Source organism: Ovis canadensis, chromosome 3 (assembly GCF_042477335.2).
Source record: "Ovis canadensis isolate MfBH-ARS-UI-01 breed Bighorn chromosome 3, ARS-UI_OviCan_v2, whole genome shotgun sequence".
Taxonomy (NCBI): domain Eukaryota; kingdom Metazoa; phylum Chordata; class Mammalia; order Artiodactyla; family Bovidae; genus Ovis; species Ovis canadensis.
Genome location: NC_091247.1, coordinates 187,234,285 through 187,378,463, shown reverse-complemented (window position 1 = coordinate 187,378,463; position 144,179 = coordinate 187,234,285). Strand labels below are relative to the sequence as shown.

Here is a 144,179-nt window from a genome sequence, read left to right as displayed (position 1 = left end):
CTAGTTGTGGCAGGGGGCCTTCTCTTTAGTTGCGGGGTGGAGGGCTCCTCTCTAGTTGTGGCAGGGGGCTTCTGTCTAATTGTGATGTGTGGGTGTGCTCCTCTCTAGGAACGATGTTCATGGCGGCTACTCTCTAGTTGCGCCTTGGGTTCTGCTCTCAAGTTGTGCTGAGTTTGCTCCTGTGTATTTGCAATGGGAGGCTCCACTCAAGTTGCGTCTGGAGGCTCCTCCGTTTGCGGCAGAGGTGATCTTCTCTAGGTGCGATGTGCGGGGGATTCCTTTCTAGTTGTGGCGGGGTGACATTCTCCAGTTTTGGCACGTGGGCTCCTCTCTCATTGTGGCTGTGGGCTTCTCTGGAATTGCGTCATAGGCTCTCTAGTTGTTGGCGAGGGTGGGGGCTGTCTCCACTCTAGTTAGGTTGAGGGGGAGGGGGGGTGCTCCTCTCTAGTTGCAATGTGCAGGCTACTCTCTAGTTGAGGCTGGGGGCCTCCTCTTTAGTTGTGGTGTGGGGGGCTCTTCTCTACTTGCTGCAGGGGGCTTCTGCCTAATTGCGATGTGCAGGTATGCTCCTCTCTAGTGGCAGTGTTGGGGGCTACTCTCCAGTTGTATCTTGGGGTCTACTCTCTATGTGGAGAGGTTGCGCCTCTCTAGTTGTGGGGGGCTCCACTCTAGGTGCAGCAGCGGGCTTGTCTCTATTTGCAGTGAAGGGGATCCTCCTTAGGTCCGATGTCTGGGCAGCTCCTCTCTAGCTGTGCCAGGGGGACACTGTCCAGTTCTACAGTTGTGCTCCTCTCTCGTTTGTTTGGCATGGGGCTTCTCTCAAGTTGCAGTAGAGGGCTCCACACGAGTTGCAGCAGAGGACTCAGGGCTCCTCTTGAGTTGCGGTGGTGCCTCCTCTAGGTGAGGCAGCGTGGGGGAGTCTCAGTGTGGGGGATCCTCTCTACTTTTGGCACTGGGGCTCCTCACTAGTTTTCATGGGGTTGCTCCTCTCTCGTTGTGTGGTGGCTCATCTCATGTTATGTCAGTGACCTCATCTGCATTTGCAGCAGAGGGGCTCCTCTCAGGGTGAAATGTCCCAGGGGGATCCTCTCTACTTGTGGTGGGGGGGTTCCTCTCCAGTTTTGGCGAGGGGCTCCTCTGTCACTGTGGCCATGGTGGCTCCTGTCTAGTTGTGATGTGCAAGTGGCTACTCTAGCTGTGGCATGAGGCTCCTCTCTAGTTGCACTGGGGGTCATTTCTTAGTTGTGGTGGGTGGGCCTCTCGTTGGGGAGGGGAGCTTTTCTCTAATTGCAGTGTGTGGGGGGCACCTCTGGATTTGCAGTGGAGTGCTCCTCTCAAATTGTCGCGAGGGGGATCCTCTCTGGTAGCAATGTGCTGGGGTACTCCTCTCCAGTTGTGATGAGCAAGAGGCTACTCTCATGATGTGGCAGTGGGCCTCCTCTTTAGTTGTGGCATGCAGGGTTCCTCTCTAGTTGTGGCAGGGGGCTTCTGTCTAATTGCAATGTGTGGGTGTGCTCCTCTCTAGTAACAGTGTTCAGGGGGGCTACTCTCTAGTTTTAGCTTGGGGCCTACTCTCTAGTTGTGGTGAGGGGCTCCACTTGAATTGCGGCAGGTGGCTCATACCTATTGACATTGGAGGAGATCCTGTCTAGGTGCGATGTTGGGGAGGGAGGTCCTCTCTTATTGGGGCAGGGGGACACTCTCAAGTTTTGGAAGGTGGGTTCCTCTCTAGTTGTGGTGGGAGGCTCCTCTCCAATATCTGCGCTGGCTTGGGACTCCTCTAAAGTTACAGCAGGGGGCTCCTCTCAAATTCCATTGGGGGGGCTCCTCTTTAGTTGTGGTGGGGGACTCCTCTTTATTTGCTGTGCAGGGGCTCTTCTCTATGCACAGTGTCCAGGGGGCTCCTCTCTAGTTGTGGTGGGGGACGCTTCTCTAGTTGTGATGTCTGAAGGGACTCCTCTCTCATTGCAATGTCCAGGGGGCTCCTCTCTAGTTGTGGCGGGGGATTCCTCTCTAGTTGCAGTGTGGGGGCTTTTTCTAGCTGCTGTGCACTGGTGGGCTACAATCTAGTTGCAGTGTGTGGGTGCCTGTCTAGTTGTGGTGGGGTGCTCTTCTCTAGTTGTGATGTCTTAGGGGACTCCTCTCTCATTGTGATGTGCATGGGTGTTCCTCTCTAGTTGTGTTGGGGTCTTGTCTCTGTTTGCGGCGGAGGGCTCCTCTCGAGTATGGCAGGGGACTTGGGCCACCTCTCAAGTGGCAATTGTACCTCCTCTTGGGTTTGTGGTGAGGGTGCCTCTGCTGTGAGGGGTCTTCTCTACTTTTGGTGCTATGGGTTTCTTACTAATTTTATTATGTTGCTCCCCTCTAGTTGTGAGGGGCTTCTCTCGAGTTACTTCAGGGAGCTCGTCTCTTTTTGGCAAAGGGGCTCCTCTGTAGGTGTGGTGTCCTGGAGTCGGGGGAGGGGGGGAATCCTCTCTAGTTGTGTCAGGGGGATCCTCTCCAGTTCTGTCGTGGGGACTCCTCTGTCATTGTGGCCAGGGGCTTCTCTTGTGTTGCGGCATGGGGCTCCACTCAAGTTGTGGCGGGAGACTGGGGTTCCTCTTGAATTGCAGCAGGGAACTTGGGGTTCTGCTTGAGTTGCATTGCAGGACAGGGGGTTCCTCTGGGGTTGCAGTGGGGCCACCTCTCGAGTTGTGTTGGGCCGACCCTTCTCTAGCAGTGATGTGCAGGTGGCTACTCACTAGTTGTGGCATGGGACTCCTCTCTAGGTGTTGTGGGGGACTCCTCTCTCGCTGTGGTGTGGGGGGTCCTTTCTAGTTGTGGTGTGCTAGTGGGCTTCTCTCTAGTTGCAGTGTGTCGGCTCCTCTCTAGTTGTGGTTGGGTGCTCTTCTCTAGTTGTGGTGTCGGGGGGACCCCTCTCTCACTGCAATGTGCAGGGGGTCTCATCTCTGTTTGCAGTGGAGGCCCTCCTCTCTAGATATGATGTAAGGGAAGCTCCTCTCTCATTGTGGCTGGTGGCTTCTCTTGAATTGCAGGGGAGGGCTTCATTCGTGTTGCAGCAGGGAAGAAGGGCCTCCTCTTCAGTGGCGGCTGTGCCTCCTCCTGAGGTTGTTGGGGGTGGGGGGCTCCTCAGTGAGGGGTCTTCTCTAGTTTTGGCTCTAGGGGTTCCTCATTAATTTTAGCAGGGTTGATCCTCTCTAGCTGTGTGGGGCTCCTCTCGAGTTACTTCGGGGGGCTCGTCTATATTTGTGGCAGAGGGCCTCCTCTGTAGGTGCAATGTCCTGGAGGCTCCTCTCTAGCTATGGTAGGGATTTCCTCTCCAGTTCTGTTGCAAGGCCCCCTCTGTCATTGTTGCCGATGGCTCCTCTTGTGTTGTGACATAGGGCTCCTCTCGAGTTGTGGCAAGAGACTCGGGGTCCCTCTTGAGTTGTGACAAGGGGTTCGGGGTTCCTCCAGAGTTGTAGCAGGGGACCAGTGGTTCCTCTCTAGTTGCATTTGACAGTGGTGTTCCTCAATATTTGCTGTGTGGTGAGGGGATCTTCTCCAGATGTGGTGTGCAGGCTCCTCTGCAGTTGCAGTGGGGCGAGGGGGGGGTGCTCCTCAAGTTGCAGCGGGGGACGCAGCAGTGTATGGATTCCTCTCGAGTTGCAGCGGGGGATTTGGTGTAACTTTCAATTTGAGGCATGGGACTCACTGTTCCTCTTCAGTTGTAGTCAAGCCTCCCTTGAGTTGTGGTAGAAAGACTCCTCTCTAGCAGTGAGGTACATAGTGACTCCTGTCTAGTTGCAATGTGAGTGTGGCTACTCTCTAGTGGCATGGGGCTCCACTCTAGCTGCAGCAGGGGTCAACTCTGTAATTGTGCTGGGCAGGCTCCTCTCTCGTTGTGGCTAGGGGGCTCCTCTGTAGTTGTGGTAGGGAGGCTTCACCCTAGTTGTGGTGTGCAGGGGGCACCTCTCAAGTTGTGGACGAGTGCTCTTCTTGAATGTGGTGGGGGCCCTCCTTTCTGGTAGTGATGTGCAGAGGTGCTCCTTAATAGTTGTGATGAGCTGGAGGCTACTCTCTAGTCATGGCAGGTGGCCTCCTCTTTATCTGTGGTATGAGGGGCTCCTCTCTAGTGGTAGTGGGGAGCCTCTCTCTAATTGCAGTATGTGGGTGTCCTCCTCTCTTGTGGCCATGTTCATAGGGGCTACTCTAGTTGTGGTGGGGATCTGCTGTCTAGTGGTGGGGGGCTCCTCTCTAGTGGTCGAGGGCTCCTCTCAAGTTGAGGTGGGAGGCTACTCTGTAGTTGTGGAGGTGGGCTCCTCTCATGTTCTAGTGCGGGCTCCTCTTGAGTTGTGGAGGAGGATTCCTCGCTAGCTGTATTGTGGGGGCTTCTTTCCAGTTGTGGCGTGCTAGTGGGCTCCTCTCTAGTTGTGGTGGGGTTCTCTTCTCCAGCTGTGATGTCTGAGGGGACTCCTCTCTCACTGAGATGTGCAGGGGGGTCTCCTGACTAGTTGTAGTGGGGCCTCATCTCTATTTGCAGTAGAGGGTCTTATCTCTAGGTGCACTGTCTGGGTGGTGGGCAGGTGGGGGGCAGCCTCTGTCATTGTAGCCAGTGGCTTCTCTCGAGTTGCAGTGGAGAGCTCCTCTCAAGTTATGGCAGGGAACTTGGGGCTGCTGTCGAGTTGCGGTGGTGCCTCCTCTTGGGTTGTGATGGGGGCTCCGTGGGGTGGGGTCTTCTCTACTTTCGGTGCTAGGTGTTCCTCGCTAATATTAGTGTGGTTTCTCCTCTCTAGCTGTGCGGTGCTCCTCTTGAGTTACCTCAGGGGGCTCATCTCTATTTGTGACAGAGGGGCTCATTTCTACATGTGATGTCCAGGGGTACTCCACTCCAGTTGTGGCAGGGGGATCCTCTCCGGTTTTGGCGGTAGTGCTCCTCTGTTGATGTGGCCAGGAGCTCATCCACTTTTGTGGCCTAGGGCTCCTCTCAAGCTGTGGCGCGGGAGTAGGGGTTCCTCTTTGAGTTGTGGCAGGGGACTTAGGATTCCTATTGAGTTGTGGTGGTGCCTCCTCTCGAGTTGTGCTGGGGGGACTCCTCTCTAGGAGTGATGAGCAGGGTGGCTCCTATCTAGTTGCAGTGTACAGCTGGTTACTCGCTAGTTACGGCTGCAGTGGGGGTCAACTCTGTAGTTGTGATGGGTGGGCTTCTGTCTAGCTATGGTTTGCAGGCTCCTCTCTCATTGTGGCAGTGGTGACTCCTCTGTAGTTGTGGTAGAGGGGCTCCACTCTAGTTCTGGTGTGTGGGGGCACCTCTCAAGTTGCAGTGGAGTGCTCCTCTTGAGTTGTGGTGGGGGGCCTCCTCTCTGGTAATGATGTGCTCCTTAATAGTTGTGATGTGCTGGAGGCTACTCTCTAGTTGTGGCAGAGGGTCTCTTCTTTAGCTGTGGCATGGGGGCTCCTCTCTAGTTGTGATGGGGGGTTCCTCTGTCACTGTGGTATGGGGGCTGCTCTCTAGGTGCGGTATACCGGTGAGCTCCTCTCTAGTTGGGGTATACCAGTGAGCTCCTCTCTACTTGCGGTGCTCCTCTCTAGCCTCAACTCTGAGGTTCCTCTCTTGTTATGGTGGAAGGTTTTTTATTTGTGATATCTGAGGGGAGTCCTATCTCATTGCAGTGTGCAGGGAGCTCCTCTCTTATTGTGGTAGGGCTCATCTGTATTTGCCACAGAGTGGCGCCTCTCTTAGTGCAATGTCCAGAGGCATCTTCTCTCACTGTGGCCAGTGGCTTCTCTCGAGTAGCAGCAGAGTCCTCCTCTCGAATTGTGGCAGAGGACTCAGGGCTCCTCTGGAGTTGCAGTGGTGCCTCCTCTCGGGTTGTGATGGGAGGCCTCTGCAGGGGTGTCCTCTTTGTCGCTAGGGGTTCCTCACTAATTTTAGTGAGGTTGCTCCTCTCTAGTTGTGAAGGCCTCCTCTCAAGTTACTTCAGAGGGCTTATCTCTATTTGTGGCAGAGGGGCTCATCTCTAGGTGTGATGTCCAGGGGAATTCCACTCTACTTGTGGCAGGGGGATCCTCTCCAGTTTTGGCAGGGGGGCTCCTCTGTCATTGTGTCCAGGGGCTCCTCTCATGTTGCAGCAGAAGACTCGGCTGTTCCTCTCTAGTTGCATTGGGCAGTGGTGTTTCTCAGTCGTTGCGGTGGGGGCGGGCGGGGGCTCTTCTACAGATGTGGTGTGTAGGCTCCTCTCTAGTTGTGCCAGGGTCAACGCTCTAGTTGTGGCAGTTGGTCAACACTGTAGTTGTGGCTGGGGGCTCCACTCTAGTTGCATTGTACTAGAGGTTCCTCTCTCTAATTGGGGGGGGGGGGGTATCCTCCTTCGAGTTGTTGCAGTGGTTACTCTCTAGTTGCAATGGGCAAGGGGCTACTCTCTAGTTGTGGTGGGGTTCAACTCTCTAGTTGTGGTGGGTGGTCAACACTCTAGTTGTGGTGGGGGGGCTCCTCTCTAGTTGCATTGGGCAGGGATAGTCCTCAATAATTGCAATGTGTGGTGGGGCTCTTCTCCAGACGTCGTGTGTGGGTTCCTCTCTAGTTGTGGCAGGCTGCACTTCTATAATTGTGGTCTGGGTGCTCCTCTCTTGTGGTGGCATAGTGACCCTCTCTAGTTGTGGTGGAGAGCTCCTCTTGAGTTGTGGCAGGTGACTCAGGGCTGCTCTCGAGTTGCAGTGGTGCCTCTTCTCAGGTTGTGGTGGGGGTAGGTCCGCAGGGTGGACAGTCCTCTCTACTGTTGGTGCTGGGGGCTCCTCACTAGTTTTCACAGGGTTGGTCCTCTCTAGTTTTCAGGGGCTCCTCTTGAGTTACTTCAGTGGGCTCATCTCTATTTGTGGCAGAGTGACTCCTTTCTAGGAGCAATGTCCTACAGGCTCCTCTCTAGCTGTGGCAGGGGTATCCTCTCCAGCTCTGGCAGGGAAGTTCCTCTGTCTTTGTGGCTGACGGACCCTCTCGTGTTGTGGCATAGGGCTCCTCTCGAGTTGCGGTGGGCCCTCCTCTCAAGTTGTGTTGGGGCAACTCCTCTCTAGCAGCAACGTGCAGGGTGGTTCCTGTCTAGTTGCAATGTGCCGGTGGCACATAGTTGCGGTATGGGGCTCTTCTCTAGTTTCAGCAGGGGTCACCTCTGTAGTTGTGGTGAGTTGGATTCTCTCTAGTTACCGTGTGCTGTCTCCTCTCTGGTTGTGGTGGGAGGCTCGTCTTTATGTGCTTCAGAGAGGCTCCTTTCTAGGTTCGAAGTCCGGCAGCTACTCTCTCGTTGTGGCCAGTGGCTTCTCTCGAGTTGTGGTGGAGGGCTCCTCTCGAGTTGTGGTGGAGGGCTCCTCTCGAGTTGTGGCAGGGGACTCGGGGCACCTCTTAAGTTGTGGGGATGCCTCCTCTCAGCTTGGGGTGTGGATGGCTCTGTGAGGGAGGTCTCTCTACTTTTGGTGCTAGGGGTTCCTCACTAATAATGGGGTTGCTTCTCTCTAGTTTGTTTTCAATTTTTAAAGCTTTGAAAATGCAGTTTTGTTAGTCCAACTTCATCCTCTCTATACTCAGAAACCACACATTATAAGTACAAGCTGGGAGGACATTTGTGCAAGTAATTCAGCAGAGCTTGATAATGTGGCTGTGTCGGCAGGATGTGATGAACTCCATGGCAGACAAGTGTGTATGAATGACTGGTTGTCTTGGAGATGAGATATTCAAGGCCACATAGGAAGACAGTTAAGACATTATAGTCTTGAGGCCTCAGTTAAGGCCTCAGAGGCCTTCCCAACAGTGCAATTCCTAAATGACAGACTCGGAAGATTAAGTAGTCTGTTCCTGGGAACCACACCAAGGTCTCCCCATCAGATGTTTGTTTACATAATAAATCATTGCCTGAGATACTGGACCACCCTGAATCCTTGACATGCTGTTTTTGTGCAATATAGAAACTCACAAGTGTTATCTTACATGACTGTACAAGCCACCTAAAATATTTTAGCAGGTTCAAGGCCACTGCTGCTTTCACCTGACTCATTCTTTTTAGAGAGAGAGGTCTGTCTTTAAGGTAGGGTTTAAATGGGGCATGAGATCAGAATCTCTTTTCTCATGTTTTTTTTTAATTATTAATTAATTGACTAATTATTTTAATTGCCTTACAGTGTTCTGTTCATTTCTACTGTATAACAAAGTGAATCAGCTGTATGTATCTATCCTCTCTTTTTTTGGATTTCCTTCTCATTTTGGTCACCAAGGGGGACAGAGGGTGGAATGATTTGGGAGATTGGGATTGTCATATATACACTATTGATATTATGAATAAAATAGATAGTTAACGAGAACCTACTGCACAGCACAGAATCTTTTTAAAATTTTTCTTTATTTATTCGTTTATGGCTGTGCTGGGTCTCCATTGCCGTGTGGGCTTTTTTCTAGCTGTGGTGCAGGGTGGCTTCTCTTGTCGTGGCTCCCAGGCTCTAGAGCACAGGCGCAGTAGTTGTGGCACAGGCTGAGTTGCTCTGCAGCATGTGGGATCTTCCCAGATCAAGGTTGGAACTCATGCCTCCTGCACTGCCAGGTGGATTCTTTACCACTGAGTCACCAGAGAAACCCCCAGAATCTTTTTAGAATACTCTTCTCCCGGCCATTAACACACTCTGGCAATCAGATTGATACACTTTTTTTTTTTTTGATACACTTTTTAAAGAAATTTGAGTTTCTTTTTCTTTGAGTGGGGGAAGTTAATACTGCTTCAAATACTTTCTAAAGTTATGTTTTAAATTTCACATTCATGTACCCAAGGAGGTAGGCAGGACTTTGAAATATATGACAGTAAGGGTCAATCACACTTAAGTTCATGTTTAATCATAACATGCTTACATTGTGGAAATGTGCATAAATTGTTAATTATAGCTCATTAAATTTTTAAAAATGGCAACCCACACCACTGTTCTTTCCTGGAGAATCCCATGAACAGATGAGCCTGGCAGGCTACAGTCCGTGGAGTTGCAAAGAGTCAAACACAACTGAGTGACTAACATTTTCAACTTTTCTCAAGCAAAAAAAATCTAGGTATCTTTTGTTCATACTCTCATAAATTGACTGTCTTGTTAAGATCTGTTGGGACTGTACCTTGGTTTTCATGGTCTGAATTTCTGCAGCTTCTCAAATGCCTCCAGCTATCTCCAGAGCTACTCCTGGTCTCTACTCAAAATTTGCTCCCCCGCAACTTTTAGCGGGAGTGAGCATACATCTTTAAGTTAAAGGGTCCAGAGATCTCAAGCCAGGCTTCTCAAGAAGTTTATAGTGACTTTTTCAGGGGCCATAAACCTAATCCCAGAACACCAACGAAGATGACGACTCATCCAGGAGACTACTTCTCCAGAAGACCCAAGAAGGTAGCTCCCAATAGCAGAGACAGGTGGTCCTCTTTCGACCTGCTCTCCTGTGTTCTCTCCTTGCGTTCTCACTTTCTTCTTCACTTACTTAAGAATCTAGATTATTAACAGATACTCAAGCCTCTTATCTACAACGTGTATATGTTTCCCATCTTTATTTTTTCTTTCAATACTTTGAGTCACTCCTTTGTGTGTCTTTTGATTAAGGTGCACGTTCAATGTAATTATTGTTTTTGCCTGTGTTCGTTTGAATGACAACCAGCTTCCTCTGATGCTAGTTCATTGCAATAAGAAAGGTGATTTTCTGTGTAACTGGAATCAAGCAATAAGTACTTTGTAAATGACAGAACAATGGGTCAAGTGGCCAGAAAAATAAAACTCCCATCAAGACCTAGATGTGAAGATGTCTGCCTGAGCAATAACAACCCTTGGCAACTTTGTAGCCCATGTTTCACAGAAATAGAGCTTGGGCACCCTTCAGTTCAGTTCAGTTCAGTCGCTCAGTTTGTGTCTGACTCTTTGTGACCCTATGAATCACAGCACACCAGGCCTCCCTGTCCATCACCAACTCCCAGAGTTCACTCAAACTCATGTGCATCGAGTCGGTGATGCCATCCAGCCATCTCATCCTCTGTCGTCCCCTTCTCCTCCTGCCCCCGATCCCTCCCAGCATCAGGGTCTTTTCCAATGAGCTCCTGCTGAATACAGGACTCCAAACCCTGAGACATGTCTTTCTTAGTATTATTCCATGTCACTTTGCTAAGATATATGTCATCACCAAAACAGAAATACTGAGAAATGGACTTTGTCCCTTCAAGTGATCCAACAAGTGATCTTTGAGCAAAAAGAAGTAGCAAATCTGACAGTAATAGATTCTGGAAAACTGCCAGCAGAGTCTTCGCATATATCCACAGCTCACCAAAAAGCAGTGAAGATGGACATCGCTTCTGTTTGCAGACAATGGTGTTGTGATCTCCATCCTGGGGTGACATGGATGTCACGAAGGAGGGGCTGAGAGCTTAAACCCACATGGTTTTGGTTTTCCCCGTGATTAGAAACTATACATCCCCAAGATACATTATTGTCACTGTGTGAAGGTTGAGAAAAATGAAAGGGTAAATCTGGCTCTGGGAAATACTTAGCCCTGAATATTAGCTATAAATTAGCAAAAACACCTGAACTATCAAGACTGTCGAGCAGACTTGGCTCAGAACTTGGTCTTGTATGCACATGAGTATAAAGCTATTGTGTCTCACAGTTCCCAATTGTGTCTCTGCCAGTTCCCAAGGAGTTCCCAATCTCACAAGACTTGTCTGAGAATCTTGTCACCCAGTCAGACCCTCAAACCCATCACTCCACTCTTCCTGTCTGGGCGGTTAAGATTCCGCAAGGGTGTTTTCCTTTCTTATTTCAGCAAACCCAGCAAAGTAAGCTTTGTCTGCTCAGTGGGGTTTTTTGACAGTGTTTTGCTAAAGCCTAAAGTTGACAAAAGATATAAATACGAAAATCAATAGTTTATCTGTAGGATAGCAAGGCTTTCCTAGAAATAGAATTGGAAACAATCTTTCCATGATAGAGCAATAATAAAATGCTTATAAACAATGTCCACAAGAAAGCCACAGGATCTGTATAAATAAAGCAATCGAGTCATTCTGAAAGAAGTAATGGAAAATGTCAACAAAATGGAAAAGAGAGAAAAATAAAAGTATCAATTTCTCCCAAATTATCGTAGAATTCATATAGTCTTAAAGGACCACAATACTTTACAAAACTTTTACCATGTTAAACAACACCATTCTCAAATTGGTAGCTTTAGATGAAACATGAGTGTAATGTTACATCCATAATTTATTTTGGCAGGTAAATGATATTAAACTAGATAAGCATTAGTCTTATCTTTATAAAAATAAATGATTTAATTACATCTTCAAAAGCATTTAAATTCAGCTTAATTCAAGTCATTCTGATTTCTTTATTTTTCTCATTCTAATTTATCTTTTCATTTTAAAGATAATGTTGAAGTAATATAATTTTGATTGAACAAATCAAGGTGATCTATTGAAGGGAAAGTAGTATTTACATGGGGGAAAAATGAGTTATATTTTGTAAACTTTTATTACCTTCATTTTAGCAAAATCACTGTTTTCAATTATTTGTATAAATATCCCTTCCCTTCAACAGAACATGAAAGCTGTGCAATGAGAGTCAGCAGTCTTGGATATTTTGTCAAATTTCAGTCGCATAGCACTCATAATTTCACACATTTTAAAGTCTTGTCTTGAAGATTCACATATTGTTAGTTTATTGGCATTTATAATTTAATCTTTAAAAATGTAAACACATCACACACTCACCTTACTTGCACTGTTGCTCATGACTGATATGAGGGGCTGCAGGAGGGTTCCTGAATTCATCTGAAAAGCTGGTAGGGCGGTGAGGAAGCACAGGTGTCCTGAGGAGGTAGAGTGGGAATGGGGCACAGGTGGAGCCTGGAGGAGCTCTGCTGCTGCTGCTGCTGCTGCTGCTGCTGCTGCTGCTGCTGCTGCTGCTGCTGCTGCTGCTGCTGCTGCTGCTGCTGCTGCTGCTGCTGCTGCTGCTGCTGCTGCTGCTGCTGCCAAGTCGCTTCAGTCGTGTCCGACTCTGTGCGACCCCATAGACGGCAGCCCACCAGGCTCCGCCATCCCTGGGATTCTCCAGGCAAGAACACTGGAGTGGGCTGCCATTTCCTTCTCCAATGCATAAAAGTGGAAAGTAAAAGTGAAGTCGCTAAGTCGTGTCCGACTCTTCACGACCTCATGGACTGCAGCCCACCAGGCTCCTCCATCCATGGGATTTTCCAGACAAGAGTACTGGAGTGGGGTGCCATCACCTTCTCCGGGAGGAGCTCTAGGTCGAGAAACTATGGAGGGCCTTTGACCACGGTTTCTTGACCACAATACTTATTTATTTTACTTTTACTGTGGTATATTTATGCTTTTATTTGTACATTTTACTACTGTAATACAGATGAAATGGAAGACCAGTATTGGACTGCAGTAAATTAAGCAATGTCATATCATTTAAGACCTATCTGGTCTCTGGTGAAGATTATTCTCAATGTCATGCTCTATGATACTATAGCATTGATTATTGTAAAACCTGTTTTGCATACATATGAAAATACAGTATCATGGGTCTGAAATGTTTCTGAAACAATCTCATAAGAAATAGAAACTTTTATTTATTTTTTAGATATTTATTTATTTTTCTGCACCTGGTCTTGTTTGTGACATGTGGGATCTAGTTCCCTGACCAGGGATTGAACCCAGACCCCTTGTCCCTAATTTTTATATAGTTGTTAGTTCTGAATAAGGCAACCAAGGCTCTATATAGGAAGACTAGGTCTGGATATGATGAAAAATTTAAGAATAGAAGACTTAGGAGTTGTTTTTTTTTTTTTTTTTCTGGAACTCTCTTGCTTTTTTTTTTTTTTTACAATGCATTTTTAGTTTTTATTTTTTTAATTTTACAATCTTTAATTCTTACATGCGTTCCCAAACATGAACCCCCCTCCCACCTCCCTCCCCATAACATCTCTGTGGGTCATCCCCATGCACCAGCCCCAAGCATGCTGTATCCTGCGTCAGACATAGACTGGCGATTCAATTCTTACATGATAGTATACATGTTGGAATGCCATTCTCCCAAATCATCCCACCCTCTCCCTCTCCCTCTGAGTCCAAAAGTCCGTTATACACATCTGTGTCTTTTTTCCTGTCTTGCATACAGGGTCGTCATTGCCATCTTCCTAAATTCCATATATATGTGTTAGTATACTGTATTGGTGTTTTTCTTTCTGGCTTACTTCACTCTGTATAATCGGCTCCAGTTTCATCCATCTCATCAGAACTGATTCAAAGGAATTCTTTTTAATGGCTGAGTAATACTCCATTGTGTATATGTACCACAGCTTTCTTATCCATTCATCTGCTGATGGACATCTAGGTTGTTTCCATGTCCTGGCTATTATAAACAGTGCTGCGATGAACATTGGGGGTACATGTGTCTCTTTCCATTCTGGTTTCCTCGGTGTGTATGCCCAGCAATGGGATTGCTGGGTCATAAGGTAGTTCTATTTGCAATTTTTTAAGGAATCTCCACACTGTTCTCCATAGTGGCTGTACTAGTTTGCATTCCCACCAACAGTGTAGGAGGGTTCCCTTTTCTCCACACCCTCTCCAGCATTTATTGCTTGCAGATTTTTGGATCGCAGGCATTCTGACTGGTGTGAAGTGGTACCTCATTGTGGTTTTGATTTGCATTTCTCTAATAATGAGTGATGTTGAGCATCTTTTCATGTATTTGTTATCCATCCATATGTCTTCTTTGGAGAAATGTCTATTTAGTTCTTTGGCCCATTTTTTGATTGGGTCGTTTATTTTTCTGGAATTGAGCTGCATAAGTTGCTTGTATATTCTTGAGATTAGTTGTTTGTCAGTTGCTTCATTTGCTATTATTTTCTCCCATTCAGAAGGCTGTCTTTTCACCTTGCTTATATTTTCCTTTGTTGTGCAGAAGCTTTTAATTTTAATTAGATCCCATTTGTTTATTTTTGCTTTTATTTCCAGAATTCTGGGAGGTGGATCATAGAGGATCCTGCTGTGATTTATGTCGGAGAGTGTTTTGCCTATGTTCTCCTCTAGGAGTTTTATAGTTCCTAGTCTTACATTTAGATCTTTAATCCATTTTGAGTTTATTTTTGTGTGGGGTGTTAGAAAGTGATCTAGTTTCATTCTTTTACAAGTGGTTGACCAGTTTTCCCAGCACCACTTGTTAAAGAGATTGTCTTTACTCCATCGTATATTCTTGCCTCCTTTGTCAAAGATAAGGTGTCCATATGTGTGTGGATTTATCTCTGGGCTTTCTATTTTGTTCCATTGATCTATATGTCTGTCTTTGTGCCAGTACCATACTGTTTTGATGACTGTGGCTTTGTTAGAGCCTGAAGTGAGGCAAGTTGATTCCTCCAGTTCCATTCTTATTTCTCAAGATTGCTTTGGCAATTCGAGGTTTTTTGTATTTCCATACAAATCTTGAAATTATTTGTTCTAGTTCTGTGAAAAATATGGCTGGTAGCTTGATAGGGATTGCATTGAATTTGTAAATTGCTTTGGGTAGTATACTCATTTTCACTATATTGATTCTTCCAATCCATGAACATGGTATATTTCTCCATCTATTAGTGTCCTCTTTGATTTCTTTCATCAGCGTTTTATAGTTTTCTATATATAGGCCTTTAGTTTCTTTAGGTAGATATATTCCTAAGTATTTTATTCTTTTCATTGCAATGGTGAATGGAATTGTTTCCTTAATTTCTTTTTCTACTTTCTCGTTATTCGTGTATAGGAATGCAAGGGATTTCTGTGTGTTGATTTTATATTTATTTATTTTATAGCAACTTTACTATATTCATTGATTAGCTCTAGTAATTTTCTGGTGGAGTCTTTAGGGTTTTCCATGTAGAGGATCATGTCATCTGCAAACAGTGAGAGTTTTACTTCTTCTTTTCCACTGTGGATTCCTTTTATTTCTTTTTCTGCTCTGATTGCTGTGGCCAAAACTTCCAGAACTATGTTGAATAGTAGCGGTGAAAGTGGACACCCTTGTCTTGTTCCTGACTTTAGGGGAAATGCTTTTAATTTTTCACCATTGAGGATAATGTTTGCTGTGGGTTTGTCATAGATAGCTTTTATTATGTTGAGGTATGTTCCTTCTATTCCTGCTTTCTGGAGAGTTTTTATCATAAATGGATGTTGAATTTTGTCAAAGGCCTTCTCTGCATCTATTGAGATAATCATATGGTTTTTATTTTTCAATTTGTTAATGTGGTGAATTACATTGATTGATTTGCGGATATTGAAGAATCCTTGCATCCCTGGGATAAAGCCCACTTGGTCATGGTGTATGATCTTTTTAATGTGTTGTTGGATTCTGATTGCCAGAATTTTGTTGAGGATTTTTGCATCTATGTTCATCAGTGATATTGGCCTGTAGTTTTCTTTTTTTGTGACATCTTTGTCAGGTTTTGGTATTAGGGTGACGGTGGCCTCATAGAATGAGTTTGGAAGTTTACCTTCCTCTGCAATTTTCTGGAAGAGTTTGAGGAGGATAGGTGTTAGCTCTTCTCGAAATTTTTGGTAGAATTCAGCTGTGAAGCCGTCTGGACCTGGGCTTTTGTTTGCTGGAAGATTTCTGATTACCGTTTCCATTTCCGTGCTTGTGATGGGTCTGTTAAGATTTTCTCTTTCTTCCTGGTTCAGTTTTGGAAAATTGTACTTTTCTAAGAATTTGTCCATTTCTTCCACGTTGTCCATTTTATTGGCATACAACTGCTGATAGTAGTCTCTTAAGATCCTTTGTATTTCTGTGTTGTCTGTTGTGATCTCTCCATTTTCATTTCTAATTTTATTGATTTGATTTTTCTCTCTTTGCTTCTTGATGAGTCTGGCTAATGGTTTGTCAATTTTATTTATCCTTTCAAAGAACCAGCTTTTGGCTTTGTTGATTTTTGCTATGGTCTCTTTTGTTTCTTTTGCATTTATTTCTGCCCTAATTTTTAAGATTTCTTTCCTTCTACTAACTCTGGGGTTCTCCAATTCTTCCTTTTCTAGTTGCTTTAGTTGTAGAGTTAAGTTATTTATTTGACTTTTTTCTTGTTTCTTGAGGGATGCCTGTATTGCTATGAACTTTCCTCTTAGCACTGCTTTTATAGTGTCCCACAGGTTTTGGGTTGTTTTGTTTTCATTAGTTTCTATGCATATTTTGATTTCTTTTTTGATTTCTTCTGTGATTTGTTGGTTATTCAGAAGTGTGTTGTTCAACCTCCATATGTTGGAATTTTTAATAGTTTTTCTCCTGTAATTGAGATCTAATCTTAATGCATTATGGTCAGAAAAGATGCTTGGAATGATTTCGATTTTTTTGAATTTATCAAGTTTAGATTTATGGCCCAGGATGTGGTCTATCCTGGAGAAGGTTCCATGAGCACTTGAAAAAAAGGTGAAATTCATTGTTTTGGGGTGAAATGTCCTATAGATATCAATTAGGTCTAACTGATCTAATGTATCATTTAAAGTTTGCGTTTCTTTGTTAATTTTCTGTTCAGTTGATCTGTCCATAGGTGTGAGTGGGGTATTAAAGAGAGAGCAAGCTAGCCAGTAGTCACTTCCTTATGTGCGCTCTATAGTCTGGACCGCTCAGAGGTATTTACAGAGTTATACGGGGAAGAGGAGAGGGAGGAAGTAGACAGAGGTGACCAGGAGGATAAGAGAGAGGAATGAGAAGGAGAGAGACAATCCTGCCAGTAACCAGTTCCTTAGGTGTTCTCCACCGTCTGGAAAACACAGAGATTCACAGAGTTGGATAGAGAAGAGATGGGGGAGAAAAGAGACAGAGGCCACCTGGTGGAGAAAAAGGAGAGTCCAAAGGAGGAGAGAGTGGTCAAGCCAGTAATCTCGCTCTCAGGTAAACTTGGGTAGTGAAGTTTGGGTTTTTAAATGTACAAAATTGACAACAAAAACCTAAGAGCAAAGATTAAAAATCTAGAGTAGAGGTTGGATTTTCAAAGATACAATATTAAGAAAAGCAGAAGGAAAAAGGAAGAAAGAGGAAAAAAAACAAACAAACAAGAATTATTAAAAAAAAAAAAAACCACCAACAACCATCCAAAGACTATATATGGTGTTTGCCTTAAAAAAAAAAAAAAAAAGTCTTTTTTTTTAAATAGTAATAGTAGGTTATAGAAATAAAAATTAGAGGAGAAATAGAAGACTTAACAATTAAAAAAAAAGTTAGAAAAAAAAGAAAAAAGAAAAAAAAACAAAAAACAAAACAAAAAAAAACAAAAACAAAAAAAAAGGAATGATTTTAAAAATAGTAAAAATATATCTAGCTCTTCTCTGATGTTGTGGGCTGTGTGGGATCACTTCCAAGGTGGTTCCCTCTGTTTAACTTCTTCTGTTTGCTGGTTTTTTAGGCTCACTAGTTCAGTCACACTGTGGGGAGGGGGGATGCTGCAAACAAATAGCACTGTCGTGTGCACACAGTGTCTCAGCCCCGCTTGACCTGTCCCTTCTCGCGGCGCACAAACCGCTCTGGCTCTACGATGCTCAGCTGGGAAACGTCTGGGGCCGGCCCTAGGCTGCGTGCACTTCCCGGGTCCAAGCCGCTCAGGTTCGGCGCACAGGCAGCCCTCAGAGGCACAGATTCGGTTGGGACTGCATTTTGTGCCGTTCCCAGGTCCGAATAGCTCAGGAGTTTGGTGAGCACGATCGCTGGGGCTTGTCACCTTTTCTGCCGCTGCTGCTCAGCTTTCTGGGTGGACCGCTGGCGCCCCCCGTGAGGCAGATTGTGACTGTCCAGCACCCCCAGAAGTCTTAGCAAAGAAGCCTGCTTGCAGTTAGGTAAGTAAAGTCTCTCCGGGTCTGCAATTGCCCCTTTCCAGTCCTTACGGCTCTGGCTGCCTGTCCCCGGCGGGGGATGGTCTGCAGCCGGCTTTTTCCGTTCCGTCCTTTGTTCTGTGCTCAGTCCTGGCGGTGTCTTATGTTCGAGCTTTTCCTGCGGTAGCTATCCCACAGTCTAGTTTGCTAGCCCAAGTTAGATCGTTCTGGTTGCGCGTGGGGCGTTCCTGCCCGATTCTTACAAAGCACTGCAGCCTGCGCCTCCCGCGCGTCCCTGCCCTGCCCCCACTTCCCAATGGCGGATGCAGGCGTCTGTGCTGCTTTTCCGCTGGGGGAGTTACTGTTGGGCTTGTAATCTCTTGGTTTTAATTATTTATTTATTTTTCCTTCCTGTTATGTTGCCCTCTGTGTTTCCAAGGCTCACCACAGACTCGGCAGGGAGAGTGTTTCCTGGTGTTTGGAAACCTCTCTTCTTAAAATTCCCTTCCCAGGACGGAGCTCCCTCCCCACCTCCTTTGTCTCCTTTTTCGTCTTTTATATTTTTTCCTACCTGTTTTTGAAGACAATGGTCTGCTTTTCTGGTTGCCTGATGTCCTCTGCCAGCCTACAGAAGTTGTTTTGTGGAGTTTGCTCAGCGTTGAAATGTTCTTTTGAGGAATTTGTGAGGGAGAAAGTGGTCTTCCCATCCTATTCCTCCGCCATCTTTACAGTTCTCTCAGGAGTTTTGTTGTTTTAAATAAAGCAAAACAGAGAAAGGAGCAAGTAACATTTTGCTTTAAATGTGAGGCAAGTGTAAGTTCAAAAACTTCGTGGAAAAGGCTACTCCTATATTTATTGAGGAAATATTGTGTGATGGGCCAGTCAGGTTCCCATCCCATGAACTGTACATTCTAGTGGGCAAATGAGACATCCCATTTTCTGAACCCCAAGCACGCCCTTGACATATTTTATTAGAGAGTGTGGTTGGACCTATTTGAATTGTGTGAAGTGCCAGAATCCGGTGAGTCAAAAATGCTCAAGTTCTGATGTCCTGCAGTTTATGAGGAAGGCCTTACAAACAGGTTTTAGTGAACAGGTTTCACTGCTTGTGTTGCTTCCATTAAATATTAACAGTTCCATGATGAGGCAGAACCAAACAGGGTCAAAATCACTCATGGGTCATTGGAGTTAGACTTTTAAAAAAGTGTTTATGTATTTATTTATTTATTTATTTATGGCTGTGCTGGGTCTTTGTTGCTGCATTTGCTTTTCTCTAGTTGCAGCGAATGGGGGCTACTCTCTAGTTACCAGGCATGGGCTTCTCCTTGCAGTGGCTTCTTTTGTGCGGTGTGCAGGTTTCCATACTTGCGGCATGTGGGCTCAGAAGTTGTGGCTCTCAGGCTCTATGGTGTGTGTGCTTAGTGGTTGTGGCCTGTAGGCTTAGTTGCCCCACAGCTTGTGGGTATTCCTGGACCAGGGATGGAACGCATGTCTCCTGAATTGGCAGGTGGATTCTTTACCACTGAGCCACCAGAGAAGCTTTGGAGTTAGTCTTTTACTAAATAAGTCTCAAAGAGAAATAACTGAGCCTCATGGATGACGATGGTCATCTTTCTTGCATTCAGTGCATTCAGTTCAGTCGCTCAGTCGTGTCCAACTCTTTGCAACCCCATGGACTGCAGCACATCAGGCCTCCCTGTCCTTCACCAACTCCGGAACCGTACTCAAACTCATGTTCATTCAATCGGTGATGCCATCCAACCAACTCACCCTCTGTTATCCCCTTCTCCTGCCCTCTATCTTTTCCCAGCATCAAGGTCTTTTCAAATGAGTCAGCTCTGCACATCAGGTGGCCAAAGCATTCTAGTTTCAGCTTCAGCATCAGTCCTTGCAATGAATATTCAGGACTGATCTCCTTTAGGATGGACTGCTTGGATCTCCTTGCAGTCCAAGGGACTCTCAAGAGTCTTCTCCAACACCACAGCTCAAAAGCATCAATTATTTGGTGCTCAGCTTTCTTTACAGTTCAACTCTCACACCCATACATGACTACCAGAAAAACCATAGCTTTGACTAGACAGAACTTTATTGACAACGTAATGTCTTTGCTTTTTAATATGCTGTCTAGGTTGGTCATAACTTTTCTTCCAAGAAGCAAGCATCTTTATTTCATGGCTGCAGTCACCATCTGCAGTGATTTTGGAGCCCCCAAAAATAAAGTCTGTCACTGTTTCCCCATCTATTTGCCATAAAGTAATGGGACCAGATGCCATAATCTTAATTTTCTGAATGTTGAGTTTTAAGCCAACTTTTGTGAGATTGGACTATAAAAAAAATCTAAGCACCAAAGAATTGATGCTTTTGAACTGTGGTGTTGGAGAAGACTCTTGAGAGTCCCTTGGACTGCAAGGAGATCCAACCAGTCCATCCTAAAAGAAATTACTCCTGAATGTTCATTGGAAGGACTGATGTTGAAGCTAAAACTGTAATACTTCAGCCACCTGATGCGAAGAGCTAACTCATTTGAAAAGACCCTGATGCTGGGAAAGATTGAAAGCGAGAGGAGAAGGGGATGACAGAGGGTGAGATGGTTGGATGGCATCACCAACTCAATGGACATGAGTTTCAGTAAACTCCTGGAGTTGGTGATGGACAGCAAGGCCTGGCATGCTGCAGTCCATGGGGTCGCAAAGAGTCAGACACAACTGAGTGACTGAACTGAACTGAACTGAAACCAACTTTTTCACTCTCCTCTTTCACTTTCATCAAGAGGCTCTTTAGTTCTTCTTCATTTTCTGCCATAAGGGTGGTGTCATCTGCATATCTGAGGTTATTGATATTTCTCCTGGAAATCTTGATTCCAGCTTGTGCTTCATCCAGCCCAGTGTTTCTCATGATGTACTCTGCATAAAAGTTAAATAAGCAAGGTGACAATATACAGACTTGACGTACTCCTTTCCTGATTTGGAACCAGTCTGTTGTTCCATGTCCTGTTCTTACTGTTGCTTCCTGATTTGCATACAGATTTCTCAAGAGGCAGGTCAAGTGGTCTGGTATTCCCATCTCTTTAAGAATTTTCCAGAGTTTGTTATGGTCCACACAGTCAAAAGCTTTGGCATAATCAATAAAGCAGAAGAATCCCAGGGATTGAGGAGCCTGATGGGCTGCCATCTATGGGGTCACACAGAGTCAGACACGACTGAAGCAACTTAGCAGCAGCAGCAGCAGCAGATGTTTTTCTGGAACTCTCTTGTTTTCTCAATGATCAAAAGGATGTTGGCAATTTGATCTCTGGTTCCTTTGCCTTTTCTAAATCCAGCTTGAACATCTGGAAGTTCACAGTTCATGTACTGTTGAACCCTGGCTTGGATGAGCATTACTTTGCTAGCGTGTGAGATGAGTGCAATTGTGTGTTAGTCTGAGCACTCTTTGGCATTGCCTTTCTTTGAGATTGAAATGAAAACTGACCTTTTCCAGTCCTGTGGCCACTCCTGAGTTTTCCAAATTTGCTGGCATATTGAGTGCAGCACTTTCACAGCATCATCTTTCAAGATTTGAAATAGCTCAACTGGAATTCCATCACCTCCACTAGTTTTGTTCATAGTGATGTTTCCTAAGGCCCACTTGACCTCACATTCCAGGATGTCTGGCTCTAGGTGAGTGATCACACCATTGTCATTATCTGGGTCGTGAAGATCTTTTTTGTACAGTTCTTCTGTGTATTCTTGCCACCTCTTCTTAATACCTTCTGCTTCTGTTAGGTCCATACCATTTCTGTCCTTTATCGAGCCCATCTTTGCATGAAATGTTCCCTTGGTATCTCTAATTTTATTAAAGAGATCTCTAGTCTTTCCCATTCTATTGTTTTCCTCTATTTTTTTGCGTTGATCACTGAGGAAGACTTTCTTATCTCTTCTTGCCTTTCTTTGGAACTCTGCATTCAAATGGGTATATTTTTCCTTTTCTCATTTGCCTTTCACTTCTCTTCTTTTCACAGCCATTTGCATGTCCTCCTCAGAAAACTATTTTGCCTTTTTTGCATTTCCTTTCCTTGGGGATGGTCTTGATCTCTGCCTCCTATACAGTGTCACGAACCTCTGTCCATAGCTCTTCAGGCACTCTGTCTATCAGATATAATCCCTTGAATCTATTTGTCACTTCCACTGTATAATAATAATCGCTGGTATTTATTGAGTGCTCTCTGTGTACCATGCATCAATATGCACTTTAAATGCATTATCCACTTTTTATGTAATTGTGAAAAAGATATGTTGGATATTAATTTTTTAATGTCCCATTTTCAAGTAAAGCGCACTCACCACCATCTGTTAATACTCTCCATGAGCTCAGCTTCTCTGGCTTAATCGTGTTATGTAAGGCTTGCAAGACACACATCTCAGGAGGTTATAGTTGAAGGATTTTCTTCTAATGTGTTCTTTTATCATTCACATTTAATATTTTTGTGTTATGCCTACTGACATTGTTTCTTACAGAAATTAGTCCTAAAGTTTTTAGCTTAAGTCTTACTTATGACTTTACTAATACTGCTGGCTATGTTATTTGTCTTTTGCCTGTTTTACAAAATTTCTGTTTCTTATACTGCCAAATATGTGACTGAGGTCTCTGATAAAATAATATATAGTTCCATATTAGATCAATGATGGTAACAGTGTAACTCTAGATATGGGAAGAAGCAACAAGAGGGAATGTTTTCCTGGACCAAAAGGCTAGTAAAACAGGTGGTCCAGAGAATTCTGAATACTGTTTTATGGCCTAGTCCGGTAACAGTTCTTTGAGTGGCCTGTCAACAAAATCTTTGCCAGACCTGAGAAGGGACATTCACAGCACCATGGGATGAAATGGTCATGAAATCCCCTCCTTCAAAATCATGGCCAAGTTTATGACCAAGAAGTGGCCCTGCCAACTGAAAAGTGACACTTGCCATCTACCTCTACAAAGATTAAATCATGACCACTGCAGCTGCTGACCTTAAACACCCCTGAAAGGAGTTCAGGGTAGAAATCAGGGATGAGGCTCTCTGTGCTCTGGGAAAAACTGACAGAAAAGGCCTTCAGATCATTAAATCTTTTCAGGATAAGATTTTTATGGTTCCCAATTCTTGCATCTTCTCATACAATGTCAGAGAAACACTGACATCATTAATGGTGACATCTGCTTTGGCTATTAAGGAGAATTTTGTAATTAAAAGTCAAAATAGAGTAGCTATGTTTCAGACATCCAAGGTAATAACTAGGTAATACTATGGGTGTAATTTCAGACTAGACCTTGTATTGCTAAGCACTTGAGTTTTCTGAGTTGTATTAGGCTTGGATGCTACCAGACATTCTCAAAAAAATGTCTGCTGGCAGCTGGCTAACTGCAACTTTACTTTTAATAAAACTAGGAAACTGGCTACCTGGTTACAAGTTTCCCTGAATTGTCAAGTCCAAACTGGGTTTCAGGCCTATTCTTCTGAAAAGAAAATGAGATTTATTTTGTCTATTAAAATTCCAGTTGTCACTCCTCCAACCGCTTCTAATTGAGTCTGTTACATCAAAATGGCAGACCAAGGGATTGAGATTTTAATCATACAAGACTCAGATCTAGGACAGGGAACTCAGGAATACTTGTAATTCAGTGTCTATTCTCCAAGCTAAGGCAGTCCTATGCCCCATTTTGACAAAAAGTTATCATAGTCATAGTTGCCCAGTTCTCTGAAATAAAACTGAGCAGGACTCCCAGGGGCTCTGTAGTACAGATCTGTTCTGTGTTCTCCATTTCTTGTCTGTGGGATATAGGCTTCATTCAGCCTCCTTGACCTTCCCTAAGTCCCAAAGGGCAGATTCAAACAGTCACTAATCAGAGAAGGGAGGGGATATAGAAACAGGAGGAGCAATCAAAGGATGATACAGCCTTGAGGCAGGGTCCTAGTTCCTACTCAAGAAATATGCATAACAATGTATTTGAGTAACTTCAGGCTGAACACAAGATTCCTGGAGCACCCCTCTGTTGCCTCACCACCAACCAATCAGAAGAAAGTCACACACCCTGCAGCCCTCACCCCAAATCTTATCTTCTCTTTCTGGGCCCCAGTGATGACCATCCTTTTAGCCCTCCTATTTACCCCTGTCTGTTTCATCTCTGATAGGGACCAACAGCTTCCAATTAAATTGTTCTTCTTACAAGGGGGAATGCTGGTTTCAGGCACAGAATATCTCAACTTAGATCCTGAGAAATCTGTACACAGTTAGAACTGTACATGAAACAACAGACTGGTTCCAAATTGGGAAAGGAGTACATCAAGGCTGTATGTTGTCACTCTGCTTATTTAACTTATATGCAGAACATCATGTGAAATGCTGGGCTGGATGAAGCACAAGCTGGAATCAAGATTGCCAGGAGAAATATTGATAACTTCATATATGCAGATAACACCACCGTTATGGCAGAAAGTGAAGAAGAACTAAAAAGCCTCTTGATGAAAGTGAAAGAGGAGAGTAAAAAAGCTGACTTAAAACTCAACATTTAAAAAACTAAGATCATGGCATCCAGTCCCATCACTTCATGGCAAGTAGATGGGGAAATAATGGAAATAGTGATAGACTTCATTTTGGGGGGCTCCAAAATCACTGCAGATGATGACTGCAACCATGAAATTAAAAGACTCTTGCTGTTCGAAAGAAAAGCTATGACCAACCTAGACAGCATATTGTTGACTTAAAAAAATGATGTACAACTTGAGAGTTGTGAGTTAAGTTTTATTTGGAGCAAAATGAGGACTGCAGCCCAGGAGGCAGCACCTCAGATGGCTCTGAGAGACTGCTCCAAAGCAGCAGTGGGGGAAAGTCAATATATAAGGTTTTGGTGAAGGGGGAGTTCAATACCATTAAGCATTCAAATTGCCAACATCCTCTGGATCATCAAAAAAGCAAGAGAGTTCCAGAAAAACATCTACTTCTGCTTTATTAACTATGCCAAAGCCTTTGATTTTGTGGATCACAATAAACTGTGGAAAATTCTGAAAGAGATGGGAATACCAGACCACCTGACCTGCCTCTTGAGAAACCTATATGCAGGTCAGGAAGCAACAGTTAGAACTAGACATGGAACAGACTGGTTCCAAATAGGAAAAGGAGTACGTCAAAGCTGTGTATTGTCACTCTGCTTATTTAACTTCTATGCAGAGTACATCATGAAAAACACTGGACTGGAAGAAACACAAGCTGGAATCAAGATTGCTGGGAGAAATATCAGTAACCTCAGATATGCAGCTGACACCACCCTTACGGCAGAAAGTGAAGAGGAACTAAAAAGCTTCTTGATGAAAGTGAAAGTGGAGAGTGAAAATGTTGGCTTAAAACTCAACATTCAGAAAACGAAGATCCTGGCATCTGGTCCCATCACTTCATGGGAAATAGATGGGGAAACAGTGAAAACAGTGTCAGACTTTATTTTGGGGGGCTCCAAAATCACTGCAGATGTTGATTGCAGCCATGAAATTAAAAGATGCTTACTCTTTGGAAGAAAAGTTATGAGCAACCTAGATAGCATATTCAAAAGCAGAGACATTACTTTGCCAACGTCTAGTCAAGGCTATGGTTTTTCCTGTGGTCATATATGGATGTGAGAGTTGGACTGTGAAGAAAGCTGAGCGCCGAAGAATTGATGCTTTTGAACTGTGGTGTTGGAGAAGACTCTTGAGAGTCGCTGGAACTGCAAGGAGAGCCAAGCAGTCCATTCTGAAGGAGATCAGCCCTGGGATTTCTTTGGAAGGAATGATGCTAAAGCTGATACTCCAGTACTTTGGCCACCTCATGCGAAGAGTTGACTCACTGGAAAAGACCCTGATGCTGGGAGGAATTGGGGGCAGGAGGAGAAGGGGACGACAGAGGGTGAGATGGCTGGATGGCATCACTGACTCAATGGACGTGAGTCTGAGTGAACTCCGGGAGTTGGTGATGGGCAGGGAGGCAGAGTCAGACACGACTGAGCGACTGAGCTGAACTGAAGCATTCATTTTACAAAAAGTTTTTTGCCAGTCACCATGAAGGGATTTAGTGCTTTTCTAGATATGCTGCTACTGCTGCTGCTAAGTCGCTTCAGTCGTGTCCAACTCTGCGACCCCATAGACGGTTGCCACCAGGCTCCCCCGTCCCTGGGATTCTTCAGGCAAGAACACTGGATTGGGTTGCCGTTTCCTTCTCCATTTCTAGATATGAGGAGATGCAAGAATTGAGATCATAAAATCTGTTCCTAAAACATCTATCTCAAGACCTGTCCCACCAGACTGCCTGGAGCAGAGTGCCTTACTCCACTCTGAACTCCCTCAGGGGGTGTTGAAGGTCGACAGCTTCAACAGTGCAGAGTTTAGTCTCCGCAGAAGCAAATGGCAAATGCCCTTGTTGTTCAGTCGTGGGCAGTCATCTTGGCAAGTGCCAATTTGTAGTTGACAATACTAAAAAGCAGAGACATTACTTTGCTGACAAAGGTCCATCTCGTCAAAGGTATGGTTTTTCCAGTAGTCATGGATGGATGTGACAGCTGTTCCATAAAGATGCCTGAGTGCTGAAAAAGGATGCTTTTGAACCGTGGTATTGGTGAAGACTCTTGATAGTCCCTTGGACTGCAAGGAGATCCAACCAGTCCATCCTAAAAGAAATCAGTCCTGAATATTCATTGGAAGGACTGATGCTGAGGCTGAAACTCCAATACTTTGGCCACCTGATGTGAAGAACTGAGTAGTTTGAAAAGACCCTGATTCTGGGAAAGATTGAAGGTGGGAGGAAAAAGGGATGACAAAGGATGAGATGATTGGATGGCATCACCAACTCAATGGACATGAGTGAGCAAGCTCTAGGAGTTGGTGATGGACAGGGAAGCCTGGTGTGCTGCAGTCCATGGGGTTGCAAAGAGTTGGACACAACTGAGTGACTGAACTGACTGACTGACTACATCAGGCAGAGAGAGACTTCTGCTCTCCTAGGCAGGCCTACACCCATGCAAAGAAGGAAGAAATTGCAGAAAAAAGATACCTCCATCCCAGTTCCCAAGAAGTATCTTGAGTATGAAGTCTCTCAGTGGGGAGTTATTAGGGGAACCACACTGACAGAAACTGTCCACCCTGGCCAGGCACCATAGTTATCATCTGCATGAGTCATTTTATAACAAGAGGTCCTGGTAAGGAAAACGGAACTAATAAGCCACCACCAACCGGAAGAGTTTGGGAAAGGTCAAAAGGTGATTATCACATGTCCAGCCACCTCCCAGAATCCTTCTTACTGACATCCATCTTAGCTGAGCAATGTGTGCACCACCAGCAATAATTCTGAATCAGAGTGATTAGCCAAAGATGACCTGGAAACTAATCCCATCACCATAAAACCATGAACCATGGTTTTATGACTGTGAGCCACATGACAGAGCAGTTCTCCTGGGTTCCCTTACCCTACTGCTCTCTGCCCGGGTGCCCCTTCCCAGTAAAATCTTTTGCTTTGTTAGCATGTGTGTCTCCTCAGACATTCATTTCTGAGTGTTAGACAAGAGACCACTTTGGGGCCCTGAAAGGGGTCCCCTTTCCTGCAACACACCCATTTTGTTTTTCTCTTTCTCTCTCCCTTTTCTTCCTTCTTTCTTTCCTTCTCTCTGTTTCCCCCCCACTTCCTCCTTTTTTTATTTTTTTAACATTTTGGTAGAAAATATATGAGTTCTAGAGGCATTGAAGCATAGATTTTAATTTTGATTTGCACTCTCAGCACCATATTCACTGTTTTTCTTTTGGTGAGTTATTTACCCCTGTGAAGTTAAGTTTCTTCTTTTATAAAATGAAAGCAGTGATATATAACTTACAAAGTTTTGAGGATGGACTGAATGAACGAGTACACGTAAATGCTCATGGTAAGCACATAATACTAATGCCATTTCCCCTCCGCTTATGTCATAATCTAGTTTGGAGATAAATATTTTTTAGGTATTACTTATCCAACTATATAAATAATGCTAAATTAAGACTGCACTCCAGATCCAATAACAATGGGGGGAAAAGAGTCATAATTTTCTTTGAGAGAGAGACAGAGAGATGAAGAGAGACAGAAAGTGTGTGTGAGAGAGAAAAAGAGGTGCCAGAGCTGACCTGAAGGCCCTCTATTTCAGAACTGCCCAGCCTGTTCTGCTCTTCCAGACTGGCAAGAGCACACAGGAGTGGAGGTTTGCAGGTGCCAGTATGACCAGTGACAAAGGGCTGAATTGCCCCAGACCTAGGGAATTTCAGTTTGTACTCTGATCTTGTCTGTGAACACAGTGGCATTTTAGTCTCATATGGAAACAAGTAGTATAAAGCCTTCCCACCTAAAAGGTCAGGACAATGTGGAGTTGGACACTGAGTTCCCTCTGTCCTCCAGTATCCCACCTCGAATGCCAGCCAATTATAAATGACCTTCTTCCTGAAATGAGGTGTCACATGAACATCTCAGACAAGACAACTCCGTAAATGCCAACCTCTGTAGCACCACTTCGAGACATCCTCAGGATTTGATTTATTCCCAAGTTTGAGAGATCACAATTTAGAAAAGGCAGTCCTAAATATCTCTATGGTAACAGAAAAAAAGTTCAACATCAGTATGTGAACATTGGAAAAATTCCAATTATACTTAATTGTTTAGTTTCTGTACTGCAAAGTCATAGTCACCTAGATACACTCCCTGCCCAATAAGGATGAGCTTGTGCAACTGTCAATATATTAGTCATCGTTCTCCAGAGAAACAGAAGTAATGTAGATAATTATACACATGCATATATACACACACAGCTATAAATATACAGATGATACATACATAGGTAGATGAAAAATAGGTAGATACATACAGATAGATGATAAATACTTACATGCATATATATAGATGGTAGATATACACATACAGAAATATATATTAATATATACTTTCACAGATGGTAAATACCTACATATATATATGGGACTTCCTTGGTGGCTCAGTGGTAAAGAATTCGCCTGCCAATGCAGGAAACATGGGCGCAATCCCATGGGTTAGGAAGATCTCATGGAGAAGGAAATGGCAACCCACTCCAGTATTTTCACCTGGGAAATCCCATTGACAGAGGAGCCTGGTGGGCTGTAGTCCAAGGGGTCATAAAAGAGTGAGACACAACTCAGTGCATGAGTATATGTGTATACTCGTAGATAATGATGACGATGATGACAGGTTTTTTTAGACTGGCTGAAAACTTACCAAATATGCAGAAAATAAGGAATATCTAGATTCAAGAAGCTCAGATAGCTCCAAATAAGATGAATTAAGAGACCCAAGCTGAAGCAAATTATACTTAAATTTTCAAAATGTAAAGACAAGGAAAGATTCTTAACAGCAATAAGAGAAGAGCATATATGGGACCTCCAAATGGCAACCCACTCCAGTATTCTTGCCTGTAAAATCCCATGGACAGAGGAGCCTAGGAGGCTACAGTTCATGGGGTCACAAACAGTCGGACGTGACTGAGCGACATCATTTCACTTCACTTCATAAGTTAATCATCAGGTTACTGAGCAGAAATGTTGAAGGCCTGAAGGGAGTGGCATAAACAGTCAAAGTGATGAGAGAAAACCCCCTGCCAGCCAAAGTACTCCACCCAGGAAGGTGGTCCTTCAGATGAGAAACAGAAGCAAGACCTGTGTAAACAAGCAAAATGTGAAAGAGTTCATCACCATTAGAGAAGTTTTACAAAGATTCTTAAAGAAAACGCTTCAAGCCAATACAAAAGGCTGATAGTAACAGAGAAGCATATAAAAGCATAAATCTCACTAGGAAAGTAAAATGTGTACTTACATTCAGAATACTCTAATGTTACAATGCTGGTGGGTAATTCACCTATAAATCCAGCATGGAGGTTGTAGACAAAAATGATAATATTAACTATAATGGCATAAATGAGTAGTGAATTCACATGATAAAATGATGAAATTCTGATACAAAAACATAAAATCTAGGAAGTTATCACCTTAAAATGTGCTGCTATAAGTTATTTTTATATAAGCCTAACAGTAACCATGGAACAAAACTTGTAATTGAAACACAGAAACAAAAGAGGAACAAATCAAAGCATATCACTAAGAAAAATCATTAGATTACAGCAAAAGATAATAAAAGAAGAAGGACGCTTGCAATTTCCTGCTGGTCCAGTGGTTAGGGCTTGGTGCTTTCACTGCCAAGGACCCAGGTTTGATTCTTGGTTGGAGAACTGAGATTACCCAAGCCAGGTGTGTGGGCAATAAATAAATAGATAGATAGGGCTTCCCTGGTTGCTCAGTAGTAAAGGATCCACCTGCCAGTGCAGGAGACACTTGTTCTACACCTGGTTGGGAAGATTCCACGGGTCATGGAACAACTAAACCCAGGCAGCGCAACTACTGCGCCCATGCTCTACAGCCCGTCCTCCACCAGAAGGAAAACCACCATAGTGAGAAGCCTGTGCACCGCAACTAGAGAGAAGCCCCTCTCACGGCAGCTGAAGAAAGCCCTTACCCAGCAACCAAGAGCCAGTGCAGCCAAAAGGAAATCAATAGATTTAAAAATTTTTTGTCAAAAAGAAGGAAGGCAAGCAACATATGAAAGCAACCTAGATGTCCATTGATCAAATTGCCAACAGCTGCCGACCCAGGTCACTCTTCTGGCCAGTCTCTGGCTCAGTTTGCTTTCTTAGAGTTTACAAATATTACAGGACACCAACAAGTGGTTTTTTCAAGATTTATTTGCAAGTGCTGTTCAAAGAGATCTGATATGAGAATGCCAGTACCTCTTGACCACCCCGATGTGTGGAAGTCCACTGTCATCTCCTGCAAACTTCTTGAACATGAAGTTCAACTTTGCAGTCTTATTACTGCTATCATCACATGTACTGATATAACTTCTAAATTACCAGTGGTTGCACGGGGGTCGGCAAGCTGGTTTATAATTTACTTCACACCTACTGTGGCTTCCTGAACTTCAGCATCTACTTTTACCTCCTTACCTTCCTCACCTACTATCAATTCCTTAAACGTGGAAGTCTTGACACTTAACACTGGTGACCACACCAAAGAGAAGTGCAGCTATGAGGTCATAAATGCAACCAAAGACCAGTCTCAAATAAACAGCTGGGTCTTGCTTTTGTTTCACTGAGCGTGTTCCTCTTGCAGTGGGCCCACTGTCCACGCTCCCTCCCTCACCTCTGCTTAAGCACAGTGGAGGTTTCCAGCCTGCATGGCAATGGCAATGCTTTCTGTTACTGCAGATTCCTTTATGATTGCATACCTTATGGTCACAGTCATAATTTATTGCTTCTATAGTAGCATTGCAGCTGTTATCAAGACAGAACTTCCCAGAAGCCCCGGGGGTACCATTTCTCACATGACTGACATCAGTTATTTCTGGGGAATAGTGTAGGCCTAATCCCCAACACCAAACACCTGACACCTCTGACTGAAAGAGTGAAACACCTTCCTGCAACCAGATAAGAGTGACATGGACACACTGCAGCCTTCCACACTTTTGGTCATTGGCACCGCAAGCATGGAATCTCAAAAACCTATCATCTCTTGTACAGTGTCCAAATCATCTGCCTCTGCTATATATTGTATCGCATTCATCATTACTGTTACTAGCGTGTCTTCCAAAGATTTCTCTGCAAGGCAGAGTGTGGTAAGTGCAGTTCCCATGATAGCAGTAGCCTTCTTCAGTACAGGGTGTTCCATCCTGCATATAAAAATCTGCTGGACATTGATTGATTGTTCTGCAGAGTGTTCCAGGTTCAGAGTATGTACAGTTTGTACAGCATAGTCCTGTATTACAAACAGCATCTCCCTGAAACTTACAGTCCTGTTGACAGCATTTCTTGTTATAACACTGCTTGAAGGAGCCACAGTCACATTGCTCCCCATCCTACACTATAGTGTTTCCACAATGAGGTTTTGTCAGACTTTCATTAAAATAATGCACTGTTAGGTTTAACATACAATTGCCCCATATTCCTACTATGTACTGCCAATGTGCAATGGAACAGTTACTGAAGGAATCTGACAAGACTGGGTATGGTGCCATGGAGGCAGGCTGTCCATCTCATGAAAAAGCAGGTAACATTATTATGCCACAGACCCACACTTCTCACAAATAAATGGTGCTGTTACAACAGCTAACATGTAATAATGCCTGCCTAAATAACTAACAGAAAGTAGAATATTGCTATCTTTACATACACTATACAGTTTTGGCTGAAAATAACCTTGTTGTGACCCATCATGATTCATCATGAAAGACGTAGAGGGATATATAACTGGTAGCAAATTATCTCCATGATAACGAGCATATGTACCACCTGGTACATTATAATTATTCATGATAGCTGGATCTCTTTCAGTGTACAGTAGCATTGCAGTGAGATGGTACCTTGTAAAAAGAGCTTGAGAAAAAGTGTCTATTACACTACTCATACATATCAGGGCTTCTATACACTTAGTTACATTATTGTATACATGATACACTGAATTAGAAAACTGAGCAAATCCTCTTAAAACTCCCTCATGTGCTGCAAACAAGCTAGGACTAACCCTAGGGGCTATATTGACATTCATTAACTTCAGGGAGCCGTGGCTGCCTATCCTCCTTGTGTCTCGGTCTATACTCAGGTCCTGTTGCATTGGCGTCTGCCACAATCTGAGAAACTACAGGTTCAAACCTTTCAGAATATTTGATGGGTTTGATTTCATAGGTAAGATCATCCAACTTCATGATACCTTTGAGACCCCCCATAGCAAGTGTCCAAGGTGACGGGCAGAGGAATCTCCTCCAGGTAGCTGAGGTAGTAACAGTCTGAAGGAACGAAGGAGTAGCCCATCTGGCGGGTTCCTTGGTCATCCTGAGTCATCAGAGGCAGTTGTCTGGGCCAAATTATTTCTTGCGCTGTGTGTGGATAATGTGCCTCTGGTCCCCAAAACGCAGGCTTCAAAAGAGCCAGCCCAGCACCTGCACACCCTTGCCTCGGTGCAGCTCCTTCCTGGGAATCACCGCCTCTGAAGGGCTGTAGTGCCATGAAGGACATCCTGGAGAACACTGGACAGGAGCCAGCACTGCCCAGAGCCCAAGCAGCCAAAGGGCTGCCCTCAGGGTGACCTAGCCCTCTGCCAGCCTTGGGGCCCAGCTCAGGGACATCTGCCAATGTGAACTGTTCAAAGCAGGGTCCCAGAGCAGAGCAGCCAGATCTGTACCATCTGCTGCGGCCACTTGCTACCAAGGAGATACTGACAGACAAAAGGGGGTTGTTGGGTGGGTCTCCTAATGGGATTAGGTAACAGTTGCAGGACATGAGTTTGAGCAAGCTCTGACAGTTGGTGATGGACAGGGAAGCTTGAAATGCTGCAGTCCATGGGGTCACAAAGACATGACTGAGTGACTGGACTACTAACTGTCGCAGGGCAGGGCAGAGGGTAGAGCTGAAGTGGGAGAGTGGAAGGGCTGTGTCCATGAGTGCTACCGGGGAACACAGGACTTACTGGGTCAGCATTTAGCGTAGGAGCAACATTTCCCCAGTGCACTGTGAAACCCTTCAGAGTCCTCCATCTGATGTTCCCCCTCATTAGCAGACTGTGTTCCCCTTGCCCCAGTGGGTGAAGAGGGAGGCTGCCCCTGACCACAGGAGAGCCCCCGAGGGTGTTCCCTTTAGTCTTTGTCCAAGGAGCTCTCCTGGACTGTGGTAGGTTCCTTCCCCCCACCCTGGGCATGTGCTGATCCCCTCTCAGCACAGGGGACTGTACAGGGGACTGTCTCTTGGTGCCCAATGTGAGACAACAAATATTTCACTCTTGTGAAAATTTTGTACTTGTTTTCAGGGGAGGAAAAAAATCTACTACCAGGTCATGACCAGAAGAAATATATGTCATGGTTCTCCAGACTACTTCCCTTTGCAGTTTTGAACATACTTCCGACATTTAAACTGACCGTGTTGGGGGATGAACTTCCAAGGCAGGACATTTACTCCTTGCCTTGGTTCACCAGGACTCCCTATCCCCCACCCCCACCCCCCATCCTACCTGGGCCTGCTCGTCTTGGGTGGATCTAACCCATTGGCTAATTTTCCTCTCTGATAGCCTGAGACTTAGATGCTCTTTCACTTTCACATTAGGGTTTTCACAGAGCACAGAAGATAACTGAGCCATAGCAATCTAATGATGTTTACCTTTCCCCTTTGTTCTGTGCAGTCCCAGGGCTTCAGTGTTAAGTGCTCACAGTTCTGCTCTCTCATGAGAATTCCCATTGACCTTTCAAATATTAATTCTACACTTTTAATACCTACCCTGTACAAGATGTTCTCTTCTCCCTCTATTCAACATTTAATCATGCCTACACACACAGCTTTTACTTGTTAGCTTCTTGTTTCATTCTTCTTTTCCATCTTCTATCTGGGCCCATTTTCTTTTTACTCTAAAATTATATAAAATCTCCTTTGCTGCCTGTCTGCTGACAATGGACTCTGTCTCCTGTTTTCATTTAAAGTACTTTCCTCAGCATGAAACACTTTCTAAGGTCCAGTGTCAAAGGTCCAGTACTGCAGACTTGCACTTCTTCCCCCCCAACCCCCATCAGACTCGGAGGCCACACCCATTCTGTCTGCCCACACATCATGATGCGGAGTCTGACTTCTCTGTGGGGCTCCAAATCTAATATCATACACTGAGAGGTATGATAGTACCTTTTAGTTTATCAACTATGCCTTGGTTATGCTGTGAAATAGTCCCTTGGCACCTTTTTTGGGATGCTGGGGTGGGGAGTTTTCTGTACAGCCTGTGGGATCTCAGGTCCCTAAACCCAGGCTCCAGTAGTGAAAGCCAGGAATCCTAAGCACTAGGCCACCAGGGAACTCCCTCTCTGTACCCATTTTGAAAAGAGAGTTTACCATAAGTGGACATGGAATTTTGTCAAATGCTATTGCTGCATCTGTTGAGATGATTGTGTGGAATCCCCATCACTTGTTCACGGTAGATGGCGCATGCAGGCTTTTGGTGAATTTGGTGTGCTGAGAATTCTTGCATCAGTATAGAAATCTCATACAAGACTGTGAATCCTGATGCTCCAAGGTTAGTGGTAAATCCAGCATGGAGGCTGTAGACAAAAGTGAAAATATCCTATTGCAGGCCAGTAACTCTGTGCTCCAGGTTCCCAGGCTGAAACAGGGAAAATTTCCTATTTCAGGCTGGCAACTCTGTGCCTTTCTTTTCCTTTCTCCCTTCCTTTCAACTTTTTCCCTTCAACTTTCAACTTTTCCTTTCTCCCTTCCTTTCAACTTTTTCTGTTCAACTTTCAACTCTTCCTTTCTCCCTTCTTTACTTTCTTTCCCATATACATAGAAATCTGCATTACTAGGAGAGAATCCACAGAAATTACCTCCTACCTTCCTTCTTTGTATACACAGAAAACTGTATCTGAGTAACATAATCTACCAGCACCTGTTTGACCTTCTATGACAAAAAATCCAAAAGAGAATAAACATATCTCATAGATACATTTACCTGAAACAGGTGGGCTATATACAACAATTAGAACATTGCAAATTGACTATACTGCAACATAACATTGGCATATTAAAGAGAAGGGAACAGAGACAGTGCCTACTTTATTCCCCCTGACCTCCCTGGCTGGCATTTGCTACCCCATCCCTGGAGCTTACTGCTGGACTGGGGTGAGTTTGAGACAGCCTGGCAGGGTGCCCGTCACTGAACCTTTTTTAAACATCTACTGTCTGCTATGGTCTGGCTTGGACCAGACTCCCCAGTGGATTCAAGCCTCCAGGGACTTGGGAGCAAATATTACAAACCCAGCACATCCCTTGGTGCTGGGCATTCTAGCTCAAGCCTCCTTTCTGGAGTGCAGCCTCCTAGGCACCTAAGCACACTCAGCGGGATGCTGTGGACCCAGTCATAATTAGTCCAGTGTGTGTGTATGTGTGTGTGCGATGCTTTACTGGGGAAAAGTAATGAAACACAAGCCCTTAGGTGTTTGCTCAGGAACAATTTACTCTAATCCACAGCCCAGGATTCTGACTTTCCAAGGAACCAGAGATGTGTTTTAAAATGTGCAGTCACCTGTAAACATTTCCTGTAACTACAACTTAACCAAAGAGGCTGACCAGTACCTCTAATTCACAAGGCCTGGGGTTTCTGTTAATGACAGCTGCCCTGAGGAAGGGGTTGCAGGAATAACTTCCAAACACAACAGAGTTTCAAGAAGCCAATTGCCACAGTAAATTTTCTTCACACACTTTAATATAAAGGAAACAAGAAAGAAAGAAAAAAGCAAACCTCCACCCACAGGAGTAGATAAACAGCATCCCTAATTGCTGCAGGAATGCCAATCAAGACAACAGTGGGAAATCAGATTCTACCAGCCAGACTGGCCATCCTCACAAGTCTACAAACAATAAATTCAAGAGAGAGCTGGCAGGTGAGGTAACCCCATGGCATGCTCAGTGGAAATGGACATTAACAACAGCCACTAGAAAGCACAGCCTCTGTACATCCAAAAAAAAAAAAAAAACTCTCAAGAGAGCCAATCCCAGGATTAGACACCCCCTTACCTGGGCCAATATCCTGAGAAAGTCATTATTCAATAAAACACACGCACCCCAACATTCACTGCAGCTCTACTTGCAACAGCCAAAACAGAATCTGCAAAATGTCCACTGACAGATTAAAGGTTAAAGAAGATGTGTTACGTATAGACAATGGACTCAACCATGAAAAAGAGCCACTGAAATTATGCCACTAGTCATGAAGGAGGAAACACAGCTGGACTCCATCTTAGGCCAGGCTGCGAACATTAGGCTACATGCATGGTCACCCTCCCAGTGGACTCTGAGCTTTGTGCCCAGTGTCTATAGAAATGGCATACCAATGGAAAACCAGACACCCGGATAATAGAGCCTCAAGACTTGTACTTGGACTCTCCGTTGCCTAAAAGGATATGCTAATTATCTCTGTAACAGAACAAAGTGGTAAATTCCATTATGTTTATCAGGCCCATTGATAAATATCCACTGTTTATCTAGTCTTGTGACACATGAATCAAGGGTTCAATCGTATCTCTATTTTTACCTTGTCCAGACTAGTTTCAAGAAATCTGGGGAGGTGTGTTTGAGCAAGTACACTTAGGGTATATAAGGTTTTCACAAAAATTGGTCGGGGTCCTTGGCTAAGAGGAGACTCTGCCTTGGGCCCGCTGGTATAATAAACTGCACTCCACTATCTGCCTTGTCCTGAATGAGTTTGTTTCCCGGGACGCATGGCTACAACATTTGGTGCATTGGTCGGGAAACTCCTCACTTTGAGGAGACAGCTCCCATTTCAGACTACTCCGAGGCCTTGTGACTTGAATCTTCTAGAGGGAGGAAGGCGCCTCGCCCTTCTGGAAGGATTCTGCTTCTCAACACCCGGACCTTTCACGTTAGCAGGTAGTGGACGGCAGCAGAGGAACTGAGCGCTCAGGTGAAGAGGAATCCACCCAGCAGGGTGGAAGAGGGGGCCTGATCACCCCTCTGGGAGGGACTAGAAGGAGTGAGGACCCACAGAAGCCTGAAATAGGCAGGCAGCGATTGCTTGGTACACAGGTCTGTTAGAGGAAGCACACTGATTGAAACTGCCCACCGTGGCCAGGCACCATAGTAACCATTTGCATGAGTCGTTTTATGACAGGAGACCCTGACAAGGAATATGGAACTAATAAGCCACCACCAACCGGAAGAGTTCAGGAAAGGTCTAAAGGAGACACCATGTGTCCGTCCACTTCCCAGAATCCCTCTCGCTAGCATCCGTCTTGACTGAGTGATGTGTGCGCCACCTGGAAAGACTCTGAATTAAAATAATTGGCCAAAGAATACCTGGAAACTAATCCCATCACCATATAACCCAAGACTGCGAGCCACACGGCAGAGCAGTTCTCCTGGGTTCCCTTACCATACTGCTCTCCACTTGGGTGCCCTTTCCCAATAAAATCTCTTACTTTGTCAGCAGATGTGTCTCCTCGGACAATTCATTTCCAAGTGTTAGACAAGAGCCCAGTTTCAGGCCCTGGAAGGGGTCCGCCTTCCTGCAACAGGTCAACGAGTGTGCTAGGGCTTAGGAAGGGAATTTGCGAAGGTCATTTAGGAGGTGTGTCCATGCCATCTCAGGGAAAATTATTACGAGTGATCGCCAGGGGATTTTTAGGATAGGAAACTGGTATGCTCATATTCTGCCCTCCTGCAGGTGGTGTCCCATCTGTTGTGAAATTCTTGACCCCTTCAGAATTGTCAGGCTAGAAGGAGGGGGATACATAACTGAGTATGAATTGGCTTTTCCAGAGATGGCCTGGGAAGCCCTGAGCTTCCCTGGTGGCTCAGAGGTTAAAGTGTCTGCCTGCAATGCAGGAGACCTGGGTTCAATCCCTGGGTCGGGAAGATGCCCTGGAGAAGGAAATGGCAACCCACTCCAGTATTCTTGCCTGGAGAATCCCATGGACAGAGGAGCCTGGTGGGCTACAGTCCACAGGGTCGCAAAGAGTCAGACACGACTAAGCAACTTCACTTTCACTTTCACTTTCATGTTTTCATCTGCACCTGATCAAGCCCACCAAGGCAGAACGGACTTTAAGGGAGAAACAGTCTTGGACCACGTAGTGTTCTGGTTTGGCCTTGCTGACTGGCAGGTGAAGACACGCTAATCCTTCTTCTCCCTCTGAGATCTGGCAGGATTTGGACAAAGATGAGCTGCCCCTCCCCTATACTGGATAATGATGCGCCCACCGGCCCAGTGCTCCACCAGTGCTCCGGAGGCCACCTTAATGCCCGATCCAGGGCCAGGTGAAGTTCCTGCAGCAGCCGCTGCTCCTCCACCAGCTCTCCCGGAGTTCATAGAGCTGCCGTTTTGGCAGGCTCCGATCCTGGTGGCAGGAGCCTCTGGCCAACCCTTCCAGGATCCAGCTCCAGCCAAACCGCACAAGCTATACCCGCCTCTCGCGGTGAGTACTGACAGGAAGGGGAGGGAGATGTTGGAATTAAGCAGAGACTGCGCTCTGCCAGAGAGCCAGAGAGAACAAAAGAGAACAGACAAGAGATTTGCCATGCTAGCTGCTACTCTGGGAAACCTCCTCTGCCCCAGGGACAGGACAGTCCTTCAACCGGTCCCAACAGAGACCCCGGCCCCATTGCAGCCAACCAGTGTGCCTGGTGGTGAGGTTTTGGCCACTGGCAGAATGAATGCCCTAAGGCAAGGAAGGAAGGGGAAGCTCCTGCAGTTGTGGGGCTTGCTGGCTTGGAAACTGAATAGGGCTGCTGGGGCTCAGAGATACTGGGTTCCCGAGAGCCCATGGTAATCTTAAAAGTGGGGGACCAAAACATTGACTTCATGGTGGATACAGGAGCAGAACTGTCAGTAGTGACAAAGCCTGTGGCACCACTGTCCAAAAAGACTACCGCTGTTAACTGGGGTATCGGGAGAAGAGATTATTAAATCATTTGCCAGCCCAGAAAATGTCAGATGCGGGCACCAAGTGATTCATGAATTCCTCTACATTCCTGAGTGCCCAGTACCCCTGTTGGGAAGAGAATTGCTCTCCAAACTAGGAGCACAAGTGACTTTCTCTCCTGAGGAGAGGCCCACCTTCCAGATGGGCACTATGACTTATTTGCTCGCTCTCTCAATACTCCCCAAGATGAGTGGAGGTTGCATGAGTCTCCAAAGGAAGAACGGGTGGGCCAGAAGAGCATGAGAGAGAGCTAACTCAGTTATCCCCTGAGGTCTGGGTGGAAGACAACCCCCCATCCTCCCACCCCCAGGATGGCTAAACATCAAGCCCCAGTGATAACAGAACTCAAACCAGGCACCATCCCAGTTAGAAAGTGCCAGTACCCACTACCGATAGAGGCCTGGGCTGGCATACTGCATCAGTAGGTTGAAACAAGTGGGCATTCTAGTAGAGTGCCAGTCAGCTTGAAATACACCAATCCTGCCAGTCAAAAAGGAAGGACAGGACTATAGGCCTGTACAAGATCTCAGGCTAGTCAACTAGGCTACTGTAACTTTACACCCCACTGTTCCAAGCCCCTATACCTCACTTAGCCGCCTCTCACCAAGGACTAAAGTTTATACTTGCCTAGATCTCAAGGATGCCTTCTTCTGCATACACCTCGCCCCAGTGTCACAGCCCATCTTTGCCTTTGAATAGGAAGATCCAGTCGAGGGTACCAAGCAACAGCTCATCTGGACTCCCCAACAAGGATCTAGTGTGCCGGCAGCTGTGACCAAGCGCAGCCAAGAGGAGCTACCCCACGTCCGAGGTCAGGGGCAGAAGCCGGGAGGACCCCATGCCAGAAGGGTGGCGGCCAAGAGGATTTACCCCACGTCCGAGGTCAGGGGCAGCAGCCAAGAGTGCCAGGCTGTGATGGTGCAGGAACGGCTGAGAGGAGCTACCCCACATCCGAGGCCAGAGATGGCAGCCGAGAGGAGCTACCCCGCGTCTGAGGTCAAGGGCGGCCGGGAGGAGCAACCCGACATCCAAGGAGCGGTGGCTGCTCGGGCACAGGAGGGCCAAGAGGAGCTAGCCCACGTTGAAGGTCAGGAAGGGCAGTGGTGAGGGGATACCCCTTGTCCAAGGTAAGGAGCTGTGGCTTCGCTTTGCTGGAGCAGCTGTGAAGAGATACACCACGTCCAAGGTAAGAGAAACCCAAGTAAGATGGTAGGTGTTGCAAGAGGGCATCAGAGGGCAGACACACTGAAACCATGCTCACAGAAAACTAGTCAATCTAATCACACTAGGATCACAGCCTTGTCTAACTCAATGAAACTAAGCCATGCCCGTGGGCAACTCAAGACGGGTGGCTCATGGCGGAGAGGTCTGACAGAATGTGGTCCACTGGAGAAGGGAATGGCAAACCACTTCAGTATTCTTCCTTGAGAACCCCATAAACAGTATGAAAACTCAAAATGATAGGATACTGAAAGAGGAACTCCCCAGGTCAGTAGGTGCCCAATATGCCAGAGAAATCAGTGGAGATCAGTGGAGAATTAACTCCAGAAAGAATGAAGGGATGGAGCCAAAGCAAAAACAATACCCAGTTGTGGATGTGACTGGTGACAGAAGCAAGGTCCGATGCTGTAAAGAGCAATATTGCATAGGAACCTGGAATCTCAGGTCCATGAATCAAGGCAAATTGGAAGTGGTCAAACAAGAGATGGTGCCGGGGTCCAGCCCCGGTGGATCCAGGGAATTCGAAGGGTGGATGGCGTCGGCGTGGAAAGACTTGTTTATTTATTAATGAAAGATTAGATTAAGAAACTATAGTGTAGTAAGAAGATTAAGTGGAAGAAGAGGGCTGAATAGCTTGGTTTACGCGGAAGGCCAATAAAATCCCAGACAAGGAATTTGCACCATCTACGTTGGGCCACCGGCGCCCGCTTGAATATCTAAGGGTGCCTCGCCTTAAGCTCCCTTTCTCGCGGGTCTTAACAGCCGGGGCAAGTAAGTAGACGTGGAGAGCCTCCGCGCTCCAGGTGGAAATTCAGCCCGAAATTAAAGTAAAGAGCAGAGAGAGGGAAAGAGAGAGAAGAAGAAAGAGAGAGAGACACGGGGGGAGCCAGAGTGCCAAGAAACCAGGCCGGGAGACTAGTTAGAGAAGCTGGTCCAAGAAGCTGGCCCCGGGCCCCCGGTCCCTGGCCCCGGGAAGCTGGCCCCTGGAGCTGGCCCCTGGAGCTGGCCCCCTCCTTTATTGTTCAGAAGGCCTTTTATACTTTTGATAAAACACAGAGATCAATGGGTAACACAAGATTATGTAGCGTTCGCAGCTCAGGCTCTTTCTATACATCATTTGGTATACAAAAGGTCTCAGGTGATTTACATTATCTTTTGGCCAAGAGGCTTGTTAACACTTTTTGGCTCTCTTCCTTAATGAATGTTAATCTTGTTTCCCCTGAAGTGTTTTTCTTTAATCTACATCTCCTTAAAGCATTAACATTAAAGTTACATCTCTATAGAACAAAGGTGCAGTGGGATATAACAAAGAAGGTACTTAACTCAAAGATCTAATGTTGCTAACACAAGGTCTACTACTTGTTTTTCTAACTATATCTACAACTAAAGGATGTGAAAATTTGGCAGCAAATATTGACTTAACAAATGAAACCTTTAATCAGTCCTATTCTAAAGATTTTGACTCCTCGGAAGCTCCTACATTCCTAGGATGTTTTAAGCTTCCTGTGCCTCCTGCGGTCAGGAGGCCTCAAACAATCACACGCGCAGCTGTACGAGTCCTGCAGGCAGGCTAGAAAGCCATCAGAGGGTTTTTTGGATTGAAACACTCTTTTAAATGCAGAAGACTAAAGCCCTGAATTGACTTTTTCCAGAAAATGTCAGAAGAGTGGAAAAGCAGAGCACAAAAGCCGGCAGATTTTTGTTGGGGTACATGCTTAGGAATTTCCAGAGGGGTCCCTGAAGTCTGAGCACGCCTTGCATATGTCAGCTTCCTTCCTCATGACCTTGTCACGGGCGGGATTCCTCACACTGGCTCCCAGCAAGATGGCAAGAGTGAATGTCGACATTCTAGGAATCAGCGAACTAAAATGGACTGGAATGGGTGAATTTAACTCAGATGACCATTATATCTACTACTGCAGGCAGGAATCCCTCAGAAGAAATGGAGTAGCCATCATGGTCAACAAAAGAGTCCAAAATGCAGTACTTGGAAGTAATCTCAAAAATGACAGTATGATCTCCGTTCGTTTCCAAGGGAAACCATTCAATATCACAGTTATCCAAGTCTATGCCCCAACCAGTAATGCTGAAGAAGCTGAAGTTGAATGGTTCTATGAAGACCTCCAAGACCTTTTAGAACTAACACCCAAAAAAGATGTCCTTTTCATTATAGGGGACTGGAATGCAAAAGTAGGAAGAAACACCTGGAGTAACAGGCAAATTTGGCCTTGGAATGCGGAATGAAGCAGGGCAAAGACTAATAGAGTATAGCCAAGGAAATGCACTGGTCATAGCAAATACCTTCTTCCAACAACACAAGAGGAAACTCTACACATGGACATCACCAGATGGTCAACACCGAAATCAGGCTGATTATATTCTTTGCAGCCAAAGACGGAGAAGCTCTATACAGTCAGCAAAAACAAGACCAGGAGCTGACTGTGGCTCAGATCATGAACTCCTTATTACCAAATTCAGACTTAAATTGAAGAAAGTAGGGAAAACCGCTAGACCATTCAGGTATGACCTAAATCAAATCCCTTATGATTATACAGTGGAAGTGAGAAATAGACTGAAGGGAATAGATCTGATAGACAGAGTGCCTGATGAACTATGGACTGAGGTTCATGACATTGAACATGAGACAGGGATCAAGACCATCCCCATGGGAAAGAAATGCAAAAAAGCAAAATGGCTGTCTGGGGAGGCCTTACAAATAGCTGTGAAAAGAAGAGAGGCGAAAAGCAAAGGAGAAAAGGAAAGATATAAGCATCTGAATGCAGAGTTCCAAAGAATAGCAAGGAGAGATAAGAAAGCCTTCCTCAGCTATCAATGCAAAGAAATAGAGGTAAAGAACAGAATGGGAAAGACTAGAGATCTCTTCAACAAAATTACAGATACCAAGGGAACATTTCATGCAAAGATGGGCTCAATAAAGGACAGAATACACAGAAGAACTGTACAAAAAATATCTTCATGACCCAGATAATCACGATGGTGTGATCATTCACCTAGAGCCAGACATCCTGGAATGTGAAGTCAAGTGGGCCTTAGAAAGCATCACTACGAACAAAGCTAGTGGAGGTATGGCATTCCAGTTGAGCTATTTCAAATCCTGAAAGATGATGCTGTGAAAGTGCTGCACTCAATACACCAGCAAATTTGGAAAACTCAGCAGTGGCCATAGGACTGGAAAAGGTCAGTTTTCATTCCAATCCCAAAGAAAGACAATGCCAAAGAATGCTCACACTACCGCACAATTGCACTCATCTCACAGGGTAGTAAAGTAGTGCTCAAAATTCTCCAAGCCAGGCTTCAGCAATAAGTGAACCGTGAACTTCCTGATGTTCAAGCTGGTTTTAGAAAAGGCAGAGGAACCAGAGATCAAATTGCCAACATCTGCTGGATCATCGAAAAAGCAAGAGAGTTCCAGAAAAACATCTATTTCTGCTTTATTGACTTTGCCAAAGCCTTTGACTATGTGGATCACAAGAAACTGTGGAAAATTCTGAAAGAGATGGGAATACCAGACCACCTGACCTGCCTCTTGAGAAATCTGTATGCAGGTCAGGAAGCAACAGTTAGAACTGGACATGGAACAACAGACTGGTTCCAAATAGGAAAAGGAGTGTGTCAAGGCTGTATATTGTCACCCTGCTTATTTAACTTATATGCAGAGTACATCAAGAGAAATGCTGGGCTGGAAGAAGCACAAGCTAGAATCAAGATTGCTGGGAGAAATATCAATAACCTCAGATATGCAGATGACACCACCCTTATGGCAGAAAATGAAGAGGAACTAAAGAGCCTCTTGATGAAAGTGAAAGAGGAGAGTGAAAAAGTTGGCTTAAAGCTCAACATTCAGAAAACGAAGATCCTGGCATCCGGTCCCATCACTTCATGGGAAATAGATGGGAAACAGTGGAAACAGTGTCAGACTTTATTTTGGGGGGCTCCAAAATCTCTGCAGATGGTGATTGCAGCCATGAAATTAAAAGACGCTTACTCCTTGGAAGAAAATTTAGGACGAATCTAGATAGCATATTCAAAAGGAGAGACTAAGGTCCATCTAATCAAGGCTATGGTTTTTCCAGTAGTCATGTATGGATGTGAGAGTTGGACTGTGAAGAAGGCTGAGTGCCGAAGAATTTATGCTTTTGAACTGTGGTGTTGGAGAAGACTCTTGAGAGTCCCTTGGACTACAAGGAAATCCAACCAGTGCATCCTAAAGGAGATCAGTCCTGAATATTCATTGGAAGGACTGATGCTAAAGCTGAACCTCCAATACTTTGGCCACCTGATGCGAAGAACTGACTCCTTTGAAAAGATCCTGATGCTGGTAAAATTTGAAGGCGGGAGGAGACGGGGACGATAGGGGATGAGATGGTTGGATGGCATCACCGACTCGAACGATGACTTTGGGTTAACTCCGGGAGTTGTTGATGGACAGGGCAGCCTGGCATGCTGCCTTCTATCGGGTGCACACGACTAAGCAACTGAACTGAAGTTGTCAACCAAAAAGTATAGTCACAACCTGAAAAGAGAAAGTTATTTTACTTAGTGGGAATGTTTACAACTCCAGTCCTGGGAGACAGCATCTCAGTAGCTCCAAGAAAACTGAGGAGTCAGGCTATATACAAGTTTGCAACAAAGGGAGCAGGCAGTCTGAGCAGCAAAGATCAGGTATCCGGTTAAGGAATCTAGCATCCTATGTAAGGGGAGTTGCAAGCCTCTGGGCACACTGTATTCATTCCTTTCTTATGCACCCAGGTGTCTGGGCCAATCCTGTTTCCTGCTTCCCCTTGCTTCTTGCATTCCCCCAGCTCCTCAGCAATCACAGTGGGGGGTGGCAGCGTCCTCTGGATCGCAGTTTGGGGAGCCCTCATTCACATTTGGAGGCCAGAAATTGCTGATGGCTGTGACATTTCTTGTTTATTAATATGGCAGGACATATTTTCATTTCACCAAGTAAAAAACACCTGCCCTCCTAAGGCATGGAGAAATGCCTTAGGGGTGGTCATTGGAAAAGACTTCAAAACAAGGCAGGCATTAATTATGCCAATTTCAGGAAGTAAGTTTACCTCACATCCTTTAAGATAATCACAAGAAAAGATGTCAACATAACTATTTATTAGAGATGCAAATCTAAACTGCAGCGAGATATCACATCACACCAGTCAGAATGCCAAATACTAAAAGCAATAACTGCTGGAGAGGGTGTGGAGACAAGGGACCCCTCCTCCACCAATGCTTGGGATGCAAATTGGTAACAGTCACTATGGAGGACATTGTGAAGCTTCCTTCAGCCATGAAACTGAGAATGAGGTTAGAATACTCCTTAATACCATACACAAAAATAAACTCCAACTAGATTAAAAAATCTAGTTGTAAGGATGGATACTATGAAATTCTTGAGGAAAATATAAACAGGACACAATTTGACATGAATGCAGCAAGTTCTTTGTGGATCTACCTCTTAGAAAAATGAAAAATAAATCACAAATCAGAAAATGGGACCAAATTGGCCTTAAAAGCATTTGTATACCAAAAGGAAACCCTCAAGGAAAGAGAAGGACAACCCTCAGAATAGGAAGAAATATTTGCAAAGGAAGAGACCCACAAGGAATTCATCTCCAAAACATACAAACAGCTCATGAAGCTCATTATCAAAAATACATACAAACAAAGAAAAAAAAAAATGGGCCAAAGATCAAAATGGATACTTCTCTGAAAAAAGCCTACAGATCTCAGATAGGCACATGAAAAGATGCTCAGCATCACGAAATGTTGCAGAAACTAAGCATCACACTTGAAGAGTTAGAGAACTCAGGTTTATTACGCCGGAGGGCCCAGAGGAGTTAACACTCTAAGCTCTGAGCCCCAAACAAAGGGTTGCTGCTGCTGCTGCTGCTGCTGCTGCTAAGTCACTTCAGTTGTGTCCGACTCTGAGCGACCCCATAGACAGCAGCCCACCAGGCTTCCCCGTCCCTGGGTTACAGAGTTTTTATACACAGACAGGCATGTTTAAGCAGGTTTGCAGATTTGCAGGGGCTAGGGTGATTGCAAACAGTAGGACAAGGGTCAGTGAGATAAGCTCCAGTCCCAAGTATTGTGAGTCCCTGCTTTCTGAGACCTACGTGATCTAGACTTTACAAAGAGCAAGCCGACTCACAAAGGCAGAAAGAACAGGAGGTTACATAAAAAATTTAACTTTTCTTCTTCATCCCCCCCCCTTTGATGCTTCTATCACTCATAAAAAGCATTATCTCATGTTTTGGTAGGACATTTAGAGCTCCCCATCTTTTAGGGTTCTATATATTGAGCTATTACCATTTGTAACTTTATGGATTCAATCAGAGAGGTTATGAATTGGGTGATTGGACTGAGAATACAAGGACCAAACGAGCGCTGCAAAGAACATGAAGAGAGGACAGGTTAAAGGGAGAAGCCACGATGCCCAGCTACAAATATTGTTCCAGTTACCCCAGGAATTTACCGGTGTCTCGCTCTTTTTTATGATTCATTCCCTTAGTTGTTGGGCCATGTCCCTGACTATTCCTGATTAGTTTAGATAAAAGCAGCGTTCTTCGTGCAAGAAGAGGCAGAGTCCTCCCTTTTCAGCTGTCAGTAGGTCTGCTGCTGCTGCTGCTGCTGCTAAGTGGCTTCAGTCGTGTCCAACTCTGTGCGACCCCATAGACGGCAGCCCACTAGGCTCCCCCATCCCTGGGATTCTCCAGGCAAGAACACTGGAGTGGGTTGCCATTTGGTCTAGCCCTCTCCTATTCTGTAAAACAACCTCTGCCAGAAAATCTAGTTGGTCCTGTAAGGCCACTAAAGATTTGGCTACTCTCTCAATGTCGTCTGTGAAGTCTTTGGATACTGTACAGTAAAAGGGCTGATGAAGCAATTCCTCCTATTCCCCTACCTATCCCAGCCGTGATTCCTAGACCAACTAGTAGGGGTATAAACTGGATGGCTCATTTTGACTACTGCGTATGTGCTGTCAGAGGTACGTATGTGAGAGTCTGGTTGTTAGGGACAATATTCATCTGGGGAGTGAGGAGAGCTAAGGTGCAGATACCCATCCAATTAACTGGTAGACATAAGTAGGCATCTGTCCCACAAACAAAGAAAAGGCCTTGGTGAGGGTGGCATCATATTGTGTTAGTGGGAGGATGAGTGGGCCGTTCATCAATTAAAGTTTGATTACATTTGTCCCTGGCTAAATGGCCTACAGGATCAGTTCCTCCATCATTTGGAAAGCATTCTGGAGCCTTTTGAGTTAACTCAATTGCCTTTAAGACTGGCCCTTGTAAGGGTGGATCTATAGGAGTTCCCATGGCTGTTGTACTATTTAATGGTACAGGTGTAGCTAAGGACCGTGGAGCTCCTAAGCAAACCAAGCAACTCCTGGCCAGCTGGGGGTTGGTGTTATTAAGAAGGCGATGCATTTCTTGAGAACCTGGTACAGACAGAGGTCTGAGGGGGAGTTAACTCTGTAACCGGGGTCATGCTGCCAACAGGCAGAGCCTGATTTTGGGGGGCAAAGTTGGTCCTTGATTTTGTTTGTCTGCATTACTGCCCCTATCCAGTAGGTTTTTTCCATTTCTTTGGCAGACAGACACCTGTTATGGGCTGTAACATCTGCATGGCATTTGGGGATGGACGGAGGCACAGAGCCATGATGGTAACACCATGGTGTTGGGATACTGCCTGGGGTTTTGATCCTCTGGTGGCAGAAAGGTAGTGGTAGCTGGGGGCATAACTGGAAAACATTTTTTCACCCAGGCCCCTGGATATACATCGAATGGTTATGAAGGCAATAGGTGATTGGCCTGAGGACCTCAGGGTGCATAGGGTTCAGAGTAAAGAAAAGGGGTACATGTCGAACCAAGATAACTGGGTCTCCTGACAGAGTTTATCTAATGTAGTCTTGAGGGTCCGATTCATGTGTTCATCTTTCCCTGAGCTCTGTGGCCTGTAAGCAGTGTGAAGCTTCCATTTGATTCCCAGTGTCCTGGATAAAGTTTGGATTATCTCAGACACAAAAGCTGGCCCATTGTCAGACCCTATGGAGAGGGGCAGCGCATGTCTCAGGATTATGTCTCTTAGTAAAGCCTTGGCCACTTCTTGTGCCCATTCAGTGCAAGTGGGGTAGGCTTGAGCCCAGTCTGAGCAGGTGCAGATTACCACAAGTAAATACTTACAGCCCCTATAGGGCTTGACTTCAGTAAAGTCCACTTTTGATCTTCAAAGGACAGTGTCCCAACGGTCTGCACCCCTGGGTTGGGGCTTGGTCCTTGGCTGGCATTGGTTTGTGCACAAGTCACACATCTAGCCCTGATCTGGGCACACAGGGTTGGGAGCTATTTATTTCAGGAATGAAATAGTAGCAGCTCAGTATACTCTCCAGCGCAGTTTTTCTTAAATGAGTTGTCTCATGATGTTGTTTTACCAGCTAGATTGCTATATTGCTGGGGACAAAGAGTCTTTGATCTGGGAGCTTCCTCGAGCCCTCTTTTTCTTTTATTCTTCTCCCATTTAGAGTCCACTGATCTTCTTCCTTGGAGTATCTCAGGGACAGAGGCAATTCTGGCATTAAGTGGACCTTAAAGATTGACTCAGGGCCCACTGTGGGGCTCAGTTGGGCCACCACCTCCTTGGCTGCCTGGTCAGCCAACCGATTTCCTTTGCTGATTGGATCAGTTCCTCGCTGATGGCCTTTACAATGGATGACTGCTACCTGGAAAGGCTTCCAGACTGCTTCGATCAGCTGAAGGATTTCCTTTTTGTTTTTAATCTCCTTCCCCCCTGCTTTCAATAGTCCCTTCTTTATAAGTGGCTTCATGTACATGTGAAGTAGCAAAGGCATACCTTGAATCAGTATAGATGTCGACTCGTTTCCCTTCAGCGTGCCTTAGCACCTGGGCAAGTGCCCATAGCTCAGCCCGTTGTGCTGACCACCCTGTAGCAAGACCTCAGCCTTCACTGTCTCATCAGTTGTTATGGCATAGCCAGCTTTGTGCTGCCCATCTTGGACGAAACTGCTTCCATCAGTGAATAGTGCCAGTTCTGGGTTCTGAAGAGGAATGTCTGTCAGGTCCAGTCTGCTCAAATAAACCTTATCTATGACCTCCTCACAGTTATGATCGGGGGTTTCGGCTTCCATAGGTAACAAGGTGGTGGGGTTCAGTGTCCACATAGTCTCGAGTTGGACCTGCAGGTTTTTGCAAAGCAGCCCTTGATAGTGAGCCATCCTGGAGCTGGTCAGCCACTTATGCCCCCGGCTGTTCTTCAGGGCAGTAACAGCATGGGGAACCTTTACATTTATATTTTGTCCTAGAGTAAGCTGATCTGCTTCTCTGACCAAAACCACAGTTGCAGCTAATGCCCGGAGGCATGGCGGCCAACCCACAGCCACTGGATCCAGTCGTTTGGATAGATACGCAACTGGGCGCTGCCACGGCCCAGCTGTTTGTGTGATTTTTCTCATGTACAAAGAGGTTAAAATCCTGAGTCACATCTGGCAGCCCTAGTGCTGGAGCACTGGTCAAGAGTCTCTTTATCTCCTCGAAGGCCTTTTTCTGTTCAGGCCCCCACTCCAGGGGGTCCTTTCCAGATCCTGCTGTGGCTTGAAACAAAGGCTTGGCAATTTCAGAGAAACCCAGTATCCAGATCCGGCAGAATCCAGCAGCCCCAAGGAACTCATGGACTTCTTTCTTAGTGTTCAGCTGAGGTATGGAACAGATGGCTTGCTTCCTCTCATGTCCAAGTACCTGATGCCCTTTTGTGATGACAGATCCCAGGTATTTGACCTCCTGTCTGCAGAGCTGAGCCTCTTTCCATGACATCTTGTACCCTGTGGTGGAGAGTGGAGCCAACAGGGTTTTGGTGCCTCTCCTGCAGTCCCCTTGGGTGGGGCTGGCTAGCAACAGGTCATCCATGTACTGGAGTAGGGTGCAGTTTAAAGTTTCTCCGGGAAAGGCAGCAAGGTCCGCACTCAGGGCGTCACCAAACAGGGTAGGTGAGCTTTTGAAGCCTTGTGGCAGTGGAGTCCAAGTAAGCTGTGTCTTTCTCCCGGTGTGGGTCTTTCCATTCAAAGGCAAACAATGGCTGGTTGGCTGGCGACAGCCAGAGGCAGAAGAACGCGTCCTTGAGATCAAAGCAGGTGAACCAGCTTACCTGAGTGGGTAAGAGACTCAGAAGAGAGTAGGAATTTGGGACCACTAGATGGATGGTGTGGAGAAGGCAATGACACCCCACTCCAGTTCTCTTGCCTGGAAAATCCCATGGACGGAGGAGCCTGGTGGGCTGCAGTCCACGGGATCGCGAAGAGTCAGACACGACTGGGCGACTTCACTTTCGCTTTTCACTTTCATGCATTGGAGAAGGAAATGGCAACCCACTCCAGTGTTCTTGCCTGGAGAATCCCAGGGACGGGGGAGCCTGGTGGGCTGCCGTCTATGGGGTCGCACAGAGTCGGACACGACTGAAGCGACTTAGCAGCAGCAGCAGCAGCAGCAGATGGATGGTGATCACTGCACTGTTGATGGTGTGGAGGTCCTGGATGGGGCAGTAGTCATTCTCTCCAGACTTTCTGACAGGTAAGAACGGAGTGTTCCAGGGAGACTGACGTTCGATTAGGATCTCGGCATCTTGTAGGCACTGGATGTAGTCCCGAATTCCCAGGCGTGCCTTCCATGGTACTGGATATTGTTTTTATCTAACAGGAGTGGCTCCTGGCCTCAGGTCTTCTACAGTGGGGGCATGGTTTTTGGCCAAACCTGGGGTCCCATTCTCTGCCCAAACATCAGGGAATTCTTTTAGCAGTCTGGGGGGATTTATTTGTTCCCTCCCTGAGGAATAGAGATGCCATTCATCTTCTCTGGGCACGGTCACGGCCATCATCAGAGCCAATTGGCTCCCCAAGGTGAGGCTCGTAGGCTTTCTGGGGGTAAAGGTGATTTGTGCCCCAGTTTTGTCAGTAAGTCTCTACCCAGTAGGGGGATGGGGCATTCTGGTAAGTACAGAAATTCATGAGTCACCAATGGCGCCCTCGCTGACACAAACTGGCCTTGCAAAATGAGCGGGCTGCCAAGTCCCCTGTGGCCCCAACAATAGTTGCTATTTGCCTTGTGAGAGGAGCCACAGGTGTGGTTACCACAGAGTGCTCAGCTCTGATATCCACCATAAAATTCATTGATTGGCCCCCTACTTTCATCGTGACCGTGGGCTCCCAGATGCCCAGGATCAGGAAGCCCACTCTTCCCTAGTCTGATACTGCTCCAGCCAGGCGGATAAGGATTTGGACAGCCAGCTCAGGCTGGTACCTTTCTTTGTTGGGTTGACTGAACTTCTTTGACACTTCAGATGTCCCTCTGCAATGGGGGCGCTCATTCCTCCAGTGTCCAGGCTCTTTGCAGTGGGTGCACTGGTCGTAGCATAGTGGTGCTCTCTTAGTTTGCCCTTTCCACAAGGGAACAGTCTGTTTCACTGGATCTAAACTCCTCAATGCTGCTGCTAGCAGGGCTGCTTTCTGCTCATTTTTTCTGAGTGGTTGGGCCATAAATGCCCTATGCTGTCCCTGTCCGTTTGTGAAAAATCTTGGGGGTAGGGCCGGTGTTGTTAGAAGCAAGGAGTCTATGTACGGAAACTTATCTGAATGTCCTGGAGTCCCAGTGACTACCTGGTGTACTGCTTGGACAGTGAGCAAGTCAAGAGTGCCCTCTGGCGGCCATCCAACGTCAGTTCAGTTCGGTTGAGTTGCTCAGTCACGTCGGACTGAGCGGGTAGGCCTCTCTGTACATTGCCAACTCCCAGAGTTTACTCAAATTCATGTCCATTGAGTCGATGATGCCATCCAACTATCTCATCCTCTGTCATCCCCGTCTCTTCTTGCCTTCACTCTTTCCCAGCATCAAGGTCTTTTCCAATGAGTCAGTACTTAGCATTAGGTGGCCAAAGTATTGGCGTTTCAGCTTCAACATCAGTCCTTCCAATGAATATTCAGGACTGATTTCCTTTAAGATGGATTGGTTGGATCTCCTTGCAGTCCAAGGGACTCTCAAGAGTCTTCTCCAACACCACAGTTCAAATGCATCATTTCTTTGGCATTCAGCTTTCTTCACAGTCCAACTCTCACATTCATACATGACTACTGGAAAACCATAGCTTTGACTAGACAGACCTTTGTTGGCAAAGTAACGTCTCTCCTTTTGAATATGCTGTCTAGGTTGGTCATAACTTTTCTTCCAAGGAGCAAGCGTCTTTTAATTTCACAGCTGCAGTCACCATCTGCAGTGATTTTGGAGCCCCCCAAAATAAAGTCTGCCACTGTTTCCACCGTTTCCCCATCTATTTGCCATGAAGTGATGGGACCAGATGTATAGCCCAATATATACCTAAGTCATCTGACTTAGTTTGTTCCATACCAATTCTTATTTTTTAGAGAAACTATATACTAGCATTGTCCATCAGGCACCCAGCCTAGTTTTCTAGTGTTATTAGACTGATTATCCTTAGAATGACTTAATTGTTCCCAGTATAGAGGAGACTTTAAATGGGTGCAAGGTATAGCTCCTGTAGAGTTAGAGAGCAAGAAAGCAAAATTAGTCACAGACATGCAGAGCCAGGAATGGCTAAAAGAAAAAAAAAAAAGGAATATTCAAGTCTACTCATTGTTTTCTTTATTTTGTTTGTTCTCAGGAAGGGGAAAGAGAAAAACTCATTTCTCTTTTTTTTAATCCCTTTTCACTGCAACACAAGTACCTTAGGACCCAACAGTCCCACAGCTGAGAATAAACCCAGAGAAAATTTTTGAAACATTTTAAAGACAAGGGAACCCCTGCAATCTCAGCCCAACAAGGTACAATAATCAAGTCTGGGAAGCAAGCTAAATGTAGAAATTACAGACGAATGCAAACAGAGATTGGGGCACATGTACACAATGCAATATTTCTCAGTGATAAGGAAGTAGGAAATAATGCCAAGTCCAGCCACAGGAAATAAAGTAGGGATGATCATCCCGAGTGAAGTAAGGGAGACAGGGAGAGACAAGTATCATGTGATATCACCTGTAGGTGTAACCTAAAAATGGATACAAATGAAGTTCTTTCCCAAAAAGACACAGCCTCACAGATTTAGAAAAGAAACTCCTGGTCACCAAAAAAATCAAGATGCAGTAGATCGAAAAGAAAAAAAAAAAAGGGCAGAAAACCCCACAAGATTATAATTCACTCTTGTTCAAATTACAGGGTAAAACAGAAAAATACGGAAAAAGAAATGTTGATTCTATTCCCCTCAGGCCGTAGTGCCCTGAGCTGATGTCACATCCCTTGAGCCTGATTGGCTTGGGTACCAAGGCTGGAGTGTCCTGGGGCTGAGGGAGCTGGGAGCATGTAGCAGGCAGGCAGTGTACCTCCACAATGAACCTGGAGTGCCTGTTGCCCTCTGCAGAGGCCCCACCCTTCAGAAACAAGTGGGAGAAATTAAGAGTTCAGAATTAACACGTACACAGTAATATATATCAAATAGATGATTAAAAACTTCTGAATAGCATAGGAAAGTTGATGAGCACACTGTAATCACCTATATGTGAAGATGAACCCAAAGAGAATAAACATCTATGCATAACTGAATCATGAATCTGTACAACTGAAACAAACACACCAGAAATTAACAATCTTCCAACATAAAATAACAAGGAAATTACAGGGGAAAAAAGAGTGGGACATGAAGAACTGCTGCTCCCTTGTGGCCATCTAATTTAACACCACCATGAAAAGCAGTACTGCTGGGTATTTAATATGCACAAGGAGCAAAGGGCTGAAGGTAAAAAATACCTGCCTTCAAGAAATGTCCTAGGTGTCACTGGAAAAAAAAAAATTCAAAACAAGGCAGGCATTCAAGTGGTCAATTTCAAGAGGTAAGTTTAACTCACACCCTTTAAAAGAATCCCATGACACCCTTTAAAAGAATCCCATGAAAAGATGTCCACATCACTAAATATTAGAGACATGCAAATCAAAACTACAATGAGGGATTTCCTCACCTGGTTAACAATGGCCATCGTCCAAAAGTTGACAAACAATAAATGCTGGAGAAAGTGTGGAAAAAAGAGAACCCTCCCACACTTAGTGAAAAGGTAGATTAGTAGCAGTCACCATGAAGAACAGTGTGCAGGTTTTTTAAGAAATGGTGGTGAGAATGAAATTAGAATACTCCCTAACAGCATACACAAAAATAAACTCCAAATAGGTTAGAGACCTAAACAAAGGACAGATAATATGAAAGTCTTAAGGGAAAAAGCAGAACACACTTCGACATAAAATGCAGCGTTTTTTCTTTGATCTACCTCTTAGAATCATGAAAAATAAAACAAAAATAAATAAATGAAAAAAATAAAAATAAATGGGACCTAACTCCCCTTAAAAGTACTGGCTCAGCAGAGGAAACCATAAACACACAAAAAGACAAACCGCATAATGAAACTAATATGTGCGAACAGAGACACCCACGAGGAATTTCTCACCAAAACATACAAACTGCTTATGCACCTCAATATCAAAGAAACAACCCAGTCGAATAGGGGCACAAGATTTAAAGGGACCTTTCTCCAAAGCAATCATAGCAATGGCCACGCAGCACATGAAACGATGCTCAGTATCTGTAAGTATCAGAGGACTGTGAATCAGAAGTGGCATCACTCACACACGTCAGCATGGTCAGCATAGACAATCCATGACAATAAATGCTGGAAAGGGAATGGAGGGAAAAGAACCCTCCTCCCTGTTGAGTGGAATGAAAGTCACTAAATCCACGAAGGAGAACAGGACAAAGGGTCATTAAAAGCTAAAGAGTGAAGTACCACAGGCCCCAGCAATCCCAGTCCTGGGCACAGATCCAGAGAAAACCATAATTTTAAAAGAACAGATGCACCCAATGTTCATGGCAGCATTATATACAATAGCCAATACGTGGACGAAGCCAAGGTGGGTAAGGACAGATGAATGGGTAAATAAGATGTATACACGCTCACAGAGTAGTTACAGCTCAGCCATAAACAGGGTGACATCATGCCATGTCCAGCAACAAGGAAGGAAGTAGAGATGGTCACACCAAGCGAAGGAAGACAAAGGAAGCCAAGTATCACATGATGTTTCTTGGAGGTGGATTCTAAAAATGGATACAAATGAACTTCTTTACCAAAAAGAAACAGCCTCATAACATAGAAAGCACTTTATGGTGACCAAAAGGGAAAGGTGGTGGGCAAAGGAAATGAGAAGGTGGACATGGGCATACACACAGGACTCTGTAAAATAATCAACAAGAACCCACTCCAGGACGAGGACCCCGAATCAACGCTGCATAATAAACTATATGGGAAGACAACCTAAAAAAGAACATGTACTAAGCATCACTAGAACATTTTGCATCATTACGCATGAGTGAATCATTTGCTGTACACCTGAAACAAATAAACTCTACAATGTTGCAAGTCACCTCTACACCATTACAAAATACAAATTACAAAAAGAGAGTGCTGACTCTATTCCCTTCAGGCCTTAGTGACCTGGGCCGCTGCCATATCCCTGAAGCCTGGGCAGGCTTGGGTCCCTTGGATGGACTATCTTGGGCCGAGGGAGCTGGGAAGGATGTGCCAGCCAATGAGCCCTGCCCCATGGACCTGGTAAGCCTGTTCCCCTATGCACCGGCCCACAGCCACCAGATCCTGGCAGGTCCTCCTGCAGTGAAACTATACCTACTGCACCCAAAGGATGTGGAGCCTCTGGGCTGGAGGAGTTTGAAAAGCCCCCTGGGCTGCATGTTTCCAGGTGATGCAGTTCCCACCTCCAGCTTCCTTCCTTAGGGTCGCCCCACCTATGATTAAAGCACCCTCCACAGAGTGGTGTTGCAGGAAGTGGGATGTGTCCAGGAGATAGGGGTAAGGAAGGAAGAAGGAATGGGGCACAAGCTTTGGGTATTTCTTCTGGCACATTCCACTCTAATTGGCAATCCAGAAACAGGACTTTCCCTAAAGCACTGGTTCCCCCAGTAACCAGGGTAGGGGCATAAGACATGTCGCCGCCTGGTGGCCATTTCCCATAACAACAACTTTAAATCCTTTGCTCACAGGGCATGAATTGCAGCACGCCAGACCTCCCTGTCCATCACCAACTCCTGGAGTTCACTCAAACTCATGTCCATCGAGTCAGTGATGCCATCCAGCCATCTCATCCTCAGTCGTCCCCTTCTCCTCCTGCCCCCAATCCCTCCCAGCGTCAGAGTCTTTTCCAATGAGTCAACTCTTTGCATGAGGTGGCCAAAGTATTGGAGTTTCAGCTTTAGCATCATTCCTTCCAAAGAACACCCAGGACTGATCTCCTTCAGAACGGACTGGTTGGATCTCCTTGCAGTCCAAGGGACTCTCACGAGTCTTCTCCAACACCACAGTTCAAAAGCATCAGTTCTTCAGCGCTCAGCTTTCTTCACTAGTTCTTAGAGAAAGGCAAATCAAATGTACAACGAGGTATCACCTCATGTTGATCAGAATGGCCATACTGAAAACCCTACAACAATAAAGTCTGCAGAGGGTGTGGAGAAAAGGGACCCCTCCCACACTGTTGGTAGAACGTAAGTCAGTACACCCACTAGGGAGAACATTATGGAGGTTCTTAAAAAACTAAACATAGAAGTACCCAGTGGCCCAGCAGCCCCATACCTAAGCATAGATCCAGAGAAAACCAAAATTTAAAAAGACACCTGCACCCAGCGATCATGGCGGCACTAGGTACAATAACCAAGACACAGAAGCAACTTAAGTGCACAAGGACAGATGAGTGAAGACAGAACACGGGGTCCATGTGCACAGTGCCAATGTTACTCAGAGGTAAAGAAGGCTGAACTAATGCCATTTCCAGTTACCGGGAAGAAACGAGATAATCATACTAAGCGAAGTAAGCGAAAGAGAAAGACAAGTACAGGATACTACTTCCTGTGGAATCTACACAGGGACGCAAAGAAACTTCTTTACAAAAGAGAAACAGCCTCACAGACTTAGAAGAGAAAGTCATGGTTACCAAAAAAGGAAGGCAGAGGGACAGGGAGTAATTAGCTGATCCAGATCAATATATACACCTTAAAAGAGATGCTAAAGGGCTCATAATAGTCACAAGTCCAAGAGGGCTGTAAATGACACCCACCCTTAAGAAATGTCCTGGGGTAAATCATTGAAAAAAAATTCTAAACAGGGCCAACTTTGAAGAAGCCAGATTGAAGAGGTAAACTGTTCTTACAACAGGTAAGATAATAATAAAAGCACATGGAAAGATAGCCCACATCAGTAATTATTAGATCAATGCCAAACAAAACTATGAGGTCTCACCTCACACTGGTCACAATGGCCATCATCAAAAAGATCTACACAGGACAATTACTGCAGAGAATGTACAGAAAAAGAAAATCCTCCCACAGTCTTGGTGGGATGTAAACGGTGAGGCCACGACGGAAAACAGCGTGGAGTTTCCTTGAAAAACTAAACACAGAGGTATCATATGGTCCTGCAATCCCATTCCTCAACCTAGGTGCAGAGAAAATCACCACTCAAAATGACACGTGCACCTTGATTTTTCAGGGCAGCACCATTTATAATAGTCAAGACACAGAATCCACCAAAATGTCCATTGACAGAAAAATGAAGGCTACATGGTAAATCTAGACACTGGAATGCTGCTCAGCCATGAAACAGAATGAGATAATGATATTGCCAGCAGCCTGGATATACCAAGAAATTATCGTACTATACGTACTTTTCAGAGAGAAAAGGACAAATATCCTAAGATATCACGACAGGTGAAATCTTTAAGTTCATACCAATGAACTAATTTACAGGATAGAAACAGACTCATAGACAGAGAAAATCAAATTATGACTATCAAAGGAAAGTTAGAAGGGACAGATAAATTAAGAGTTTGGGATGAAAATATACATCAAGTTCATAATGAAAAAGGACCTACTGAATAGAACTAAGGACTCCAGTGAACAAACTTTAATAACTTATATGAGAAAAAAAAAAAAACAGAAAAAGAACAGATATACATCTATGTATAACTGAATCAAATTCATGTACATCTAAAACAAAACATCAGAAATCAACTCTACCCCCAATATAAAATAACAATAAATTACACATTAAATTACACAAACTTGGTCTACAAGAAATCAGACAGTGGTGACTCTGTGAATCAGATATATGATATGCTATAATATTAACATGACACCACCAAAGGTTTTTTCACTCAGCAGAATGCAGAGCAGCAACTCATTCAAAGGTGCCTGACCTCATGTGAATGAGACAATTTGAAGAAAAGAAAAAGGCCCACAGGTTAATCAGCGCAACACCGTCAATTTAGATGTAGGAAATCTCAGAGTGGAACAGACACACTGAGGTAAAGAGCACATGTGGGGTCTCTGCGTACAGGATCCAGACCCACGTGGATGGGGTGAGACCCATATAATCCCCAGACCCTGTACCTGGGGTCACACATCCACAGTCTCCAGGGTGACCCCCCAGACCCTGTACCTGAAGTCACATGTCCACAGTCTCAGGGTAACACACCTCCCATACCCTGTACCTGGGGTCACAGGTCCACAGTCTCCAGGGTGACCCCCCTTCCCAGACCCTGCACCTGGGGTGGCAAGACCCTTGGTTAGGATACCAGGTCTCTGCTGGTTGGGCCCCAATGGTGGAAACGAGTGAGCTCCTATAACCTCCTGACTTGGTAGATAGACGCGTTGGGTCGGTCTCCTTCCGCCACACTTGTTCCAAAGAAGTCCTCCTCTCTTCCCTTCAGTTCCACGTGATAGTACCTGTTCTTCCAGCCGTCGTGGTAATGCTGAACACACTGCCTTGGTGCCGGCGGTCTCGGTCTTTTGTTGTCCTGCTGAGGTGCTGCGAAAACACACCAGACGCAGGGCTGGAAGACGAGGGGCAGGTCTGGTCTCTGCTGAGTATGGACAGTCTACTGGAAGGAGATCCCAGCAGCAACCTCACCTGCTGCTCACTGGCTTTTTGCCTGATTCATGTGCCCTGCGATCAGTTGCGAAAGTAAACCTGCTCCCTTCTTGCCATGCTCGTGCTGGTGAATTGGAATAATGACCAGGTAGCTCACCTGAGGACTCTCCAGGAGCCCCAGGGATGGGGCAGCTCACAGGGGTAAACGGAATAGGCACAGGCCTGTATAAAATGATACTGTAAAGCATTAATTCCTAAACACAAGTCAAGTGAAGCTCACACGTATTCTTCCCTTTTTCTTAGCTTTGAGTGAATGGTCTCCCTCTGTACATGATTCTGACCCATGCAGGTGGGGTGAGACTCACACAGTCCCCAGACTCCTCCCCAACTGGAGTCACAGGTTCCCTTGGTCAGGACACCTTGGCTATGGTCGATGTGAGAGTTGGACCATAAAGAAGGCTGAGCACCAAAGAACTGATGCTTTCAAACTCTGGTGCTGGAGAAGACTGTTGAGAATCCCTTGGACAGCAAGGAGACCAAACCAATCAATCCCAAAGGAAATCAACTGTGAATATTCATTGGACAGACAGATGCTGAAGCTGAAGCTCCAATACTTTGACCACCTGATGGGAAAAGCTGACTCATTGGAAAAGACCCTGATGCTGGGAAAGATTGAAGGCAGGAGGAGAAGGGGACGACAGAGGATGAGCTGCTGGATGGCATCACTGACTCAATGGATGTGAGTTAGAGTAAACACCAGGAGATAGTGGAGGACAGGGAAGCCTGACGGGCTGCAGTCAGTGTGGTCACAAATAGTTGGACACGACTTACAGACTGAAGAACACCAGCCAGGGAGCCTACCTGGGGGGTCTCGATGAGCCCCTGGGGAGGTGGACTTGCCGAGGGAAAGACTAAGAACCCTACCTCAGCACTGACCCTGGGCAGGGCCATGGAACCCCACGGTTACCCAGAGAAACCCACCTCAGCTCCAGACCCCAGACATCTGAGCACTGACGTTCAGACACAAGGATCCTCCTTTTTGCATTGTTTCAAAACAGTCAACAGGCTGGCGTCAGGGAGCCCAGTATCTTGGGTCCAGCAGGCGGTCCCAGGAGTTGGGTCCATCGCCTTTTGTGGACTGCACTGCGGCTTTCTTTCCATAAGGCAAAAAGAGGGACAAACAAATGACAAGGGAAAGTTTGCAGAGAGAGAGTAACGTAAAATTAACCATCACTTAAGGATGTGACTAGCATGAAATTAAGAAATAATAGATGCAAAGTATGGTTCATGCACAGTTAGAGGGCGATAGGCATGGGATGGATATCTCTGGAGAAGGTCACAGCAAACCCACTCCAGTATTTTTGCCTGGAGAACTTCATGGACAGAGGAGCCTGGTGAGCTACAGTCCATGGGATCACAAAGAGTCAGACAGGACTGAGCAACTAACACACACACAGGTACAGGATATAGCTTACAGAATGGGTTAGTCTTCTGAAAAGAAGGAAACTTAACAGTGCAGACTGTAGATCAGGAACAGTTAAAGTAGACAAAGATTCAACAGAGAAGAAAACTACTTCTTATTTCACTGCACGTATAAACACTTTATATTCACAAGGACTGCTGGGCTCTAACATGGATGGAGGAGCCTGGTGGGCTGCAGTCCATGGGGTCGCTAGGAGTTGGACACGACTGAGAGACTTCACTTTCACTTTTCAGTTTCATGCATTTGGAGAAGGAAATGGCAACCCACTCTCTTGCCTGGAGAATCCCAGGGACGGGAGAGCCTGGCAGGCTGCCATCTATGGGGTAGCACAGAGTCGGACACGACTGAAGTGACTTAGAAGCAGCAGCAGCAGCTGGGCTCTAAATGATACCAGCACTTTAAAATTTTCCATGGGTAACTAACTGAAAATAAATAAAAACTAGGCAGACTGTGAAGAAGACAATTTCCACAATCAATTCCACACACACTGGTTAAAGTCAAAGCCTATGAAAACATGCTGCACATCAGGAATTGTTCAGTTCAGTCGCTCAGTTGTGTCTGACTCTTTGTGACCCCATGAACCACAGCACGCCAGGCCTCCCTGTCCATCACCAACTCCCGGAGTCCACCCAAACCCATGTCCATTGTGTCAGTGATGCCATCCAACCATCTCATCCTCCATCATCCCCCTCTCCTCCTGCCCTCAATCTTTTCCAGCATCATGGTCTTTTCAAATGAGTCAGCTCTTCTCATCAGGTGGCCAAAGTATTGGAGTTTCAGCTTCAACATCAGTCCCTCCAATGAACACCCAGGACTGATCTCCTTTAAGATGGACTGGTTGGATCTCCTTGCAGTCCAAGGGATTCTCAAGAGTCTTCTCCAACACCACAGTTTAAAAGTATCAATTCTTCAGTGCTCAGCTTTCTTTATAGTGCAACTCTCACATCCATACATGACCACAGGAAAAACCATAGCCTTGACTAGACGGACCTTTGTCGGCAAAGTAATGTCTCTGCTTTTGAATATGCTATCTAGGTTGGTCATAACTTTCCTTCCAAGGAGTAAATGTCTTTTAATTTCATGGCTGCAATCACCAACTGCAGTGATTCTGGAGCCCAGAAAAATAAAGTCAGGCACTTTTTCCACTGTTTCCCCATCTATTTGCCATGAAGACAAATAGAGACAGATGGGACCAGATGCCATGATCTTAGTTTTCTGAATGTTGAGCTTTAAGCCAACTTTTTCATTCTCTTCTTTCACTTTCATCAAGAGGCTCTTTAGTTCTTCTTCACTTTTTGCCATAAGGGTGGTGTCATCTGCATATCTGAGGTTATTGATATTTCTCTTGGAAGTTTTGTTGCTGTTGCTGCTGCTGCTGCTAAGTCACTCCAGTCGTGTCCGACTCTGTGCGACCCATAGACGGCAGCCCACCGGGCTCCCCCATCCCTGGGATTCTCCAGGCAAAAATACTGGAGTGGGGTGCCATTGCCTTCTCCGGTAATCTTGTTAGAAACGTGCAAATCAAAACCACAGCAAGGGAATGCTCTGCACCTGTTTGAAAGGCCATCCTCAGTCTACAAAGGAAAACGGTGGAGAAGACATGGAGGAAAGAGAACACTTATGGTGCTGATGAGATGTAAATGCTAAGAATCACTGTTGAGAGGAGTATGGAACTGCCTTTGTTAATTTTTAGTAAGACAAACATATTGATTCCAGATCAGGTCACAGGAGGACTTAAACATGTCCTGCTCAGCATTCCCTCATTGTCAGCACCAGCAAGGGAAGAAGGTGCCTGAACAGCAGCTCTGCCCAAAGCCGGCAGATAGCCTCAGTGAGGGACACAAAAGTCAAGTCTCTTCTTCGTCAGGTGGTTAACGAGGCTCCCTGCTCATAGCAAAGCACTCCTTAACTCCAAATTTATTTTGCACAGAGACAAGAAAAGAATCAGACATAAACTATAAACTAAATCAAGTATCTCTGTTTTTAAATTTAAATATAAAAAGTGAAGGATAAAATCAGTAAAAATTACACTTTAAGTGAATAAATTACACACTGAATCAACTATATATTCTGACATATAAAAAAGAGGAGGAGGATGGAAGCCACACAAATTACTGTAAGTGAGCAGCCCTTGACTATGTGGGTACCACCCAAGTTCTCCAGTCGACTCCACCACTAGACATGGCTGCAGACACCATCCGGAAGCCAGAGCTGCTCTTTCCATCACATCAGAAGGAGCCTTCTTTGTCACCAGGGTATGAAGAGAACCCAAGTCTGTGCCTTCATGCACCTCTTCTGCCAGGCTCCAAGCAGAAGGCTCAGCCTGAGTTGCGTTCTTCATCTTCTCCTGCAGGTTAATGGCAGTAAAATGAGGCAAAGGAAGTGCCTAGAACTTGGACACCTCCCCTTTCTGCAGCTGTTTTATTTTCTTTTCTTTCTGTAAGTGACTTTTTTGAATCAAAAGAGAAAGGGCGTATTTCCACTGTTCTTTCTCCTCACCGGGATTTTGGGCTTAAAATGTACTCCATAATGGGGCAATTGTTAAGCTCTTATCACTCCTGGCTGTTCCTCATCCTCACCCTCTGGGCAGGTTTTGGGCTTCTTGTCTTCCAAAGGCAGGAGTCCTGGGGATAGTGAGTGGAATTTCTTTCTTATCGGGAATACCCACAACACCTGATGAGATACAATAAGGGCAAGGCTTTGCATAAGTTTAAACTGTTTATCCTCCAATATCTTCTTTGCTTCTCGCTGTTTGATTCTTTTCTCCGTTTCAAAATCAAAGCCAATAGGCACGGTGGGTGGCTTCTCTGGCAGTTTCTTAGGGAAAACGCGCCCACTGTAAAAAATTTCGGAATCCAGTTTCCCTGCTTTAAATTTGTAGAGCCCTGCTTCTACAGGATTACATTTTTTCAGATTTTGCATTTGTTTCCAACACCTCCACCACCGCTTGCTGCATTTTCACTCCCTTCTCTGAGTCTTGTTTCTCAGTACTTTTTAGGATCTTCTGTATATGGGAAGAAGAACCTGAAAAAGAATAGATATGCATTTATGCATGACTGAATTAAGTTCCTGTACGCCTTATACAAACACAACATTGGAAATCAATTCTATTTCAATATAAGATCAAAATGAAATTGCACAGAACGAAAAAGAAAAAAGGGGCATGAAAAATGCTGCCACCTTGTGGCCGTTTTCCATAACAACAACGTTGAAAGCTGTGCTGATAGGCACTTAATATTCAGAAGGGCCATGGGGTTGTGAGTAAACAACACCTGCCTTCAAGAAATGTTCTCGGAGTGTTCATCAAAACACCCGGCAGATGTTCAAGACTCAACTGCAAGATGTTTCACTCATATCCTTTAAAACAAAATCACAGGAAATGATGTCAACCTAGCTAAATATTAGAGAAATCCAAATCAAACCTACAATGAGTTATCACCTCACACCAGTCAGAATAGCCATTGTCAAATACTCTACAAAGAACCAAGACTGGAGAGGGTGTGGAGAAATGAGAACCCTCCTCCATCGATCACTAATGGTCAGTTTTCATTCCAATCCCCAAACTGGAAAAGGTCAGCTTTCATTCCAATCCCAAAGAAAGGCAATACCAAAGAATGCTTAAACTACCGCACAGTTGCACTCACATGCTAGCAAGTAATGCTCAAAATTCTCCAAGCCAAGCTTGAACAGTACATGAACCATAAACTTCCAAATGTTAGAAAAGGCAGAGGAACCAGAGATCAAATTGCCAACAACTGTTGGGTCATCGAAAAAGCAAGAGAGTTCCAGAAAAACATCTACTTCTGCTTTACTGACTACGCCAAAGCCTTTGACTGTGTGGATCACAACAAACTGAGGAAAATTCTTCAAGAGATGGAAATACCAGACCAGCTGACCCGCCTCCTGAGAAATCTGTACGCAGGTCAAGAAGCAACAGTTAGAACTGGACATGGAACTGAAGGAGGAAACAGACAGAACAGGCTCCATCTTGAAAGCAGGACTCCATCGTGGGCTGGACTGTGGACTTTGAGCTATATGTCCAGTATCTATGGAAATGACATACCAGCTGGAAAACCAGAGCCCCTGGATGGAAGAGCCCCAGGGCTTGTACCTAGACTCTCTGTTGCCTAAAAGAATACCCTAATTATCTGTGTAACCGAATAGAATCATAAATTCTATTATGCTTATTGGGGTGTGACCATATGCCTACTGATAATTGTCCACTGTTAATTATCTAGGCTTAAGGCATACGAATCACAGGTTTAAGGCATATGAATCACAGGTTAACTTTGATTGTATCCTTCTTGTCCTTTGTTCAGACTAGTTTCAGAGAATCTGGAGAGATGGGTTTGAGCACATACGCTTAGGGTATATAAGGTTTTCACAAAAACTGGTCAGGGTCCTTAGCTAAGAGGAGACTCTGCCTTGGGCCCGTCAGTATAATAAACTACACTCCAGTCTCTGCATTGTCCTTCTGAGTGAGTTTGTTTCCCGTAATGCGTGGCTACAATAGAAAAACAGACTGGTTCCAAATTAGGAAAGGAGTACATCAAGGCTGTATATTGTCACCCTGCTTATTTAATTTATACGCAGAGTAGATCATGAGAAATGCCGGGATGGATGAAACACAAGCTGAATCAAGATCGCTGAAAGAAATATCAATAACCTCAGATATGCAGATGGCACCACCTTTATGGCAGAAAGCAAAGAAGAAATAAAGAGCCTCTTGAAAGTGAAAGAGGAGAGTGAAAAAGTTGGCTTCATGCTCAACATTCAGAAAACTAAGATCATGGCATCTGGTCCCATTACTTCATGGCAAACAGATGGGAAAACAGTGACAGACTTTATTTCTTTGAGCTCCAAAATCACTGAAGAAGGTGACTGCAGCCATTAAATTAAAAGATGCTTGCTCCTTCGAAGAAAAGTTATAACCAACCTAGATAGCATATTAAAAAGCAGAGACATTACTTTGTTAACAAAGGTCTGTCTAGTCAAAGCTATGGTTTTTCCAGTAGTCAGGTATGGATGTGAGAGTTGGACTATAAAGAAAGCTGAATGCAAAACAATTGATGCTTTTAAACTGTGGTGTTGGAGAAGACTCTTGAGAGTCCCTTGGACTGCAAGGAGATCCAACCAGGCCATCCTAAAGGAGATCAGTCCTGAGTGTTCATTGGAAGGACTGATGTTGAACCTGAAACTCCAATACTAAGGCCACCTGATGTGAAGAACTGACATATTTGAAAAGACCCTGACGCTGGGAAAGATTGAAGGTGCAAGGAGAAAGGGATGACAGAGGATGAGATGGTTGGATGGCATCACTGACTCAATGGACATGAGCTTGAGTAAGGTCCAGGAGTTGTTGATGGACAGGGAGGCCTGGCGTGCTACATTCCATGGGATTGCAAAGAGTCGGACACAACTGAGAGACTGAACTGAACTGAACTGATCACTAATGCTTCAGTTCAGTTCAGTTCAGTCGCTTAGTCGTGTCCAACTCTCTGCGACCCCATGAATCACAGCACGCCAGGCCTCCCTATCCATCACCAACTGCCGGAGTTCTCTCAGACTCACGTCCATCGAGTCAGTGATGCCATCCAGCCATCTCATTCTCGGTCGTCCCCTTCTCCTCCTGCCCCCAATCCTTCCCAGCATCAGAGTCCTTTCCAATGAGTCAACTCTTCGCATGAGGTGGCCAAAGTACTGGAGTTTCAGCTTTAGCATCATTCCTTCCAAAGAAATCCCAGGACTGATCTCCTTCAGAATGGACTGGTTGGATCTCCTTGCAGTCCAAGGGAATCTCAAGAGTCTTCTCCAACATCACAGTTCAAAAGCATCAGTTCTTCCGCACTCAGCCTTCTTCACGGTCCAACTCTCACATCCATACATGACTACTGGAAAAACCATAGCCTTGACTAGATGGACCTTTGTTGGCAAAGTAATGTCTCTGCTTTTGAATATGCTGTCTAGGTTGGTCATAACTTTCCTTCCAAGGAGTAAGCGCCTTTTAATTTCATGGCTGCAGTAACCATCTGCAGTGATTTCGGAACCCAAAAAAATTGAAGTCTGACACTGTTTCCACTGTTTCCCCATCCATTTGCCATGAAGTGATGGGACCAGATGCCATGATCTTCGTTTTCTGAATGTTGAGCTTTAAGCCAACTTTTTCACTCTCCACTTTCACTTTCATCAAGAGGCTTTTCAGTTCCTCTTCACTCTCTGCCATAAGGTTGGTATCATCTGCATATCTGAGATTATTGATATTTCTCCCAGCAATCTTGATTCCAGCTTGTGCTTCTTCCAGCCCAGCGTTTCTCATGATATACTCTGCATATAAGTTAAATAAGCAGGGTGACAATATACAGCCTTGACATACTCCTTTTCCTATTTGGAGCCAGTCTGTTGTTCCATGTCCAGTTCTAACTGTTGCTTCCTGACCTGCATATAGGTTTCTCAAGAGGCAGGTCAAGTGGTCTGGTATTCCCATTTCGTTCAGAATTTTCTACATTTTATTGTGATCCACACAGTAAAAAGCTTTGGCATAGTCAATAAAGCAGAAATAGATGTTTTTCTGGAACTCTCTTGCTTTTTCCATGATCCAGCAGATGTTGGCAATTTGATCTCTGGTTCCTCTGCCTTTTCTAAAACCAGCTTGAACATCTGGAAGTTCACGGTTCTCATATTGCTGAAGCCTGGCTTGGAGAATTTTGAGCATTACTTTACTAGCATGTGAGATGAGTGCAATTGTGCGGTAGTTTGAGTATTCTTTGGCATTGCCTTTCTTTGGGATTGGAATGAAAACTGACCTTTTCCAGTCCTGTGGCCACTGCTGAGTTTTCTAAATTTGCTGGCATATTGAGTGCGGCACATTCACAGCATCAACTTTCAGGATTTGAAATAGCTCAACTGGAATTCTATCACCTCCACTAGCTTTGTTCATAGTGCTGCTTTCTAAGGCCCACTTGACTTCACATTCCAGGATGTCTGGCTCTAGATCAGTGATCACACCAAGCGATTATCTGGGTCATGAAGATCTTTTTTGTACAGTTCTTCTGTGTATTCTTGCAACCTCTTCTTAATCTCTACTGCTTCTGTTAGGTCCATACAATTTCTGTCCTTTATTGAGCCCATCTTTGCATGAAATGTTCCCTTGGTGTCTCTAATTTTCTTGAAGAGATCTCTAGTGTTTCCCATTCTGTTGTTTTCCTCTATTTTTTTTTTTCATTGATCACGGAGGAAGGCTTTCTTATCTCTCCTTGCTATTCTTTGAAACTTTGCATTCACATGCTTATATCTTTCCTTTTCTCCTTTGCCTTTCGCTTCTCTTTTTTCACAGCTATTCGTAACACCTCCCCCAGACAGCCGTTTTGCTTTTGTGTGTCTCTGTTCCGTGGGGATGGTCTTGATCCCTATCTCCTGTACAATGTCAGGAACCTCCGTCCATAGTTCATCAGGTACTCTGTCTATTAGATCTAGTCCCTTAAATCTATTTCTCACTTCCACTGTATAATCAATCATAAGGTATTTGATTTAGGTCATACCTGAATGATCTATTCAGCCATTAAAAAGGATGAAATAATCACACTTCCAGCCACAGGGAGGAAAATAGAGGTGATCATTCTAAGTGAAGTAGGGGAGACCTGAGTTCATCCCTGGGTTGGGAAGATCCCCTGGAGAAGGGAAAGGCTACCGACTCTAGTATTCTAGCCTGGAGAATTCCATGGATTGTATAGTCATGGGGTCACAAAGAGTCAGACATGACTGAGCGAATTTCACTTTCCTTCACCACAACCTGGCATCAGTAGACTGGCTTTATTGCACTCAGGAGTGTGGACCGGTTTGGCCCATAACACTGGGACCCCCCAGGTTCCCAATTCCTTGTGCCCCAGTGACTGTTAGCACCTCCTCCAGAGCCCATGGCCAGTCCCCACACTAATTCCTCTCTACCTTGAAGCCCGCAGTTACTGGTTATAGGATGGTATGGATGATGACATTCAGAAAAGCCAGCTTTGCAAGGTAGACACTTCTGGGCTTGACACTGGGCCCCTTTCCATGAGTAGGATGGAGTGACTGCTCTCACAGGCCCTACGGAGGAAGAGCTCACCTTCTGATGAATCCAGGACTTGATCCTGTCCAGGGAAATGCCACGGTCCTCATTCTCCCCAGACCCCCACCCACATGGCTGCTGTCTGTGCCAGTCTATATGGGACTTTGGTAATCTCCTAAAATGAAGGTGTTTGTACACAGCTAATGGGTTGAACGGTGGCATCAAAAGATGTACAAGACCGCATCTGGGAAAAGGGCTTTTGTAGATGCATTTAAAGATGTCAAGGTGAGGTCATCTTGGGTGTGGGTGGCCCTCAATCCAATTGGCAAGTTCCTTGTAAGAGACAAAAGAAGGGAGATACAGACACCGCGGACAAGCTGCATGAAGACAGAGGCAGAGATGGGAGGGAGGAGGCCACAAGCCCAGGGACCCCTGGAGCCCCCGAAGCTGGGTAAGGCAGGAAGAGCCCTATCCTGGAGCTTCTGGAGGGACCCTCAGCCCTGCACCACCTTGATCTCAGGTGTCTGGTCTCCATGACTGGGGGAGGATGAACGCCTATTGTTTTTTTGTTTTTTTGTTTTTTTTTTAGTTTTTTATTTTTTACATTTTAAAATCTTTAATTCTTACATGCATTCCCAAACATGAACCCCCCTCCCACCTCCCTCCCCATAACATCTTTCTGGGTCATCCCCATGCACCAGCCCCAAGCATGCTGCAACCTATTGTTTTAAATCACCCAGCTTGGGGTCATTTGTTAGAGAAGCAACAGAGCAGCCACGCAGACCCTGCTCTGTAGGATCCTGGAAGTGTGGGTCTCACCAAAGGCAGATGGAGGCTGGATTACACAACCCTTAGAGTCAGCATTGGTCCCCCACTCCAAAATCCTAAAGCAGTGGCTGGACACCAGAATGTTGAGGGGTCAAGTCTGAAGCCTGTCCCTGGGGGTACCAGCTGCATACGCTTCCCCAGGTTCTTACGCTGTACATGTGGTATAGTAAGTATTTAGTACTGACTGAGGACATTTAATGTCACTGTTCACGTTGCTCATTAAGAAGTCACGAGTTACACATGTAAAAACCCAATTAGGATGCTTGCTACACCAAGGAGCAACTCTGAAGATGGTCAGGGGTGGGGACTTAGGTGCAGCCAGAAGCCCTTCCTCCCTCCCCACCCCCTCCTCCACCCCTGTATCCCCTTCACCCCCGACCCCTACTCCCCTAAGAAGAGTCCTCAGTGGGAAGCTGGGATAACAAGCAGAGGCATCTCTAAGAAAACCTTGGCTGGCCCCCAGGCTAGCTGCTCCTGAGCCTCATCCACACTTCCCAGGCAAAACACCCAAATACGAGTAAAGACCTCACAGGCAGGAGCCACCCCAGCGACAGCACGCTTGCTGAGTGGGCCCGTGCAGGCCAGGCAGGATGGTCCTGGCCCCAGGGGCTCTTCTGGAAGCTTTCCATCTCCCTGCCTGAGTTATCCTTCCCACCCTGGCTCCCACTGCCTTTTCTCTTGTTTCCTCACCCCCGCCTGGGGAGGTCCAACAGCAGGTACAGGTGGCACATCCCTTTCTTAGCTGGTCTACAAAAGACCTGATCACAAACAGCAATCCACAAGGCCCTCTTGCCCGCCCAGCTCCACACATTCAACAGACTATGGCATAGAGTATAGCTGCAGGCACTCTTACACCCGCTTACATAGACCTCAACCCAGGCACATCTGGGAAGGGCTGGCCAGCCAGGTCAGATTAGCCAAATCCTCACCCATCGGGGGCTCACAGTTGCAGAAAATGGGCCACGTTGTGTCTGCCAGGTGCACAGTTGTGGGTCCTGAGGGTCAGGATAGACACAGGGCTGCAGCTCTGGCTTGTTTCCTAGTCATTTTATCTGGCCCGCAACTGGGAGGTGATTTCAAGAAGACCCTCTCCTAAAGAGGGGAACCCAGGAGTCAGGGAGAGGAGGGGTGGTGGTGAAGCCAGGGGCCCAGTGCCCAGGTGCAGTGGAAGCCTCTGGAAGACCCACTGGAGGGAGGCTGCAGAGTGAAGCCCAGGGTTACTGACCTGTCCATGAGCAGCTGTTTGTTAGTTCAGGTCCTGCTCTGAGGGGCTCAGGGTCAGGCCTGACCAACAGGTGGGCTGGACGTGCTCTGCAAAGAGGGCTGTGTGCATGGTTCCTGGGTCCTGAGCCCTGCGGGTACTTGCTCAGGTGAGCCCCATATCCTGCGAGGAGCCTTCCCACCAGAACCCTGTGCTCCTGGAAGGGGCGTATGAATGAGCATCCTGTCTGTGAAGCCAGCACAGAGTAGCTTAGTGACTGACTTCCCTGTAGGCAGCGCTGGGATGAGATGAGAATCAGGACACGCAGTGGGGCCCCTGAACCCACCCTGGGCCTATCCAGAGTGAAGCAGTCAGTAGGCGAGTGCTGGCCACTGTGCTGTGTGTGGGAGGCCACACAGGTACCTCTTTTTTCTTCCACCTGACACCACAGAGGCCTCCCCAGGACACAGCAGACAGCCTTCCCTGGGTGGTGGGGGCTCCTGGTGACCCTGAAGGGGATGTGAGAGAGAAGGACCAGGCAAGAGGGGAGTCGGTGCCCAGGCAGAGCCATGGGGCTCGGGACCCGAGGGGGCCTTTCTGGTTTGAGCTGGGAGTGGACGAGCAGGTGGTGAGTGTGGGCCAAGAAAGCAGCCCTCATGGCATAAGACTGACCCTGCTTCAGAGTGACAAGCCTTCCAGATGATCCCAGAGACAGGAAGTGAGACAAGAGTCCTGGAAAATAAGACGAGTCAACCCCCTAAGAGGAGGCTCTGTGAGCTGCCCCGGATGGGTGAAGGGGACAGGCATGAACCCGCTGTGAATGGGCAGTCACCCTGTGTGGGCAGCGGGCACAGACCCCACTCTGTGGCCGCACGTCTGTCCTTCTGGGTGGGTTCTCAGAGCCTCAGCCTGCTTGTGGAATGACGGTAGCATGGACTGACTAGTCATTTGCTCAGGACAGGGCAGAAAAGGGTCTCATGGAAATTCCACAGCATACCATCAATATGGGACTCACAGCCCGTTTCCTGCAGGTCTGTCTTCAGAATCCAGAGAGCAAATGCAAGCAGACTTGTAGCAGAGCCTGGGATGGGCTTGGTTTTGGTGGTTGGTGGACTGATGCTCTCATCCCCAGGCCCTGCCAGCATTGGCCCTTCAGGCTTTGGGTTGGGGAGCCTGTGGAGTGTGAGTCCAGCTGTGCCCACCAAGTCTAGAGGACTTGGCAAGGAAGCACTGGTGTGGTCATCACCTGTACAGAAGCTTCCAAGCCAGGGACTGGTGGGAACCCTTGTCTTGCACATGGGTTTAAAATCCAGAGCATACATCAGCTTCCAGCAGCTGTTTGTTTTCTAGAAACATTGTCCTAATATCCAGTATTGCCACTGCCCGTGAAAAGACATGCCTGATCTGACTCCAAGTGCTGCTTCTGGATCCCTCCTGACTGGAGGCCCAGCAGTCAGTGTCAGCGAGTCAGACTGTCAGGTGGTGTCAGGGGTAAGGAGACAGGAGCACACAGTCCAGGCCCACGAGGGGCCATGCTGTCCACAGACCAGGTGCTGTGGTTGAAGTTGTGCCCTCCACCTACTCCATGGGGCACAGACCGCCGTCCCTTGCAGATTGTTACCATTAAGTCCTATGGACCCTGCTTGGGCCCTAGCCTGGCCGAAGCTCTCTGCCTCAACAAGGAAGGTTTCCTTTTTCCAAGCGGGTTCAAGTAGGCAATTATGAAACCAAAGCCAAGATCAACACAGCACAGGCTTTACTCAGAGGTCAAGGAACAGAGAAGAAAGCAAGTTCACAGCTCAGCTTCTTGCCCTCTGTAGAGAGGGATTTAATTCTCCAGAGTAAAGAAAAAGAGGAGGAGTGAGGCTAGCGCTGGGGAGGCACCTGCGTTGGGAAGGGGAGAGGAAGCCCACCTCCTTTTACCATTTAGGGTCTTCCTGTCGGGTCACGGTCTCCGGCAGATGTGTCACTGATACGATAGGTCCATTCAGATTAGCTCAGTCGCTCAGTCGTGTCTGACTCTGTGAGACCCCATGGACTGCAGCACGCCAGGCCTCCCTGTCCATCACCAACTCCCAGAATTCACTCAAATTCATGTCCATTGAGTTGTGATGCCATCCAATCATCTCATCCTCTGTCATCCCCCTCTCCTCCCACCTTCAATCTTTCCCAGAATCAGGGTCCTTTCAAATGAGTCAGTTCTTCACATCAGGTGGCCAAACTATTGGAATTTCAGCTTCAGCATCAGTCCTTCCAATGAATATTCAGGACTGATTTCCTTTAGGATGGACTGGTTGGATCTCCTTGCAGTCCAAGGGACTTTCAAGAGTCTTCTCCAACACCACAGTTCAAAAGCATCAGTTCTTCAGTGCTCAGCTTTCTTTAAAGTCCAACTCTCACATCTGTACATGACCACCGGAAAAACCATAGCCTTGACTAGACGGACCTTTGTCAGCAAAGTAATGTTTCTGTTTTTTAATATACGATAGATAATACAGTAAAATCAACATACAATGAAATTCAGGGTCTGCTGGAGGTCAGAATCGGTTGCCATCTTGGTCCCAGCTGGCTCCATGTGGTTTTCTTTCTTTGAAGCTTCCTTTCTTCTCTCTGGACCCTTTGACTTAAAGACTTCTGTTAACTCTTGCTAAAAGAGGTGCTTGGAGGGTTGTGAGCAAGGACACCCCTATTAAAGTGGGTTCACGGGTTTTGACCAAGGGCTGCGGCAGCTCTGACAATACAAGGAGGAGGCTGAGAAGGCAGTCAGTCTTACACCTGCACTGGGCCTGAGGCCAGATGTGGAGGCGGTCAGCATGGGGTGTGAGGTCAGGGGAGGTTCTCACTGTGTTTACAGGGAAGAGGTGCAATGAACAATTCTCACAAACACTCAGCATTGTAAGAGTACAGGGAAAGCTCTCAGAGAAGCAACTTCCCGAGAAAATGCTGAGCACATATTTATTGGTAACTTATCTTGTAATCTTTAACTAAAGGCAGTAAAGCAAGACAGATACCAGAATGCAGGGATTAAGGAGGCTTCCTCCTTCAGTTCCAGAGGTAATCACACAAGAGTCATCAAAAAAGGTCTTTGAAGATAAGGGGGCTTATTCCGCATGCAGAACGGCATCTAACTAGTGCTGACAGGTCAGCCAGAACGTCTAACTTAAGGGTACGGGAGAGAGATCAGGAAGAGGGAATAAGATTAAATTCCAGGAGACATTTCTGAGAAAACAGTAAAACATGGAGTTCCCACATGGGTCCAGACGCAGACTGCCTGCACACCCTGCTACAGAATCCCTGACTTCCTGCGGACACTGAGTTGGGGGAGGAGGGATTCAGGCAGTAAGGCAGACATCCAGAGCTCTGGATGCTCGTATGGGAAAACAGGGGCACAGCAACAGGGGCTTAGCCTGCAAACCCCAGAACCACTCCCATCAGCTCCAGAGCCTCTCCTGGAGTTAGCAAGGAGAAGCAGGTCTCCCACCTACTAGACGGGGAAGAGGTGGAATCTGTAGGGCCACCTCACCTAATGGGAGGGAGGCTTTAGATCAGAGCAGGAGCTTCCCACCAGCTGCATGAGCTTCCTGGGGCAGATGGTCGGAACAGAAGCCTGTCCTCTCTCAGTCTCGGACCCTAGGCGTCTGAGATCAACGTGTCCCAGTGCAGTGCTCTCTCCAGAGGCTCCAGTGGAGAGTCCCTCCTGCCTCTTCCAGCTTCTGGGGTCTCCAGGCACCCCTGGGCTTGCAGGCCCCTCCCTCCCATCTTTGCCTTCACCTGGTGTCTCCTCTGTGTCTCTGTCTTGTGGAGGGAAGGAGCCTTGCTCTCATGGTCCTGCCTCAGTGACCTGGGGATGGTGGTGGAGGTTGGGGTGCAGCAGCCCCAGGATCTGTTCTGACAGATGCTCTCTTTCTGAGGACAAGTCTCCCCTCACTCCTCTATCGTCCTTAGAGACTCAGGAGCCCACATCATGGGGTACCTCCAGCACCAGGACCCACCCTAGGAAATTTCTCAGAAGCAGGGACCAGGCCCGGGGACTGAGGGGAGGAGGGAGCTGGTCTCTTTGTGATTCACCAAGGGGGCTAGGATGCCTCCTACCCAGGAGGGCCTTGGACTCAGCTAACTACCACCTGGGATCTCCTGCCCCCGCCCTGGTAGAGGGCCCCATGACGCACTCCCCCCACCTGCTTCTGACCCCAGCTACAGAGTCAGGGATCCAGAGACCCCCTCCTTGGCTTCTTTTTTATGTGGAGGCTCCCAGAAGTCCCTGAAGCTGTTATACTCAAGGTGAGTTACAGTGAAGGGTGAAGATTAAACTCAGTGAGGCCAGAGGTGAGCACGGGCTCAGCAGTTGTGGCTCGTGGGCTCTGGAACACGGGCTTCTCTAGCTGTGGGACATGCGCTCAGTTGCCCCGAGGCATGTGGGACCCTAGTTCCCCGACCAAGGTGGGAAACCTCATCCCCAGCCTTGGAAGGCAGATTCTCAACCATTGGGCTACCAAGAAAGTCCCTAAACTGCCATTTAAAAAATTTCTTTCTGTTCAGCTTGAGTGACTCCCACTGTGGTCTTCCAGTTCACCGTCCATTCCGCTGTGTCATCTAATCCGCCACTGTTTTCTTTGAGTGCATTGGTGATTTCATTCTTCAGCTCCATTGGCTTCTTCTTAATATCGTCCCTGTTAAACTTCTGTGTTCACCCAGGCTTCTCCAAGGATCACTGAGCATCTTTATGTGAGATCCACTGGGTGGACTGTCATCTCCACTTCACTTAGATCTTATTTTATCTTGTTCCACTGTTTGGAAGACATTCCTTTGCTGCCTCATCTTGCCTAAATCTCTGTGCTTATTTGTATGTTACGCAGGTTGCTCATGCTTCCGTGTTATGGAGAAGTGGCCTCATACAGGAGACACTCTATGGGGCCCAACAACACACTCCCATCTGGTCACCAGTAATGGAGCTTGATGGTCTATGGGAACTCTATGTGGGCAGTCTATTGTGGGCACCCCAGTAGGCAGGACTTGGCCTTGGCCTGGGTGGCTACTGGAGATTGAACCCATGCCCTTCACCCTGTGGAGTTCCAACCACTGGATCACCAGGGAATTCCTTAAAGGAAATTCCTTTTAAGGAAAAAACGAGGGGACAAAGATATTGGGTGTACGTGCTGAAGAAGTCTGGGGCGGCAGCCAGCAGGGGTACATAGGGATGAAATAACAACAGACTTCAAACCCTCAAAACAAGATCACAGGAAAGTTCACACAAGGTCAGGCACTGGGCATCACTGTGAACCTTGATTTTTGGACAAATGTACATATGGATGAGTAAGGGAGCACTTTGGAGAAGAAACAAAATAGCATAGAAATCAGCTACTTCCAGAGACTCAAGTCAATTGATTCCTTTTTCTGCTCCTTCAATCCAGGACATTAAAAATGATCTATTATTACCCTTTCTCTTTAACTTGGAGCCTACATGTAACTTCTCCCTTCAGTCTCTTTGATTCATAATTTCACTCCTCAGTACCTACAGAAATATTTACTCATGTACAAAAACACATCTAAAGGTACTCATTCACTCTGCACTTTAAATAGTGAAAAAATGGAAATGCCCTAAATATTTACCAATATGGAAATGGAAAAAATATAGTATATCTATTTATGGAGTAAATGTAACAATTCAAAAGAATGTTTTCCATCTACATACAGACTTGGAAACTTTCCTAAGACACTATTATGAGAAAAAACAATGAGCAGAATAATGTGTCCAGTAGAATTCATGATGTAAAAATTATTCATATCTGTGAATATGCATGCCAACATCTAGAATAAGGCCTAGAGGGATCAATACATTTTACTATTCTGAATAGGGTCCTCCTAAAATTCCCACCCACCTGGAACCTCAGAATGACGAAATTAGTCAAGTGAAGGCGAGGTCATGCTACACTGGGATGGCCCCTAACCCCTGGCTGGTGTCCTTGACTAACACATGTAGGGAAGACAGCACGTGAAGATGGAGGTGGAGGCCAAAGGGACTCAGGTCCACACAGGGGACGAAAGCAGGGCTGGCACGACCAGGTGCCAGAAGAAAGGCAGGACAGACTCTCCTTCACAGGCTCCTGGAGAAACCAACCCTGTGACACCTTGATTTCAGACTCCAGCCTGCAGACTGCAAGGAAAAAACACAGCTTCTGTGGCTTTCAGCCACGTGCCTATGATGGTCTGTGATGGTAGAGATAAACACCTGTTTAGCGATGGTTAGCACTGAGGAAGAGGATCTGTCTATGACTACACTGTGTGGCTATTATACGGTGAGAATTTACTCTCGTGTGGCTAAATTCTTGCCAATGAAGAATAAATCACCCTCATTTCACGCTGGACGTTTCAGCTCTGCCACTTACAAAATATGAAATCCCGAACAAGTTGTTAAACACGTGAATGACTGAGCCACTCCCTTTGTGGGTAAGGGGTGTCCACACACTTCTTCCCAGGTTGGTGCAGTTTCCCTTCCCTGGACACCCCACGATTCACGTTCTTCCTCTGACATGGCTCCAGGGACCGTGCACACCTGTCCACCCATGCTGCAAACCTGTCTCTAACCCACGTCACCAGCAATTCCATTTTACTCAAACAGCACTAAGTGTTCCTTTCCTTTTTGAACACTTTCCAAAAAAAAAAAAAAGAAATCCTCATTACATATTAAGTTAGACCCAAACTTCTGAGCCTGGATCAAGATCAACGTGCTGAGCCCCATCTCCCTTCCATCCGGGTGTGTGGAGGGTCCCTGAACCCTGAGCCATGCCACTAGGTTACAAACTGTTCTCACTCTCAGCCCCCTTCCGGCCTTCAGGCTTCTCCTGTGGGCGCACAGCAGAAGCATTTTCATTTACTTTCCTTTGAATTCCTGTAGCATAAACCCTCAGTATCGTGTATTTTAATCAACTCCCATTAAATTAAAAAGTTCTTTTTGAGAGAAAGAATTGTATTCATTACTGTGTCTGGCATACCATTTCACAGAGTAGGTGATCAATACATATTCATCAAATAAATGAATAACTATTATAAAGCACTTGAGTTTCATATAATTGATATGCATTAAAATTTTTTTCTTTTTCATTTTTGGCTGTGCTGGATCTGTGTTGCTGCGAGAGCTTTTTTCTTGCTGTGTTGAGCGGGGGTTGCTATCCAGTTGTGGCGCACAGGCTTCTCACTGCAGCGGCTTCTCCCGTTTCGGAGCACAGGCTCTAGGGCACGTGAGCTCCATCCTTGTGGCTCCTGGGCTCTAAGCACAGGCTCAGTAGTTGTGGTGCACAGGCTTAGTTGCTCTACAGCATGTGGGATCTTCCCAGATCAGGGATCAAACCCATGTCTCCTGCATTAGCAGGTGGATTCTTTACCACTGAGCCACTAGAGAAGCCCTCAAAGTTTTTAAAATTATAAATAGAAATGATATACAATCAGTACCTACCAGTATAGTCGTATTAGCTATAGAATATTGAAATAATTCCTGACCACAGCCCTTTGTTACCCAACTGCCTCCTGCTACCAGCATTGGCCTGGTCTCTCCTCCCCTGGGAGCACATGGACTCTGCAGCTCCCAGCTAAAGGATCTCTGCCTTGTACAGCAGGAACAATCCAGACCTGATCTGATCCAGCCTTGAGACCACCAGTGGCACCCATTCTGACCGATCCAGACCTGTGTAGTGTCACTGCTAAATATTTCAATAATTACCACTGATTATAAATAAAATGTAAACAGTCTGAAAATGGTGCCTCTCCTCACTGCAGAGGTTCTTACAAGACTCTGCAGAGACAGGAACAGAAAAGGAAGATGATACTCTGCAGGCCTCTGATGGTTTAGGGAACATCCGTTAGGACTCGGTCTTCACGTAGAACAGGAGATAGGCAGTCTCCCGCCTAGAAAGGAAAAAAGTGCAAGGGCATCACTGAGACGAAACATTCAGAGTTCATTACTACATTATTACTTCACGCTAGAACACCCATCAGAAAACTTCCCGGATTACTGGATCAGGTCTTCCTCTACCTATCAGCTCAGAGCAGACAAAACTGGGGACCTGGGTAAATAACTATTAGCTAACATCTCAAGCAGGGGTTGACAAACTATGAGCCCATGAACTTAAGTAAATGTAACAGGAACAAAGCTACATATGCTCACTCCTGTACCACCGGTGGCTGCTTTTGTGTTGCAGAAGCAGAGCCAAGGAGCAGAGACACAGGTTGTGTATCCCAGAAACTGAAACATTTGCTCTCTGGCCTTTGACAGAAAAAGTCTGCCAAACCCTCGTTATTTATTGATCTAAATAACGGGGGATCACTGACAACCAAAAGGTGACCAAGTGTGTATCTAAGAGTGTATCTAAGGGAGATGCTTAGAAGAAAAGGAGAAGAGGAAAAGTAGCAGGTTGCAGGGGTGGGGGGAGCAGGATTTCAAGCACAAATTTCACCCAATTTATCAGTTTCCAAGTGAAGACCTACTCATGTGGCTGGGGCCATGTCCCGCACCACGCTTAGTGTGCAATGTCACCTCTAACCCAGAAGCTCTGCAGAAAAAACTTGCAAAGTCTCTGCCAAGCTTTTTCCTCTCCAGCCTCCCCTCTGTGTAGTTACTGATTTTCAACAATATATTTACTGTTATTGACTAAATTCAAGCCTCCGTACCAGACAACGGAGAAGGACAAGAGTGATCCTTGCCTCCAAAGAGTTCACGGTTAACATGAAAGAATGTTATGCAGGTGAACAATGACCGAGCAGCGTGGTCCTGGCTGTGAGGAGGTGAGCACATGACGCAAAGCACCTGAGAGGCTCCTGCAAACCTGCCTGGATGGTGCTGGGAAGGCATTTCAGGGTAGGTGGGCATGAGCAGAAGCACGGAAGCATGAAGGTGGTTTGCCTCAGGGACAAACTAGGGGAAGGGACAGCACGTGCAAAGCCAGGGATGGTGTGATGTTTGGGGGCCTCAGACACTTTAGCACTGCTGGGTCTAAACTGCAAGAGCAGGACCTCCCTGGCAGAGCAGTGCTTAAGACTCCACCTGCCAGTGCAGGGGACACGGTTCCATCTCTGGTCCCGGAAGGCTCCGCGCGCCGCGGAGCAGCTGAGCCTGCGCACTACAACCGCTGAGCCTGCAAGCTCTGGGGCCTGTCCTCCGCAGCGGAAGCAGCCCCCACAGTCAGAAGCTTGCACACCTGCAACAAAGGGCCCCCGCCCGCCACAGCCAGAGAAAGCAACGAAGACACAGCACTCACAGACATTTTTTAATTAATTTAAAAATACATATGTAATTTCAAACCTTTATCTATGAAAAAAATTTACAAAATAAACTAGGAGAGGAGCAGCACAGTGGATGGGGCTGAAAAACAAGGCTGAGCATATTCTCTGGGCCTCCAAAGGTGAGTGGCAGCCCTCTCCTACAGCAACAGATGCCCTGAGTGAGCTGGGCATCCCAGTGCCCTGGGACCCACCACCAAGCCCTCCTCACCAGCGGTAGTTGTGATTTCCATAGGTACACTGGACATCTTTCCAGGACACCTGCAAGGACAAAGACAAACCAGGTTAAGCGGCCAGAGAGTGATGGTGCTGCCAGCTGCCCTCGCTCCCCTAGAAAGACCAGTCTGACTATTCCCAGGCCCGACCACCCAGTGATAGGCGCTCGGCACACCGAGTCCCGAGTGCATTGTCTACACTTGGTTATGCCGGGCCCAGATTTTGTAACTCTTTCTAGAGCTTCTTGCCTTCATAGGTTAGCCCAGAGCACAAGCTTGCAGGGCCCTGAGCTGAGAATTCCAGAAACCAGGACGCTAGGCTAAGCAGACTGTAGCAGAGCTGTGAACCAGACTGGGCTCCATGCAGTAAAGGGCTTCAAATTTCACAAAGGTTCCCCCGCCACAGAAAACAGGACCTCAGTGTGTCTGGGTCCCAATGGCCTTCTAGTCCTGGCTCAGAACCCATTAGAGATGGAGAACCCAGGGCAAGAGGCAGTTTGGGAGGACATGTCTCACCCAACAAACATTGGAGTCGTTGAAGCAGAACCATTCTCCATCTTCAGAACTCCGGATGTAGGCACAGTAGTGACCGTAGTCAGCATTCCCCACGTGGGCGATCACAGCAAAGAGCTCATAGTGCCCTCCACGCTGAAGGACACAAAGATAAGGGACCCCATCACACCTCCTCTTCCGACCCTCTGCTTCTCAGTGCCTCTCTGCCAGGCACTGGTGCACCCATGGCCCCAGAAGACCATCTCTGACCACAAGATGCTCATACCTAATTACAGCACAGCTGTGAAGCGAAGTTTCACACCAGGTTTACAGATAAATCTGGGAACCAGTCTCTACCCCAAAATAAGAAGGAATGAGCAGTTGAGGAAAGCTCCCCAGAGACAATGTGCTTAAACTGACCCTGAAGGATCTGTGGAGGTCTGGCAGCACGCTCCGGGGGATGGTGGTGGGGGAAGGGGTCAAGGGATGGGGCAGGGGTGCAGGGAGCCACCGAGGCCAAGTCAGGAGTCAAAACATCCCAGCAGTGGCAGCCTTGGAAGGCTCTGCGCAGAGGAGCAGCAGCATCAGATTTGTGTTTGAGAACACCAGAGTGAAGGGATATGAAAATGGCTTGAGAGTCCAAGTGAGGCAGAGTCACAGCTGAGAGCAGAAGAAATGGCGAGAGACTGACCACCCGCAAGAAGCACCACGAAATGACAACAAGCACTGTAAACATAATTACCAGCTAACTTCCAGCATTTGGCTAAGTCTTCACATACATTCCTTTTTTGTAATCCCAAAAGTGAACTAATATTTTATTTTTCCATGATTTAAATACAATATTTCCTGGGAGTTCAGCTGGTAAAGAATCTACCTGCAACGCAGGAGACCCCAGTTTCTGGGTCAGGAAGATCTCCTGCAGAAGGGAACAGCTACCCACTCCAGTATTCTTGCCAGGGTCACAAAGAATCAGACACAACCAAGTGACTTTCACTTTCAAATACAATATTCGTCTACATATTACATCATAAAGCACCCTCAAAGAAAAAAATTACTTTGTGTTGTGAATTAAATGTTTCTACTCCTCCTGACCAATTAAAGAGTCATATCTAGATGCTGAGTCTATAATTTTTTTCTTTAGAAACCTAAGGTTCATATGCTATAAGAAAATTATGAGCATAAATATATAATTTATGTGCTATAATATTAATAGCATACTGGAACTGTTATATGATAGGTGACAGACAAACATATATCTAATATAAAATTTGAAAAGTAAATATTTCCATTAGCAACACACGCAAATATTTTATGACATACTTGCTCAGGTGAACTACTTCAAAACAAGCTTAAACGTTATTATCCTGGTTCTTTGTTAGATTTGTATTATTTATTGCTTTGCTACAAGTTACAGCTTTTTATGATTTTACAGTGCCTTTAGCAGTCTCGTGATGACAATTTTACTAACTGTAGACATGCTCACACATCTACGCTGTATATAAAAAATATGCCTAAATATGTCTAGCCACTGAGAGAAAACTGCCTTCACACCTTTCATGAGAAGCGTAAGAATCAGAAGCAGGAAATACTTTGCACTTCACTTAATAATACATCTTCAGGGACTTCCCTGGTGGCACAGTGGATAAGAATCCGATGCAAGGGACACAGGTTCGATCCCTGGTCTGGGAAGATTCCACATGCTGCAGAGCTAACCCACAAGCCACAACCACTGAGCCTGGGTGCTGTGATTACTGAAGCCCACGCATCTAGAGCCTGCACACCGCCACAAGAGAAGCCACCACAATGAGCAGCCCCCTCACCACGATAAAGAGTAGCCCCTGATCTCCACAACTAGAGAAAGCCAGTACAAAGCAACAAAGACCCAGTACAGTCAAAATAAATAAAATTTTTAAAAAAGATGCTATGGGGACTTCCCTGGAGGTCCACTGTTTAAAATAATAACACATCTTCAGAACAAGACATTCAAGGCTCATAAGACAATATGGTATGCCTTCATCTAACATGATGCATTCTGAAATGGATTTTGCATCTGATGAGAGCTAATGACTAAGTAGGATTCTATGTTTAGAGATAAATGTGATTCATACGCACTGCTTCATTTAATATCCACAGCAAACCTGTACATGGGGTGTCGGCATTAATCTCATTTTGCAGACGTGGAATCTGAGCTCAGGGAGTAGAGTAACTCATGTCAGATTTAGAGCTCATCAAGAGGCGGGACCTCCACCCAAGCCTGCCTGGCTCTGGAGTGCCAGCTTTTGACTCCAGTACTGAGGAAGTGGGGGACAGATTTGTGCAAAGTCAAGAAAAAACAGTAAGTCACTCTGCAACTGATGGATATGGTGGGAAAGAGTAAGTAGGGGGCACTGCAAGGATGAACCCCAGATTCTTGGCTTGGAAATTAGGAAGACGTTGGTGCTATAAAGTTACACATGGAACAGAGGTGTCTGGGGATGAAGACAGCGAGTTTCTCAGGACTCAGCCGGAGGTGGACACCCTGGTTTGGGGATCAAGAGTGAGACCTGGGTAGGGAACAGGGACTCAGAAGTCCTCAGTTTCAGATGATCAAAACCATAAGAACTAATGAGAAGACATTTGAACAATGGGAAGAAAAAGGAATGCGATGAAAACTAAATACCAATAAAAAGGGGCAGGAAAGGATCCAGAAGCAGAGAAAGAAGCCCCAGGAGAGAGGTCTGGAGGAGACAGATGTGAAGCAGAGCAGAATCAGTAAGACAGCATCATGGCAAGGGAAAGACCAGCATAGCCACCAGGTTTGGGGTAATTAACCCTGCTCCCTTTGGTCTCAGAAAGGCTAGGTAGGAGACAATTCTCTGTGAAAAGGGAACAGTGGGGAGAGTTTTCATTTTGAGCAAGATCTCCACAAGAGTCAGGAAAATTGTACTTTTCTTCTCAATACAGTCAAATAATGTCCCTTACCTGAGACTCTGAAATGGGATTATGAAGGGAACAGGATGAAGGTGGTACAAACTGTGAAATGAAAATATCTTCTGCCTATTAATAAACAAGAAATGTCACAGCCACCAGCGATCTATGACCTCCAAATGTGAATGAGCACTCCCCAAAACTGAGGTCCAGCAGATTCTGCCACCCCACAGTGACTGCTGTTGGGGGTGGGGGTGCAAGAAGCCAGGCAAACAAAGAAACAGGATTGGCTGAGGTGCTCAGGTAGCTGAGCTGCACACAAAAGGAGTGAATTCAAGCCCAGAGGTTTGCACCCATACATAGAGTGCCAAACTCCTTAGCTTCATACCTGACCTTTGATGTTCAGACTGCCTGCTCCCTCCACTGCAAACTTGTATATAGCCTGACTCCCTGGTAGCTCAGATGGTAAAGCATCTGCCTGCAATGTAGGAGACCTGGGTTCGATCCCTGGGTTACGAAGATCCCCTGGAGAAGGAAATGGCAACCCACTCCAGCACTCTTGCCTGGAAAATTCCAGGGGTGGAGGAGCCTGGTAAGCTACAGTCCATGGGGTTGCAAAGAGTCGGACACGACTGAGCAACCTCACTGGTTCACTGCCCTCTTGCCTCCTTGGAGCAGTTTTCTCAGAGCTACTGAGATACTGTCTGTGGGACTCTGAGTCCTAAACATTCCCACCAAATAAAACAACTCTCTTCTTTCAGGTTGTAACTATATTTTTTAGTCGACAAAATGAAGCTTGGTCCCTAAAAGGGAGGGCTCAAATCATTCTCTGTTTTCCCGTGAGGACATTACACTGGGTTTTTAACATTACGCTGGGTCAAACTCTGGATGGAACTATCAGTTTACAGGAAATACAAGAAGAGAGGAAAGCACCAAACAAGACCACCAGCCAATTCTGGGTGTACACAAAACCCTTCAAACAAATGCATCTCAAGGAAAAGAAAAAGAGAGAGAACAACTAAGAAACAGAACCTACGGAAAAAAGAAAGGCCAAGGGAGGGAGGGAGCAAACCGAGGCAAATGCAAGTGTAGACCTTATGTGGACCTAGATTTAAACACAGCAAACATCTTACAGGACAGTCAAGGAGATCCACATACCGACTGGATATTAGAGGATATTACATAATCATGAGATGGAACTGGTCATGTTTGGAAAAAGCATGCTTCTTCTTTAGAGAGACATGTGCTGTGCGCTCAGGCGCTCAGTCATGTCCAACTCTTACAGACCTCATGGACCGTAGCCTGCCAGGCTCCTCGGTCCATGGGGATTCTCCAGGCAAGAATACTGCAGTGGGTGGCCATGCCCTCCTCCAGGGGATCTTCCTGACCCAGGGATTGAACCCAGGTCTCCAGCATTGAAGGTGGACTCTTTACCGTCTGAGCCACCGAGGAAGCCCTAGACAGACATCATGAAATACTTGCAAAGGACACACATGGCATCTGAGATTTGCTTCAAAATAACCCAGTAGAGGTTTGGAGAAGGAAGAGGATGGGGTGCAAGTAAAGAAAGACTGGTTGTGAGTCTGCACAACTGTTTAGGCTCTTGGTAGACAGGGAGACATTATATAATTCCTCACACGTCTTTTCAAGGTAAAAGAATTTTAAGATACTTCATTAGGTAGGCTGTGCAAGTGGAAATAAGGAAACTGGAAAGAAAGAACAGAATCCTATGCCCCAAACAGGGAAGGAAACACTGTTATAATAGGAGCCACTCAAACACAGTCACCATGGTCAGCCCTCGATTTTCAAAAAAAAACACAAACCCATAGTTCTAGAGCACGGATAGTAAGCAGCCCAGTGGAACAAAACAGACAGTCCAAAAACTGACCCATGTATATATGGCAATAAATGTAGGATTTTAAACCTATGGAGAAAAGACATTTATGTCACTTTTTCTCAGAATCTCCCGACAACTTACTAACTCAAGACAACTGGATCCAACTTGACTCTAAATCAATTTGGCCCCAAGTGCTGGCTGCTTTCTTATCCCCAAGGTGAGTGTAATCTGTCGGGAGAAGGAAGCAAGGCTGGTGCTGCTTAGCACCCAGGACGCGGGTCACCTGTGACACACCCTATGTAAAAGGAAGGTTCTGAAGTATGGTTCCTTCCATCAGTGCTGGGAGATAGCTGAGCACAAATCCAGCCATTAGAAATAAAGTCTTCTGAGTCTGAACAGAAATGCAGCTGCCAACAGCAACGCTGGTGGGAATGTGAAGCTAACAGCCCCATGGCTGTTATTCAAGAAGACTCCAAACTCCTTATTTGAAAGATCAGTGTTTCTTGAATGTGTGAGTATGTTTCCACAAATCACACTGAGCGTTGGTGAGAGTTCCTCCCTGTGCGTCCTGAGCTCAGCCACAGAGGAAAGGATAACGCCCCCAAACCCAAAAGGCACCTCTGGTGTGTGTGATGCTGGGCAGCTCACGGGAAGAAGACAGACAAAAGACGTGGTGTCTGATGGGCAGGAGGAGGGAGACAGAGCTCTGATGAGGCCAGGGTGTGTGTGTGGCAGGGGTTGGGGTGGGGGGGGTGTGTGTGCGTGTGTGTGTAAGGAGCACGAGGGCCCTCACCTGCTCCTCAGCACTGCAGGGCTCTCCCTCTGTCTCAAGGAGCTTGGTTAGATCCAGACTCTGGGGGAAATACAAGGAGTGGCAGACTTTTTCTGCCCGCAGGTTTCTGATGGAGAATCTCATGAGGTGGATGGTCAGTGTTTGGGGCAAGTGGGTCAGTGTCAAGACCTGGAAAAAACACAGTCACCATGGAGATGAGTCCCAGGCACTTGAAACAGGTCAATTCCAAGAAGCACCAGGGCTAACGGGATGTTCTTCCTCCCCAAAAAGAAGGGAGTGGAACAGCACCCCTCCTCGGAATCTGCTGGGTCTCCCACAGAAGGCTTGAGCAGCCCAGGGCTCCACAGGGGTCTGTAGGGGACTGCAGAGTCTGCTCCCTGAGCCCAGGCGAGGGTGGGCCTGAGTGTGGCTCTTGTGCCCTCCCCACCCCCACAGTGATGGGGCCCCAGGAGCGCATTCACAGCTCTGGGCATTAGAAGCCCCAGGATCCTGGACCCAGCCAGGCGGATTTCCTCCCTCAGCGTGGCCCCTCCCCAAGGGTCCCCACCCCCCACCCCACGGTCCAGGGAAGCCTCTGATCAGCAGCCAGTACCTGCCGCCAGCGAGTCTTCCTGCCACAGCTCCCACAGAAGCACTTGTCTGTGCTGGACAGCTCCTGGGGCTGGAAGAAACAGTGAAGGGCGTCCTCCTGCCCCAGAGAGCAGGGAAAGCCAGGGTTACTCCACCTGGGGTCACCCCTCTCCCCACAGATGAGGGTTCTCCCCAAGTCCCCCTATCATCAGCCCATATGGTGCACATGCCAGGATCTCAGAGAGGATCTACTTGTTGAGGAGCAGGAAGGACAAGGGGAGCAAGAGGAGAGACTTATTTTTCCTGCAAATCAAAGGAGAACTTACCCAGATCCATGGTTAGGAAATGGAAATTAGTTTTTAAAAGCCAAGGGTGCATTAAAGAAGCAAGGGAGCGCTGGCAACATTGGGCTGCAGGGAATAGCAAACTCCCCAGGAGGAATCTCACCAGCGTTTTCAGGGGCTTCCAGTGCATATCAAAGACAGAGAGGGGGAGGGCCAGCATGCTGCTGTTTCTGCCCATCTCCGAGGTACATTCAAGACAGGCCAAGGACTCCTTCAAGCGGATGGTGTAGAGGGCTTGCAGCCTTGCCACCTGCAAGGTGGGGCGGGGGGGTGGGGGGCAGGAGGAAGAGGGGCAGAGAGAGCCTGAGTGAGCAGGTCAGCCACGTCCAGAGCTGGAGGTGCCACACAGAGCTCCAGAAACAGCGGCTGCCCCCGCCCCTGCTCACTAAGGTGCAGAGAAGTCACAGTGGCCACCCTGCACAACTGCGGTTCTACACGTTTCCTCTTGGTTTCCATGTGCACAAGGACAGCACCCTCCCTTTCTGAGCTCTCCGTTCTAGGACTTACCAAGTCCACATCTGTGATCTGGTCCTTGATCAGGTTCCAGACTGTGAGGTAGAGCTGGGCAGCGTCGTGCTGGACAAACACTGGCCAAAGAGAAAAGCAACTCCCAGGGTAAGGGCCCAGAATGCCAGTCATGCCCTCCTGCCCCAGCTGCCAGACTAAGTATTCATACCTGTTAACACCATTTCCTTTGTGATACTTATCACAATTTGTACTCAATGTTTGGGGTGTTTATTTTGTTTTGGCTTGTCTCTCCTCTCAATTGTCAGCTCCATGGAAGCAAAGACTCTGTCAGTCTAATTCCCTTGCCAAGTCAATAACCGGAACATAACCGGTGAGCATTACTTATTAGATCATCCACCTAGGGATCGAACCGGGGTTCTCCTGCTTTGCAGGCAGATTCTTTACCATCTGAGTCACCCGGAAAGCCCAGCTGAATGGTTAATCAATCCAAATTCCAAGCTAATAATCCCAAAACAAGGATTAACAGGCTAGTAGCAGGTTGAACTGATGCTGTCTCCAGAGAATTACTTTCAGCAGGCTGCCTTCCCCAGAGCCAACACAGGACATGAAGAGGGTCAAGTCACTTTGATAGGCAGAAACGTCCTGCCTCGTCTCATTCCAGAACCAGGAGTCCCAATTCATCTGAGAAATACCAGGGCCCTGCCCAACCTATAATTTCCTTCACTCCTGCTACATGCAGTTACTACACAAGCCAGAGAAAGTTCCTGTCCCCAGGAAACCTACATTCTAGCAGAAGGTGAGTATCCGCATACTCACATCTATGGACTCACAATTTAGAGAAGACTTCCCCAGGCGTACAAACTGTTAGGAAAACTAGAGAAACATGAGTTATACCTGGGACAGCAGAGAGAGGATCTCTCTAAACCCACTCCTCCACAAAAGCAACAAAACCAAGAATTTACAAAAATCTTAGGAATTCAAGAAAAATTGTAGAGCAAGAACTGCAGCTTCCTCAGCTTGGCTGGTTCCCACACCCTCTTCAATGCTCTGCAGAAGCCTTGGAAACGAGAAGCCTTGCAGTTGCCAGAGGCGACAGGCTGGGGCTAGACTGGGCACCTAGGAAAGCCCTGGCCAGGAGCATTCCCAAGATCTGACCTGTTTGCAGCAGCTCCAGGGAAAAGCCCATTTAAAGGAGGTTGCTGTTATTTAACCTGACTCAGAGCTGAAAGCCTGTAGTATTCCAGGGTGTCTGTGGAAAATGCTTAGTGACAAAAAACAGTGCAGTTGGACATGACTGAGCGACTTCCCTTTCACTTTTCACTTTCATGCACTGGAGAGGGAAATGGCAAGCCACTCCAGTACTCTTGCCTGGAGAATCCCAGGGACAGAGGAGCCTAGTGGGCTGCCATCTATGGGGTCACACAGAGTTGGACACGACTGAAGTGACTTAGCAGCAGCAGCAGCAGCAAGGCAACCATGCCAGCTGAGGAAAGAAAAGCCTGGCCAGAAACTCAAAGGAAAGATCTTAAAGGGAATAAGATGTTCACTTTCACTTTCACAGTGAAAGTGAAGTCACTCAGTCGTGTCCGACTCTGCAACCCCGTGGTCTGTAGCCTACCAGGCTCCTCCGTCCACGGGATTTTCCAGGCAAGAGTATTGGAGTGGACTGCTGTTTCCTTCTCCAGGGGATCTTTCCAACCCAGGGATCAAACCCACGTCTCCTGCATTGCAGACAGACGCTTTATGGTCTGAGCCACCAGGGAAGCCCTCACACTTTCAAAGGCTCTGACATATTCCTGGTGATCTGGAAGGTCAATTTCACGCCCAGGATCCAAAAGGATCCCAGTCTTTTCCATCTGACTGATTTTAAGGTTCTGTGCAAGTATGAAATGAAGGCTCAAAGCGTTATAAACTGCCTGGGCTTTGAAGATGCACCCAATCAACACACAGGGCCCCTTGGCAAAGACTAGAAGACTTGTTGGTGCAAAGCATTTAAAGAAATTTCTAGCCAATCACTATCTGACACTTAGCTAACCATAGAAAAACTCCAATGGCCGCATACTACCGGGAATATAAACATTACAGAATCAGTTTCGGAAAGACTAAACGAACAGCCACAGTAAAAGCAACAGCAAGAACAGACCCCACTGTAGGGGTTTCTGATGGTCAGTGTTGTCACATTATCTAAAGTGTCAGGTTTCTAACAAAAAGTTACAAGACACACAAGGAAACAGAAAAATACAGTGCACACACAGGAAAAAAAGCAATCACTAGAAACTCACCGAAACGCCCCAGATGTTATCGTACTAGACAAAGACTTCAAATTAGTTATTACTGTATGTTCAAAGAACTAAAGCATCCAAAAACCCAAAATAACTAAAGAATGAAAACAATGTCTCACCAAATAAAAAGTATCAATAGAGAAAAAAAAAATATGTAAAAGAACAAATTGAAATTCCTGACTGGAAGAGTACAAGGACAGAAGTGCTCACCAGAAGTAAAGAGCATATCTGAGTTGGCAAAGGAATCATCAAACCTGCAAGTAGGTCAACGGAGGTTATAAAGTCTGAGGAATGAAAGGAAAAATGAATGAGGAAAAATGAACAGAGGATCCACTGGGTTCACTGATGAATTCAACCGAACACTTATGAGAGGAATTCTTCCAATTCCCCAAAATCTCCTCCTAAGACAGAAGCAGAGAGAATACTTCCCAACTCATTCTATAGGATCACCTTCACCCTAATACCAAGCCAGACAAAAACATTCCAGTAAAAGAAAACTACAGATCAATATCTCACATGAACATAGATTCAAAATCCATAAGATAATATTAGCAAATAGAATCCAAAAAATGTAAAAAGAATTATACACCACAACCAAGACTTATCCCAGGCATGCAAGACTAGTTCAACTGGAAATCAATTCATGAATCTATAACATCAACAGGCTCTAAAGAATATTCACATGAGTACATTAAGAGATACAGTAAATCATCTGCCAAAATCCAAAATCCATTCATGATAAAAACTCTCAGTCAACTAAGAACTGACAGAACCTTCCTAAGATTGATAAGGAACATCTTCAAAAACCCTACAGCTAACATCACATTTAATCGTGAGAAACTAGCAGTGTTTCTTCCAAGATCAGGAAAATAAACAAGAAAGTTCCCTCTCACCACTCCTTTTCAACATTGTATTGGAAGCCCTAGCCAATTGGATAAGAAAAGGAAATAAAGGGTATACTGACTGGAAAGGAAGATTTAAGAATGTCCTTCTTTGCAGATGACATGATCATTCATGTAGAAAATGCAAAATAACCAAAAACTCCCGGAACTAATAAGTGATTATGGTTAGATTGCAGGCTATAAGGCAAATATACAGAGGTCAATCACTTTCTTATATATCAGCAATGAACAAGTGAGATTTTAAATTTCAAACACAATATAATTTATATTAGAGCACATGAAATGAAATACTTAGATATAAATCTCACCAAATATGTATAAGATCGATATGAGAAAAGCTATAAAGACTGATGAATAAAATCAAAAGACCTACCTAATGGAGAGATATTCCGTGTTCATGGATACAAAGACTAAAAATTGTCAACATGCCAGTTCTTCCTTCTAATCTGATCTCTAGACTCAATGCAACTCCCAACAAGATGCCAGAAAGTTATTTCATGAATATTGATAAACTTATTCCAAACTTTACCTGGAGAGGCAGAAGACTCAGAATAGCCAACATAGTACTGAAGGAAAAAATCAAATAAAATCAGATAATATCAAACTACAGAGCCTCTGTTATCAAGATAAAGTGGTATTACAAAAGAATAGAAAAATAGACTGATGGGACAGAATAGAGAGCCCAAAAATACATTAAAATAAACAATGTCAAAAGACTGAAAGATCTTGGGAAAGACTGAAGACAGGAGGAAAAGGGGAAGACAGAGGATGAGATGGTTGGATGGCATCACTGACTCAATGGACATGAGTTTAAGCAAGTTCCGAGGGTTGGTGATGGACAGGGAAGCCTGGCATGCTGCAGTCCATGGGGTCACAAAGAGTCAGATGCGGCTGAGCCACTGAACTGACTGAAACAATTGTCAATTGCTCTTTCACAATGGAAACCAGTGTTTTCACCAAATGTTGCTAAAATACCTGAACATTCACATGAAAAAAAACCAATCTGGACACAAACCTCATATCCTAAAAAAGAAAAAAATGAATAAAATAGATAACAGACCTAAATGTAAAATGCAAAACTGTAAATAAAATTCCTAAAGATAATATAAGACTAAATCTACACGACCTCAGGTTTGGTGATTATTTTTTAGATATGACAGCAAGGTATAATCAACAAAAGAAAGAACTGATAAGCTGGACTTCATTAAAAGTAACAATTTCTGCTCTGTCAGGAGCATGAGAAAGCGAACTACAGATTGACAGAAAATATTTACAAAAGAGATATTTTTAAAAGACACAAAATATACAAAAAACTCTTCAAACTCAACATTAAGAAAACAAACCGAACTGGAAGGGCTGATGCTGAAGCTGAGGCTCCAGTAAGTTGGCCACCGATGCAAAGAGCTGACTCACTGGAAAAGACCCTGAAGCTGGGAAAGACTGAGAGCAGGAGAAGGGGGCCACAGAGGATAAGATGGTTGGATAGCACCATCAACTCAATGGACATGAGTTTGAGCAAACCCTGGGAGATACTGAAGGACAGGGAAGCCTGGTATGCTATACTCCATGGGGGTCTCAAAAGAATCAGATATGACTGAGCGACTGAATTAACAACAGAAAAGGAACCTGAGCAGTCTCCAGTGTGATGTGGAGAGAGGAGAGATATATGTGAGGGAGATTAAGAGGCACGAACTTCCAGCTGCAAAATAAGTGAAGCACAGGGATTAACCGTACAGTGTGGGGAACAGAGTTAATAGTTACGTAAGATCTTCGCATGGTAACCCATGGCAATTAGACCTATGGTGTTCATTTTGAAATGTATAGAAATATTGAATCACTTTGTTGTGTAACAGAAAAAAGTGAGAATATTGAGAGACAAATGAAAATAAAAACACAACATACCAAAATTTATGGGATGCAGTGAAAGCAAAGCTGGAGGTAAAACTCAGACTACAAATGCTTATGTTAGAAAACAAGGCAGATCTCGAATCAACAACCTACCTGACAATGCACGGAAACAACCTACCCTTTGATGGAGTCCCAGAAGACGAGAAGGGAAAGGGTAGAAAACTTATCTCAAGAAACAGTGGCTGGGACGTCCCAAATCCGGGGAGACATTCAGACATTGAAGTTCATGAAGCTTGTTGGTCCCCAAACATATTCCTCTCAACTAGCTGTTCTCTGGAGAAGGCAACGGCAACCCACTCCAGTACTCTTGCCTGGAAAATCCCATGGACGGAGGAGCCTGGTAGGCTGCAGTCCATGGGGTCACTAAGAGTCGGGCACGACTGAGCGATTTCACTTTCACTTTTCACTTTCATGCATTGGAGAAGGAAACGGCAACCCACTCCAGTGTTCTTGCCTGGAGAATCCCAGGGACGGGGGAGCCTGGTGGGCTGCCGTCTATGGGGTCGCACGGAGTCGGACACGACTGAAGCGACTTAGCAGCAGCGGCAGCAGCGGCTGTTCTCTAAGACACATCATAATACTGTCAAAAGTCAAAGACAGGAATTCCTGGTGGTGCAGTGGATAGGACTCAGGTTCAAGCGCTGGTCTAGGAAGATCCCACAAGTCACAGAGCAACTAAGCCCATGGGCTACAACACTGAGCCTGTGCAACAGAACCCGGGAGCTGCAATTGCTGAGCCCACGTGCCCTCAAGCCAGTGCTCCACAACAAGGGAAGCCACCACAATGAGAAGCCCACACGCCACAAGGAAAAGTAGCCCCCACTCCCCCAAACTAGAGAAATGGCCCATGCAAAGCAACAAAGACCCAGGGCAACCAAAAATAATTTTCTTTTAATCAAAGAGACCTTAAAAGCCGTATGAGAAAAGAAGCCTGTCATCCACAAGGGAACCCGCTTCGTAAGGGTCTCAGTACATTCTCAGCACAAACTTTACAGACCACGAGAAAGTAGAAGGTATATACAGAGGGATGAAAGGAGAAACTGCTGATAAACAGAACTTTATCCAGGAACACTGTCCTTCAGAAATGAAGGAGAGACACAAGCTTTCCCAGACAGAGAAATGCTAAGAGATCATCACCACCAGGCCTGCCTCACAAGGATGGCTGAGAGGAGTTTGCCGGGCTGAAGTGAGAGGATGCTCACTGGAATAAGGAAAGAGGCTAGACCAGCTGAGCAAGAGAGGAGTACCTGCAGCAAGTGGCCCTGAAACAACTGGATGCCACGCACAAAAGAAGGAAGCCGGACCCTTGCCTCACCCCATTCACAAAGTTTAACTCTAAATGAAACACGGGTCTAGATCTAAAAGCCAGATGCATGAAACCGAGAAGACAAAGGAGAATGGTGAGCAATTATTAATGGGTAGAGGACTTCTTTGGGGGGATGATAAAAATTTGCTAAATTTAGACTGTGATGATAATTCCACAACTCTGTGAAATCCTAAAAACCTCTGAATTGTATACTTTTAAATGACTAAATTTATAGTATGTGACGTATATTTCATTTGAATCTGTTTTTTTAAAAAAAACAAACAACTAAGCTATGTAAGAGTTTCCTTCCGTAGAACATGGTTTCTCCTTCTGAATCCTTTATCCTGTTTCTTTAGGATGCTTTACCTGCAGCTGAACCAGCTTTGAGGAGACTCCTAGGCTGACTTACTCCACGGAGAGGCAGGAAAAGAGTGAGTACGAAAGAAACACATGAAAAATGAAACAAATGCTGTCCCTGCGAGATGAGGGTTGTTTAAGCTATTTCAGATCCACACACGGGCATCCAACACAAGGAGGGTCTCCTTCCTGTGCACTCAAGGGCCATCAGGCTCCTCCTTTCCTCCGCTCTCCTCTCTTCTGCTCCGTCCCCCTCACCCCTCCAAGAGCTCCCCTTCCCCTCAGAGCACCAGGCCAGGAGCCAGAGCAGGAGGACCATCTTACGCGGAATGTTGTACTTCTGCAGACAGTAGGCCAGCTCCGTGGGCTGCACCGCCTTCTTCCGGCTGTCCTGCATCTTCTCCAGCAGCAAGAGCAGCTGGAAGGGGACACTCTTCCTCTGCTCCTCAACTCCGCCTGGTACCGTTATCCTGCCAGGTGAGAAGAGCCACGAACCTCCCTGTCCCCACTGTTCTCAACACCAGGGCCACACTAGAGTTACCTGAGAGAACTTTCAAAGATCTCCATGTCCAGGCCACTCTGCAGATGGACCACGTCAGGATTTCTGGGGGCGGGGCCCATTTATCAAAATTTTTATTTCCCAGATGACTAAAATGTACAGACAAGGCTGAGGACAGCCATGTCAGCAAATCAGCTATAGAGCATCCTCTCGAGACGGGGCACCCTCTCCCCACCCTGCACGAGAATCACACCAGTAGGTCCTGGGTCCACAGCACATGCCCAGCCTGAAGTCCTTCAAAGGGAAACAGCAAGTAAGGTCTAGTCCTGGGAAGGACACAGGAAAGAACGTCAGTGTATTCTGGCAATGATTTGTTTAATTATGGGCAAGCTCCCGTGTCCAGGAAACGGGAAAAGGAGAAAGCTCAAGGCAGAAAAGAAGGAGCGATGACGTGTATTATGTGAATATGCACACACTGGCAGGTTGTTCTACTCAGTCACTGCTGGCTGAGCCTCAACACTTCTTGGCAGAACCCACTGAGAAGAAGGGTTTTCACGGTGTGTGTACTGTGTGTGTATATACTGTGTGTGTGTGTGTGTGTGTATGTGTGTGTGCTGTTTGAGAAAAATCAACAGACTCATGGACCCGCCCACTGATACTACCCCAACTTCCTTTTAACCAAATCAATGGTTCTCAGTCTGCCTGCATTTTAGAATCATCTGGGGAGTTTTCTGGAAAGTACCCATGCTTGGGCCCCACCCTAGAAACCCATCCAGACCCCAAGTGAAACCAAATATCTGGGATGGGAAAGGCATTTCACATTTTTTTAAACTTCCTAGATGATTACAATGTATAGTCCAGATTGTACAAAACAAGATCTCTTCTCTGGCAGCTTTTGAAAGACTTCTCAAAGTCCAAATTAACTGTGAATAACAGAATAAACGAAAACAAAAAAACAATACACACATTTATCTGCCTTAACAATGGTCTTACCTCTTCAGTATCTTGGCGAATCCCACATTTCTAACAAGCACCTGGATCAGGGAGTTAAGACAGCATGTCTGTCCAATGTTGTGTAAACCGACCGGGCCTGCAAGGAGCAGAGGGAAGACACTGAGAGAAAGGCCCTCCAGGGAACTCAGCAAACACCTAACATTCTTCTCGGCCCTCATGAGGAGGTGATATCCTACAAAGGACTCCCAGGGGCACAAAGAATTCACTAAGGAGCTGGCAACCAAATTGGAAATGAGAGAGAAACACCAGCCTCTGAAAAGTGAAACAGCAGCCGAAGTCTCCACCGTCCAGGAAAGAGACACGCCACAACAAGGGGCATCACTCGCTGTCGAACTGGTAGCAGTGCAGCAGTAAGAGCAGGGGAAGAGAAGACTACAGACAGCACCTGGGGGAGCCCGGAGCCCTGCCCGGCAGCTGCCGCACAGCGCTGGGCCACAGTGGGCATCCACGGGGTCAGGGCCGAGAGCACCCTCCCAGACAATCTCTTCCAGACCCTGGTGCAAACGCCCTACCCAGGCCCTACCACACAGTGGGAGGAAATCAAGAGAAAGCTCGGGGGACCGACCTCATCTAAACTCATGCAACCTCAAGAGGCTGCAAGCTACAGGGAACTCCGTGGATGTGGGAAAACCAAGAGAGCATTTCTCTGACCCACTAACCACCAACCTCCCCTCTCCCACACACCCTGCACTCAGGAGACCCTACAAGGTGTGTCATTTAAGAGGAAGGGAGTCCACTTTCTCCGAGTTCCTGGGGAAAGGGCTCTGGTGTATATGCTAGGGCAACAAGAACCAGGAATCTGGGCCAGCAGGGCCACAGATGTCTGCTCCCCACTCAGCAGAAGCCCCTGGTGCGGGGAAAAGCTGTCCCCATTTTTCCCAACAAGCCCATGTGCTCAGGAGCTCAACAGTCCCCACTTCATGGCTGCTGAAGTGGAGGCACAAGAGAGCAGGCCTCGTGGACTGCACGCTCCACGGCTTCAGGGTCCAGGGGACAAGCAAAGCGTTTCTATGCAGACAAAAGAGAAGAAGTGGGATCTTGGCTGGTGGGCTTGGGCTTCCTCTGCCTCATCCTCAATGGGCTCTGCCAAGAAATGTGGAGACAGCCAGGACCGGCGGGGGTCCCGGCACGTACCCATCAGTGGTTGCTCCAAGGTCCCTGGACTGACAGCTGCTGCAGGCGTCTTCAGGACAGCTTGACCTCACTTCCCAGAAGAGCTCTCATGAGCTGGCCTTGGGAGGCCCTCTGTGAAGAGGAAGAACACCTGTGTAACCAGTTTTGACTTCCAACAGCCAGTCTTAGAGGGTCAGTGTCTGGGGAGACCAGCCACAAAGCTCTAGGGCGAGAAACGACAATTTGGCGAGCACCGTCCCCGTGCTCCCTCGTCCCACTGTCTCCTCATCAGGACCCACGGCCACAACCTCTCCCCCTACCTCCGGGCTCTCTATTCAGGCAAACGGCTCCACATTCACCAAGGGTCCAGGCCATACACCTGGGTCTCCCTGCTGCTCAATCCCAGGCTCAAACCATCCCTGGAGGCCATCAGTGCCACTGCCCGAAAGCTGTCTGCATGCTGGACCCGAGGAAGCCTGTCCTTGTTCCTCGGTGGGGGAGCCAGGGTGCTGTTGATGCCCCATGGGTGCAGTGCAAGGGCCACCCCACTACCTGGCTCACTGTGCCCTGGTGTGGGAACAGCTATGTTGCCTGTGGTGGGAGGTGGCAACACCCAGACTCTGGCAGGACAGAAGCCCTTCCCCAGGCCGAAGGGTGTGGTGGGAATTCACCCCAGGGAAGCCAGCCGGCCCAGGCCCCCTCCAGGGGGTGGACAATGAGGGGCATGAGGGCCTTACCACCTGCCTGAAGGTGTGATAGCTCTGAAGGGTCACCCAGTCCCGAGTTCCCCTCAGGATCAGCTGAGGCCTCTGTTGCAGAGTCTGGCAGTTCCAGTCCCCACTTTGGACTTCACCCAGCCAGCACTGACTGGCGGACGTCCTTGGGAACCCACACACCACGCCCATGTGTGCACAGTCACACAATAAACTGCATCGCACATTCTTTTCTGCCCTGGGCTTTCTCCTTTTCCCCTTCCATGGTCTCGGGTCACTGACACAGGCCTGTAATTTTGTTGTTATATCAGCACACAAGAAAATTTGTAAAGCGCTTAAAATGACTTGGGAAAATTCTTGTTGTAACATGAAATAGAAAAAGCAGTACATTGTCAACCATTTCAAAATGATTCCTAATATATCAACAAACACTGTGGAATAATCTGGTTGTTTTCAATTATTTACCATTACTTAAAAAAAAAAATACAGGGAATATCTTTAGGTATAAAATCTTTCTCTACCTATCTGATTTTTCCTCAGTCAAACCAAAGGTCACAGATGCAACAAAACCACAGCTGTAAACGAGGTCATGTGAACCAGAACCCACTTCCTCCAGACAGCACAGACTTCAGCTACCTGTGCATCCTCTCCAGGTATGCTTGGAATCTCAGGAGTCTCAGAACAGGTCCCAAGCACCATACCCTGTCCGTACCTGCCCAGAGTGCACACGGGTGTCTGCAGGGCAGGGCCCAACACAGCAATCCATGCACAAAGATTCCCTCATGTCTACAAGCAGACTTGACAAGGAAGTAGGATCCACGCCCAGGCCTCCCACTGCCTCCTGCCTTTTCATCTCACGGAGTTCTGCTGAAAGGGCTTCAGCTTTGCCCGCAGCTCAGGGCTCAGGCCTGCCCAGAGTCTAAGCTGAGGCCACAACCCATACTGTTTGCTCAATCGTTCCCTTGTTGTTCAGTCGCTCAGTCGTGTCCAACTCTTTACGACACTATGGACTGCTTGCAGCACACCAGACTTCCCTGTTCTTTATCTTGCAGAGCTCGGGCAAACTCATGACCATCATTTCCCTGCTGCTGCTGCTAAGTCGCTTCAGTTGTGTCCAACTCTGATCATTTCCCTATCCTGGTGCAAATAAGTCTGTGGCTTTCTAACTTACCTGACCATCAGACACAACCAGTCGCTAAATCAGTATTTGGGAGAGATTCTTAGAAATATAATTACAAGGTCACAGTGTACAAAGTTAAGGGTTTGGTTTTAAACATTTATTTGGCTGCGGTGGATCTTAGCTGTAGCACGAGGGATCTCTTAGTTGCAGTGGACAGGATCTAGTTCCCTGACCAGGATTGAACCCAGGCCCCTTCATGGGGAACAGAGTCTTAACCACTGGACCATCAGGGAACTCCCCCTTAAGGTTATTAATAAACGTAGCTAAACGCCTTGCACCCATCTGCACTTTAGCCACTGGCTGAAAGGTCCATGAGGACTCAGTGTTTAAATGAAGTGACCTAAATTCCCTGATGTTCACAAGGGCAAGTTTTGTGGGAAAAGTGGGTCTGGATCTGAGTTTCTTATGAAGGAAAGGGTATGGTGTAAAATAAAGGACATTTGGGGCAAGGCAGATGATGTGCAAAGAAGCCCAATGGTTGGGGGAGGAGCATGTGGGAAGAGTGTGCAAAGGACTCTGAGTAAATCTGCAGAGCTGAATCCAAGTCAGGACTGGAAAAAATGTAGAGTTCCAGAATTTGAAGTTTCATAAAAAGTTAAGTGGTCAATAGTGGTCAGAGAACTGCAAACCTTGACCATAATGAGATACCATTTTACACTGTTCAACCGGCATTGGTTAAGAATTCTGAGGACTCCCCTGGTGGTCTAGTGGTTAAGAATATACCTTCCAATGCAGGGGACACAGGGTCAATCTCTGGTCAGGGAAGATCCCCCACGCCACAGGGCAACTCAGCCCGTATGACACAACCACTGAGCCTGTGCTCTAGAGCCAGCACTGCACAGCTGGAGAAAGCCTGTGCACCACAACACGGGCTCGCTTCAGTTCAGTTCAGTCGCCCAGTCGTGTCCGACGCTTTGTGACCCCATGAATTGCAGCACACGTCCACCCAAACCCACGTCCATCAAGTCAATGATGCCATCCAACCATCTCATCCTGTCGTCCCCTTCTCCTCCTGCCCCCAATCCATCTCAACACCAGGGTCTTTTCCAGTGAGTCAGCTCTTCGTATCAGGTGGCCAAAGTATTGGAGTTTCAGCTTCAACATCAGTCCTTCCAATGAACACCCAGGACTGATCTCCTTTAGGATGGACTGGTTGGATCTCCTTGCAGTCCAAGGGACTCTCAAGAGTCTTCTGAACCACAGTTCAAAAGCATCAATTCTTCAGCACTCAGCTTTCTTCACAGTCCAACTCTCACATCTATACATCACCACTGGAAAAACCATAGCCTTGACTAGACAGACCTTTGTTGGCAAAGTAATGTCTCTGCTTTTGAATATGCTGTCTAGGTTGGTCATAACTTTCCTTCCAAGGAGCAAGCGTCTTTTCATTTCATGGCTGCAGTCACCATCTGTAGTGATTTTGGAGCCCCCAAAAATAAAGTCAGCCACTGTTTCCACTGTTTCCCCATCTACTTCCCATGAAGTGATGAGACCAGATGCCGTGATCTTAGTTTTCTGAATGTTGAGCTTTAAGCCAACTTTTTCACTCTCCTCTTTCACTTTCATCAAGAGGCTCTTTAGTTCTTCTTCACTTTCTGCCATAAGGGTGGTGTCATCTGCATATCTGAGGTTATTGATTTCTCTTGGCAATCTTGATTCCAGCTTGTGCTTCTTCCAGCCCAGCATTTCTCATGATGTACTCTGCATAGAAGTTAAATAAGCAGGGTGACAATATACAGCCTTGACATACTCCTTTTCCTATTTGGAACCAGTCTGTTGTTCCATGTCCAGTTCTAACTGTTGCTTCCTGACCTGCATATAGGTTTCTCAAGAGGCAGGTCAGGTAGTCTAGTATTCCCATCTCTTGAAGAATTTTCCACAGTTTATTGTGATCCACACAGTCAATAAAGCATAGTCAATAAAGCAGAAATAGATGTTTTTCTGGAACTCTCTTGTTTTTTGATGATCCAGTGGATGTTGGCAATTTGATCTCTGGTTCCTCTGCCTTTTCTAAAACCAGCTTGAACATCTAGAAGTTCACAGTTCACGTAACAAGGCTCAATGCAGCCAAAAAAATAAAATTCTGATTGAACCAAGTGTTGAAAAGAATATAGATAAATAAAAATTCTAAAGAGAAATTCTTACTTGTGTCCCTGGAGACACGGACAAGAAAGTTCACATCAGTCTTGTTTGTACAACAAAAACGTGGAAACAATCCAAGCACTTGGCCCAAAGGCAGAAGAATGAGTACGTGGGCTGTAATAAATGTACACAGTGAAATTCTACTCCTTAGTTGCACCTGAGTGAACATGTCCCGAAAGGGTAAATCTTAGAAACAGTGCTGAGTCAAAAGACAATTCTTAGAAGATAATACATAATATTTCTTTTGTAATTCAAACTCAAGGAAAATGAGATATTACATTGTTCAGGCATCAGTGGGCACAGGAGATAAAGCTTCTTAAATGGATAACTATGATCAAAAAGGCCATTAGCTCCAACAGGGAAGCAGAGGGAAGAGACAAGCCGAAAGCATGTACTTGCCAGTAACGTTCCAGCTAGGGGAAAGGGGTTCATAAACATTTATTTATTATTCACTAGCTAATGAATCCCAGCAAATAACAGTGGCCACAGGACTGGAAAAGGTCAGTTTTCATTCCAATCCCAAAGAAAGGCAATGCAAAGAATGCTCAAACTACCACACAACTGCACTCATCTCACACGCTAGTAAAGTAATGCTCAAAATTCTCCAAGCCAGGCTTCAGCAATACCTGAATCGTGAACTTCCAGATGTTCAAGCTGGTTTTAGAAAAGGCAGAGGAACCAGAGATCAAATTGCCAACATCTGGGGGTGCCGGGGGCCAGCGTGAGGAATCCTGCCTGTGACAAGGTCATGAGGAAGGAAGCCTGACAAAACGTAAGGACGTGATCAGGCTTCAGGGTTTCCCCCTGGAATTTCCTGAGCATATACCCAAAAAAAAACAAAAATCTGCTGGCTTTTGTACTCTGCTCTTCTGATATTCTCCGGAAAAAGTCAAATCAGGGCTTTAGTCTTCTGTATTTGAAAGGAATGTTTCAGTTAAACCCCCTCTGATAACTCTCTAGCTTGCCTAACAGGTTCCCCCGGACCTCTTACAGCTTGTGAATTACTTACAGCCCCCCAGCCGCGAGAGGCATGAAGCTTAAAACCATCTTAAAGATACAGAGCCTTTTCTAAAGAGCTAAAAATCATATTGGTGATGGATTTCACTGTTGACTCAATGATTGCTGCCAGACCTCCATATTCTTTATCTTTTAGGCACCTGGGAGGATGTTAATCAATGTAAACGGGATATGGAAAAAGATATATAGTAGTTTTGATGTTAGCAACACTAGACTTTTGAGTTAATTACTTTTCTTTTGTTATAAATCACTGTACTCCTTTTACTTGTTATAAGTTGCTGTATCTTTGCTATGTAAGAATGTAACTTTATTTAGTGGCTTTCTGAGAGACTTTGAGAAGACCAACACAAATAAGTCTTCTGGTTGACAACTCCTTATCAGAAAATAGGCTGTAAAATGTTAATTGGCCCTTTTGGCCGGAAGATGATGTAAATTACCTAAGAGTTGTGTATACAACTAGGTATGCAGAGAGAAAAGCCTGGTTTTGATAAGAGTCTGGGCTGCTAACACTGCATAATTCTGTATTACCCATTGACCTCTATGTACAATCAAAAAGATATAAAAGGCCTTTCTAGACAATAGAGGCCGGGGCCAGTCGCTGGACTGGTTTCCCCCGTGTCTCCTCTTTACTCTAATTTCAGGCTGAATTCCCATCTGGAGCAGGGTGGCTCACCAAGTCTACTTACTTGTCCTGGCTTTTAAGACCCACACAAAAGGGAGCCTAAGGCGGGGCACCCTTCGATATTCAAGTGGGCGCCGGTGGCCCAACGTAGATGATGCAAGCTCCTTGTCTGGAATTTTATTGGCCTTCCCCGTAAGCCAAGTTATTCAGCCTTCTTTGTCCACTTTATTTTCCTACTACACTATTTCTTCATAATCTAATCTTATATTAATAAACATGTAAGTTTTCCACACCTATGCCGTCCACGCTTCGAATCTCCCTGGATCCACCGGGGCTGGACCCCAGCATGCTGGATCATGGAAAAAGCAAGAGAGTTCCAGAAAAATATCTATTTCTGCTTTATTCACTATGCCAAAGCCTTTGACTGTGTGGATCACAATAAACTGTGGAAAATTCTTCAAGAGATGGGAATACCAGACCACCTGACCTGCCTCTTGAGAAACCTATATGCAGGTCAGGAAGCAACAGTTAGAACTGGACATGGAACAACAGACTGGTTCCAAATAGGAAAAGGAGTACGTCAAGGCTGTATATTGTCACCCTGCTTATTTAACTTCTATGCAGAGTACATCATGAGAAACGCTGGGCTGGAAGAAGCACAAGCTGGAATCAAGATTGCCAGGAGAAATATCAATAACCTCAGATATGCAGATGACACCACCCTTAATGGCAGAAAGTGAAGAAGAACTAAAGAGCCTCTTGATGAAAGTGAAAGAGGAGAGTGAAAAAGGTGGCCTAAAGCTCAACATTCAGAAAATGAAGATCATGGCATCTGGTCCCATAACTTCATGGGAAATAGATGGGGAAACAGTGGAAACTGTCTGACTTTATTTGGGGGGGGGGGGGCTCCAAAATCATTGCAGATGGTGACTGCAGCCATGAAATTAAAAGACGCTTACTCCTTGGAAGGAAAGTTATGACCAACCTAGACAGCATATTCAAAAGCAGAGACATTACTTTGCCAACAAAGGCCCGTCTAGTCGAGGCTATGGTTTTTTCAGTGGTGATGTATGGATGTGAAAGTTGGACTGTGAAGAAAGCTGAGTGCTGAAAAACTGATGCTTTTGAACTGTGGTGTTGGAGAAGACTCCTGAGAGTCCCTTGGACTACAAGGATATCCAACCAGTCCATTCTAAAGGAGATCAGCCCTGAGTGTTCTTTGGAAAGACTGATGCTAAAGCTGAAACTACAGTAGTTTGGCCATCTCATGGGAAGAGTTGACTCACTGGAAAAGACTCTGACGCTGGGAGGGATTAGGGGCAGAAGGAGAAGGGGACGACAGAGGATGAGATGGCTGGATGGCATCACAGACTTGATGGACAGGAGTTTAGGTGAATTCCAGGAGTTGGTGATGGACAAGGAGGCATGGCCTGCTGCAATTCATGGGGTTGCAAAGAGTCAGATACGACTGAGTAACTGAACTGAACTGAACTGAGCTAATGAATCGGAGAAGGCAATGGCACCCCACTCCAGTACTCTTGCCTGGAAAATCCCATGGACGGAGGAGCCTGGCAGGCTGCAGTCCATGGGGTGGCATAGACTCGGACACAACTGAGCGATTTCACTTTCACTTTTCACTTTCATGCATTGAAGGAAGTGGCAACCAACTCCAGTGTTCTTGCCTGGAGAATCCCAGGGACGCTGGAGCCTAGTGGGTTGTCATCTATGGGGTCGCACAGAGTCAGACATGACTGAAGCGACTTAGCAGCAGGAACTAATGAATTAATTGGAACTTGGAGTCAAGGGCAGTAGTCTGAGGAGAAGAGACACAGGCCTGAAGACACAGGTCTGACCCGGGCATGAAGGAGTCATTCACATTGCACAGCCCAGCAGGGAAGGTAGACCTGACCTACTGCTGACAAATCCGAATCACAGATCCCTCCCAGGATTTTCCCAAAGACACTCAGTTTAATTAATTTAATTAAGAAGAACCCTAACCCTACAGGCAGATTCCCTCAGAGCTGTCTCCAGCAAGAAAAGCAGAAGCGGAATCATGTGGGTGTGTCAGCCCCGCCCCCTAGTGGGATGCAGGGGAATGACAGGGTAGACATAGGCGGAAGACAGACTGCAGAGCAGAGTACCAAGTAGGCGGACCAGAGCACACACTGAAGAACACATAGTAAAAGACAAAATACCAAACCCTAGATCTGACAGAAAGACCTGTCGTTCCCATCTACAGACAAAGCTCTGGACGGAAGCGGCACTGTATCCAAACGCACGCTAAACGCTGTGTGAAGACTTCCATTTTTCAGATGGAGTACGAAGTACCAGTGGAGAAGGCAATGGCACCCCACTCCAGGACTCTTGCCTGGAAAATCCCATGGATGGAGGAGCCTGGTGTGCTGCAGTCCATGGGGTCGCTAACAGTCGGACACAACTGAGCGACTTCACTTTCACTTTTCACTTTCATGCATTGGAGAAGGAAACGGCAACCCACTTCAGTGTTCTTGCCTGGAGAATCCCAGGGGTGGGGGAGCCTGGTGGGCTGCCGTTTATGGGGTCGTGCAGAGTCGGACACGACTGAAGCGACTTAGCAGCAGCAGCAGGAAGTACCAGAGCATGGCTTCACTTTATCATTATTCAGCTAAGATCCATCCACTCCTTGGCCTCAGCCTTTGAGAGGGCGACCACCAAGCGCCTAGCTCAGTGTCCCTTCTGGTGTCCCTGCACTGGCTCATGGTTGAATGGTCATTGTGGTGACCACCCAGGCGACCAGTGTGACAAAAAAGGGGGGTCACCTGGACTGACTGTTAATATCTGAAGATCCAGTTGCAAACGATCCATACAACTTAGGGTAGAGAATCTCATACACTTTCTATGTTGAAACACTAAAGCATAATTTTCACTGCAAAAGAAAGACGGTGCAACAGAATGCAACCGTGAATGGTTTGGAGCGCTAATTATATGCATAAAATTACTTTAAAATATTAAAAAAGGAAAAGAAATTGAAAATACATGTAGTAAAGAGAGTGAATAAGTTTGCTAAATAGCTTACAGAGAATATCGTATCTTTTTTGGCTTACAACTTTATGAAAATTTTTTATTAGAATATAGCTGATTTACAAAACTATTTAGGCAATTTTATTAAATTTTAAAGTAATTTAGAATAACAGAGTTAGATTGTAACAATTCTGCACTTTGCAAAATTGTTTGATATGTGAAACTTCTCATATTAAACAAAATAATCTCTAAGAATTGTATTTAAATTTTAATTATGTAATTCCAATTAAGTCACAAGTCTTTCAAGAAAAAAAACCATTATCTGCAAATTATTTTTTTTTTTGCAAATACTTCAGATCTTGTGTAGATGAATTTAAACCAGAACATCAGTTTTACCAGTTATCATCAGGAGGAAAAACTCCAAAAATATCTACAAAAAATTAAGAATAAATCAGTATTCACTCCAAGTGTAAGAAACAATATTTAAAAATCTGAAAAGAAACCAAATGCCAAAAACACAATCTGTTCACAGTTGTCAAACTTCAAAAATCACAGACTATACACATGAATCAAGCACTCTTTTTAAGATCTGGTCTACTTGTGGGCCATTCAAACTCTTGTCTGAATGATGACTTTAGATGGTCACTCAATTCAATGGTTGGAAATCAAACGCTTGACTTTTGACAGTTACCTAAACTATGAATCCTAAGGACAACCTGCTCTGGAAAATATGTTTCTAGAAATAAATTTTCTGAATTACATTCTGCTGTACACATCAAAATAAACAGTGATTATTTTAAATGTGCTACTTCTGTATCATATACACCAAGCATCTGAACAGGCAGAAACAACCAGAGCCTATTTTAAACAGCATGATGGGTTAATGGTGAGTCCAGTCAGATTCTCTCCTAAAAAGTTTGACTGAAGAATATATATAGACTGGAAAAGCAGTTTCTTAAATGTCAGTGTCATACAGTTGTCATCAACAGTGGAACAAACAAGATGAAGGCTATGAATGGTTTGGCAGTCACAGACATAGTCAAGGGCTGGCTTGATGAGTACACAACCCGTGTAGCTGCAAAGACACACTCAGAAGCGCCTGGTTTGGTTTAACGCTCCCCTGTTGCAGTCTTGAAATTCTTCACAATTGTTTAATAAGGAGCCCAGGGACGGGGGAGCCTCATGGGCTGCCGTCTATGGGGTCGCACAGAGTTGGACATGACTGAAGCAACTTAGCAGCAGCAGTGTATGCTTGGGAAAAGGCAATGGCACCCCACTCCAGTACTCTTGCCTGGAAAATCCCATGGACAGAAGAGCCTGGTGGGCTGCAGTCCATGGGGTCGCACAGAGTCAGACACAACTGAGCGACTTCACTTTCACTTTTCACTTTCATGCATTGGAGAAGGAAATGGCAACCCACTCCAGTGTTCTTGCCTGGAGAATCCCAGGGACCGCAGAGCCTGGTGGGCTGCCGTCTATGGGGTCGCACAGAGTGGGACATGACTGAAGCGACTTAACAGCCATGTTCTTACTTTACTAGGGGACCCACAAATTATATGGCAAGTCTGGCATACAGTGTTTTGTTCACACCCTTCAGTATGTGTCCAGGAGGTAACTACAGCACAGAAGAATGTAAGGTCAGAGAAAGACAGCAAGAGTTTCACCATCCTTCATCAGAGATTTTGGAATGGTTTTGTCACAAACTTACTGTAAGATGTTCAAACACTATGGAATAGCAGACACTATGTGATTAAAAGGCTACTCAAACAATAACACACACACACAAACACGCCCTAATGCTGTAGTCTGCAGAACTTGGCACCTGCAGTTTGTTCACTGGAAACTACTGAAGAAGTAACCACACTAAAAGCCTTGTTAAGAATCCAAACGCTTCTCAGGGGACACCAGCTGTCAGATCCTCCCGTTCTTCAACCCCAGCGATGTGCTGAAATTGGAGTGCATTTCAGCACAGGCGAGAGGCAGATGGCCTCACCTGTAACCAAACATTGAGTTTAACACTCAGTCCTTTAGTGTTCTGCCAAAAGGTGTAAAAGCTTTTCTGAATATGTAGTAATTTCCAATGTGTTTTCTCAATTAATGGATATTGAGAGTATAATTCTTACCTGAAGGGGAGGTTTTCTTTCGTTTTGCTAAAATATTGGCAACCACTTGTCTAACATTGACAACACTTGTCACTAGAAAGGCAGGTCTCTGGACCAGTGGCATCAGCACCACCTGAAGTCTGTTAAAGAGGCAGGACTGGAATCTGCATTTTGACAAGATTCCCAGGTGAATGCGCCTATGGGTGCATTAAGGCTGAGAGGCTATTCTGGACAAGCACAGACCAAGTTCGGGCTTCAGGGGGCTGACCACCGGCACAGAGGTGTGCGTGCAGACCAGCTACCTTCAAGTCATTTCATGAAGACTGTTTTCAGTTCAGTTCCAGTATTGCTCTCCCTAAAGGGGCATGATTTCCCAGCTGCTTTATTTCCATTTAAGGCACCAGCAGTGAAGATCTCATGGTGTCACCTGTGTAGACAGAGACTAGGTGCAGAGCAGCAGCTCCTCATCCACACATGGCCACGGGGCGTAGACAGCCACAGTCAGCTTGGACGCACACTCAGCAAAGCGCACCACAACCTCAAAAGTGACTCCAGTGGACAGCTGTCATTTCTGCAGCCCAGTATCCCCACCTTTTGGTAGCAGACTCACTTTTTCTTTCCAAAAACTCTCTCAACTTTTGGACTATGAAGACTGGGTGGAGCCCACACCCACTGCCTGGCTCAGAGGCCTGGCCTCGCAGGGCTCATGGTGGCTGTTTCAGCAATGGAAACGTGACCCAGTCAGGACTGATAATAATCAGCCTTTAGACTTCTCAGATGAGATTTTAGACCAGGAGATTGTAAATCAGACCATCTTTCCCACTACAGGAAGAAAAAATCCCAGCCAAGGAAGAGCCAATGACAGGTAACAGAACCAAGAGACGGAGAAGGAAACAGAGTCCCGAGACGGTCAGCTGAGGCCCTGGACCAACCCAGCCCCAGATGCCTGCCCCCAGAGGTCTCCACTCAGAATCCCCTCTCCGGTTTTTAAAATTAGCCTGAAATGCATTCCTGACACTTTTAGCTGAAAGACTACTGGTTAACATGACTCTGCTCTGGGACTATGGCTTCAAGAAAGAGACACATACAAAGATCTATGTGAAGACCATTCACCAAAATTAATTCTTACAGCCTATTTTCTTTCTGTATTTTACAAATTACATAGTATGAACTCAATTTTATCAAACATAACTACACACACAGAGAAAAAAAGACTGGGACAAAATATATCAAAAATGTCATTAAAGGGTAATTCCAATTGGTTACAAATCACTTTTGTCTTTCCCTGGATTATTTCTCTTAATTTCTTAATTTCTTATAATTAATATGATTTTAAATAAGCAATAAATCATTTAAGGCATAGATTTAAAATCTTTTAAGGGAGTCTTTGTTAGCAATAGTGTTTCTACTCTAAGATCCAAAAAATTAGTGAATTAGGAATGAGAAGTTTTACAATTTTTTCTCAATCCTTTTATAAAAGGTGAAGGGAGGAGAACATAAGAAGCTCGGAAACTGCTAAATATAAGGGGCATAATTAACAGGCTCATGTTAAATGGCTCAGATAACACTCTCTCTTTTCTTAGCAAATATTTTCAATAGTCATAAAGTTATTCCTCTAATGAGGATCAACCTATAAAAGTTAAACTGACAAAGAAAAGATGGCAGTTGACAATTCCATGAGCAAAACCTAGGACTTTGAGACCACATCAAAGGAAATCTGATGAAACAGTAGGAAGGGATCAGCCTGTTTTCCAGAGATACTTACTCTGCAGTCTGCCAGACCTTGAAAATAAGATGGTAAAACCCAGTAGAGGGATCATCTGGAGAGGTGAGAGGCCAGATCCCAAAGAGTCAACAGAGAAAGGCAGGAAACTTCAAAGGTAGTCATAGAGGAGATAGGTAGGTGGGGCAAAAAAGAGAGGAAAGCGAAACTTAAAGATCTGAGGAGGATGGGGAAAGTGAGCTAAGCAAGTGGTGACGGGGGAAAGGAGAATGGATATATTTTGAGGAATATTTTTAAGGATGCTGAATTTTCAAACTCAATGCCTGACTGAAAAATGGGCTCCAAAACAGGATTCTTAGGGCAGTGAGACTATTCCTATTCTGTCTGATACATGGTCGATACATGCCATTATACATTTGTCAAAATTCATAGAATGCACAAAACAATGAACCCTAATGTAAAGCACAGACTTTACATGATAATGACCTACGTTCATAAATTGTAACAAACTGTTTACAGTGGAGGAGGCTGGAGGGGCAGGAGGTATATAGGAACTCTGTGTACTCAATTTTGCTGTGAACCTAAAATTGCTCTGAAAAATAGTCTCCTATTTAATAAAATCTTAGGTTCCAAAGAACAAAACTAACAACCCACTCTTTCTAAAATTTTTACACTTATAAATGGGAGATGTGAAGGACAGAAACAGCTGGCTTAGACTAGCCACCACTGCAGCCACAGAAACAACCAGAGACTTCAGAGAAACAGCCTAAGACTCGACATAGGAAACCTGGGCTGGCCCCGGGTGCTAACTGGGCTCTTCACTCACTAATAGACTCTCTGCAAGGAAAACCAACTCCGTCCTTAAATGCCCAAAGAGGATCAAAACCTACATGCCTGGACTGTGTGTGATGCAAGCCTCACAGTCCAAAAGCAACCCATCATGGCAACAGATCCAGATCTCGTATTTCATGTTGGTGTGTGCTGCTCCAGTAACGGTAATGCGCTGGGCACAATGACTGGAACACTCCAGATGAAACCTCTTTGCAAGCTCATCACTATATTTAATATAAAAGCATCCATACTGTGCACCGAATTTTTATTGGTTTAAAAAAATTAAAGGTTTTCTTTTTTTCCCCAGTTCCTTGATAGAGATCCAAAAAACAGGATGAAGCTGTGTAACTGTTAGCTGATGGCCTGTCTGGTTCCTATGAGCACAGGAGACCTCCCAAATGTCCAGGCTGAAGCCCCCACCTCACCCTCACAATGTAACACCAAATGGAAAGTATGTATCAGTCACTCAGTCAAGTCTGACTCTTTTGTGACCCAGTCATGTCTGACTCTTTTGTGACACTGTGGACTGCAGCCCACCAGGTTCCCAGGTCCATGGAATTCTCCAGGTGAGAATACTGGAGTGGGTTGCCATTTCCTTCTCCAGGGGATCTTCCCAACCCAGGGATCAAACAAACCCAGGTCTCCCGCATGGCAGGAAGATTCTTCACTGTCTGAGCCACCAAAAAGAAATATTTTAAATATGTGCCCCTATTTCAATGATTTCAAAGTATAGCTACCTCAGTGCTGTAAGGCATGAAAGTAAAGGCTCTACTTTAATTTTCAAAACACGTTTAGGTCCAGATTTTCAGAGGTCAGAGTTTTAGGTTTAAAGGTCTAAATTCAGACTAAAATATTCTGATTTGCACAATTTAACAAAATCTTTCAAATTTTTCAGTTTGTATGCCCACTGACCCAGCAATTCTACTTATAGGAACTCTCCACAAATATGCTTATATATTCACACAACTGTGACTATAAATGATACTGTTGTATCATCCATACCGCTAAAAACAGGAAAGAACCCAAATGTCCATGAAGTGTTTAAATAGAAAGACGTACCTCTCATATTTTTCACCAGTTTTTAAAATGAGGTGGACCTACTGTATCTCTTGCCATGGAAAGATGTCCATAATATACTGTTAGGTGGGGGGAAAGCAAATTTACAGAGCAATTTTGGAGTTGTACATATAAAAATTTCTGGCTAGGTAACCAATAAAATGATAGCGAGTTGAGGATTAAAAGAAACCTTATTTCTATCTCAGGTTTGTCTGCATTTTTTGGAATTTTTTTTACAAACTTCGACAGTTTTGCAATTTCTTCATTAATTAAAGTCATGCAAGGAGATGGTATGGGGAGGGAGGTGGGAGGGGGGTTCAGGATTGGGAACTTATGTACACCCGTGGCGGATTCATGTTGATGTATGGCAAAACCAATACAGTAATGTAAAATAAAGTAAAATTAAAAAAAAAAGTCTAAATCAATACATCAGCGTGAGAAAACTGCATCGATCCAATACACCTATTAACGAATACAGGCCATTATTATAATCCGCGGAGCCCAAATAAATCCCATCAGTATCCACGAGGCAATGAGCAGAGCCCCGCCTTATCTTCACCACCAAACTTGCCTTAAGAGCCGCGAAGCTTCAGACCCGCGCTGCCAAGTCGAACGTGGGGGAAGTACAGCCACAGTGTGGGGCCCTCCAGGAGGCTGCGGGGCTGGCGCAGCGGGCGACGCCCGGTTCGTCCACTTCGGTCCCCCCCGGCTGTCCCCGCGCCTCCCTACTCACCTCGGTTCCCTACTTCTGGCCCTCTGGGTCGCCGCGGACGGGCGCCCTTGCATCAGGACCTCTGTCCCCGCCCATACCCCCGTCCCCGCCCCGTCCCCGCCCCGTCCCTGCCCCCGCCCTGGCGCTAGGCTTTCGTTTCCTGCGAACTGAAAGCGAAACTCAGCGGAGGAAGCGCTAGTGAGCACGAAGTCCGTGCCCCCGCAGTTGGTTTCGCGTTTAAACGTGCGCGCTGTCTGCAGAACACGGCCTAAACTGGTTCCTAGAGTAAGCTCTTGTTTGGACATTTTAAGATCTCCGTAGTCATTCGGAGGTGTTTTACAATCGTTTGGCATTTCGTAATACACGTGGCAGCATTTTTTTTCTTTCTTGAAGCAATGATCTAATTTCTTAAATTGGGTATCTTAAAATTGTCTGGCTTGTAGATTCGATGACAGACGGTAGATAGATGCAAGACGAAGCCCGCTGTCCTCTGGTGCCCCTGGGGTGGCGCGGGGGCGGGGACGGGGAACCCGCTGTGACGCAGAGCTGGTGGGGAACAGAAAGTGAACTGTTCCACCTTAGACCCTCACGTACACTGGGTCCCTGAGAAATGCCAGGCTCCCTGCTGCTGCTGCTGCTGCTGCTGCTGCTGCTAAGTCGCTTCAGTCGTGTCCGACTCTGTGCGACCCCCATAGACGGCAGCCCACCAGGCTCCGCCGTCCCTGGGATTCTCCAGGCAAGAACACTGGAGTGGGTTGCCATTTCCTTCTCCAAGGCACGAAAGTGAAAAGCGAAAGTGAAAGTGAAGTCGCTCAGTTATGTCTGACTCTTAGCGACCCCATGGACTATAGCCTACCAGGCTCCTCCATCCATGGGATTTTCCAGGCAAGAGTACTGGAGTGGGGTGCCATCCCTGCTAAGCTCTAAACCTAATTCAGTCTATATGACAGGTTCCTAATAGAGGCCCCATTTTTATTTCAGTTTTATAGGCGCGGATACTAATTTTCAGAGAGGCTAAGTGGGACTTCGCAGATGGTCCAATGGTTAAGATTTCCCCTTCCAAAGCAGGGGGTCTGGTTTGGTCCCTGGTCTCCCTGGTTGGGGAGCTAAGATCCCACATGCCTCACGGCCAAAACACAAAAACATAAAACAGAAATGATAAAACACATTAAAAATGGCCCACAGCAAAAAAAAAAAAAAGAGGTTAAGTGACTTCACTAAGGTCACAAGATTACAAGGGATGAAGCCAGGATTCCAGAGGGTCTTAACCCTAATTCCCACTGCCACCCTTTGATATGAAATGCCAGGTTGCTGAAACTAGGGGCTCACCAGATGGGCATGCAGAGAAGTTAAGGTTCAAAGACAAATGGACAACTTGCAGTTCAGTTCAGTTCAGTTCAGTTGCTCAGTCGTGTCCGACTCTTTGCCAACCTATGGACTGCCTGTCCATCACCAACTCCCCAAGTTTACTAAAACTCAGGTCCATTGACTCAGTGATGCCGTCCAACCAACTCATCCTCTGTCGTCACATTCTCGTCACGCCTTCAATCTTTCCCAGAATCAGGATCTTTTCACATGAGTCAGTTCTTTGCATCAGGTGGCCAAAGTATTGGAGTTTCAGCTTCAGCATCATTCCTTCCAATGAACATTCAGGACTGATTTCCTTTAGGATGGACTAGTTGGATCTCCTTACTGTCCAAGTGACTCAGGGTCTTCTCCAACACCACAGTTCAAAGCATCAGTTCTTCGGCACTCATCTTTCTTTATAGTCCAACTCTCACATCCATACATGACTACTGGAAAAACCACAGCCTTGACTAGATGGACCTTTGTTGGCAAAGTAATGTCTCTGCTTTTTAATAAGCTGTCTAGATTGGTCATAACTTTTCTTCCAAGGAGTAAGCATCTTTTAATTTCATGGCTGCAGTCACCTTCTGCAGTGATTTGGGAGCGCAAAGAAATAAAGTCAGTCACTGTTTCTACTGTTTCCCCATCTATCTGCCATGAAGTGATGGGACCAGATGCCGTGATCTTAGTTTTCTGAATGTTGAGCTTTAAGCCAACTTTTTCACTCTCCTCTTTCACTTTCATCGAGAGGCTCTTTAGCTCTTCTTTACTTTCTGCCATAAGGGTGGTGTCATCTGCATATCTGAGGTGATTGATATTTCTCCCAGCAATCTTGATTCCAGCTTGTGCTTCATCCAGTCCAGCATTTCTCATGATGTATTCTGCATATAAGTTAAATAAGCAGGGTAACAACATACAGCCCTGCTGTACTACTTTCCCAATTTGGAACCAGTCTGTTGTTCCATGTCCAGTTCTAACTGTTGCTTCTTGAACTGCATACAGATTTCTCAGTAGGCAGATCAGGTGGTCTGGTATTCCCATCTGTTAAAGAATTTTCCACAGTGTGTGGTGATCCACACAGTCAAAGGCTTTGGCATAGTCAATAAAACAGAACTAGATGTTTTTTTGGAACTCTTGCTTTTTTGATGATCCAACAGATGTTGGCAATTTGATCTCTGGTCCCTCTGCCTTTTCTAAAACCAGTTTGAACATGTGGAAGTTCACGGTTCTCGTATTGCTGAAGCCTGGCTTGGAGAATTTTGAGCATTACTTTGCTAACATGTGAGATGAGTGCAATTCTTAAGTAGTTGGAGCATTCTTTGGCATTTCTTTTCTTTAGGATTGGAATGAAAACTGACCTTTTCCAGTCCCGTGGCCACTGCTGAGTTTTCCAGATTTGCAGGCATATTGAGTACAGCACTTTCACAGCATCAGCTTTTAGGATTTGAAATAGCTCAACTGGAATTCCATCACCTCCACGAACTTTGTCCATAGTGATGTTTCCTAAGGCCCACTTGACTTCACATTCCAGGATGTCTGGCTCTAGGTGAGTGATCACACCATCATGATTATCTGGGTTGTGAAGATCTTTTTTGTGCAGTTATTCTGCGTATTCTTGTCACCTCTTCTTAATATCTTCTGCTTCTGTTAGGTCCATAACATTTCTATCCTTTATTGAACCCATCTTTGCATAAAATGTTCCCTTGGTAACTCTAAGTTTCTTGAAGAGATCTCTAGTCTTTCCCATTCTATTGCTTTCTTCTATTTCTTAGCACTGATCACTGAGGAAGGCTTTCTTATCTCTCCTTGCTATTCTTTGAACTCTGCATTCAAATGGGTATATCTTTTCTTTTCTCCTTTGCTTTTCGCTTCTCTTCTTTTCACAGCTATTTGTAAGGCCTCCTCAGACAGCCATTTTGCTTTTATGCATTTCTTTTCCTTGGGGATGGTCATGATCCTTATCTCTTGTACAATGTCATGAACCTCCATCCATAGTTCCTCAAGCACACTATCGGATCTAGTCCCTTAAATCTATTTCTCACTTCTACTGTATAATCATAAGGGATTTGGTTTAGGTCATATCTGAATGGCCTAGTGGTTTTCCCTACTATCAATTTAAGTCTGAATTTGGCAATAAGGAGTTCATGATCTGAGCCACAGTCAGCTCCCAGTCTTGTTTTTACTGACTGTATAGAGCTTCTCCATCTTCGGCTGCAAACAATATAATCAGTCTGATTTCGATGTTGGCCATCTGGTGATGTCCATGTGTAGAGTGTTCTCTTATGTTGTTGAAAGAGGGTGTTTGCTATGAACAGTACGTTATTTTCAACATATTCAATGTTCAAACTTCACCAGTTATCCCAGTATTGTCCTTTCTATCAACTCTTTTCCAGTACAGAATCTAAGTCATAATCTCCTTCATTTATGTTTTTTATTATTAAACTTTTTATTTTGAGATAATTGTAAGAAATCATGCAGAGAAATTCGAGTTTTCCCATCTAGTAGCACTGTGGCACATACTGAAGAGGAAAATTTTTAATTTTATATAACTTTCTCCTTCTGCCTCTGTAGCTCAGTTTGCCCCTTGCAAAGGCTAGATCATGTAGGTCACGTAGTCTCAGAAAGTGGGGACGTGCAATAGTAGGAACTGGAGTTTATCTCACTCACCCTTGTCCTGCTCTTTGCAATCGCCCAGCCCCTGCAAATCTGCTTAATCATGCCTGTCCAGGCCAGGCATTCCCCTCCCCACCCTTGACTGCTGTTCCCCTGCGTGTGAACCCCCTAGTTTAAACCAATTAATAGTTAGTGTTGCCCACTACAGTCTGTCTGTAAAAACTCTCTAATCCCTTTGTTCAGGGCTCAGAGCTTGTAGTGTTAACTCCTCTGGGCCTGCTGGCATAATAAACCTGAGTTCTCCAACTCTCCGAGTGTGGTGCTTGGTTTCTCAAGTACTGGTTTCTGCAACAATATCACAATCAGGATATTGACACCGATGCAGCCAATGTTCATGCTGAACATGTCCACGGACTCAAGCATCTCATAGGTCACCCTTCACAGACACAACTACTTCCACCCCCCACCCCCGACCTCAGCCTCTGCCAAACACTAATGTGTTCGTCATTTGTATAACTTAGTCATTCCAGAAACTTTAGGTAGGGGAATTCGCTACCAGTCCAGGGCTTAGGACTCTGTGCTTCTAATGCAGGGGGCACAGGTTCAATCCCTGGTGGGTGAAAACTGAGACCCTGTGATCCTTGGGTGCGGCCAAACAACACATTTGGATTTATTTGGATAGAATGTTATCCAAATGAAATCACACAGCACGTAATCTTTGGAGATTGGCCTTTTCACTCAGCTTAACACTCTAGAACATCATCCAGGTTGTTGAAAGTATCAGTACTTTGCATCTTTTTATTTTAGTGGACAACGGTTGGTTTGGCTGCAAAGAATATAATCAATCTGATTTCAGTGTTGACCATCTGGTGATGTCCATGTGTAGAGTCTTCTCTTGTGTTATTGGAAGAGGGTGTTTACTATGACCAATGCATTTTCTTGGCAAAATTCTCTTAGTCTTTGCCCTGCTTCATTCCGCATTCCAAGGCCAAATTTGCCTGTTACTCCAGGTGTTTCCTGACTTCCGACTTTTGCATTCCAGTCCCCTATAATGACACCTTTTTTGGGTGTTAGCTCTAAAAGGTCTTGTAGGTCTTCATAAAACCGTTCAACTTCAGTTTCTTCAGCATTACTGGTTGGGGCATAGACTTGGATAACTGTGATATTGAATGGTTTGCCTTGGAAATGAACAGAGATCATTCTGTCATTTTTGAGCTTGCATCCAAGTGCTGAATTTTGGACTCTTGTTGACCATGATGGCTACTCCATTTCTTCTGAGGGATTCCTGCCCGCAGTAGTAGATATAATGGTTATCTGAGTTAAATACACCCATTCCAGTCCATTTTAGTTCACTGATTCCTAGAATGTCAACGTTCACCCTTACCATCTCTTGTTTGACCACTCCCAATTTGCCTTGATTCATGGAGCTGACATTCCAGGTTCCTATGCAATATTGCTCTTTACAGCATCGGATCTTGCTTCTATCACCAGTCACATCCACAACTGGGTATTGTTTTTACTTTGGCTCCATCCCTTCATTCTTTCTGGAGTTATTTCTCCACTGATCTCCAGTAGCATATTGGGCACATACTGACCTGGGGAGTTCCTCTTTTGGTATCCTATCATTTTGCCTTTTCATACTGTTCATGGGGTTCTCAAGGCAAGAATACTGAAGTGGCTTGCCATTCCCTTCTCCAGTGGACCACAGTCTGTCAGACCTCTCCACCATGACCTGTCCGTCTTGGTTGCCCCGCAGGCATGGCTTGGTTTCATTGAGTTAGACAAGGCTGTGGCCCTAGTGTGATTAGATTGACTAGTTTTCTGTGAGTATGGTTTCAGTGTGTCTGTCCTCTGATGCCCTCTTGCAACACCTACCATCTTACTTGGGTTTCTCTTACCTTGGGCATGGGGTATCTCTTCACAACTGCTCCAGCAAAGCACAGCTGCTGCTCCTTACCTTGGATGACGGGTATCTCCTTACCGCCGCCGTTCCTGACCTTCAACGTGGGATAGCTCCTCTAGGCCCTCCTGTGCCTGCAGCCACTGCTCGTCAGGTTGCTCCTCCCGGGCTGCGGGCCCTGGCCTTGGGTGTGGGTAGCTCCTTCCAGCTGCAGGCTCAGGGTGGCTCCTCAGGGTCACCGCCCCTGGCCTCGGGCGCGAGGTGGCTTCTCCCAGCCACCCCTGACTTCGGACGGATGCAGGGTGTCTCCTCCAGTAGCCACTGGCCTCGGACACGGGGTAGCTCCTCCCAGCTGCCACTGACCTCAGACGCAGGGTCGCTCCTCTCGGCCATTTCTGCGCCGTCGCAGCCTGGCACTCTAGGCTGCTGCCCCTGACCTCAGACTTGGGGTACCTCGTTTCGGCCGCGCTTAGTGCGCCAGCTCGCCGCTGGGACTCTGCACATGGACGTCACAAGATGGTCAACACCGAAATCAGACTGATTATATTCTTTGCAGCCAAAGATGGAGAAGCTCTATACAGTCAACAAAAATAAGATCAGGAGCTGACTGTGGCTCAGATCATGAACTCCTTATTACCAAATTCAGACTCAAATTGAAGAAAGTAGGGAAAACCGCTAGACCATTCAGGTATGACCTAAATCAAATCCCTTATGATTATACAGTGGAAGTGAGAAATAGATTTAAGGGCCTAGATCTGATAGATAGAGTGCCTGATGAACTATGGACGGAGGTGTGTGACATTGTACGGGAGACAGGGATCAAGACCATCCTCATGGAAAAGAAATGCAAAAAAGCAAAATGGCTGTCTGAGGAGGCCTTACATATAGCTGTGAAAAGAAGAGAGGTGAAAAGCAAAGGAGAAAAGGAACGATATAAGCATCTGAATGCAGAGTTCAAAAGAAGAGCAAGAAGAGATAAGAAAGCTTTCTTCAGTGATCAATGCAAAGAAATAGAGGAAAAGAACAGAATGGGAAAAGACTAGAGATCTCTTCAAGAAAATTAGAGATACAAAAGGAACATTTCATGCAAAGATGGGCTCCATAAAGGACAGAAATGGTATGGACCTAACAGAAGCAGAAGATATTAAGAAGAGGTGGCAAGAATACACAGAAGAACTGTACAAAAAAGATCTTCACGACCCAGATAATCATGATGATGTGATCACTAATCTAGAGCCAGACATCTTGGAATGTAAAGTCAAGTGGGCCTTAGAAAGCATCACTATGAACAAAGCTAGTGGAGGTGAAGAAATTCCAGCTGAGCTGTTTCAAATCCTGAAAGATGATGCTCTGAAAGTGCTGCACTCAATATGCCTGCAAATTTGGAAAACTCAGCAGTGGCCACAGGACTGGAAAAAGTCAGTTTTCATTCCAATCCCAAAGAAAGGCAATGCCAAAGAATGCTCAAACTACCGCACAATTGCACTCATCTCACATGCTAGTAAAGTAATGCTCAAAATTCTCCAAGCCAGGCTTCAGCAATACCGGAACCATGGACTTCCAGATGTTTAAGCTGGTTTTAGAAAAGGCAGAGGAACCAGAGATCAAATCACCAACATCTGCTGAATCATGGAAAAAGCAAGAGAGTTCCAGAAAAACATCTATTTCTGCTTGATTGACTATGCCAAAGCCTTTGACTGTGTAGATCACCACAAAGTGTGGAAAATTCTGAAAGAGATGGGAATACCAGACCACCTGACCTGCCTCTTGAGAAATCTGTATGCAGGTCAGGAAGCAACAGTTAGAACTGGACATGGAACAACAGACTGGTTCCAAATAGGAAAAGGAGTACATCAAGGCTGTATATTGTCACCCTGCTTATTTAACTTCTATGCAGAGTACATCATGAGAAACGCTGGGCTGGAAGAAACAAACGCTGGAATCAAGATTGCTGGGAGAAATATCAATAACCTCAGATATGCAGATGACACCACCCTTATGGCAGAAAGTGAAGAGGAACTAAAAAGCCTCTTGATGAAGGTGAAAGAGGAGAGCGAAAAAGTTGGCTTAAAGCTCAACATTCAGAAAACAAAGATCATGGCATCTGGTCCCATCACTTCATGGGAAATAGATGGGTAAACAGTGGAAACAGTGTCAGACTTTATTTTGGGGGGCTCCAAAATCACCACAGATGGTGACTGCAGCCATGAAATTCAAAGACGCTTACTCCTTGGAAGAAAAGTTATGACCAACCTAGATAGTATATTCAAAAGCAGAGACATTACTTTGCCAACTAAGGTCCGTCTAGTCAAGGCTATGGTTTTTCCAGTGGTCATGTATGGATGTGAGAGTTGGACTGTGAAGAAGGCTGAGCGCCGAAGAATTGATGCTTTTGAACTGTGGTGTTGGAGAAGACTCTTGAGAGTCCCTAGGACTGCAAGGAGATCCAAGCAGTCCATTCTGAAGGAGATCAACCCTGGGATTTCTTTGGAAGGAATGATGCTAAAGCTGAAGCTCCAGTACTTTGGCCACCTCATGTGAAGAGCTGACTCATTGGAAAAGGCTCTGATGCTGGGAGGGATTGGGGACAGGAGAAGAAGGGGTCGACCGAGGATGAGTTGGCTGGATGGCATCACGGACTCGATGGACGTGGGTCTGAGTGAACTCCGGGAGATGGTGATGGACAGGGAGACCTGGGGTGTTGTGATTCATGGAGTCGCAAAGAGTCGGACACGACTGAGCGACTGAACTGAACAGTTGGTTTATCCATTCATCTATTATAGAATATCTCGGTTATTTTCAGTTTTTATCTATTTCAAATAAAGGTACTAATAACAACTTTATGGGAAATTTTTGTGTGGACCTAAGTTTTAATTTTCCTGGCATTATGTCCAGAAGAGCAATTTCTAGTATAATGATACATGCTTAATTTTTAAAGAAATTGTCAGAATCTTTTACAGAGTGACTATACCATTTTACATCCCCACCAGCAGTATGTAAGTGATCCAGTTTTCATTCATCTCTGCCAACACTTAGTGTTATCACTATTTTTCATTTCAGCCATTCTGATAGGTTTATAGTAATATCAATCACTAGTTTTTCATCTAGTTTTAATGTCTCTTTAGATTCCTTTCCTCTGGAGTTGACTTTTTATTGTCCTATATTATATCAGCCTTTAAAAAAAAAAAGTATATCCTTCTCGTTTCCCAAAATGTTCTTTAATTTGGGTTTATCAGCTTGCTCCTACTGATAGGATTTGGGTTCCGCATGATTGACAGCCATGCTGTGTACATGATGTATCCTCTGTGCCTTTAGTCAGAGGCCATCCAGTGACCATTGGTCTTGCTCTTGGTGATGATAACATCCATCCCAGGTTAAGAGGATGCCCACCAGATTTCTCCACTGTAAAGACAGTGAAGTCGCTCTGTCGTTTCCGACTCTTTGTGACCCCATGGACTACATATAGCCTACTAGGCTCCTCTGTCCATGGGATTTTCCAGGCAACAGTACTGGAGTGGATTGCCATTTCCTTTTCCAGGGGATCTTCCCAACCTAGGCCTTGAACCTGGGTCTCTCGCATTGTAGACAGACGCTTTACCATCTGAGCCACCAGGGAAGTCTTGAGACTATGTAAATATTCTTTAACCCATGAGAATTATAAAAACTGCACACAAACACTCCATCTAAACCCCTGAACAAAGAAGCTTGATTTAAAAAAAGAGTAGAAAAAAAAAAAAGAGTAGAGGTAGGGGTGGGGGCTGGGGTGGGGGGTAGGAGGCAGAGCAGAGAGAAGAGATCAAACCTTAACACAGCCTTTGGCAGCAAAGCCACATCCTTGGGACACCCAGCCCTCTTTTGTGTTCTTGCCTGAAAAAGCCTCAAGGCTGTCAAAATAATTTACTGTTTGTTCTAACTGATACCAGGTGGTATGCCCCAATTTCTCAGAGTATTTATTCAAAAAGGCTTACAATTGAGAATCCTTTCTGTCCCTTGGAGATGTATCCATACCTCCTTCAACTCAGGAGGGTCTTTCTCAAGGACATGAGAGGTCTCAAGGACCTCTGAGACGTGGACATCTATCCCCAGTCTCTGTGGGACAGAACCCTCCCTGGGAGCCCTGCCAGCAGCAGACGCAGCTGATTACATTTACAGACCACTTGCCTGTGACTTTTCACTTGAGCCTCCTCCCCACCCCACCCTCATTCCCTCCTTGAAACACCCAGTCCCCTCGGTGCCATTCAGAATGGAGTTCAGCTCTTTCCCTTACTGTCAGTGGTTACCAAATAAAATCCGTTTTCACTGTTTAAACTAATAGCTGCCTTTATCTTCGAATCCCTAATGATTCTGCTGTGGTTCTTCTACGTTTGTTAGTTGGCATTCTGCTAAAAACGGAGGGAGGGCTTTCCCTTCCCCTCCTTCTTTTGCTTTCGGTTTCTTCGGATGCAAAAACTCGTTTATATTAAATGTGAATTTCTTTGTTAATTTTGGTGCTCAATTGGCCAGTAGGAGCTCTGTCAAACTGACTCCTCTGTCTTTATGACATGTTTCCCATCATTTTTTGAGCACTTCTTTACCTTCTGGCCCAAGATATTCCAGGATCATCTTGTAGTAATACTTTTCTGACTCAGCCCTGAAATCAGCCAGTTCTCCAGTGAATCATAATTCCTTTTATTTATTTATTTATTTTTATTTTTTATTTTTTTATTTTTACTTTATTTTACTTTGCAATATTGTATTGGTTTTGCCATACATTGACATGAATCCACCACGGGTGTATACAAGCTCCCAATCCTGAATCCCCCTCCCACCTCCCACCCCATATCATCTCTCTGGATCATCCCCATGCACCAGCCCCAAGCATCCTGTATCCTGTATTGAACATAGACTGGCACTTCGTTTCTTACATGATAGTATACATGTTTCAGTGCCATTCTCCCAAATCATCCCACCCTCTCCCTCTCCCTCAGAGTCCAAAAGTCCGTTCTATACATCTGTGTCTCTTTTGCTGTCTCGCATACAGCATTTTAGAGCGGAATGGTATACAGAAACCAAGATACAAGCACTAGATGTTCTCAATGCTATGGTATGCCGTTGGTTCTAAGTTCTTCCAATGGCAGAGCTAAGAAAACAAAATCGAGGACTTTCCCTGTGGTTCAGGGGTTAAGCCTTTGCCTTCCAGGGCAGGTGGTACAGGCTCCCTGGTCAGGGAGATAAGATCCCACATGCCTCTTGGACAAAAAACCAAACCATAAAAATAGAAAAGATATTGTAATGAATTCAATAAGCACTTTAAAAATGGTCCTATCACGAAGAAAAAAAAAATCCAAAGGCGCAAACATGAGTTTACATTGAAGACTCCGAAGTTGAAATATGATCCACTGTTACAGAGTTGTTCTGTGCTCTATCCCATTTCATGATTGTGTATTCCATCTTCTACTGAGAACTTTGGCTCCCACTAGTGTCAATCTATTTATTTATTTGCTTAATCTGAGAACACAAAGTGGGAGTTTCAGAATAGCTACACTGTCTATCAATGACAAACTTAGTAAGTTCAAGGTATTTTTTTCTATTTTTTATATCTTTACACAGAAGATATATAAATCAAAATACTCTGTTCAGTGTCATGGATTATATTTTTTTCTTCTATGTGGTTGTGGTATTCATTTGATACACAGTTTAATGTATTTATTTCCAGTGAAGTCGTTTCAGGATTCTATCGGTATCCAGGTGACTCTGCTATGCATGAGAGTACAGGAAAATAGAAGATTACCATCAAGGGAACATTTCATGCAAAGATGGGCTCAATAAAGGACAGAAATGGTAGGGACCTAACAGAAGCAGAAGATATTATGAAGAGGTGGCAAGAATATACAGAAGAACTGTATAAAAAAGATCTTCACAACCCAGATAATCACAAATGGTGTGATCACTCACCTAGAGCCAGACACCCGAGAATGTGAAGTCAAGTGGGCCTTAGAAAGCATCACTACGAACAAAGCTAGTGGAGGTGATGGAATTCCAGATGAGCTGTTTCAAATCCTGAAAGATGATGCTCTGAAAGTGCTGCACTCAATATGCCAGCAAATTTGGAAAACTCAGCAGTGGCCACAGGACTGGAAAAGGTCAGTTTTCATTCCAACTCAAAGAAAGGCAATGCTAAAGAATGCTCAAACTACTGCACAATTGTACTCATCTCACACACTAGTAAAGTGATGCTTAAAATTCTCCAAGCCAGGCTTCAGCAATACCTGAACCATAAACTTCCAGATGTTCAAGCTGGTTTTAGAAAAGCAGAGGAACCAGAGATCAAATTGTCAACATCTGCTGGATCATGGAAAAAGCAAGAGAGTTCCAGAAAAACATCTATTTCTGCTTGATTGACTATGCCAAAACCTTTGACTGTGTAGATCACCACAAAGTGTGGAAAATTCTGAAAGAGATGGGAGTACCAGACCACCTGACCTGCCTCTTGAGAAACCTATATGCAGGTCAGGAAGCAACAGTTAGAACTGGACATAGAACAACAGACTGGTTCCAAATAAGAAAAGGAGTACGTCAAGGCTGTATATTGTCACCCTGCTTATTTAACTTCTATGCAGAGTACATCATGAGAAATGCTGGGCTGGAAGAAACAAACGCTGGAATCAAGATTGCTGGGAGAAATAGCAATAACCTCAGATATGCAGATGACACCACCCTTATGGCAGAAAGTGAAGAGGAACTAAAGAGCCTCTTGATGAAAGTGAAAGAGGAGAGTGAAAAAGTTGGCTTAAAGCTCAACATTCAGAAAACTAAAATCATGGCATCCAGTCTCATCACTTCATGGCAAATGGATGGGGAAACAGTGGAAACAGTGGCTGACTTTATTTTTCTGGGCTCCAAAATCACTGCAGATGGTGATTGCAACCATGAAATAAAAGACGCTTACTCCTTGGAAGGAAAGTTATGACCAACCTAGATAGCATATTAAAAAGCAGAGACATTACTTTGTCAACAAAGGTCCGTCTAGTCAAGGCTATGGTTTTTCCAGTGGTCATGTATGGATGTGAGAGTTGGACTAAGAAATCTGAGTGCAGAAGAATTGATGCTTTTGAAGTGTGGTATTGGAGAAGACTCTTGAGAATCCCTTGGACTGCAAGCAGATCCAACCAGTCCATCCTAAAGGAGATCAGTCCTGGGTGTTCATTGGAAGGATTGATGCTGAAGCTGAAACTCCAATACTTTGGCCATCTGATGCAAAGAACTGAGTCATTTGAAAAGATCCTGATACTGGGAAAGATTGAAGGCAGAAGGAGAAGGGGACAACAGAAGATGAGATGGTTGGATGGCATCACCGACTCAATGGACATGGGTTTGGGTGGACTCCGGGAGATGGTGATGGACAGCGAATCCTGGCGTGCTGCAGTTCATGGGGTCACAAAGATTTGGACATGACTGAGCAACTGAACTGAACTGAACCATCAAAAATGACAAGGGCTCTTTGAGCAAAGGAGAGGCTGAACGTATGGTCCAAGGGGCTTAGAAGGACAAAGCTGCATATGAGAAGAAGAGGAAACAAGATGTATTATAGAAATTCACTTGAATTCTGAGCATTCTATGTGAAAGCAAAGACTGAAGATGACAGACTTGAAGGCAAGATCAAAGATGAGGACAAATAGAAGATTTTGGACAAGTATAATGAAATCATCAACTAGCTCAATAAGAATCCAGCCAGGAGGATGCCTGAGGCTTCCATGGTGACGGAGCGCCTCCACTGGGCCCACCTTTGAAGGTGAGAGGCCAACCTGAGCATAAACACATTAGCATTGTTCCATAGTAAAAGAACACATTTAAGGAGCCACATTTACAGCAAATTCAGTGACAGTCATTAAGACTGAGTTACTATACTGAATTACTGGCTTTCTTATTACTTAGGGACTCTGTAGGCAAAGGAAATAACACTGCAGACAATTAACACTGTTTTGTAAAATGCAGTGTATTAAAATCTGTATTTAAAGTCAATGCACAAAAAAAGCTTATTAAAAAAAGAAAAAATTGTTTGGTCTTGTCAAAGTTTCAAAAGGAAAAGAAAAAATCGCTGTGTGAGCTCAACAGAAGATGACAGAAGAAAGAATTGGTGAATTTGAAGATTGAGCAATATAAATAATCTAATATTAGCATCAGAGAGAAAATAGACTGAAAAATACTAACAGAGTCTCAGTGGCTTGTGGTTGTTCAGTCACTAAGTCATGTCCAACTCTTTGCAACCCCGTGGACTGCAGCATGCCAGGCTTCCCTGTCCTTCACTATCTTTCAGACTTTGCTCAAACTCATGACTATTGAGTTGGTGATATCTAATCATCTAATCCTCTGCCATCCCCTTCTCTTCCTTCCCCCAATCTTTCCCAGTATCAGGGTCTTTTCCAATGAGTTGCCTCTTCAAATCAGTTGGCCAAAGTATTGGAGCTTCAGCTTCAGCATCAGTCCTTCTAATGAATATTCAGGACTGATTTCCTTTAGGATTGACTGGTTTGATCTCCTTGCAGTCCAAGGGACTCTCAAGAGTCCTCTTCAGCACCACAGTTCCTTGGTGCCTAGGCTTCCTTAGGGTCCAGTTCTCACAATCTGTACATGACTAGTGGGAAAAACATAGGTTTGCCTCTAGGGACCTTTGATGGCAAAGATGGTACTATTAATATAATGAAAGATGTAACATTTCTGTCACTGAGTTACAAAAAAGAGAAGAAAGTGTGAGAGTGAAAACTATTCAAAGATATGACAAGTTTAAAATTTCCCAAATTTGGCAAAAGACATAAACCTGCAGATTCAAGTAACTGAGTGAACTCCCAAGATAAGGCCAAAGAAATTTACATCAATATACATGGTAATCAAACTTCTAAAAACAAAAGAAGAAAATAATCTTGAAAGCAGCAAGACAAAAATAACACCATATCTAAGGGACTTCCTTGGTGGTCCAGTGGCTAAGACTCTAGGTTCCCAATGCAGGGGGTCCGGGTTCTATCCCTTGTTAAAGAACTAGATCCCACATGCGGAAACCAAGAGTTCACATGCAGCAACTAAAAGATTCCAAATGCTGCAATTAAGACCCAGAACACTCAAACAAAATAATAGATGAAAATAAACATTTTTAAAAGTAATATTAAAGATAATTATTTTATATATGAGGGAGAGTAAAAAAGACTTAAAAGAAAGTTTTCTACATTTCATTGAAACTGGTAAAGTGTCGACACCAGCAGACTGTGATACCAGTTTAGTGTAATAACTAGGGCAACTGCTACAGAATATAACAAGGAGATACACTCTAAATCATTACAGGTAAATCAAAATGGAATTCTAAAAAGGGTACAAATGACACATAGGAAGGCAAGAGAAAGAAAGCAGAAAAACAAAGAACATTTAAAAAGGGGGGATAACAAAAATTAAATGGTAGATATAAGCCCTAACATACTAATGATTATATTAAATGTTTCTGATCTAAATACATAATTAATTTATGTATTTGGTAATTAGAAACAGATTGAGTGGGTTTAAAAAAAATGAACCAATAATATACTGCGTTTAAGAAACTTGCTTTAGGAAATTCCATGGTGGTCCAGTGGTTAGGAATCACCACTTTCACGTCAGGGCCCCAGGTTCAATCCCTGGTCAGGGAACTAACCCATGGCCATGCACCCCTGGCCACGCTGCAAGCATGGCAAAAAAAAACAAAGAAGAAACTGACTTCAAATATAATGATATAGTGTATAATACTGCTTACATGTGGAATCTAGAAAAATAGTAGAGAGGAACTTATTTGGAAAGTGGAAATAGAGTCACAGATGTAGAAAACAAACTTATGGTTACCAAGGCGGGAAGTGGCGGCAGGGGTGGGATGAATTGGGAGATTGGAGTCGACACATATATACACTACTGTGTATAAAACTGACCTTTTCCAGTCCTGTGGCCACTGCTGAGTTCTCCAGATTTGCAGGCATATTGAGGGCAGCAATTTCACAGAATCATCCTTCAGGATTTGAAATAGCTCAGTTGGAATTCCATCAACTCCACTAGCTTTGTTCGTAGTGATGCTTTCTAAGGCCCACTTGACTTCACATTCCAGCATGTCTGTCTCTAGATTAGTGATCACATCATCATGATTATCTGGGTCGTGAAGATCTTTTTTGTATAGTCCTTCTGTGTATTCTTGCCACCTCTTCTTAACCTCTTCTGCTTCTGTTAGGTCCATACCATTTCTGTCCTTTATGGAGCCCATCTTTGCATGAAATGTTCCCTTGGTATCTCTAATTTTCTTGAAGAGATCTCTAGTCTTTCCCATTCTGTTCTTTTCCTCTATTTCTTTGCATTTATCGCTGAAGAAGGCTTTCTTATCTCTTCTTGCTATTCTTTCGAACTCTGCATTCAGATGCTTATATCTTTCCTTTTCTCCTCTGCTTTTTGCCTCTCTCCTTTTCACAGTTATTTGTAAGGCCTCCTCAGACAGCCATTTTGCTTTTTTGCATTTCTTTTCCATGGGGATGGTCTTGATCCCTGTCTCCTGTACAATGTCACGAACCTCATTCCATAGTTCATCAGGCACTCTATCTATCAGATCTAGTCCCTTAAATCTATTTCTCACTTCCACTGTATAATCATAAGGGATTTGATTTAGGTCATACCTGAATGGTCTAGCAGTTTTCCCTACTTTCCTCAATTTAAGTCTGAATTTGGTAATAAGGAGTTCATGATCTGAGCCACAGTCAGCTCCTGCTCTTGTTTTTGTTGACTGTATAGAGCTTCTCCATCTTTGGCTGCAGAGAATATAATCAATCTGATTTCAGCATTGACCATCTGGTGATGTCCATGTGTAGAGTCTTTTCTTGTGTTGTTGGAAGACGGTATTTGCTATGACCAGTGCATTTTCTTGGCAAAACTCTATTAGTCTTTGCCCTGCTTCATTTCGCATTCCAAGGCCAAATTTGCCTGTTACTCCAGGTGTTCCTTGACTTCCCACATTTTGCATTCCAGTCCCCTATAATGAAAAGGACATCTTTTTTGGGTGTTAGCTCTAAAAGGGCTTGTAGGTCTTCATAAAACCGTTCAACTTCAGCTTCTTCAGCATTACTGGTTGGGGCATAGACTTGCATAACTGTGATATTGAATGGTTTGCCTTGGAAATGAACAGAGATCATTCTGTCGTTTTTTAGATTGCATCCAAGTACTGCATTTTGGACTCTTGTTGACCATGATGGCTACTCCATTTCTTCTGAAAGATTCCTGCCCGCAGTAGTAGATATAATGGTCATCTGAGTTAAATGCACCCATTCCAGTCCATTTTAGTTCACTGATTCCTAGAATGTCGACGTTCACCCTTGCCATCTCTTGTTTGACCACTTCCATTTTGCCTTGATTCATGGACCTGACATTCCAGGTTACTATGCAATATTGCTCTTTACAGCATCGGATCTTGCTTCTATCACTAGTCACATGCACAACTGGGTATTGTTTTTGTTTTGGCTCCATCCCTTCATTCTTTCTGGAGTTATTTCTCCACTGATCTCCAGTAGCCTATTGGGCACCTACTGACCTGCGAGTTCCTCTTTTGGTATCCTATCATTTTGCCTTTTCTTGCTGTTCATGGGGTTTGCACTCATCTCACATGCTAGTAAAGTAATGCTCGAAATTCTCCAAGCCAGGCTTCAGCAATACCTGAACCGTGGACTTCCAGATGTTTAAGCTGGTTTTAGAAAAGGCAGAGGAACCAGAGATCAAATTGCCAACATCCGCTGAATCATGGAAAAAGCAAGAGAGTTCCAGAAAAACATCTATTTCTGCTTGATTGACTATGCCAAAGCCTTTGACTGTGTGGATCACAATAAACTGTGGAAAATTCTTCAAGAGATGGGAATACCAGACCACCTGACCTGCCTCTTGAGAAATCTGTATGCAGGTCAGGAAGCAACAGTTAGAACTAGACATAGAACAATAGACTGATTCCAAATAGGAAAAGGAGTGCGTCAAGGCTGTATATTGTCACCCTGCTTATTTAACTTCTATGCAGAGTACATCATGAGAAATGCTGGGCTGGAAGAAACAAACGCTGGAATCAAGATTGCTGGGAGAAATATCAATCACCTCAGATATTCAGATGACACCACCCTTATGGCAGAAAGTGAAGAGGAGCTAAAAAGCCTCTTGATGAAAGTGAAAGAGGAGAGTGAAAAAGTTGGCTGAAAGCTCAACATTCAGAAAATGAAGATCATGGCATCTGGTCCCATCACTTCATGGGAAATAGATGTGGAAACAGTGGAAACTGTGTCAGACTTTATTTTGGGGGGCTCCAAAATCACTGCAGATGGTGACTGCAGCCATGAAATTCAAAGACGCTTACTCCTTGGAAGAAAAGTTATGACCAACCTAGATGGCATATTTAAAAGCAGGGACATTACTTTGCCGACTAAGGTCCGTCTAGTCAAGGCTATGGTTTTTCCTGTGGTCATGTATGGATGTGAGAGTTGGACTGTGAAAAAGGCTGAGTGCCGAAGAATTGAGGCTTTTGAACTGTGGTGTTGGAGAAGACTCTTGAGATTCCCTTGGACTGCAAGGAGATCCAAGCAGTCCATTCTGAAGGAGATCAGCCCTGGGATTTCTTTGGAAGGAATGATGCTGAAGCTGAAACTCCAGGACTTTGGCCACCTCATGTGAAGAGTTGACTCATTGGAAAAGACTCTGATACTGGGAGGGATTGGGGGCAGGAGGAGAAGGGGACGACCAAGGATAGGATGGCTGGATGGCATCACTGACTCGATGGACGTGAGTCTGAGTGAACTCCGGGAGATGGTGATGGACAGGGAGGCCTGGCGTGCTGCGATTCATGGGGTCGCAAAGAGCCGGACACAACTGAGCGACTGAACTGAACTGAACCGTGCATAAAACAAATAACTAATGAGAACCTACTGTGTAGCACAGAGAACTCTACTCAATGCTCTGTGGTGTCCTAAATGGAAGGAAATCCAAAACAGAGGGGATATATGCATACATATAGCTGATTCACTTTGCTATACAGTAGAAACTGACACAGCCATGTAAAGCGAATATACTCCAATAAAAATTAATTTTAAAAATATAATGGAAGATGCAGGAGGAATAGGATGGGGAGACCACTCTCTCCCCCACAAATACATCAAAAAAAATTTGAACGCTGAGTAAATCCACAAAACAAATTCTGAATGCCAGCAGAGGACATCAGGTACCCAGAAAAGCAGCCTATTGTCTTCGAAAAGAGGTAGGAAAAACTATAAAAGATAAAAAGAAAGACAAAAGAGGTAGGGATGGAGATCCATCCTGGGAAAGGAGGCTTAAGAAAGAGAGTTTTCAAACAGCAGAAAACACTCTCACTGGCGAGTCTGTGGCGAGCCTTGGAACCTCAGAGGGCAATATAACCAGGAGGAAAAATAAATAAATAATTAAAACCCACAGATTATGTGCCCATTGGTAACTCCCAGCGGGAAAGCATCGCAGATGCCCGCACCCCCCACTAGCAAGCAAGGGCTGGGCAGGGAGGCGTGGGCTGCATTGCTTAGAGTAAGGACCAGGCCTGAATGCCCTGAGGGCAATCTGAAGGAACTACCATCAGATGGCAAATCAGACTGTGGGATAGCTACCTTGAGAAAAGGTGAAAAGCCCTAACCTAAGACACCGCCACACCCGCTCACAGAACAAAGGACTGACTGGAGCTAGCCGGCTGCGGACTGGCCCATCCCCCGCCAGAGACAGGCAGGCGAGGTCAGCCAGAGCCGGAAGTGGGCAATTGCAGCCCCAGAGAGGCATCATCTACCAAACTGCAAGCAGGCTTAATTGCTAACCAAGACTTCTTGGGATTCTGGATGGTCAACACCTGCCTGAGAAGGTGCGCCGGTTGTACACCCAGAAAACCGAGCAGCAGGGACAGGGAAGGTGATAAGTCGCAGAGACCATGCTTGCCAAACACCTGGTAACCTGAGCTGCTCGGACCCGGGATGGGCACACAAAGCAGGCCAAATCAAGTCTGCGTCTTTGTGGAGTACCCGAGTACCTGAAACTGAGCGGCTTAGACCAGGGAGGTGCGTGCAACCCAGGGTCGGCCTCAGACAGTTCCCTGCAGAGCAACCTAGAGCCTGAGCAGTGTAGACTGGGAAAGTACACACGCTGGGAGTGGGGGCCAACCCACTGTGGCTGAGACTCTGCAAGCACTCCCCACAGACTGAACAGTTCAGTTCAGTTCAGTCGCTCAGTCGAGTCCGACTCTGCGACCCCATGAATCGCAGCACGCCAGGCCTCCCTGTCCATCACCATCTCCCGGAGTTCACTCAGACACACATCCATCGAGTCAGTGATGCCATCCAGCCACCTCATCCTCGGTCGTCCCCTTCTCCTCCTGCCCTCAATCCCTCCCAGCATCAGAGTCTTTTCCAATGAGTCAACTCTTCACATGAGGTGCCCAAAGTACTGGAGTTTCAGCTTTAGCATCATTCCTTCCAAAGAAATCCAGGGCTGATCTCCTTCAGAATGGACTGCTTGGATCTCCTTGCAGTCCAAGGGACTCTCAAGAGTCTTCTCCAACACCACAGTTCAAAAACATCAATTCTTCGGCACTCAGCCTTCTTCACAATCCAACTCTCACATCCATACATGACCACAGGAAAAACCATAGCCTTGACTAGACGGACCTTAGTCGGCAAAGTAATGTCTCTCTTTTTGAATATGCCATCTAGGTTGGTCATAACTTTTCTTCCAAGGAGTAAGCGTCTTTGAATTTCATGGCTGCAGTCACCATCTGCAGTGATTTTGGAGCCCCCCAAAATTAAGTCTGACACTGTTTCCACTGTTTCCACATCTATTTCCCATGAAGTGATGGGACCAGATGCCATAATCTTCATTTTCTGAATGTTGAGCTTTCAGCCAACTTTTTCACTCTCCTCTTTCACTTTCATCAAGAGGCTTTTTAGCTCCTCTTCACTTTCTGCCATAAGGGTGGTGTCATCTGAATATCTGAGGTTATTGATATTTCACCCAGCAATCTTGATTCCAGCTTTTGTTTCTTCCAGCCCAGAGTTTCTCTTGATGTACTCTGCATAGAAGTTAAATAAGCAGGGTGACAATATACAGCCTTGACGCACTCCTTTTCCTATTCGGAATCAGTCTGTTGTTCCATGTCCAGTTCTAACTGTTGCCTACTGACCTGCATCCAGGTTTCTCAAGAGACAGGTCAGGTGGTCTGGTATTCCCATCTCTTGAAGAATTTTCCACAGTTTATTGTGATCTACACTGTCAAAGGCTTTGGCATAGTCAATCAAGCAGAAATAGATGTTTTTCTGGAACTCTCTTGCTTTTTCCATGATTCAGCGGATGTTGGCAATTTGATCTCTGGTTCCTCTGCCTTTTCTAAAACCAGCTTAAACATCTGGAAGTCCACGGTTCAGGTATTGCTGAAGCCTGGCTTGGAGAATTTCGAGCATTACTTTACTAGCATGTGGGATGAGTGCAATCGTGCAGTAGTTTGAGCATTCTTTGGCATTGCCTTTCTTTGGGATTGGAATGAAAACTGACCTTTTCCAGTCCTGTGGCCACTCCTGAGTTTTCCAAATTTGCTGGCATATTGAGGGCAGCAATTTCACAGAATCATCTTTCAGGATGTGAAATAGTTCAACTGGGATTCTATCACCTCCATTAGCTTTGTTCATAGTGACGCTTTCTAAGGCCCACTTGACTTCAAATTCCAGGATGTCTGGCTCTAGATGAGTGATCACACCATCGTGGTTATCTGGGTCTTGAAGATCTTTTTTGTACAGAACTCTTCTGTGTATTCTTGCCACCTCTTCTTCATCTCTTCTGCTTCTGTTAGGTCCATACCATTTCTGTCCTTTATGGAGCCCATCTTTGCATGAAATGTTCCCTTGGTATCTCTATTTTTCTTGAAGAGATCTCTAGTCTTTCCCATTCTGTTCTTTTCCTCTATTTCTTTGCATTGATCACAGAGGAAGACTTTCTTATCTCTCCTTGCTATTCTTTGCAACTCTGCATTCAGTTGCTTATGTCTTTCCTTTTCTCCTTTGCTTTTTGCTTCTCTTCTTTTCACAGCTATTTGTAAGGCCTCCTCAGACAGCCATTTTGCTTTTTTGCATTTCTTTTCCATGGGGATGATCTTGATCCCTGTCTCCTGTACAATGTCACACACCTCCGTCCATAGTTCATCAGGCACTCTATCTATCAGATCTAGTCCCTTAAATCTATTTCTCACTTCCACTGTATAATCATAAGGGATTTGATTTAGATCATACCTGAATGGTCTAGTGGTTTTCCCTACCTTCTTCAATTTCAGTCTGAATTTGGCAATAAGGAGTTCATGATCTGAGCCATAGTCAGCTCCTGGTCTTGTTTTTGTTGACTGTATAGAGCTTCTCCATCTTTAGCTGCAAAGAATATAATCAATCTGATTTCGGTGTTGACCATCTGGTGATGTCCATGTGTAGAGTCTCCTCTTGTGTTGTTGCAAGAGGGTATTTGCTATGACCAGTGCGTTCTCTTGGAAAAATTCTATTAGCCTTTGCTCTGCTTCATTCCGCATTCCAAGGGCAAATCTGCCTGTTACGCCAGGTGTTTCTTGACTTCCTACTTTTGCATTCCAGTCCCCTATAATGAAAAGGACATCTTTTGGGGGTGTTAGTTCTAAAAGGTCTTGGAGGTCTTCATAGAACTATTCAACTTCAGCTTCTTCAGCATTACTGGTTGGGGCATAGACTTGGATTACCGTGATATTGAATGGTTTGCCTTGGAAACGAACAGAGATCATTCTGTTGTTTTTGAGATTGCATCCAAGTTCTGCATTTTGGACTCTTTTGTTGACCATGATGGCTACTCCATTTCTTCTAAGGGATTCCTGCTCGCAGTAGTAGATATAATGGTCATCTGAGTTAAATGCACCCATTCCAGTCCATTTTAGTTCACTGATTCCTAGAATGTCAACGTTCCCTCTTGCCATCTCCTGTTAGACTGCTTGCAATTTGCCTTGATTCATGGACCTGACATTCCAGGTTCCTATGCAATATTGCTTCTTACAGCATCGGACCTTGCTTCTATCACCAGTCACATCCACAGCTGGGTATTGTTTTTGCTTTGGCTCCACCCCTTCATTCTTTCTGGAGTTATATATTGGGCACCTACCAACCTGGGGAGTTCCTCTTTCAGTATTCTATCCTTTTGCCTTTTCATACTGTTCATGGGGTTCTCAAGGCAAGAATACTGAAGTGGTTTGCCATTCCCTTCTCCAGTGGACCACATTCTGTCAGGCCTCTCCACCATGACCCATCCCTCTTGGGTGGCCACATGGGCATGGCTTCGGTTCACTGAGTTAAAAAGCGCGGCTGGCTGCGACAGCGCACAGAGCACGGCGGCTGGATCCTGTGCACACAGCCCGGTGGAGAGGAGCTACCCCACGTCCAAGGTCAGGAGCAGGGGTGGGGAAGAGCTACCCCATACCCGAGGCCAGGGGCAGCGGCCGGGAGGAGCAACCCTACGTCCAAGGATCGGTGGCTGCGTCGGGGAGGGCCTAGGGGAGCTATTCCACGTTCAAGGTTGGGAGGGGCGGTGGTGAGGAGATACCGCTGGTCCAAGGTAAGAGAAACCCAACAAAGATGGTAGGTGTTGCAAGAGGACATCAGAGGGCAGACACACTGAAACCATGCTCACAGAAGGCCCAGTGCAGCCATTAATTAAATAATTTAAAAAACCAAGGCAAGCAGAAAAAAGGAAATGATAAAGGACATAGATTAATGAGATTAGAAACAGATACCCAATGGAGGGGAAAAATCAGTGAAACAGAAAGTTTATTCTTTGAAAAGATCAATAAAATTGGCAAACCTCAAGCAAGACTGAAGAGAAAAAGACCAAATTGCCAATATCAGAAATTAAGGGATACACCTACAGGTCCAGCAGATATAAAAGCATAAGAAATATGAACAATTCAATGTACATGAATTTGAAAATTTTTTGAACAGGACCAATTCTTTGAACTGCATAAACTACCACATTTCACCAATATGAAGGAGATAATTTGAATAATCCTATAACTTATAAAGAAATTCAACTTATAATGTTTAAAACTTCTAAAAAAGAAATATCCAGGCTCAGTTGGTTTCACAGAATTACACTAAATATTTTAAAAATTAACATCAATTGAACATGTATATTATCATACATGAAATAGATTGCCAGTTCAGGTTTGATGCATGAGACAGGGTGCTCAGGGCTGGTGCACTGGGATGACCCTGAGGGATGTGATGAGGAGGGAGGTGGGAGGGAGGTTCAGGATGGGGAACACATGTACACCTGTGGCTGATTCATGTCAATGTATGGCAAAAACCACTACAATATTGTAAAATAATTAGCCTCCAATCAAAATAAATAAATTAATTTAAAAAAATCAATTGTACACTTCCAAAAAAATAGAAGAGGAGGAAACTTTTCCCAACTCATTTTATGAGATCAGTATTACTCTGATACCAAAATTAAAAAAACAGCACAAAAAGGAGAAAACTGCAGATCAATATCCCTCATGAATAGAGAGGGGGAAATATGTCACAAAGTATTAGCAAATAGAATTCAGCAATATATAAGAATTCTACAACTTGACCAAGCAGGATTTTATTCCAAGGATGCAAAGTTGGTTTAATATTCAAAAATCAAGCTAAGCCACCATATTAGCAGGTGAAAGAAGAAAAATCACGTGATCATATCAACTGATGCAGAAGAAGCATTTAACAAAACTCAATCCCTACTCATGATTTAAAACTTTTAGAAAGTAGGAACAGAGAACTTACACGCTATACGATTCCATTTACATAACACTTTCAATGTTACAAAATTATAGAGATGTATACAAAATTAACAGATTAGGGGTTGCCAGTTGGAGAAGGCAATGGCACCCCACTCCAGTACTCTTGCCTGGAAAATCCCATGGACGGAAGAGCCTGGTAGACTGCAGTCCAAGGGGTCGTGAAGAGTCAGACATGACTAAGCGACTTCACTTTCACTTTTCGCTTTCATGCATTGGAGAAGGAAATGGCAACCCACTCCAGTGTTCTTGCCTGGAGAATCCCAGGGACAGGGGAGCCTGGTGGGCTGCTGTCTATGGGATCACACAGAGTCGGACACGACTGAAGCGACTTAGCAGCAGCAGTAGTTAAGGGTGCTTAGGAGAGGGGCGATAGATAGATCTGGTGGCAATAGAACAGTTTTTGGTCTTGGTGGTGTATAGGTACACAAACCCACACGTTATGCAATGGCACAGACACTCACACTCGTCGTACAAGAGTCGCTTTCCTGGTTGTGATGTTATGTAAACTGTGGTCGTTAGAGGAAACTGGGTTAGGGGTGCACTGAACCTCTCTGTGGGTTTGCCTGGTGGCTCAGCTGGTAAAGGATCTGCCTGCAATGCAGGAGACCTGGGTTCAATCCCTGGGTTGGGAAGATCCCCTAGAGAAGGGAAAGGCTACCCACTCCTGTATTCTGGTCTGGATAATTCCTTGGACTGTATGGTCCATGGAGTTTCAAAGAGTCAGACACGACTGAGCCATGTTCACAACCTCTCTGTACTAACTTTGCAACTCCCCAAAATCTACAACTATTTCACAATAAAGCATTTGGTTTGCTTTTAAGTCATGGGCCTTTTTATTCAGTTCAGTTCAGCTCGGTCACTCAGCTGGGTCCAACTCTTTGCAATCCCATGGACTGAAACACGTCAGGCTTCCCTGTCCATCACCAACTCCCAGAGCTTGCTCAAACTCAGGTCCATCGAGTCGGTGATGCCATCCAACCATCTCATCCTCTGTCGTCTCCTTCTCCTCCTGCCTTCAACCTTTCCCAGCATCAGGGTATTTTCAAATAACTCAGTTCTTTGCATCAGGTGGCCAAAGCATTGGAGTTTCAGCTTCAGCATCAGTCCTTTCAATGAACATTCAGGAATGATTTCCTTTAGGATTGACTGATTTGATCTCCTTGCAGTCCAAGGGATTCTGAAGAGTCTTCTCCAACACCGCAGTTCAAAAGCATCAATTCTACCGCACTCAGCTTTCTTTATAGTTCAATTCTCACATCCATATATGACTACTGGAAAAACCATCACTTTAACTAGACAGACCTTTGTTGGCAAAGTAATGTCTCTGCTTTTAATATGCTGTCTAGGTTGGTCATAGCTTTTCTTCCAAGGAGCAAAGGTCTTTTAATTTCATGGCTGCAGTCACCATCTGTGGTGATTTTACAGCCCAAGAAAATTAAGTCTGTCACTGTTTCCATTGTTTCGCCATCTGTTTGCCATGGGGTGTTGGGACCAGATGCCATGACCTTAGTTAAGTCAGCTTTTTCACTCTCCTCTCACTTTCATCAAGAGGCTCTTCAGTTCCTCTTCGATTTCTGCCATAAAGGTGGTGTCGTCCGCGTATCTGAGGTTATTGATATTTCTCCCAGCAATCTTGATTCCAGCTTGTGCTTCCTCCAGCCCGGCATTTCACATGATGTACTCTGCATATAAGTTAAATAAGCAGGGTGACAACATATAGCCTTGGTGTACTCCTTTCCCAATTTGAAGCCAGTCTGTTGTTCCACATCCAGTTCTAACTGTTGCTTCTTGTCTTGCATACAGATTTCTCAGAAGGCAGGTCAGGTGGTCTGGTATTCCCATCTCTTTAAGAACTTTCCAGTTTGTTGTAATCTACGCAGTCAATGTCAAAGACCCTTGTTACAATTATACAGCGGAAGTGACAAACAGATTCAAGGGATTAGATCTGATAGACAGAGTGCCTGAAGAACTATGGATGGTTGTCCATGACATTGTACAGGAGGTAGTGATCAAAACCATCCCCAAGAAAAAGAAATGAAAAAAAGCAAAAGGGTTTCTGAAGAGGACTTACAAATAGCTGAGAAAAGGAGTGAAGCAAAAGGCAAAGGAGAAAAGGAAAGATACAAGCATCTGAATGTAGAGTTCCAAAGAATAGAAAGGAGAGATAAAAAAGCCTTCCTCAGTGATCAATGCAAAGAAATAGAGGAAAAGAACAGAATGGGAAAGACTAGAGATCTCTTCAAGAAAATTAGAGATACCAAGGGAACATTTCATGCAAAGATGGGCTCGATAAAGGACAGAAATGGTATGGACCTAACAGAAGCAGAAGAGATTAAGAAGAGGCGGCAAGAATACACAGAAGGACTATACAAAAAAGATCTTCATGACCCAGATAATCACGATGGTGTGATCACACACCTACAGCCAGACATCCTGGAATTTGAAGTCAAGTGGGCCTTAGGAAGCATCACTAATGCTTCCTAACAAAGCTAATGGAGGTGATAGAATTCCAGTTGAACTATTTCAAATCCTGAAAGATGATGCTGTGAAAGTGCTGCACTCAATATGCCAGCAAATTTGGAAAACTCAGCAGTGGCCACAGGACTGGAAAAGGTCAGTTTTCATTCCAGTCCCAAGGAAAGGCAATGCCAAGGAATGCCCAAACTACAGCACAATTGCACTTATCTCACATGTTAGCAAAGTAATGCTCAAAATTTTCCAGGCCAGGCTTCAACAGTACATGAATTGTGAACTTCCAGATGTTCAAGCTGGATTTAGAAAAGGCAGAGGAACCAGAGATCAAATTGCCAACAACCACAGGATCATAGAAAAAGCAAAAGAATTCCAGAAAAGCATCTACTTCTGCTTTATTGATTATGCCTTTTTATTGGGTTGCCTTAAATTTACCAATTAACTTAGGGAAAGTGATATGTCCATTTTGTTGAGATACTATCAAGTAGTAAGGGATGAGTTTGCATTTGTTCAAGTCCAGTCTTGGTTCGGAGTTTTAAGGTTTTTTTTCTTAAAGACTTCTAAATAGTTCTTGTTATTTCTAAGAATTTCTATTTCTGCTGTTGTTTTAAATGGAGATTTTTTTCTTCTGCTATATCCTTAGCTGGTTGTTGCTTTTGTAAAATGAAGGCTGTTAATTCTTGGAAGTTAACTCAATATCCAGCTCCCTTGCAGATATCCTAACTAGTCTTCTTGCATAGAATTTTCCAAATGTACCATCAAATTATCGACAAATAGAGATAGTTTTACTTCTTCATTTCCAATTCTTCTTCTAATTACTGTCCTGGATCTAATTTCCTTAGCTAACACTTCAGTACCATTTAAATCATCACGGAGGGGGACTTCCCTGGCAGTCCAGTGGTTAAGAGTCCACCTTCCAATGCAGGGGATGCAGGTTCAACCCCTGGGCAGGGAACCAAGACCCCACATTCCAAGGAGCAGCTAAGCCAGAGTACCACAACCAGAGAAAGCCCACACCCCAAAACAAAGAGGCTTCATGGCTCAGTGAAGACCCAGTGCAGTGAAAAATTGTTTTAAATTTAAAAACAAATACATAAATCATAGTGGAGATACTTGGTATTCTTCTCCAGTGCCTCTTCTTAATGTTGGTAGAAGGGCTTCAGTGTTTCCCTGTTAAAATGCTGGCCTTTTAGACTGATAGAATTCTAACATTGAACCACGGTTGAATTCCCCTATTAAATCCCTCTTGGTTGTACTATATTTTTTAACGTGGTATGGACTACATTTGCTGATATTTTACTCCTGATTTTTGTACTGACATAATGCACTTTTATCCCCATTGTAAGATCACGGAAACTGCTTGGAGAGACTATGTCCTGTCTCAGTAACCTTGAGCCAAACAAACAGCCTTACCTTTTTTTGGACTTGAGTGTCTAAGCCCCAAATACAATAGTTAAACAGTCACCTATTCTGGAGTTCCATTCTGCATATTCACGAAAAAATGTAGATAAGTGAGGACTCACCTTTAGCTCTTGAGGACACTGTGTGCATGGTAATTGCGAAATGAAAACATCTCCTTCCATATTAATAACAAGAAATGTCACAGTCATCAGGGATTTTGAAGAAGGAATTCATAGGGTCTGGACTCCACCTTAGGCCTGTTCATGATGGTCATGCTTGGCCACCTTTCCAATGGACTCTGAACTCTGTGTTTAGTGCCTATGAAAACAACAACAGAAGGATAAGAACCCCTCCAGACTGGGGAACCTTGAAGATCGTATCTAGGTTACTCATCTCCTAACAGAAAACATACGCTAATCACCCCTTCCTCCAGACAGGCCATAAATTTTTCTGTATCTATTGCAGTGTAACCTTGGGTTTATTGATTACTGGCTAATTGTCTGACTGTTTAAGCACATGAGCACATAGCACATGACTGATGGGATTATTGGGATTGTATTTTCCTTGGTTAATGTAAGTCTCAAGAAGTTTGGAGTGGTGGGTTCAGACACGTACACATGGGGTATAAAAGATTTTCACAAATGCTGGTCGGGGTCCTTGGCTAAGAGGAGACTCTGCCTTGGGCCCGCCGGTGTAATAAACTGCACTCCACTATCTGCATTGTCCTTCTGAGTGAGTTTGTTTCTCGGAACGCGTGGCTACAACAATTTCTGGCCTCCAAAGGTGAATGAGGGCTCCCAAAACTGTGATCCAGCAGATGCTATCACTCCCCGCAGTGACTGCTGAGGAGTCGAGCCCAGGCCACAGGCGGATCTGTGGCTGGCACTGCTCCTTTGGTGTGGGGTGAGAACACCACAGGGATTTTAAAAATAAAAGGCCTTGAGACAGTGGCCTGGCCCAGCCGGCCAGAGGGCTGGGTGGGGGCCAGATAGGGACACTGGAATGTTGATTCTTGGGGGCTGTCCACCCACAGGGAACAACCAGGCCAGGAGAGCCCCCTATTCCCTGCCTCCCAACAGTGCTGCCCTCCCAAGGACACTCCCTCCTGGCCTATCCTAAACATCATCTCAGATGTTTATTCAGCACCTACTATGTGCCAAGACTCAGGGACCCTGGGCTGGGAACCTCCAGCCTTTCTTTCTCCCAGCTGTGCCGCTCTCCCCAGAGCAGCCCTTTCCTCCATCTCTGACCTCAAGTCAGAAGATTTATTGAGCACCTATTATGTCTCAGGCCTGTTCTGGCCGTCTTCCTTTCAGCCTCTCTGGGCTTTTCTCCTCTTGTGCTCACACTCTCCCAAGCCTCTCCCTCATCTCAAGCCATTTCCATCTGCCTCTCTCCCTTCTGGCCACGTTAACAGGAAGCAGCCTGAGAGGTCAAGGGCTTCTGGGCCTCCAGAGTCTAGTGTTTGCATACACAGGGGCCTGTTGACAGGGAGGGGGAGTTGGGGTGAGAGGGTAACAGGCAGGAAGACCAGAGGTCTCCAAAAGGAGGAAACAGGCTGCAAGTGTCACATTTTTTATCTCTTAAGTGGCAGGAGGAAACAAACTAGTGTTATATTTTTTCCCCTTCTCTATACAAATTTAAAAAGAAAAAATCTTAAAATTCTGTGTTGCCATAATAACACCTGGTTCCACGTGAACGTAACTTTTCTCAAAGCTTGAGCTAACCAATACATTTTTCTTATGGAAATGTTTGTCTTAAGCTATGTTAATGTATTATGTTTTTACCCTAGACTCTGTCTTCAAGTCAGTTCACCTAAAGGCTCAGAACCGACTTGACAAACCAGTATGTTATACTCATACATTGTTCTCCTAATCTATGTTAATGAAACTATATCTTTGTTTGGAAATCTGCCTTTCTTCAAGATTCATGTCAATCGTTTTATGGTCCGGGATGACTCACCTCCTGCCGATGTTATCTCAATGCATGTTGTGTGTGAGGGGCCTAGTGCCATTCTCTGAGTCTTGAGACATTTCCTTTCTCTAATTAGCAGACTGCTAGTAGCTATGTAACATCCCGCTAAAGACTAGCAGGGGGGCACTCTTTCTGCCCCCTTCTGATGTCTATGTCAGAAGCTTTCTCTCTTTTATACTTTAATAAAACTTTATTACACAAAAGCTCTGAATGATCAAGCCTCTTCTCTGGCCCTGGATGGAATTCTTCTCCTCTGGAGGCCAAGAATCCTGGTGTCTTTCATGGTTCAGTAACAACCTTTCAGGCGGGTGGACTTCCTATTTATGAGAATCAGAAGGACCCTCCAGGGAGGTGCCTTGGACAGGTGTCTTGGGCACCCCCTGTAGTCTAGACCCCAGTCTCTCCCTGCAGGAGCCCGCAGGCAGGCAGCTCAGGCCCAGGTACTGCCCTCTACCCACTGCTGGGGAAGGCTAGAAGGAAGGAGGACTGAGTCTTTTCGGAATAGTCAGGAATGTGGGAGTTGAGTGTCCAGTGTCCACAGGAACCATCCCTGACTCCAGGACCCAGCCCTCTGCCCCGTCTGCATGCCCTGTCCCATTCTCCTCCCCATCTCCAAAACCCTCCCCTGCTTTGCCGCTGGAAGGGCCTGAAAGAGTGGGGCAGGAAGAGGCTAGGTCTTATCCTGCCCCAGTGGGGCCACAAGCCTTCAGCTCTGGCTGGACCAGGCTCTGGAGGTCTCAGTCCCCCATCTCTGGGTGGGGGTGATGGGCCAGTCATGCCATCACCTCATCTTGCACACACCATGTTTTCCCCTGAGTCCTCCATGCCGGGAAGGATGAGGCAGGGCCCCCAGTGGGGCTTGGGACCAGCAGAGAAAAATGGTACCAAGATGTCACTTCACACCTTCAAGAAGGATCACCCTCTGTTCAAAGCCCTAGGTCTGAGGAGCTGGAGTGGGGGCAGACAGAGGTGGGGTTGGCCAGAGTGTCCTGGGGGAAGCAAATAGCCCCTGCCCTCCTCACCTCCAGGCAGTCCCAGCCTGTGGTTGCCCAACAGGAGGTACTGATCGAGGGCCTGAGGGTCATGGCCAGTGAAGAGGCTGGGCAGAGGGAGACCTG

At 45.3% G+C, this 144,179-nt stretch overlaps 1 protein-coding gene across 3 annotated transcripts; it reads right to left on the bottom strand.

Annotated features, from left to right (window-relative positions):
• Nucleotides 1-78,075: 78,075 nt before the first annotated feature.
• On the bottom strand, nt 78,076-141,381 carry USP18 (ubiquitin specific peptidase 18). Of its 3 annotated transcripts, none has more exons than XM_069585361.1 (11): nt 141,210-141,381; nt 97,428-97,538; nt 96,273-96,369; nt 95,105-95,250; nt 88,065-88,144; nt 87,661-87,807; nt 87,236-87,331; nt 86,644-86,811; nt 81,131-81,262; nt 80,611-80,660; nt 78,076-79,028 (listed from the first exon to the last, which is right to left on the bottom strand). In XM_069585361.1, exons 2-11 carry the CDS (start codon nt 97,429-97,431, stop codon nt 78,983-78,985), a joined length of 966 nt encoding a protein of 321 aa, XP_069441462.1. In that variant the 5' UTR covers nt 97,432-97,538; nt 141,210-141,381; the 3' UTR covers nt 78,076-78,982. The 3 variants fall into 3 exon arrangements, with proteins under 3 accessions (XP_069441462.1, XP_069441460.1, XP_069441461.1); XM_069585359.1 differs by lacking the exon at nt 141,210-141,381 and adding an exon at nt 112,364-112,673; XM_069585360.1 differs by lacking the exon at nt 141,210-141,381 and adding an exon at nt 112,526-112,634.
• Nucleotides 141,382-144,179: the final 2,798 nt, after the last annotated feature.

Bases quoted from the DNA above. Each gene is read 5' to 3' on its own strand.
- USP18 (XM_069585361.1), bottom strand. The intron at 88,145-95,104 runs GTAAGATGGTCC...CTCTTTGGCCAG, and splicing joins GCAGAAGTACAACATTCCGC to TGTTTGTCCAGCACGACGCT. The intron at 86,812-87,235 runs GTACTGGCTGCT...TGTTTTTTCCAG, and splicing joins GGAAGACTCGCTGGCGGCAG to GTCTTGACACTGACCCACTT.